At 44.3% G+C, this 144179-nt stretch overlaps 1 protein-coding gene across 4 annotated transcripts; it reads left to right on the forward strand.

Moving 5' to 3' along the window:
• The first annotated feature begins 42284 nt into the window (after positions 1-42284).
• Positions 42285-102084, forward strand: JCAD (junctional cadherin 5 associated). 4 transcript variants are annotated; one of them, XM_018075621.2, is made up of 5 exons: positions 42285-42504; positions 86041-86402; positions 92589-93032; positions 93111-96244; positions 100250-102084. In XM_018075621.2, the coding sequence occupies exons 2-5, from the start codon at positions 86101-86103 to the stop codon at positions 100282-100284; spliced, it is 3915 nt and encodes a 1304-aa protein (XP_017931110.1). In that variant the 5' UTR covers positions 42285-42504; positions 86041-86100; the 3' UTR covers positions 100285-102084. The 4 variants fall into 4 exon arrangements, with proteins under 4 accessions (XP_017931110.1, XP_008926562.2, XP_017931112.1 ...); XM_008928314.3 differs by having other exon boundaries at positions 92589-96244; XM_018075623.2 differs by lacking the exon at positions 42285-42504 and having other exon boundaries at positions 86041-86371; positions 92589-96244.
• Positions 102085-144179: the final 42095 nt, after the last annotated feature.

The following is a 144179-nucleotide window of genomic DNA, read 5'->3' on the forward strand; positions in this document are numbered from 1 at the left end:
TGGAGATAGATAGATGGAGATGGAGGGCTGACCATGAGCTTCTCTAGAGCATGAGCTGTGTCTGGGAGAAGAGCTGAAGAGGAACTGAAGCCACCTGTGGGAAGAGAACCAGACAAGAGAACCAAGATTTGAGGGAGTGTATTTATCAAATCAAGAGAGATGATGTGAATATAATTTCCTAGGGGCTGCAGTCTTGAAGATAGAAAAAACAAATATGGTTCTGTCAGTGAAAACAAGGGTTGGATATTTGTCAAGAAAGGACTATGATTATGGTCTGCATTTGAGAGCTCATTCATATGGTCCAAAAGCATGTAAACAATGTCTCTTTGAGAGTAAGGCAGAAAGTTTTAGTTACTTCTCAAACTTGGTGCTGATATGCTGTATTGTATGGTGAGGCTGTTAGGGAGGTCACGTGTAAGGAACATGAGTTATTAATTAAAATACATTAAACACATTTTTGCCCCTCTGCCCCTTTTTCTTGCTGGGAATACTTTTTAGTGCAATCTCACATTTCCTGGCTCTTGAGTGGTTAGGGAAACTGAAAACATTCAGAAGTTCCATGCCCTGAGAAAATACACTTCAAGACATTAACTTCAAGTTAACATTTATTGCCAGAGATTTTTATTTTTATTTCCCTAGACATTGATGCTCACAAATGTTGCAGTCATAGGTTCTACTGCAACTGCCACTGCTCCATCATTCCTCTGTAACTTCCTGGGAATCTGAAGCCTTGGCCTACAGTTGACTGCTGGGTGAGCATCTCTGTGTCATGCTTGTGGTGAAGACACAGTCACCAAAACAGACTTCTTGGCTGGTAACAGATGCTCTGTTCCTCTCCCTCAGTTTCAAAGTACAGTTCCTGTCTGGGTTTCTGTTCTTTAGACTTTGAATCACAGTATAATTCAGGCTGGGAGAGAACTCTGGACCTAGTCCAACTGCCTTTTTAAGTGGTATCAGCTCTGAGATTAGACCAGGACTTTTATCTAGTCAGGCCTTGAAATCTCCAAGGATGGAGACCACACAGTCTCTCCAGACAACCTGTTCCAGTGCTCGACTCTCCCTGTCACCTGATGGGCTGGGCTGTAACAGACTGCCATATCCTTGTCACTCTTCCTGACTTCTTTTTTGATCCTGACAAATGCTCTCGATCAGATTGCCATCTATTACAAATATTCAAGTTGCTCCTTTGTGTAGGAAGCCCCCTGAGTCTTCCCTTCTTTCCCTGTCTTTCCAGAGGAACTTGTATCCATCCATCACAGTGCTCCCATCACATGTGAGCCTTCCCATTGTAGCTGTTACTCCAACAATGCTGTAGCACAAGGAGCTCTAGTTCCTCTTGTTTGTTCCCCAGGCTGCCACACATTTGTATCTGTACATTTGAGGTGGGTACCTGTTAATAATTTTTTTATTATTCTCGATGTCCCTTTTGTTCCTGTCACCCTGTCTCCTTTTCTCTCAATCCATGTCCACAAGCTGGCGTAAGTGGAGGTTATTATTGTCCGCCCTTATTGTTCTGGCTGAATGCCTTGATATGGCCACTGCGCAAATCCAGGCTACAAAGTCCTCATGACATTCAAATCCTGACTAAAAATTAATTTCTAAAAGACTCTGCAGGAAAATAAGAGTCTGTGAGTACCAGACTGGTATATTGTACTGGCGGAAAAGCCCCAGAAAATACATTTGTGCTGCTGTAGTGGAGCATGATGGAAACATCCAAGGTAGCCTCAGCTGTGCTGGTGCAGCTGCAGAAAAGCACATAACACCATGTAGAGATACTGGTGCAGGTGTGGAATCATCTTAGAGCACGGTGCTGCATCTACAGGACCTCATTCCTTCCACAACTGCACTAGTGTGGTACAGGATGCTGCTGCCTGGCAGAGCTTGTCCGCTTGGATTTGGCACATTTCTGGTGCTGTGTCACCTCTGGACCTAGAGCAGTCGGGCTCTCAGCTGCAGCCTCACTGTGCTCTGTGCTCATGCTGGGTCTGTGGTCATTGAGGAATTGTGTTCTTAGAACAGCATGGTCTTGCAGATTTGTTTCTAAGTTTAATTTCTTTTAGGCTCTCTAGCAGGACAGGCTATGTTTTTTCTTAAAATTTATTCCCTTTGGGAAAAGGAAAGGTAGACAAACAGCCTTTATTGGAATGATTTTGCCAACAAACTAGTTAAAGGTCCATGCCAAGTTCAGCTACAGCAAGTTTAGGATTTCCAGCCTGGGCTGCTTTGAAAATATGATGAATCAACAATTAGGAAGTTTTTAAAAGTGAAATCATCCTGTTCATTGGAAAGCTCTCTCTTCCAAATGCCTTGCCTTGCTTATCACAAAATTACCACCAAGGTTTTCTTCTAGTACAAAATTCTTCTGAACGTCACGGGTAATTTGGGGTCAGTTTGTTTAAAACAAGGGTTAGGATTTATATGAGGCTAACCTGTGCCTGGAGATAAAATCTCCTTCTCCATAAATCCTCTTAGTTGAAAGTCTTGATCCACTGCTTTTGCAGACCTGTTTCTCATACTTTCTTTAATCAGAGGATTGGTTTGCTTTCTTCTGCAGGACCTCCCTGCTTCTTTTCCCTCTCCTCATTGTCTTTTCATCATATCTCATCTGATCTGATCTGTAAAGAATAGTATTTCACTTGGCCCCTAGTATTTGTGGAGCAATAGTGAATAGAGCTGCATTCAAGAAACAGGTAGTTTTTAAAATGTGGCTCTCACATTGCGATGTAATTTTTTTTTTTTATTACTGCTTCACTTCTTGTGTAGATTGAGTCTCCATACTGCATTTCCCATGGCTCATAGAGGGATCAATTCGCTGGACTTAATGGGCCTCACCTATATTGACCATATATTTTTGGGAAGTCTTTTCATTTAAGAAACTTGTTTAACACAGTCTGTAGTATTAGAAAGCAGAAGTTCCCTGCAAATTTTTTGAGAGGTGCTTTATCCTTCAAGATTATTTCTGTTTTCCCTTGTTGTTATGGGGAAAACTATGTTCAATTTGTTTTACAGAATGACTTCAGAGATAGGTTTTTGTTCCCATGCTGAGCTCTCTTGTGCACACAGATTTGTAGTCAATGTAAACAGTGCAGCCCTGTACAGGAATTTTTGCATGGAACAACTCCCAGAATATGTCTTCTAGGCATTATCCTCCCAGCCCAACAGGGGAGGTAAAAGCCCCACAAATTGCTAAGGCATAGCCTCTCATTTGTGGTGCTGACTGCATGGGATGGGACAATTCCCGTAATTCTGTATTGCTTTTCTCATGTTGGACACAGGAAAAACTGTTTTCCTGCAGAGAAAAGGTATATATGTTAGAAGTTGAATTGTTGGAGTGAAAAGCAGTGTTATTTAAATTCTTTCCGAATATTTCCATCTTAAGTTTGTTTTTTTAAGTCCTTCTCTAGGAGCAATTACTAGAGATTTTCAGGATCAGAGCAAGAACTGGGAGCATATACAAAGGCTTCATATTTCAGGTAATCAGATAAATAGTACTTAGATTATCAAAAATAGTTATACAGGGGAAAATAATGCATATAACAGTCTGGCAATAAACAAGGAACACCGCCTTGTCTCTTTGAACCAGTTTTCCTGCCTTGATTTTCTGTAGTCCTCCCAGTGGTGCACTACTTTTATACAAGGGTTGGATTTGGGAGAGCATACTGAATGGAAACTACAGTACTCAGTACATAGGAGGGTGAGTATTTAGCCACTGCAGTAAAAAAAAAAAAAAAAGAAGTGTTACTGACTCCATCATGAAATGAAATTCAGAGATTTTATGACTTCAAAAATACAATACATAGAATTGTTCTGTGGATCTTTAGGTGATTCATAATTCTTCTTTTTGAAAATTATCTTTGGACACCAATCAAAAGAGGGTTTGCTGTAATTACTTGTTTTCTGAGCTTTCAAAGTAAGGTCTCATTTGAAATGACCATGATCTGTTTTGTTGAGACACTAAAGATCTTAGTGATTACAGTTCTGCTCTAAAGCCCATGTTTAAGAGGGTTTGCATTGGAGGTTTGCATTGACTTAGGAATCTGGAATATTATAATTTTCAGTTATCCTAAAAATGCAAACGCTTACATTTAGCAACAGACTTTCACACTTCTATCACTTAGGCTGTTATGATTTTAGTTCCCCTTTTTACTCTAGACAATATTTTCAATCCTTGAAATGTTTTGCAGCAATTAATTTTATATGTCTTCTATGAGATAAATAATAAATAAAATATGTTCTCTGTATTTGTTCAGTAAGTTGCTGTTCCATTGTGCTGTTGAAGTCCTTGAGGAGGTAAAGAATATCATATCTGGTGTTCTCCTTCCTCAGATGCGGGCAGAGATCTGTTGCGCTGAAATGAGGATGCATTTCATAGAGAAGTGGTTTTGAACAGTTGATCTCTGAATGCCCCAGTGTCCAGTGAACTATGTCTACAGAGCTCACCAAAGAAGCAAGGACACAAAACCCTGAGAAAGCTCATTGTCAGCCAGCTTCAAGTCACTCAATAGACATTTTTAACTTTGGGGATTTTCCAAGCAGAACAAAGGTCAAACCAAATGCTGTCGAGTCATGGTTGGAGATGGAGCAGTTCTTGCCTTCCATCACTGCTTTATGATTAATAATTTGTTTAAGTAGATGGTGGTCTGTGAAGAGTGCATCTCTGTCACTTGGTTTCTAATGAAGAGAGCAGAAATAACATTTTGGATGTCTGACAAACTCTGAGAGATATCTCTTAGTAGGGAGAGAAGAATTTTTTTCTAGCTAGATATCTAAAGTTCCTGAACCTTGCCCTGGCAAAAAACTGTGCCTTTTATCCTTATAAATTATAAAGGGGGAATACGGGTGTCTCCATTTGTCTTGATTTAATTTTATCCCACATGCATAGGGTTACAAGTATGTGGCAGTTAGGCATAAGTGATAGGATTTTATGCTCCAAATGCTGGTAAGAGAGAAGCTTCAGATCACATAGGTTAATGCAGGCTTGATTCAAAGACACCTAGTCCAAATCTCCTACACTTTTTCAGACCCCACCTACCATTGCAGCAGAAAACTATAAATATTAACCACTGCCAGCTGCTCACTCCTGGTAAGGGTGACTTCCCCTAAGTCAGTGGGGACCTTTAATTGCCAAGCCAACCTAGGGATTTCTGAACCTGAGAAGGCAAAAAGCAGTTTGTCATCTCCATGCCCCATTCTTAGCAAGTTTTTTTCCTTCTGACTCCATAACTGTTGGACATACCCTTAAAATTCTTCTCAAATGCAGAAAGAGAGAACAATGATGCTATGGCTATTTCTATTCCTCCGGTTTGTGCAACTTATGTATGTGTGGGGGAGCGTGTGTGCACATTTTTATCTAGCATCTTTATTCTGTTTTTCAAAAAAGATTGATGAATTTTTTTGTTGTTGTTTTCCCTGGAGTTTAATAAGCTAGAGCTTTCAGAGCTGTGCTTCGCTGGTTCCCATGTTTGTCCTGGCAAAGAGCAAAATTCAGAGCTGAGCCTTTTTCTACTGAGTGTTTTTCTTTTCTCCGATAAACACAAAATATGCAGTTGGTGTCATGAGAGCAGTAGGTGCAGGATTCAGCTGACACTTCCCAGCAGAAAAGTCTCTGTCTTGCCAGGCCTTTGAGAAGACATGATAATGATTCATTTTGGTGATAACACAGCAGGAATACAAGTCCAATTGTTCACTATGTAGGTCAGAATGGGGTATGTTGGCATCTCTGTTTGCAGACTTTACAAAGATGTCTGGGAATGGGAAGCATGACAGGAAAAAACCTATTCTGATATAACTTAAATTGTTCCCCTGATGGAAGTAGGCTATGAACAGTTTTCTGTCAAATACTTGCTCTCTAACTGGCAGAGCTGAACACTGTCTATATATGAGAAGGTTTACTTTTTCACATTAAACAGCTCATTTACTCTTTATTCAAGCTCTGCAATTAAAGTCTGTGTCTGTGCCAAGGAGAAGGCCCTTAGAAATACTCAGTCATGCTGTTTCAGCATGAGTTCCTGACAGTAGTTGATGTACATGTATATATTTAATGTACTTAAAAATCAGGGGAAATTGGCAGATAACTTGGTTAGCTCAGGACTTTTTTTGCAGCCTTGTGCCTTTTAATTCTTTGCTTCGGAAATTTTTTTCACCCATCAGTGTGGGTTTTACCTGTTCAGTCAAAACGTGCTTTTGGGACATAATTTTTTGTAACACATTACAACATTTTGCTATACACCCCCTTGCACATCATGCATGAAGATGACATGTCTTCTTGTGGGACTCAACCAACTCTCCCCTGATGACTCTTCCTTCCAGGAAAGCCTCTGGTTATTGAAGATGAAGAACCAAACTTTTACCTCTTTCCCTATATGAGCACTCCAAGGGGGAGGGCCCTGGAACTGCTTTTACATGGTACATTTGGATGGTATCATTCACTCTTTGGACCAGACGTGTCTTCCTGCATGTGCCCATGCCAACACCTCAGGTTCTTGCTTCAAGGTTTGTCCCTCTGATCCTCTGTTGCCATCATCTACATAAACAGCAGCATTACTGCTAATACTGCTCTCTGGCTAGGAGAAGCTGAAGTACCTTCCTGTTTTGGAGAGAATAACTCTTTTCTAAATGATGAATCTCCTTTAAAGTGACTGTCAGCTTCTTCTCATACCAGTGGGAGAAGTGTGCAATACCTTACAGCATTGCTCAAATACATGTTATGACAAACATTGCAGCCAAACCCATACTTTTTTAGGTTCTACACCACACAAATTCAAGGAAATGTATTCTCTCTGTCACATATCTTGAGAGCTGAATAGATTTTTGAAGAAGTTGGAAGCAGTGTTCTAAGATCAGATCATGTACCTATTTTTTTCTTCTGGAAAGAAGGAAATAAATCCTGAAGGCTGGACATGATGTTGTTTAATGATCGTAGCTTTTTCTTGGCATGTTTATCAGCACAGTGTGGCCTTTTATGAGTCTGTTCTCCTCCCTCTATCAGCCCTAACCATTTATAGCAATTACTTTCTCTGGAATTCTGTAGATTATCTTATGAAAATCTTTCTCACACAGAAAAGATGCCGAGTCAGGTGATAATAAGTTTGAAATAACTATATGTGCGAAGATTTTAAGTTGCAACACAATTCAGAAGGGAAGTGGGTGGTAACTGATACTTTTATTTCAGTCTCATCATGAGAATTTTACTGAATATATTTTTTATTGCTGGTGAGGCTTAATTAAAAAAAAACAACAAAAAACAACAAAACAAACAAACAAACAAAAAAACCCACAAAAAAAACAAAACCAAGGAAATTTTGTCTACCTGCCCAAAGGTGAGATTTCTCTTCTAGTAGGGCTAAAGCCCTAGATAGTGTTTGTTTAAGTATCTGTAGCTTAATAGCTTTCAACAGTAGTCCTTAGCTGAGGATCTTGATTGTTCTTGATTATGAAGAAAGGCATAAAGAATAATTATGGGAGGGCATTTTGATTTCTGCTACTGCACTCTTACGTGAAATGCATGCCAACACGGAGCAGAGCACCATGTTCTGACACAGAGGAGCATCTGTATGGAAACGGACTTGAATTTTCAAAGGGCTCCAGTGTTGAATCTCAAATCTTTTCGGCATCTTTGAAAATTCACTGAAAAAATCCATTACAGAGCAGCTTATGCTGGGAAGAGGAAACGGAGCATGTCTTCTGCTGAAGCATCATGCTGTGATGAATGGCCAGTAGGTCTGGTGAGCCAGTTGTCCATTCCAGTCCTGTCTTTGTGCCTGTAAATGAGCCAGTGTATATTTGAAAGAATGGGAAGTCGTCTGGAAACTTGATCCAACTGATCCAACAAATAGCTCAGTTGTTGCTGTGATAAAAGCATAGATGACTATTTCAAATGCTAAAATAATGGCGATGTTTTTAATTAAACAAGTTATTATAACCTTGTTTAACACTACCATTACTGTTTGTTGCTGAAATAAATGGGAAAAAAGGAGTGTAAAGCATGGGCTACATTCTAATCTTCCCATTTAAATATCTCTAACACTAGAATAAGAAGCAGCATGATAGGATGAAAAAACATCTTTTGTTAAGCCTTTACCACAGACTGTCAAGCTTAAAGATTGTATTTAGATTTGCATGGTGTAATAATTGCTGTTACATTAGGCTATTTTTATATGCATCTATTTAATACACTAATTTAAATAAAGCTACTTTTAAAAAGTTGGGCTTGGTCTGATTTCTATAAAAATTAAGGAAAATGGGATCCCCCTTGAGTTTCTCCATTGGCAGTAATGGTGCAGCTAAGATGTTCAAAATCCCCATAACATTCAAAGCTGGATTTCTCTGTTGCTCTTGAAGGTTTTCTTGTTCCTCCTTCAAAGTTCTAAGGCATTTTATGCACATCTACAGGAAAGATTTTTTTGCCATAGTTAATCAATGGATGTAGAGTAGGGGAATTTTCCCATAATCAGTAAAAGTAAAAATATTTGGATTAAATTCTGCTGTAGTCTAACTCCATGCAATTCTAGTGCTACCAGAGAATGCCTATGGCTATACCATTTCATCCTCGAGTGAAAACTGTCAACAGCACAGGCTAAGACAAGAGAACATTGGAGACATTAGATTTCCCCGTACCTCTGGGGAGAAACTTGTGCTGCACCTTCATGAGCGACTTCTGGCTTTGCACACTCTTTCAGCTGAGGTTTGCACACTCTTTAGCTGAGTTTTTACACACCCTTTAGCAGAGTTTGGCACCCTTTCAGCTGCGGCTGCCGCCGAGGGAGCTGCCCTCCCCGTGTCCCTGCTCCCGCATTGCCCTCTGGTGCGGGCAGACGCGCCTGCACAGCACAGCCCTGCGGTGATCGCCCCTGTAAGAGGGGCCACAAAAGTGTCCCGCACACAGCCCACATTACCCTGCTCCTCTGTCTGCGTGATGAACACAGGAAACTACAAACTTGGTTTTCTTCTGCTTTTTTGAGCTCTTGAAGCCCGTCAGCAGTAAATATTAGACCAGTTGCTAGTAACTTCTGTTCTCTTCATGTTTTAATCAGCAAAAGACTGACGTGGGCTTTATTCCTAAGGCAACCGCCCCCACCGTGGCTGTACCATGCCTCTTGCCCACACAGCATCCCATGACGCAGAGAACTTCTTGCAGGTTGGGCTCGGCAAGCTGCACTCCTCCAAGGGAAATCCCCCTGCATAAGCCGGTCCTTCTTGTGCAATAGCACCGACCTTGCAGCTTTTGCTTTTCTGACTGTAGAAGAGAAAGCTCTGTCCTCATCCAACATGTCTTTGGAACTGGTAATAATTCTGCTTCAATGCTTGAACAAGCTGCAGCTCTGACTGGGGGATTTTAAAACTACTTGTGCTCTATCAGGAACTTTTAGGGTACGTGCTGTGTCTTACAGTGACTTCCTCAGCATCTCCCCCACTGCTCCTCCCCGGGGCATCCCCTGGGAAGCTGCATTCCCCAGATCATCTGAAGTCCCTGGGGATGGGAGAGCTGGTTGCTCTGCTTTGTGTTGGCAGAGCAAATCACACTAGTTTTCCAAAAAGGGAGAGAGGAAATCCTGATTGCTGTGATACTCCTGGGTTTTGCTCCAATTCTGAAACCCTGGGCAAAGCGCTCCATTTCTCCCTGGAATTGGAAATTCCAACCTAGAGTAGTGAATAAATCTATTAACATGGAAAGGGCCCGATTCTCTCCTTTGCCTAACTCCTCTGAAAAGTCCATGAGTGTTTCTGTGATGCTCAACTCTATCAGGGATACAATACACAGCATGTTTTCCCTGGGTATAACACTGGAAGGAGAAGTGGACAGTGTGAAAAATGTGCTCATTCTGTTTTCTCCCTTTTAAGGCATTTACACAGCTTGAAGAAATTCACTTGTATTTCACAACACATGAGCAAAGGCAGGCGGGTGGTCGCTGTCAGCATGTGAGTGGCTCTATACTGCACCAAGCCTGAGAACTGTATGCCTGAGAACTCTGTGCCCGAGAGCAGGCATGGCTGATGGACTTGGGTTGCGAACCAGCTTGCTACAAGCACCTGGATTCCAAAACAGGTTGCAGTGAGTTAACTTTCTCATCATCTACTTCAGTTCAAAATAGGAAAACTTTTCATCCTGGAAAGTGATTGCTTCTTGAATGCACCATGGGAGAGCCCACAAGAGAAGCCCCCTCTGCCTTTCAGAGAAGTGCTTTTTTGATGTGTGAGGTTTGGGGCAGTTTGTGAGACTGTGGTGTGTAAATGTGAAGCTTAATCTTTGTAAGTAATTACCCTTACACTGGATAAACACAGGCGTTTTATCCATCACCATCTGAAATATCAGTATGTTACAAGTTGGAGCCCCACTCCTCCCTGGGTGGAGATCCTTGGCATCCTCAGGGATTGTCCCTACAACAGTCTTTCTCTGTGCCATGGCTGCTCTGCCCCATGTGCATGTACAGGTGTCATGTCCTTGCAAGTGTTAGTGCATCTGTACCCATCTGTATCGGTGGTGTGTGCCTGTGTGAGTGCCCAGGCTAGTGAGTTGGCTGCCCCCACCTCCCCTAGTCACCCGGCCTCTGCTGGCAGTGCCACTGCAAGCCCCCACCACCCCTGCATACCTGTCACTAGTTTTCTGTGAGCCCAGCAGGGAGGTAAGGATACACCAAACAGCTGGGTTCAGCCATAGCTTTCTCTGCAGTCAGGCACAGAGCATCCTGCTCTGAGCACTCTGCAGAATGCGCCCCCCTGGAACTCCAGTGCCAGCAGTAGCTCAGGGCAGACACTGCCCTGTGACCTCTTGTGTTTCTCTGTCTTTTTCTTCACATCTTTTCATCATGATAAAATTGTACAAGTCATGATCTGGGCTGTGTGCCATCCCCCCTTCTTCTGTCCTGCTCACACCTACCTCTGAACCTTACTCTCCTCTCTCCCTTGTGCTGGGAAAAGCCCTGTGTAGGTTCTTTATTGAGAAAAATAATTCCTGCTCTCTGTCTACTTCTCCCTTACCTGCCAGTTTATTCAGTGCTTGATGGCTGCACCACTTTCACCTTTCTGGTGTTGAGTTCACATCCTCGACAAACTTTGCCTCTCTTCTGCACATTCAGCAACTGGGAGAAGGGCAGATCCTGACAGTCAGAAGGCAGCAAAACACTCTCTCCTGTCTTGATTTTGAGTTATCCCCAGCATTAATAGAAAAAAATCTTTTATCTGCATGGAGTTTAAACATAACCAGTCCTTGATGATGGCAAACAGCGTGCTGGAAAGCTCTCCATCTCATAGTGTGTAGGGACTACATGGACTTGGCCTTGCAGTAGCCTGCAATGCACTGAGAGAGAGTTTGGGTGGTCTGGTCCCAGGAGTAGCAACTCAGTGGGTGGGGAGGTGCTGCAGATCATAATTTTGGAACGACTTCAGCGCAGCACAGAAGACTAAACTTCACACTGCTGTTCCTTGTCAAAAAACATTTACTGCTTAGCTGAACCACAGCCGAGCCTCCTCATCGCTGCTCCGTGGAGTTACACGTGGCACCACAGCGTGCAGGGTGTCCTGCTGGCAGGGCACAGGCAGTCCACCAGCGGAGGTGCAAGTGGCTGAGGAGGCTGAGCTCATCTCCCCGCTGGGCATGCACTCCAGCCAAGCAATGGCTGTGCTGATGGGCTCTACTGGAGGGTGTTTAGAAACATTTCACCACAAGTGCTTGGAAAACTTTGAAAAGCAAAAAAGGTGTGTGGCTCTGCCAGCAAAAACATCTCCTAAAAGGAGAAGATAAATTACTTTTTCTATGTGGTAGGCCTCACTTTCCAGAAAGACAAATGCCACCAATAGTGGTGGGAGGGATAATGGAGGCAGCTTGTATAAGGAGGTGATTTCCTTCAGCATGAAATCATGCATCTGTTCCGCCTGCCACAGACCTTGCGGCATCAGCCCTCCCTCCCTTGGCTCAGCTTCTTTCCCTCAGCATGAGGCTGCAAGCTGCTGTGCTAAAAATACATATTTTTAACATGGAATAGCTGCTTCTGCAGGAGCACACGTCAAAGGCCCCACAGCACTCCTTGCAAGCTCCGAACCTAACTGCCTGGCCTTCTCTCCTGAGGCTGGATCGTGAGGCTATTGATTAGAAAGGGCTTTGCTGACGTCCCAGGCGAGCTAGGAAACCTTTCCCAATCTCTTCAGATTTCTCTAAAACTGAATTTGAAAAAGAGTTTTCCCAAAAGGTTTGTTCACACTCTTGTAAGCATTAGCCTGAGTAATGATACCATTTGTTCTGTGACATTTTCCTACAATTTCTCATTAGTCCAGGATTATTCTTTCAAGACCTATTGCGTACATGTAATATCTGCATTTTTTAATCCCGGTGAAAATCCCTATACACTTTTCTGTTTGGGCTGAGAGCTGATAAAGTCTGATCAGATGCTTCTTACCAACTAAAAACTGTCATTCACTAAAAAAGTCTATCAATCATTGAATGAAAAGATAAAATCGTAACAAATTGAAGATGGTAACATTGGAATCACAGACTGATAAGGCTGGGTAAGACTAGTGGGGGCCTCTGAAGATCATCTGGTCAAACCTCCTGCTCAAAGCAGGTCAGCTAGAGCAGGTTGCCCAGGAACTCAGAACTGGATACAGTGCTCCAGGTGTGGCCTCACCAGTGCTAAGGAGAGGGGAAAGACCACCTCCTCTGACCTGCTGGCAAACTTTGAATCATGCAGCTCATGACACCAGTGGTCTTCTTTGCCAAAGTTACACAGATCTTATTATTGTCTTTCCTGAAGGAGGAGAAATATTTTCTTTCTTCCAGTCTTCAGGAACCTCTTTTGATTACCAGGATTGCAGAGTGGCCTCACAATGACATTGGCCAACCCCCCAGCACTTCTGGGTGCATCCCATGAGAGGTCCCATGGGCCTGTGTATGTCCAGTTTGTTTAAATGTTCCCTAACATGACCATTTCCACTGAAGGTAATTCTCTCTTACTCCAGATCTCCCCCCAATCTCAGGGTAGTCCATAGGATCCTAGAGCAAGGATGCAATTTTCTGTTAATTCTCTGCAGTGCTCACAGCGTGTTGGTTTTTTTCCCTATTCAGTTCTACAGCATTCTCCAGAAAAAAATTACCTCAACAGCATGTTTTCATGTAATTATAACCTCTATATCTACCTTCCTTCCCTCCCTTTTCCTCCCACTCACCTCCAGCACCTTATTTCTAAATCACCCTCCTCCCTCAGTGCCTATGGAGGTACATAGGCAGCGCAGGATGTCTGTGGACTCACATTTCCTGCTCTGAGGGGCACAAGAGTTGCATGCTTAAGCCCTTGAGGTGCATGCTTGAAAATTTCAGCTTCATTTTGCAGAGGAAGTGAGCTCTGGTGAAGGTTTTCCATTAACCTCATCCCATACCCAGCACTGACATCATCAAATCCCCAGCAAGGGGTATCGTTGCTGCATCTTCGCAGCAAAAAGGTGAACAGGCTCTGTTTAAACATACAAATTTAACTTGCTACCCAGGGTGTGCTTTAGAATACTGCAGAAGTTTCCTGAAAGATTCATGATGTTAAAATGTGCTAATGGCAGGAAAGAGCAGCTTTTAGCTGTCCGTCCGTCAGAGGCGGCACGGGCTGCGGAATTGCTCCCCATGCTGCTCCCCACTGGCACTGGAGACCCTCATCTTGGCTGTCCCATGCTTGGGATAGCACAACATGGCATAGGAGCCCAGCTACCCCACCCCTGTGAGTCCCAGCATGAGCTGGTTGTGCTCTTGACAAGCCTTGGACAGGCTCAGAGAAGTGTTCCCGGTGGTTGCTGTCAAGCGTGCCAGTCCTCACGCTTCCACAGAGCAGGCGAACCCTGAAATGACAGGGTTTTTTCCAAAGTGCTCTTATGTCTTTTATATTCTCCTCAAGCAGAAGAACACTCTGTGCATTAATACACCACTGCGGCCTTTTCAGAAATATTGGCCTGGCCTTTCCCTGTCCCTCTGCAGAGCCCCTCAGCTGGATAGTGGAAAGGATGAGCCCCCCTCTCCATTTCTTTCTATATGTGCCCACATCACCCCAGCAACCTGCCTCAGTCCCAGCCTTCTCCCCATCTTCCTGTCTGGTCTGGATGCCAAAACCTGCTTCTTTGCCCCACACTGGCACTTTTTTCCTTCTCAGCTCTTTCAGTCTGACTGGATCCTTCTGTAGCTTCAGCCATGGTGTGACAGTTGGATTTTGGACACTGCTAGCTGAAAAAATCTTCTATCCAAGAAAATACTACCCATGCCGCAGGACAAAAAAAAAGGAGAAAAAATTTAGCAACTTACACTCCCACCTTGAGAGACTTGTTGCCAGTGAGTGTGGAGAGCCAGGCTTCATCTCCAGTTTGTTCCTGCACACCCAGATCATGTTTGCAAACCCAGAGCAGGTTGCATTTGGCATAAACCAGATGTCTAAAGCCAAGTACACAGTCACCACGATGGGTGCACTAAACTCCTAAACAGACATAAGTGAGGTTCTCCGATTCCAAGCCCATGCCCTTGCCAGTTTGGGGTTCTTCTGAAAAGATTTCAATTAAATTCCACGTTCTGGATCATATAGTTTAAACTTGGAGAGAGGGAAAGTCCTACTTATAGTCTTGGTTAGAAAATGAGATGCATCCCATTCTTTTTTCGTTTGTAACAGAAAATTAATTACCCGGTGTCATTCTCTATTAATCTGCCTATGACCAGTGAGTTGACTTTTACAGAACCCAGTGAGTTAATCCCACTGCCAAGGCCCACCCTGCTATACACATGTCCAATGGGGCATGAGAAACTGTTGTGTAGGTCACTGATGGGGCAGAAACCAAACTAACCATACAAGGGCCTGCTACTGAAGCCCAACCATGATGAGCCAGGCTGCTCTGTGGCACTGCTTCCAGAGGAACAGACTGGATCCACACACAGCCTCTGTTTTGCCCCTGACATGACAAAGAAGCACTGCAGCAATTGCTTGTGCTCTGAGGCTGATCACATCTGACTTTCTGCAACCACACTCATTGGATAGAGATGATGAGTCTAAATTCTGGTGCTCTTTGGCTCTCTGCAGTGCCGGGATGCTGATAAGCAGCGACAGTTGCATGACTGCTGTCCTTTTCCATGGTGGATATTGGAGATGGAAGGGTAGAGACACGGTGGTATGTGCCGGTTCTTGCAGTCCTGTTCTGGGAGGCTTTTGCCCCTGACCATTCTCACTGCCATACGGGAAAAATAAGAATTACAGTGGAAGATGCCTGAACATGCAGAATCTTTGTGTGGATTCACAGACCCATATATCAGTATATTTATCTGTATTTCTCCAAGGAGATGTGACAGATTTGTCATTTGCTTTGGGAGGGTAGGGAAGGTCAGAGTGGACACCTTATCTGGCTGCACCAGGAACCAGGCAATACTGTGTTTTCTCCGTGATGCACTCTCTGTTCAGACCTGTGTCACCCTCCAAATGCCACCAAAGCCAAACTGCCCCCTGGTAACTTGCATTATCCCAGTTCTGCCCTGCCAGATCTTCTATCTGTGCAATCCCTTCACTTATCTAATGATACAGCACAAACCATGATCCATACACCCATAACCATGCATCATTCTTCTGGAGACCAGTGAGAAATAATCACCCCTCAGAAATGCAAAAAAATTATAGCAGCCTGCAAACAGTTGTGAAATCCAAGAGTCTGCATGTGTTAGAACAGTTTGTGAAGGATGCTGTGGGCAGGCAGTGTGCCTGTGTGGTTCCTGCTACCGGAGAGCTGCCTGGAGACCAGCACATGCTGCTGCAAGGTGAACAGAGGCACCCAGCAGTGCTGTCAGCGTGGTGGTGTTTGGGCTGAGGTAACAAACCGCAGGTGATGTCAATGCTGGCAGCAGAAAGGCAGTTTCTCCACCTCCTTGGGTTTTGTTTACAGAGCTTTAGTCTCAGTCGAGGACAACCATGTTGACATGGCCAGTCGGAAGGTAGCTCTGTTGCAGGCTTCAAAAGAAAAAGATGCCATTTTCCTGTCTTCAAAGCCACTGAGCTGTATAGCCACTGTGTTTTCAGGACACTCCCCTCTTCAGAGGAGAGAGCTATAAGCGCACTAGATCAGTGTCATATGGGACACTAAGCAGCAAAAGGTGGGACACCAAAGGGAAGGACATGACATTTTGCTTTGAAGTTTCAGTAACTGGTTGCAGAGAAAAAATAGTTTTAATGTAAAGTCCAGCATGTCCAGATTGGAAACTGTGGACAGTGGAAACTGTCCAGTGGAGTTTTAGTTGTTTTACATATTTAAGAACAGATGTGAAGCCGAGGTTCTGTTATTCCTGGGCATTTCTCAGCGATTCTTTGCCATATGTTTTATACCCCAATGCACTTCCCCTCCCATTGCTATAGTCCTGAAGCATTTACATTATAACTTCATTTTGCAGAAGTGGAAAAAGAAAATACATTATTGCCTCTTACACGCAAAGTTATTATGCCAAAGGCTTTTCTGGGCTCTCTCTTGGTCTTTGTCATGCACGAGGTGGAAGTTTGGTGCTGAACTTTTTTGTTCCAGCAGAGATTGTGGTCATTCCCACTGTCCACTTCAGTTGTGCCAATGCAACAATTTTTGAGGGCTGTAGCCTAAACTATAGCAACGGTATGATTTGGGTTAAGAAGCAGCAAACCAGAGGGGGAAAGCTGCATCTGTTTAATATGTGTTCAAGCAGAGCAAATAGTTTACTTTTCTTACCCGTTTTAAGAAGTGAAGTAACTGCTGGCAAGTGAGGCGAGACAGTGCTGTGGCCAGCAGTTGCGCAGCCCCTGAGCACAGAGGTTCCATTCTGGAGGCCACTGGGACCCCCAGGCACACCTCAGGACAGGGACAGGTTCTGCTGACGTGGTAATGAACTGGTGTCCCAGAACATGCTGGCACCTACAGCTAATGAGGAAGGGGTTTGAAGTCACCAGCTCCAGGAAACCCTCCAGTAACACAATCTTGGGAAATGTGTCACCCCTAGAGTGGCAAAATACAGAGTAAAGACATGAAAATAAATGCCTCTAAGGAATAGGATCATTATGGTGTGTCATGGTTCCTTTTTGCTCCTTCCTATGTGCTCCATACACAGGCTGGGACCCTGGGCTATATCCTGCACTCAGCTCCTTTCTTGGGTATCACCAAGGGGTTCTGTGTCTGGTCATGCCATCAGCCAGTGCCACAGCAGTGCCTCTTTCTTTCCCCTCATCTAAGCTTCTCTTCAAATGTTGCCAGCTACATGATCCCACTGTCAACGACAAAACCAACAAAAAATGTATTTTCTAGCAGTCAGGAAGCTGGCATATTTCTTGTTACAAAAAAAAAGTGGCCATAGCCTATTTTGTACAGATGACTTCCTTTAGTTAGTCCAAAAAATGTGACTATTTCAAAGCTGATTTCTGTTTCTAACTGAAGTCCAGAATCTTAATCTCTCTTACTGTTTCCCCTGTCTGAATTGTGCTTGGCTGTGTGCAGAGCGAGGAATTAAGGTTAGAGGTGGAAGTCAGAAGGAAGAAGGATCAATTGTTCCTATTGCAAAAGTAAACAGCAGTAAGTGCTTAATTGTTTCTGTATTTTCTAATCAAGTGGATTTTTCAGACTGCTCCTAAGAGCCCTCAGTGTGTGCAAGGAGCACTGACTGAAACCAAATCAATCCATATCCCCATCCCCCCTTCAGGCGCTTGTTTTCCTTGTCATCAGTCCAGGATAACGATAAGCTCCTCCAGTTCTCCAGGCCTCTGCACAGGAAAAGACAGCAAGGAACACATTTCTCAGTGGATCAAAGTGGTGATATCCAGTCCCAAACTGGGACAAGTCTGGAGAAATGCCCTGGTCCTGGTGCTAGCCATGGGGATGTCTGGATGGAGGCAAAACCTACAGTTTTGCACTACACATCAGAGTGCACACTTCTATGGCAGCTGTGCATCATAGTGTGCCATCACCCATTTTGGAACAAGTTCTCATCCTAAATAAAGCCACAGGCTAGGCTCCTGGCTGCCCACACGTTTACTTGTCTTCCTGTCACCCTCAGGTTGCCCAGGAGTTTCCCCTCCAGTGGGATTTTTAACTGTTCCCTTGTTGCCCTCCTGGAAAGGTGCTATTTATTTTAGCCATAGCATGTGTCCATCGGGAAAAAATCTTCAAGTAACCAAAGGCCAAACTGGGCTTTGCTTCAATCTGATTTTTAGAAGAATGGCTGCCTTCATCAGGAATGGGCCCCTGCTGCCCACACCTGCCCTTGCTTCATCCCCTCCTGAAGATGCTGAAGGGTGCAGTTCCACACAGGGATGTTTGATGCTCTGGGACTGAACTGGGCTGTCCTGTTAATGAATGATATTCCTCTACTTGAAATGGCTTTGTGGACAGTGAAATGGAGAAGGACTGGATGCGTTTCCAGAGACTGGCTATCGTGTATGTCCTACAGATGATTTTTTTCTCCCTTTTGTACTTTTCCCCCAATGTTTCATGTGTTTTGACAAATAAATGTAACCAGGATGCTGAACCATTAACCAGGATTGGAAAGACTTTCTTGTCTTGGTGATTTGGACTGTTAATTTTTGGTCTGCATTTCTCTGAGTCACTGGAAGGCTGCAGTGTTCCTGTGTGGGATGCAATGGGCATCGCATAAACCCAGGCTGCTACACTGCAGGTTAACTGTGAGCAGAGCAGAGACGAAGAAAGGAATTTAGCGTGGGCAAGAGGCACACCCTCTATTTTGGCAAGAAGCAGGTCAAATTCCTACTCTGATTTACGCTAGTTTATAGAAAAGGCTGTACTGAGTTCTTCAAGCATGTGGTAGTGTTTAACTGTATAAAACTTGGAATCAGCTTCAAGTACTGCATGTGGGAGATCAAAGCTATTAAACTATATATTTTGCATAGGGAATATCTATGATGAAGAAATAAATTCATCTCAGCAATAACCAACATAGAGAACTCTCTTTGAAAACAAAGGCTGGCACGGTGACATCCCTCTGTTTACTTGTTTTGCAGGAAGATTGATTATTAGAGCTCCTATTTTAACATAAACTCTGCAAAGACTTATGAACTTTGCATGAAGGCACTCGTGCTCCTGAGGCCAAGGCCAAGGCATGCAGATGATGGAGGTGGGCTCTCCAGACACGCAGCTCCTGGGCAGCAGCTCTGCCTCCCTGACCAGGGAAAGGATAGGGGCTGCACCTTCTTCTCACACAGTTACATTGAAAATACTTTCCTCCTGGTGCACTCATGCTGATATAACTGCCTCTGGCCATGTTCTTCCAAAAGGCAAAGAGGGAGTAAAAAACCTTTGCTTGGCTTTTTTTTCTGGCATGTCTAATGACCAGTTGCCTAGTCAAGAGGAAACAAAGATGAACTGCAGTGTCTATACTGGAGAGCCTAGGAAAGGTCTGGGTCCTTCTGTACCTCTCGGCACTGCTGCTGACCTTCTAGCCATTGCCATGAAGAGGAGGCATCCTCCTTCACCACTGAGGATGGCGGCAATTCCCTCCATCATCCTCTTCTGAGACCTCCCCTCTCCCCCTCCCTGCTTGCTCTTCCTCACCTTGTGCAGTTCAGCTTTCATGTTCTGGTTATTTATCCAAAGCCTGCTCTCCAGGGCTGCCCCACGTGGCTATTTTAGTCATTTCCTCCAGCAAGTTCCTGCAATTGTTGGGCTGGCATTGTGTGAGTCACCCACCATGCTTCCTCCCACGCTCCCTCCCTGATGGGAAAAGCCTCCTCCTGCTAGTTTTCCTTTGTTAACCAAAGCATCCTGAAGCAAATTCATCTTTAACAGCATGAAGACCATGCTTGGCTATGGCAACCTGATGTTTTGCAGGTGCCTGCATTGTCAATCAGAGCAGAGGACACCATCAGAGCAAAGGACACCACCTGCCTGTTGAGTGGTGCAGGGAGGGGAATCCAGCTGGGCTGACGTGCCCCTTCCTTTTATTCCTGCAAGTCCATGTGGTCACTTGGTCCCTGGGGCTCTTGACTGGGAATGAAGCCATATTTCAACCAGAGAGGGACTCGGACCTGTGGCTTCACTCCTGCTCTTTGAGTGCAGCCCCAAGCCTGCCTGAGAATGAGTGCCCAACTGGAGTGACCTTCTTTGTGGCCTTTCCTGCATGGAGGACACTTGCACATTGCACCCAGAGTCTGCTAGCCCCAGCCTCAGCAAAAAAAACCTGGGCAAGACTGTTTATTTTAGTAAACAAGAGTCACAACTATGTGGCTCAAAGCCAGAAGTCTCTGTAAGCAGAGCCCTTTTGGTGACAGGGATGCTCAGTGCTGACTGTCACCACTCTGTGATGGAGAGCAGGGCTGGCAGGAGGCATCCTATCACATCCTAGCCCACCCTGTGTGTGCACAGGGCAGCAAAGGCCTGTGCTGTGCATCTGGGCACCTCATGGCCCTGGGAAATTGCAGCTCACACCTGGCCAGGAATGGTGACTTGGCTTCCCCACAAATGAGCTGCTAGCATGTGCACACTGAAAGTATCAAAATATATGTAGGGCAGATATACAAATACATGAAGGAAACAGCCCAGCACATTTCTTTACATTCTGTCATGTTTGGTTTTGCCTGTTTGTTTTGCTTTGGGCTTTTTGATGTTGCCATCCAAAACAATAACACATTTTTCACCGCTAAGCACCAAACTGGTATGGGATTAACATTTCTGTTCCCATAAGACTGGCAAATGTTGGCCAGTTTGAGTCTAGCAATTCTTTCCTTTTTTTTTGATGGAGACATAATATTTTTCACCCTTGTGCTGTGCTGGACAGACTAATCATCAGGGATGCCCCTTGCCCACATTCATAGAAGTCTAGCATTATGTTTGTGGGAATGTTACCTTTGGCCACCACTCCCCAGTGGAGGTGCCCAAGGACATACTCACCCCAGTGTTGCTGTCTTGCAGGGTGTGTGGGTGAGATGCAGCAACACGGAGTCCTTTGGAGTAAGTCTGTATGTGCCCATGGGTGGGTGCTGAAGAGACAAGCCCCACAGCAGCCAAACAGACAGCTACCCAGGCAAATGCTCTTCTGAAACTGTCCCTGAAGGATTAGGGACCATGTCTCGGCTTTATACAGCTCCTCCTTTATACAGGAGGAAATCTGGCATTTCTCCCCCATTGAGGACATTGGCTCAGCTGATGTTATTTCTGCTGCTTGTTAGGTTTGCTCTTCAGTAACCAATGACACATTTCCCACTGGGAAGATACCAGAATCATCACCCAACTGCAGGGGATAATTATCATTTCTACTGGAGCAACTCTGATGTTTCTTATTAGCACCAGAGGTATGTGTGCAAACTTTCAGAGGGAGCAGATGGTGAAAAGGTCCCCCAAGAGCACTGGGAAAGGAGGAAGGTTGGACTGCCACCACCAGAAGCATTTGCCAGCTCTATGTCTGGACAGCATAGCCCTGGACATTGTCAGTCTGAGGCTTGTCTAGCACACAGAGACCTGTCAGAAGGTGGGAAGAAAAGGAAAGGACTGTAGAAGGAAAGCTCTGAAAAAATGGCCCGTGAACAGAATCTTGTGACTTCTCTTCATGGCTTCAATCCAGATGCACTGATCCAGTAGTGATGCAGGAGGAAGGTCCAAACCAGTGTCATCTGGAGGGAACATGAGCCATGGGTTGGGCTTGGCCTATCCTTCAGCATCTCACAGAACAGGGCCATGGAGAACAACTGGTTTAAGTCTGAGGAAAGGTGCATGGGTTCTTTTCAGTGCATGTGCAAGGGGCCAAATTTCCTCTCCTAAACATTGTGTCCTTACCCCGCAAGGAAAACAGAGCTACCCTGCACATATGAAAAGGCAGGCGGCACATCCAAATCACTCTGTTCATATCCGGAGACATTACTCTATTCATTCTCTCTCCACCAGACAGCTGCAAGGAAGCTGTTGGCTCTGAGCCAGGTGCAACAGTGCAGCAACATAGAGGTAATACACCCAGACCTTTCCTTCCTTTGTCATTTCTCAAAGCATCTGGGATCTTATTTCCTAAAAAAACAAACAAAATCTGAAAATTACCCAAAGCTCATCAAAATCAGGAGATTGGGATGGCTGAAAGTGCCACCTCACAGATGTTTTGCTACACCTGTGGGCTATCTCACTTTTTAATTTGTTTCTCTAAGGCCTGTTGGGATGGTCATTGTTGAAATAGGCTCCTGTGAGGCCCCAGAACCACTGTCCTGAATTTGGTGCCACACAGGTCCAGCTGATTCCTGCTGAACTTCTATCTACTCTCTTTCAGTAGGGCTACTGGGCTGTCACAGGCGTAAGAGCATTAAGGAGTCTGTTTCCTTCTGAATTTAATAGGCTTGGAAACCCTGAAACCCTGGGGTTTGAGGTGAAGGGGTTGGCAAGCTGGAAAATGTTTGTTTTACTCCCAGTCCTGCTTCCTCTGACTATTGAAACAGCAGAGAGAGACAATGAATTCATTCCCTTTGTATTCCCTATACCCACAACCTCATATCCTTGTCTTCCTCAGGGCTATGGAGAACAGGATCCCTGGAAGTCTTTTTTTTCCCCCAAGACAAACTTCTCCAGTGCAGCCAACTGAGTGCAGTTACCATGCAAGACCAGAATATCCAAGAATCTAAGAAGCCATATCCCAGGCCTACCTCACACAAAGCTCTAGTTTTGGCCTGATCTGCATCTCCTACCCAGGTCAGTAGAGCAGGTGTCTTAACTGCTCAGGTGGTCACACTAACTGTAAGACCAGAGCATCTCACAATGCTCAAAGTGGTTCTCACATAAGTTCCCTTCTACAGACATGAGTGAAAAAATCATAAGGGTAAGTGACTTGATGAGTTCAAACAAATGTTTGAAGCAAATTGGTGTCTCCTGAGCTCATTGTCACCAAAGACACTGCAAGACCTCAGCAGCATTGCACCTGCTAGGACCAGGATGCTCAGGGTGACTTAGACCCCCTACAACTTCTGTGCATTTTGAAATGTGTGAGCCTGTTCTACTTTAAAGTCAATCCTTTGAGCTTTAAGATTTTCTGGCGCTGGAACAGGGATGCCCAACCTGACCTAATTTTACTGATCTTTCTCATCTATAACCTCTATGGTTCATTGACTACGGGATTGCTGAGTTTCTCATTAGTGGTTAGAAAGTATTTTTATGCTCTTGTTCACTCAGCACAGAACACAAAGCAAAATCTTCCAGGTTATTTTTCTCCATTGGTCAGGGCTGCAATCCATGGAGAAGCAGAATCCTGCTGCAAAATCACTTCTTTTCCCTAAGAAAGATGCAACAAAGAAAACCTGAACCAGACCACAGTATTCACATGTAAAATTCTCCCTGTGTTGATATCTTATTTTTTACATAGGCTACTCAAACTTAGGACTTCTTTAGTCGGGTAGGTTCTCTAAGCACATAGCCCTGAACATTTCATCTCTTGTTGTGTTTTTCGGTGGTGGAGCTGCCTCTCACAGGTTGGCAGTGGAGCTCTTACTGACGTTTGTGATAGCACAGGGGCTCCAGGGTGTTTTTCCACCACCCCACCCTCACTATCGATTGTGGCAATCCTTTCCAGGCTCCTTGGCACCGGCACAGGTGAGGCTGTGCACTGCAGAGGGAGCAGGCAGTGTGTCCTTCTCCCCAGCCATCCCAGCCAAGCCATTGCTGCCTTTCCAGGCTTACACTGGGGCAGCGTGGGGATCCTGCTTACCTCTGCAAGGGAGTGAATGCCCAGGTGGCAGCGAGATAAGGAATGGGGCTGAGGTTACCACAGACCTCCCTCTCCAAGCAGCCAGCAGGCAGCAAGGTAGCGTCCCATCTCTGGGACAATGCTATTCCCAGCACAACTACATCTGCGTTCTGCTTTCCAGCCTGGTGCTGAACCCTTTTGCTTCTTGTTAGTCAATTTTTGAGTTTCCTTGCTGCCCCTTCTGATGTCCCATGGCTACCCACAGGCAGGGGCTCTGCTGGTGATCCTCACCCACCGGGTGCCAGGGTGGTTCCAGGCACCATGTCACAGATCCCACAAGGGGGTGATGAACAGCAACATCTCACCTATGGCCAAGACACCCTGTGGGGTATTTCCATTCTTCATACACCACGGTGCTTCCCTTTATTTGCTTCCTCTTAAACACCAACTTGCTATTTCTTAGGGGGGAAGAAAAGGAAAAAGAAAAGAAGAAGGAGAAAAAGGGAAAGAAAAGGAAGAAGAAAAAGGGAAAGAAAAAGAAAAAGAAAAAAGAAAAAGAGAAAGAAAAAGAAAAAGAAGAAAAACAAAAAATAAAGAGAAAAAAGAAAAAAGAAAAAGGAAATATAAAGAAAAAGAGAAAAAAGGAAAAGGAAAAGGAAAAGAGGGAAAAGAAGAAAACTAAAAAAAAGAGATGACTATTAATTAAGCCTAGGATTTCACAAATACCTTCTCAGAGGCTTTTGGTGAAGATCAAGTGTAATATAACAAATATTTAATGTGTCCTCTCAAAAGGGATTTGATCTTTACATATGAAAAAGGAATGAGTCAAAGATTAAACAGATCTTTTTAATATCCAGCTTCAGTGACTCAAAATAACAATGCAAGCTGCAGTGACTGAAGAATTTGCATGTGAGGGATTAGCCACAGTGATTAGACATTAGGGACAGAGCACAGGTCTAGGGAAGCTGTGCCATATTGAGGGTGTCACTGAGGGAGACACAGAGATACCTGGGAGTAGAAACAGTGACAGCCAAAAGGAGAGGGATAGGAAAAAAAGTGACTATATATATGAGGAAAGGTTGTGTAGCATTCAGGTGTGGTGGCCTCATGGTTTCCGAGTTGTCCATTGAACAAACAACCCATCCTGCTACACTACTGTGGGATGTCTCTGTATACAATGAAGCTCAGGAATCTTCCCAAAGGACTCTGGGGAATCCCTCCTGCTAGACACTGGATTGAAACTACCACTTCTGCCCCAGATAGTATATTCAAACAGAAGGCACAATGTCATAGGTATGTATATTTATATATACACCTGCATGTGTATTAAAAAAGAGAATTAGTGAAATGTGTCTGAAGTAGACAAAAAATATTTCAAAAGGCAGAATCATAGAATGGTTTGGGTTGGAAGGGACCTTTAAAAGTCATCTAGTCCAACCTCCCTGCAGTGAGCAGGGTCAACCTCAACTAGATCAGGTTGCTCAGAGCCCTGTCCAACCTGGTCTTGAATGTTTCCAAGGTAGGGGCATCTACCAGCCCTCTGGCAACCTGTTCCAGTGTTTCACCACCATCATCATAAAAATTTTCTTCCTTATATCTAGTCTCAATCTACCCTCATTTAGTTTAAAACCATTGACCCTTGTCCTATCACAACAGGCCCTGCTAAAATGTCTGTCACCATCTTTCTTATAGACCCCCTTCAAGTACTAGAAGATCATAACAAGATCTCCTCGGAGCCTTCTCTTCTCTAGGCTGAATAAACCCAGCTCTCTTTCCACACAGGAGAGGTGCTCCATCCCTGTGGAAGCAGAAAGGGAAAATCACAACATGCACAAACTGATGAAAATAAGAGTTAAAAGAGAGGGATGCCCCTGCTGCCACAAGCCCTTCTCTTTTTGTGCTTTTAAGCAAGTAAACCGTGAGATGAAGACAGCTCATGTTAGAGCCGGCAGTTTGTTTCTCTAAATGCCTTTAGGAGAGCTTAACTAATGTGATGTGGCAGTGGCATGAGGCACAACATAGAGCCCTGCCTTGGTAGAGACCAGCCAAACACAACCAGAACTGCGGGGAGGCTGCACTTCACTGCTGCCCTGGCTCAAGCCCCTTTTTCAATTCAATCTTTCCTAAACAATGCATTTATAGTGTTTGGCCTGGAAAAACATGCTTGTCTGTGAATCAACTTCTGTGAAGTTGATTTCAGCCTTTTTCCCAAGTACAGCTCTGTGCCATTTTCATGTCTGAATGAGCAGTAACTACCTACATGGGAAAAAGGTGGGGGTGACTCAGTCAAGAAAATAAGCATTCCCCAATCTTTCCACAACATCCCAGTTTCAATTGTGTTGCTTTTTTGTTCTGTGGAGCAAAACCCTGAATGATTTCAGTCATTTCCCTTTCAAAATAATTGCTTTCCTGATACAGCCTTGGACAGACCAAGCAAAGAACTATTTTTCTTTCTAGCAGACCTGGTGAAGGAGTGACAGATACTGCAAATGGAGCCCTGGTGAGCTCAGCATTACTAATGCCCATCAGATCTAGTTCTCATCACTGTAGCGCAGTAACTTGTAAATCTTAAAATGTACTAAAGCTGGTAAAACCTGTCTTCAGTTTGCCATTTAGATTTGCCAAATACAGAATCAGAAGACACTGTTATACACATTGACTTACCAGGCAGATCAGGCCAGAGGTTCCCTAAATTAATTTGCCTTTGAACTAGAATATTTCTGTTTAAAAATGCATTGTAGGAAAATTTCTGGGGTTTGAAAATCCACCCCAGCCTATGCTAAGCCTTTCCCATGTTTGGTTAATATCATTCCTAGAACGCCTTCCCTTTGATCTAAAAGCCCCAAGCTCTGACATCCAGCTCCAGATTTTGCTGCACTTTGTGGTCCACATTGATGAGCTCCCTGATCACATTTTTATTCTCTTTAGCATCACTTACAGTGGGATTTTCATTGCCTTCCTTTGGATAACTGCAGTGAGGATGTCTCCAATAGAACAAGTCACCACAGGCTTTTTATACTCAGTTGAGGGAAACAGGTACTTTGAGGATACATCTTTGTCACCTGTTTTTGACCTCTCCTTTAGCAGGAGAATTGCACCCCTAAAGTGCTTATTTCTCTGCTTTGTCTTCAAAGTGAGTCTAAAGGATAAGTTTAAATATATCTGTGCTTAGTCAGATGAGAACCAACCAAGCAGATGGTGATCCCAGCCCTCAGAACTCATCTCTGACAAACTCCAAAACCACTCTGAAAGCCTCAAACACTGTTTTACAAAGCACAGTTATCACTCCTTCCAGATACGCCCATCATACTTCCTCAATCCTTTAGAGTTTCCCAAACCCTTCCTGCAGTGTTTGCTACTATTATTCATAAAGATTCCACTACATCCCATTAGCCCAGCATTCCAAGCTGGGGAGTAAGCTCCCTACCCATGACAAGGGTGTGGCATTGTCACCTTTTGGCATTTATTTTTACTGCCTTGCCTGTGTCTGTGGAGAGCTTCAGGGTCCATTTAGCAGCTCCATGTTGCAATGAGGCTGACACCTAAATAAGACGTGGCATGTCTCCTCTTCCCTTGCAAGACAGCTCTGCTGTGCCACCTCTACCACATCATCCAAAACATCAGGATGCATTGAAGACATAGAGTAAAAATGGAGACGTTGTTGACTCAAGGCCAGAATGGAGTTTCCTCATCTCTCAGAGGGAATAGTCTCATTAAATGGAAAGCCTTCTTGGTTTGGCTGGGTGAGCCCTGAGGAAAGACTAACTGCTGTGAAAGACAGTTTCTGCAGGAAAATGCCGTTTTTCTGCTGGCAGGGAGAGTGTACATTTGGCTTCCTCCGTGTCCCACGGCAGAGGCAGGTGGCTCTGGAGCTACAGTGACACCAGTGCTGACTCTGGCCACTGCTGCTGCCCCCAGAGACAGGCACTGGAGCTGCTGGGCAGTGGTGTTGTGTCCCTCCCTCCCTGGTTTCCCCAGACTGCCATATTCCCATACCCTCTGTTTGGTGTCTTCTTTTTGGAGAGCCTTTTTTCTGGACACCCTTCACCTGCACCATTTATGTGTACTTTCACCTCATCCAAAAATGCCTGTTCTCTCCTTGACCTTTCTCAGGGACACTGAGGACAAGAAGCAAGCAAGGAGACTGACAGAGACCAAAACAAGAGGACCCCATTTTCCTTTCCCTCATCAGCTCTTAGAACTATTTACTGCTTCTGTAAATTCAGAGAAGTCCTTGCTTGCTGTGGGGTTGTGTCTAGATCTCTACTGGGTCCCCAAAGTGCCTGGCATTCTCCTGGCAACCAACAGGAGGAAGACAAGTTCTCTTCTTTCCCAAGCAGAAGTACTTGCCTACACCTTACCCAGCCTTCGGGCAAGCTAAATAAGGGGCCGGAATTGCCACCACTGCAAAGCAGTGGAGAAACGTGCAGAGCAGAAGGGAGCACAAAAAAAGACAATAAATGCTCCATAAGTGGATGGTTTGCATATTTGGAATGATCACCTGGAGAGATGGCTGACACACCATCTATCCAGGCAGCTTCAGGCACTTCAGAGCAAACAGCACAGATCCAGCAGAGATAGCTGCCTTCCCATCCTGGAAAGCCAGCCCTGTCCCTGTCAGTCCTACACCCTCCAGCCCTGCCCTGCACGGCATGCACAGCCCTGCTGTCTTGTCTCCCTATCGCTCGTGTTCACGTGGGCAAGGAGAAACTTCAATCTGTTTGCATATTCATACTGCTTCAAAAGTAGTAGTGAATTATACTAATATTAATATAAGACAATATTACTGTCACAGAACTGATTTTTTTTATTCCTGGCTTGGTTTTTTACAGAGATCCATGTGTTTGAATTGAACTTTTTCCCCATTAGTTTTACTACCAATTCATCCCACACTGATTTTTCCTCAGCTGTATCCTAACTTTTGCTTCTACGCAGTTCATCAATAGCAGAGAATTTCCTTAAGAGGTAAACAAACCCTTCATTGTCTGCAATTATTGGTTGCTATTTTTTTCCCATATATTATTCATCACTGATCCATGTGAAAGTGGGTTATTTTGTTTTTAAAACATGTCTATTGAGGTAAAGCTAAAAGGAAATCAAACAACCTACTGAATAGAAATCTTAGAGGCAATGAAGGTTCCCAACCATAGATGCTCCTTTCCTTGCTAAGGAAATCTCCACCAGTGCTACAGCTGTTGAACACAAGTCTGGGAAAATGCATTACTCCAGACACTTCAAAATATGGATCTGGTAGGTTTGAGCATTTGGTCTTCCAGCCATTTCCTTGTGTGTGTAATTAGCATTAATCCTGAAATACAAATCAGTCCTTAAGAAGGACAATACCTGCTAAGTAAATTGCATAGTTATGCACAATTATATATGTCTTTCTCAAAGATAAATCTTAAGGATTAATTTATGTTTGTATAAAGACATCATACCTCCTTGAATAACTGGGGAGAATATTGATAATGGAGCTGTTACTACAAGAAAACTCATTTAAAAAAGTCCATCTTTGTTCTCATGCATGGTGCAGAGCATGAACATGCTCATTGCAGGCACTGAGACATTGAGACAAAACTTTGAGTGAGGGCTGTAAAGTGTGGCACAGACAGAAAAGGATGGGTCAAGTGAATTATGAGCAAACTTCAAACATCAATATGGATAATATTCCTTTACAAGAAGTATGCCTGCCTGTTTCTAAGGCAGAGTCCACAGAGGTGAAGGAAATGCTCTTTCTTATTTCCATTGAACTGCATATATTGAAGGACCATTCAAATCCATCCTGATTGTCAAAGGCATTTTCTTTTCAGATAACCCAAGCTAATATAATGCAGCAGCCTTAGGCTGAATCCAAACCGAGAGCACAGTCAGGTCAGTTATGTTACTTCAGCTTGTGATCGTCCTCGTAAGTCCTTCATAAAATATATACCACTGTATCTAAGGTGTCATTGTAGGTGACAATGCATGCTGATTTCTGAGAAAGGATTTTCATGCTAAATGGATTGTATAGAAATCCTATCAGCAGGGAGAGTGCGAGAGCACACCATTACTATGTCCCTGCAACCAGTGGGTCAGGTAAAGCTCGTTAGATATTGGTCCTTCATTAGGGCTTGAGGCTGTTTCCTATACACCAGCTTTTATCTTACTCTGTCTGGAGTGACCCACAGTGGCACATTCCTCAAGAGATCCCCTGCCTGATGTGACCAGCTTGGGGTGGTGGCTCCTGGCTCACAGGCAGTGAGCCCTGTGGCCACACAGACAGGGAGAGCAGGATTTCTGCAGGATTGCATACACACAGCACTGATGCCTGGCAGCTTAGGGCAAGACAATCAGTATCTTTGGTTTAAGGCTCTCAATGATCTGGGCTTCTCTCTAATTAATGGCCTATTTAATAATGACAATAACAATTAATACTGGACTCTTATCCAGTCTTTTCAATAGTAGGACAGAAAGCACAATACAAAAATGTTAATTATGCTCATTTTACATATGGTGAAACTGAAGCAAAGATAGGTGGATTGGCTTCCACAATGTCACATATCAGTTTACCCTCAGATCTGGGAATAAAATCTCTGTTTTCCAGGTTTTGATCCATCTGAAGCTGCCAGGTTTCTTGATGGGTTTTCCTGAGTGCCCATGACTGCTTCAATGATTTTCCAACTGCAACACTTCCAGAAACTGGAAGAAACCACTTCTGGACCAGGGTTCACACACTTCAGTTCAAGGTCACACTGAAAATTGGCTACTTGATATGGATTTTCTCCAGGGGAGCTGTTGGACTGTCTCTCATGGCAGGACACAGAACAAACCTGGTTCTCTGGATGGTTCACAGGCTTTCTAAGGGACATGTTTTCTATTTTGAAATGAACTTCACTTCTCTCTCTTCTTTCCCTGTATGTGCCCTGTGCCACTACCCAAACACAAACCACAATATATATTTTTTTCTTTCATTACCCCTTTTGCTGTGGTAGGCTTGATACCCTCCCACTCTGACCCCTCATTTTATTTCAAGGTGCTTTTTTTTTTTTTGCAGCCTCTTCACACTTTCCCTGGATCTTTTTTATGAATTTCCTGTGTATCCTCAGGTGCACGTCCTCTGCAACACCTCTCCAGTGAGTGTTTATATTCATCCTGAGGCCATGAGCAGAGGGTGCCTTCATGGAACCACTCTCCTTCATTTGTACACCACAAGACCCTTGTCGAAGGGTGTCTGACACCTTATACACCATTTCTGTAGCACTCAATATCACTGTCCCTGATATGGGCATTATGGGTTTTGTTGAGTTTGTGTAATGATGGCAAGACTGCAAGAAGCCTGTTACCCTGAAAGGATTCAAGGGTGATTACCTGCAAAGGTATATTTCCTTTTGTTTTTCTTCCAGATGAGATTTCCTGTATTTCTCAGATTTGATTAGCTGAATTATTATTTTATAGAGGGGGAAAAAAAACAACTTTACATTCCAGTGAAATACTACTTCCATCATCTGTATCAATGAGTGAGCTCCTGCTTATCTGTTCCCCAAAAACAAAATTTTTGAAAAACTCTTTCAGACAAGGCTGCAGTGTCCTGAAATACAATAGGTTTAAGCAATCATTTTGTAGCTGGATATTCCTTGATTTCCCTTGCATTCTACAACTTGCTTGTGAGGGGAAGAGAGGGGACAGACACTGGCCTCTTCTCTGTGGTGACCAGTGACAGGACCCAAGGGAGTGGCCTGAAGTTGTGTCAGAGGAGGTTTAGGTTCTATGTTAGGAAAAGGTTCTTCACCTAGAGGGTGGTTGGGCACTGGAACAGGCTCCCCAGGGAAATGGTCACAGCACCAAGCCTGACAGAGTTCAAGAAACATATGGAGGATACTCTCAGGCACACGGTGTGACTCTTGGGGACATCCTGTGCAGGGCCAGGAGTCGGACTCAATGATCCTTGTGGGTGCCTTTCAACTTGGCATATTCTGTGGTCTAACTAGAATGGAGAGCTGAGGAACAGCTTTACAAAGCTGGGAGAAAGTGGAGCATTTCTGTATTAGCTATTCGCAGGTCAAAGGCTTTTCCTGAGGAAACCTGCCCATTTAAACAGAAAGCTGAGAGCACACAGTTTTTTCCTACATCTTCCACTGAGAGTGAAGGGCAGTCTAGGCATTAGCGCTAAATTGTTTTCAATTTTTGTAATGGCTTTATGTAAGTAGCTTTTTCTACTCCGTGTCAGTACATTTGACAGCTGTTAAATGCCACTCTTGTCAAAAAGGGGCCCTTGTCCATTCAGTCCTTACCCTGGTAAAACTCCCAGTTCCCAGCTGAAATCATGAATCTTATGCTGCAGGTGAGCTATTGCACTGGTCTCTGTGGTCCTGTGAAGCATCTGCGGGGTGTCAGGGATAGTCATGGCCAGCCTGCCCAGCCCAGCCAGAAGTACCCTGAGCCCTCTCTGGAAACCCCATCCTGTTCTTGTGCTCCAGAGAGTCTATTGAAAAACAAGCAAACAAAACCCTAAGCTGTTTCATACTCTTTGTGCGCCTGAAGACAATAACCAAAATAACTCTCTGCTCCATTATAGCACCCAGGGTCTCCAACTGTGCAGTGCTACAGGCTGTACGAGAAGCAAACCCTCGACAAGAGCAGCTCCAAACTGATAGGTTCAGAAAGACATATTGAAAGTATAAAGGGATGAATCCAGTAGCTTTTATTATCTTTATCTTCATAAATAAACCTTCATTCCTGTCTCTTGCATGTCAGGCCCCTCCCAGGGTCTGAAGGGTCCCCAGAACATGCCAGGGGAGAGTCTGTAGATGGAAGTCAACATGGGCAACCTGCGGTCAACCCCCCAAACCTTAGGGTTAGACACTAGGTTCACCTACAGCAAGGACACAAGCATTGCCCTCATATGAATGTAGCATTTGTGAAGAAAGGAGTGGAGTCAGGTGAGTGCTAACCTGCTGCAGTGTTGGCAACACATTTCAGCTGACTGAGCATCTGACTACTGGGCTGCCCTCCACTAAACCCACCTTTGACCCCACCAGGCTTTGACACCATTTGGTGTCCATCCAAACAAGGAGATGCACTGGGGGGAGGTAGCTCTTGGTCCCACAGAACTGGCTTTCTGATGTTGAGATCAGGGTTAACTATGGTGACAACCAGCTGTACCAATCTCCTCATGCCCAGGCAAGGGGCACAAACAAGCTACGAGCAACCAGGTTTACCATCGTCAGCTGCTGCTTCTGCTCCCTGCCATTGCTGCCATCAGGACTTAGATCCCAGCAGAGCTGTGTCTTCTCTGGAGAGCAGAGCACTAAGGGCACCTGCTGTCCTTCAGCTATTGAATAACAATTCATAAAACTACATTATACTTATGGGAGTGTCTGCCAACATGCAGACGTAGTGTCCTCATAGTGGGAATGAGTCCTGTAAAGCACACAAGAAAGACCCACTCCAGTGTGTCCTGCACTTCTGGGGTTGCTGCAGTGCCTTTGCAGGAGGAGTAGGTGACCCTGCCTCTCTCGGTTCATCTCACTTCCATGGCACCAGGCCTCCTTACAAAACTTTTCACTTCTCCAGGGGGTGAGATTGCCAGCCTGGCTGGATGGAGCTATTCTATCTCCAAAAGCCTTATCAACAGCAATTTGGCTAATTTGCCCATTACATCAAGAGCAAAATGAAAATGTTGCTTGCTTTCTGCACCATTGTCTCCTGGTGTTCTTTCCCCATTATTTTCTTCTTTTTCCTCACTGTAGTCATTTAAACAATTTCCAGTCTTCTGTTGAGGTGAAGTCATTTTAAGACGGCTTCCTCCTGTTTAAAGTAGGAGAAGAAAGAAGGGGAAAAGAAAATCTTTCTTTGCTTTGCTGTCAGCCCTCCAATATGAGCAAGTAAAAACTATGTTCATTGGAGGTAAGTCCCTTCACCATTCTGGCAGGAGTACTTTGCCTATAAAGGTACTGTCACACTGCAAATCTGAGATACAGACTTGCAAGGCAGTCCCATGAATGTAACTGCCAGGCCAAAAATATCTACCAGCTGTTCTTTCACCAAAGTTGTGGTAGTGGTTATAAGTTTTCAAACTCAGTATTTTCATTATATTGATATTTTCCAATCCCACATTGAAATATATTTGTAGTTAGAAATGCTGATATTGGTAAGAGGAATTATACTTTTCAAAACTATTAATGTTATTCTGAAAGACCAAGAAATAAAATATTGAAGGAAACACATTAGTTTATCAATGCAGGACAATAACCATCAAAACAGAAACAGCCACCCCACAGTACAGCTGCAGCAGCAGCAATCAGCCAGGACACACTCCCCAAAGGGCTGGGACTCACAGGAGGGGATGCCCCTGCAGTGCCCAACACCCTTTTGTTCGTCAGCTACAGAAGTGACCAGTGGGACCACTTGTCCTTTTGGCCCTTTTCCTCTGGCTGATCAGCCCAGCCAGGTCTGCTTCTAAATGGGCAAAACTTCTTGGGTCAAATTTCTGGAGCTTTTTTCTTTTTTTTAATATCACTGCTAATTGACTTCTCTAAGAGATGGGAGAGTGAAAAGATTTACATTGATAATGCTCCAAGTAAGCAGGAGAGAGCAAGGGCAGTTTTAGAAGGTACAGCATCCCAGTGCTCCTCCATAGCTTCAAGCACTACCACAGCAACTAATTAGTGTTGTTTATTAGTGCTGCATTCCCCTAGCTGGGCGTGCTGCAAATTGCCTCTGTTATGGCCCTCCCTACTGCCCCAGGAAAAGCCCTGGAAGCAAATGTGCCTTGCAGCACGCCCTGCAGGTCAGCTAATCTTGTCCCTGTAGCTTCAGACAAGGAAATCGCATGCAAAAATGGATCCGTGCAAGGAACTGATTAAGGCTTTCATCTTCTCTGCAGTGAGATATTTATTGCTGTCTGATGACACCAGCCTTGCTGGAGATGCTGAAGACATAGAAGCTCAGAGTGATGCAGCAAAGTCCCCTTGCTGGCGTAACCTGAGTGGAAGCTGTGGTGTGAGCCCATCCTGAGCACATGCCTGTCTGCAGGACAGACTCCCCAGCATGGCCAGCAGCTCATAGGGCAGTCTTGCCTTCACATCATGTGAAGGGGAGCCCAGGCTCATGGGAGCCCAGCAGGCACTGCTCAACAGAGATACCCAGGAGTGAGCCTGATGAGAAACACCACATGCCACCAGTGCACCATGAGCATCACGCTGCTCCAAAGATGAACAGCATATTAATGGCAACATCTGCTTACACCACATCTAGTGCCAGCTCTTCTCTACAGTGACCACTGGCTGAGCATGCAGAATCAAACGCTCCAGGGGGGAATTAAAGAGAAATTTGGTTTTGTCTGGCTGAAATGGGATAAAAGAGGATCCAGCAGACATTCTCCTTTGTCAGAGACTCCTCTCACAGGTGGGAGGATGGGACTTCGGCTGTGTCTAAGGCTGAACTGACATTCTGGGGACACCTCCATGGGGTAACTGGGAGAGTATAACCTTGCTGTCTCTCCTGGGTAGCTTGTGCTTCAGGACACTCCTGCGCCATGTCCACTGCCCTCACCAAGTGGACTCCTGTTGCGGTCACTGCAGTGCTCCTGCTGCACACCTTACTTCTCGTGCTTCACTCCTGGTGCAGCACCTCCCCTCAGCTCAGCCTGTGTGTGCCCCTTCCAGCACAGTCAGTCCTACAGCAGGGTGCCAGTCTGGCCTGATGCCAACTTGTGAATTACACATTGTGTTAATTGTAGTTCTCAGAAGAAGTGCACATGGCCTGTGGTTCAGAGAGCTTCCTAGCAGGCAGATGAAGCACTCACAAGTGAGAGACCACCTCATGAGCAAGGGCACCCTGAGGGGGAAGCTGAAAGACATCACCCAACAGCTCTTTAATTTACCTCCTGGATTTTGATCTCCTTGGCTTCATATTTTTGATCTTTTCTCCTCAAACAAGAGAGCTGCTAATATTTTCCTTAAATAAACTTTCACATATGGCATTTTCACATAATCAGATTATTCCAGGAGCTGGACTATTAAAGAAAAGCCAGAGCCTGTTACAAGAGGTGTGAACACAGAATCCCCCAAGCATCACAGTGCTGTCACTTGGATAGATGGGAGGCACATTTTTGCAGGGGGGGTGGTTATCCCTCATTTTCAAGATTCACATTTTGATCCAGTTAGCCTCTTGAATATTTATCAGCCCTTCCCAAATTTTCTCAGAGCCTCAAGGGACTGGTGGTGGGAGAGCAGTGCAGGAGGAGGAGAACACGCCACGACAGCACAAGATTACAGCAGATGGAGAGGAGAAGCTGTGAAAAGAGCAGGGTCACTGAAAGGACAGTGTTCAGATCTGGCTGTGGCAGGGATTCTCTTTAGTTTGATGCTAAATTCTTTGAACTCAGTTTTTGCCAGTGGTTTTGAGCAGGTATGGATAAGACCACCAGCACCAAACATATCACCTGCATTATTCTGCTGTGAACTTCTGAGGTAGCAAAGTCAGATGAATCAGACATAGGTCAAGGGTTGCTCTTTGAGTCATCAGTCTGACAGTGACCCACAATGTGTCTTAAAGCCGGCATAAATTGTGTAAAACCTCTCATGTTTCTGATCCTCTAAGTGTAAAATGGAGCAAACAAAGTATTTCACTCAAAAAGCCTGAAACTCATGTTTGGCTGACATTTTGTAAGGCAATGTTATGATTAATCTCATATCTGTGCATGCTTAGGAAACGAAAACAAAAAAAGCTCTGGTCTTTGGTTTCCTAAGTTCAAAATTATTTTATCTTCAGACTGATGCAAGCAGCACTGCCTTTCCTTTCTTTAAGAGGCATGAAGGGGCAGTAAAAAGTATATTGGGACTGTGAATGTCTAATTCATGCAATTTTTTCTCTGCCGTTTTGCTCAGCAGTTGAGTCTAAATGGGAGGAGAAGGAACAGGTTTGCTTTCAGGTAGCTTCGTTTCCATGGGACTTTGAGTTATCGATCAGTTGACATCAGCACCATAACAGCTGATGTGGACTTGCTGCAGTCACATTCATGGCATCGCCCGGGTTTGCTAATGCACAAGAGTTTTCTGCCTTAATATTCCAACACTGGCTGTGGTTCATTGTTAAGGTTCCTCTTGGATTAATTTACTTGGGAAAGCTATGCCAGTCTCCAGTGCACAAACAGTGTCAGTGCAGAGCATTGTGAGGACTAGATCCGGTTGGATATTTTCCGGCTGAATATTTTTTTCCATGTGAAGATGCCAGTCGGTCAAAATGGGAATGTTCTGTGGGAATATGTCAATTTTGATAGATGTCAACCACCAGGGGAGTTAAAACCCTTTAGTTCTGTCATGGGCATTCTTGACACAAAGCCCCTCTGCACCAAAGGGCCCCAGAACTCTACAGCAGCTCACAGAGTTGCAGGGCTGAAAACAGAAGCTGGTTTCACCTAAGGACCCCCTCCCCATTTTCCTCCAAGTAGCCTTCCTAGGGAAGCCAGGCTTGTGCAGGCAAACCAGGCAGGCATCTCTGTTTCCTCACAGCAGAGCTTTTCTAAGCTTTTTAAATCTCTTGAGTTTTCCCAGAGTGTAAGTTTGTTTTGCTGCTCTGCCTCAAATAAGAATCCCTAAAAAAACCCTGTTTATAGGCCATTATGGAATACCAGCACACAGAAATGCATTGGAATAATCAACAGTTAACTACTTTGCTTCTGAGAATTCATAACAAGTGCAGCCATATCTCCTTCAAAGGAAGACGTAAACAAAATGGAAAAGAAATATATAATGACACCAAGGAGACAAATCCGAACAATAATGGAAAATGCTATGTGGCCTGAATTTTGGCAGCACACCACCTTGCCTTTCTCTTGCTGGACATCCTCTAACCACGGCTCACTCACATATGGGCAGGGGAGCCACCAAACAGCAGTGGGACACAGCAGCCTGGCTTTGTGCTCAGAGAGCTAGTGGTGCTCTGAGATTAAAGCACATGTGATATCTCACTCATCTCCTCCTATGAGGACAGAGTGTAGTGGGTTTCTCGCCCCATCTGCAAACAGGAATCAGGATGCTGGCTAGTGCTGCTGCTGATCCTGCTGTGACAATGTCACATCTTCTGGAGCCTGGCCTAATTCATTTAATTTGAGCTGCCAAGTGATTCTCAGAGAGTAAGAGCTTCAAACTGCTCCTGTCTTAAACAGATTTGAAGAGATTTGCTAAAAGCAAAAGATTCTGTATCCAGGCTACTTCCTGCATACAGCCCAGAATGGCCCAACAAGGCTTTTTTTTTTAGAGAACTGAATTGCATTGCAAAGGGGGTGGTAAGGAATGAAACCCACATGGTTTGTTACTTAAAGTTTAACAAACCCAGCTTCAAACTCAGGAGCATCTGTATGAAGGGGTAACACATGAAATTAAGATACTTGCACCTGAGTTTTGCTCAGGTAAATGTTCCCACTCCTGTCTTCACAAACACTTTTATTCGGTGGGAAATTTCACTAAATCACTGTCCCTTTCCAGGAGTCCTCCCTGACTACATCTGGAATAGCAATTCAGCACTGAAAACTTGTATCTGCCAGCCTCTGCATTATTTTCTGTAATTTTACTGTGCTTTCTTGTTACTTTTGTTGGGAGTGGTTACTGTGAGCTGTTTGGTCTAAGTGCAAATCCAAGTCTGATTATCAGAACTTTGCCAAAAATATCCTTTTTTCCCCATCACCTGTAAACACCTGTGCACTGCCAATCAGTGCACATCCCCAGTGTGAGGCTTGGATTTCTGGAATATGAACAGGTAGGAATGAGTTTTGATCTGCTAGGGGCAGTGTATAATTTGAATACAACTATCTTTGCAGCTTTTCTTGTGAGTAAGTTTCCATAGGTCAAAGGAGCAGTTCCAACACCTGAGAAATCGTATGCTAAACACAAATTTCAGGAAAAAAATCAGGAATTGCTGTGGTCATAAAATTGAGGAAAGTTCAGTTTCCTCTGACCTTAAATGCAGTTTCTTTATCTTTCCTGGGAACTCCTGGTGTTTTGCTCCTTCTGATTTTTAATGGTGTGAATTGTAACATCACTTCAAGAAACAGTTCCCTAATATAAAAGAAAGAGAAGCTTTTTATTTCTAGTTTTCAGTTCACTTTATTAAAAAAGGGAGAAAACATACAAAATAGAAACTATTGAAGTTTCTTTAACATGTAATTTCTCATCTACAATGTCTATTATGAATTCTTCACCCCATTATCTCAGAATGAGTGGCCAGTGTAGGAGTTCTGGATGCTGCAAAATTGTACTTCATTGTACAGTTCACTGCGCTTCACATTTCCCTTGCATTTGTTGCCCAGTTCATATGAATGCTGACTGAAGAGCAAAATTGAATCCCTAAACAGTTCTAGCACGGCCTGTATTTTATTCTGCAGGCTTTAATGAGAGGCAGGTGAGCACCACAGCTTACAGACCTCACCCAGTGTGATTACAGTGCAGAAATATCCAGCATTGCACAGAGGGTGCTGAAAGGGGACGCTCCTCTCACAGATCAGGGATAATTTGTTGCTGTTTACACTTGGAAAACAGCCATTTCAGCTAAGAACCATAATGTTAGGGTTGGATGAAGAGGGAAGGAGCTCTTAGGAAACTATGTGAAGCTGACTTTGTTTTGGAGGCAGTGGGCATGTCTGTGGTCTGTACTGCAGCAGGACACATAAGGCAGGGAGCAGGTCTGAGCTTCCTCAAAGCACGAGAGAACAATAACAAACTTCGTCAATAGGCAGGTGTTCAATTTCCAAATGCTGGATGCTGTCTCAGACCCTAACTCTGGCAAAGGTTTCAGTTTGAATGTTTTTTGTTTTTATTTCCTAAATAATACAAACTTGAGGGAACTGGTGGTAAATTTGGATCCAATTTTTTGACATGTCTAGGAGGAGAAAGGAAATGAACATTAAACCCATCCCTCTGATATAACTTTTCTACACATCCCAAAAAACAGGAGCGATGTGGAACACTGAAATGTCTTGCCTTGACATTTTAGAAACAAAACTCTAAATTTCTTTTATGTTTGTTTTTAAAGTGCTGTTTCTTTGTAAATTGAGTACAATCTGACCTAAGAGATAAGCTAGAAAAACCAAACCATGCATTAGGATCAAAAGCTTTCACTTAATGCAAAATTATTTTTGCTTTCCCCACTCCCACTTTTTTGTTTTTAGTTTCTCTGGAAAAATGGACTTTCTTCAGGTCAACCTGCAGAGCAACATCTGCTGGCCTCTCTTCCTCCTGCTGTTTCCTATTGAACCAGCTAAGCAAAAATGAAAAATATACCCATCTGCAGCACAGAAACTTCCTTTGTGCATGCAAAGATCCCCCATCCAGGTGCAGCAGGAAGCACCACAGAAGCCCTTTCTGGCAGTGTTGGTGCACAGGTCTGGTGCAGATACCATTATTTGCAAACTGGGGGACCTGGGCTCTTCCAGGTGAGGCTTCCCCCAGAAGGGCTGTAGCAACACCTGTTCCTGCCCTGGGAACATTTCTCATGCCTGCTTTCCTCGTGGGGTCCCATGCAAGGGTGAGGTAGAACCTGTAGCTGGAAAATATCGGTGGAATTGATGTTACGACAATTACAGCAATGCCAAGGAAAGCCCACTTGAGTGGAGCAAGCTGCTTGACTGGGGGAAGGAGAGGCTTTTTGATGAGAAAAGGGTATGTTGATGGGATGTTTGGGGACATTTTCCTCCTAGCTCAGGTGCAAATCCCTGCCTGTGGCACAGATGCTTGGGATCTGTCCTGGTTTCAGCTGGGATAGAGTCAATTTTCCTCCTAGTAACAGTGCTGTGTTTCGGATTTTGTATGAGAATAATGTTGATAACATTGATGTTATAGTTGTTGCTGAGCAGTGTCAAGCAGTTTCTTATGCACAAGAAACTGGGAGGACCCATAGGTGAGACAACTGGCCTGAACTGGCCAAAGGGATGTTCCATACCCTAGAATGTTATGCTCCATATATAAATTGTGGAGAGTCAGCTGGGAGGAGCCAGGTTGCTCAGGACCAGACTAGGCACTGGTCACTGGGTGGTGAGCAATTGTATTGTGCATTTTTCCTATCATCATCGTCATTGCTGTTGTTGTAAACTTTATTTAAATTATTAAACTGGTCTTATCTCAATCCACAGGTTTTGCCTTTTTTCTGTTCTCCTCCCCCTCCCACTGGGGAGGCTGGGGAGAGGGAGTGAGCAACTGCTTGGTACTTGCTCATGGGCTGGGGCTAATCCACAACAGGTTACCTATCTCCTACCCGACAAAAACCCACACACCCACGTTTAGGAGAGCTAGGCTGAGCCAGGCATTGTGGGGAGCTTAGAGAGCTCAGTCTGAGCGCTGGGAAGCAGGCTAACATCTCTGGAGATGCCCCAGTCAACTTAAGGAGCCTGCAGGCTGAACTGGGTGACAGGCTCTGAACCGCTGCCGGTTGTTAAAGACACCAGACCTGTACAGCAGAGTGAGCTCTCTCAGCCATACCTGGGTGACCCAACAAGCTGCCTCCCCGTGCTCCGGGCCAGCACCCAAGGAGCAGAGCAATGGCTGTGATGCCCCAGCCAGCTGTCAGCTCCTGCCGAGGGACAGGAGCTGGCCGAACTGCCACGGGATACTCTGCTGACTTCCTCCTGCCCACCACGGCCCTCGATCCGCCCCGATCCTCCCCTCCAGGGCGGGAGCTCTGCCCGCGTTTTTCAGAAAGGATGATTACATCTGCAAAGCACTCGGGAGCGCTTTGGGATGAAGAGTGTTATGTAAGTGTAAGATAATGTTATTTATAGATCCAGGTTTTATCCAAAATGGAATTAAACTTGTGTTCCTGAAGCCTCTGCTATCAAAGACAAATTGGAATTTATCCCCTAGCCTCCAGTACTTTGCATTCAATTTTTTTTTTCTTAGTTTAGCCCAAAGTTTAAGAATTAGTTTTATTTACAAATCAGACCTCTCAGAAAGTAAAGGGATCTCTTCCCCATCAGCTGTGAGGTGGCTGTGGAAGCCTGGGCTATAGCTGTGCTTTGCAACCACATCAGCTGTGGCACCGAATGTCATAAAGGAGGAAAGGAAGGCAGAGTTTGAGCTGGATTAAACAACAAAACCACAAACGAATGTGCTAGGCACAATATTTTGCCTGCATTTAACACTGTCCGGGTCAATCCGTGAGCTGCAGGAAGGGTATCCAGCTTACATCACTGTTGGAGGTGGCACTTGTTCAGTGGACTAAAGTTTGTGCTCCCACAGAACTACAGACCCCGTGACCTTTTAAAGTCTTGGATTATTAACTTAGAGGGCTTTATTTACTCTTTTGAAATATTAGATTCAAATCCTTCATATTTGTACTTTTTACAAGCCATGGAAACCCATATTGCTGGGATGCCTGATGAAATCCAGGCTAACAGGTGTTAGGAATACTGTTTTATGAGGTATAGCACCTTGCATAGGTTAGTTTGTGCAGTTCGTCTGCTGCCCCTCAGTTGTCACAGTATCTAGCATGAAATTCCACACATGCCTTTTATTTAGGAAAGAACACAAAAGTATGTTATCTTATTCCTCTGGAATTTTCCACAGTTATTTAGCATGTTAGTTTAAGCATAATTGGTTAGTGGGCTCTTGAAATTTATATCTTAGCAGTACTTATTTACATCAGGCTAAAAGTGGTTCATTTCTGTTGAGGTAAATGTGAAGCATTAGATTGCAAACGTACCTAATCCATCTCTCCTCCCCCATGACTAGAAATCCTGTGGTTAAAATAACACAGCCTCTATTCAGAGCACAAACTTAGAGCTGCTAGCAGGAGCAGGCTTGGGATTTAAACAACTCTCAGCAGATGAGTCTGTTCAAGGGTCTTTTTCGGGTTTGTTTTTCACCCTACTTCTGATCCATGAAAGGAAACCAGGCTCTCTCCTCTGGGCAAGCAAGGTAAAGATTTTCTTCATTCTGTATATGGTTGCATGTGCTTGTAAAGGAGCTTATAAATGTGATTGCAAAAATGCTGTTGCAAATGCAATTGTAAAAATGTTGCTGTTATAAAGCAAGAAGTGTTTGGCAAATGGCTTCATAACCTTTAACTATTCTTTTGGTCTGGCTATTTCCACATAACAGTGAAGTGATGAAATGATAAATCTTGCACAGAGAAGCAAAGAGCAGTGATTTTTCCTCACACATTAGAGAGGCTGAGCATGTAGGCAACATAGGAAATAGCAAATCCAGGTGCTATTGCAATCAAACCAGACTAAAGCAAAACTGGCATTTTGTTAACTGCCAGGTATAGTCCCTCCTCGCTTTGTCCAGCTGCTCTAATCCCTTTTGGGAGGCTGAGGCTGTGCTGGAGGATGGCACTGAGTCTGTTTACAGAGTGTATGCTAATGCTGCTCCAGCGTGACTCGTACAGTAACAGCAGAACCGTGCTTTCAGAAATGTTTGGATGCGGTGTGCCAGATAATTAACTGCCTTTATTTGTTCTTATTGCTTTCCAAGTCATAGGGGATGTAGAAAAGCATCATCTTTTCCTTGAATCCTTATTTTATTTGAAATCCAGGAAACAAGTGTGATGTCTGTGCTAATGCCTGTGGAACTGTACTCCCAGTGCCAGAGTCTGTTAACTCTCCCAGCCCTGTGCTGTGACTCACAGGGGATCCCAAGTATCAAATCAGTCCTCCTGCACCATGGTGTTCAAACACAGCAGGTCGAGCTGCTGGGTAATATGGAAACACCATTACTCAGACTTTTGCTTGATTTAAAAAAATGCTGCCCCTCCTTGCCCCAAGGCATGGGGCAGTGTGGGCACAGTGGCAGGAGGAGAACTGAGGCACTGAACAAACACTGCTCCAGGTGCTACCTTTCCAGGGCTAGAGAAAGCCTTGTTTCCCACCCAGAGATGCTCCCTTTCCTCTTCCCCTACTTTCAGCTCCCTTTACCCTTCCTTGAGTGAGACAGGATGGTTTCACATTGTCCTGTCTGCAATCACTGTCCTCCCACCTAGCCCCTGCTGTCCCACAGCCATGTCACCCTGGCAGCAGGCACTCCACTCCTCTGCTCAGCCAGAGAAAAGAGGACTCTGCTTAGCACACCAGGTCCCTCACAGCACAGAGCTGCCACACTGAGGGGAAGCCTTCCGGCTGGCAAAGGTGCCCTCGTCCCTTGAGCCAACAGTGCTGCTTTGTCCTGAAGGGAGAAATGCAGCTTTATCACTTGGGTGCCCGGCACAGGGAGGGACAAGCAGGGCTATAAGGAATACAAACACTCTGCTTTTCCCAACACTCATGTAAGAGCACGCTGTGGCAGAGAGGCAGCTCGGAGGAGAGAGAATATGTGCAGAACAAAGAAATGTGGTCAGGCAGGAACTATAAAATTCCAACATAGAAAGTGGAGCTGATGTCATTTTAACGTCCCAAGCAGTGCCAAGAATTCTAAACTCCATATCAAGATTCAGTGCAAAACCCCTACAAACTCACAACTTGTTCTTGTGGAAAAACTAACTTTTATGGAAAATATGCATGGGAACATGCCAGAGGAGTGTGTTGCTTTATTTCTTTTATTAATTTTGAATACATTAGTTCAGAGAGCAATCTCATTTTAGCATCAGCTGCCTCTATCCAAGAAGCTGAAGCTGACATATCCTGCTCGCAAATACTGGAGGCGAGGGAACTGTGGTTTTTCGAAGGATCGGTTGTTAGTTGGGAAGAGCTGCTTGAGTAGGAAGGGGTGTGGGAAGACTCAGTGGGATGACTGAGTTAACAGTTTTTTACTGGTGACATATCTGAATCGTGATCAGATGCACCTGAATGGAACAGCATCATCAGCTATTATAACTCCGAATGCGTCAGCAGTGGGATCGCACGCGGCTCCTGTGATAAAGGTTACTCACATCTGTCCTGCTATAAGACCGCCTTTGCTGCTGCTTATAACTTTGTCAGACTTGAACAGTTTAGGCTGAGTTCTTCCAACTTGATTGTCTGCCTTGGGCTAAGTTCTTTTCTGGAAAATTTCAGCCAAAACTGTCCAGCCAATTTTGTCCATTCCAAGAATGAGCACAGGGAAAAAGGAATTGTCCAACTTGAAAAAAATGAAAGGAAGAAACGGGAGGGGGGAACTTGGTGATTCTTTCCTTGGATAGTTTTTATTCCTCTGTGCTTCGGAGCTAAGATCTGAAATTTGGCAGCTCTGTCTTAGGAATGTGATTTTTTTTTTAACTTTGCAAATCTCCTCCAATTTGGCTTAGTGATAGCCTTTGAAGGGAAAAAATAGCAACTTATTAGGGACGTGCTAGGGCTGAGTAGTCAAAATCCACTGAGATTCCTTCTCACATGAGCAAGCTCAGCCCAGTGCTGACCCCAGTGCTCCTGTGCAAGCAGTCAGTGCTACCAAGTTTCTGCTGATCCTGCTGCTTCCCCACAGATCTGCAGGGATCAGGCTACCTGTGTCCCCTCTCTGCAGTCTGAGAACTATCCCCAGCTCTAGAAGCAGGATGAAGATGGGCTGTCCATGTAATGCTACTCAGGGCACAGGTGTTGGTCAATGCAAAGGCAGGCAGGGAACAATACACTCTGATTCTTTCCTGGCACAGCCAGGAGGCAGACAGGGACTCTGGGGACACTGAGCTAAGCAAACATCTGGTACTGGGTTGCTAAAGCTGAAGGATTGCATGGGACCAGGATGGGGTCACATGGGACTGGGATGGTACTTCACATAGTACAAGTGAGGAGTCAGGGGACTTGGGAGCAGGGCAGGAAGGTGTGTTGTCAAGATGTGAGCCATAGGGAGAGTCTGGACACTGCCAGAGCTCAACATGAAACCTGAGCTGCTCTATCCATGGTCCCTTTTTCGGACTATGAGTGTTACCTCTCAGAATTGGCTTCAGTCCTGCTCTCCCTGCAGGGTCCTCTGTGCCAGGTCTTGCTGAGGCTTTCCCCAGTCTGCAGTCAGTAGCTACACGGTGTGCCCACGCATCTGCAAGTGCCGTAAGACCCTGCTACCAAATGTCCACGTCCATGATTGGAGCTGATGGAAGCTCTGCCTCGAGCAAGTTCAGTGTGCCTGATGCTGAACACTTTTGCACAGCCCCAGCCCCAGCTATGTCTGTTGGTCATCCCTCGGTCTCAGCTCATGACCTTGAAGCACTGGCCTGTAGGACCCATGAAGCCTGCAAGGGTGGATGCGGGCATGGGTCTTGCTGCAGGGAAGGCCCAGCACTGTGGTGGGGGACAGCTGGGATGAGTGAGCAAGGCAGAGCCCTGATAGACTGATGCTTGGTGCAACCAAGATATTTGCTTACATGCCTGTCTCTGTTTCCATTTTGTTCAAGCGGCTAAAGAACCACCACACCCTTAATGGAGGTACCAGAGCATCCAGATATTATAGAGAGATGTGTCATTGTAATTCAAAAATGTTGGGAAAATCAGTAATTCTTACTAAGAGGAGGACTTGGGAAGAAAATAAAGCCTAGGACCACACTGAACTCTAAGGAAAAAAAAAATAATTCTAAATAACATTGCCAGTGAAGACAGTCCATGCTGTACCATGGGATAAAGTTGAGACCTCTGACAAAACACTCTGTGATCATGTAATAAGCGTATCATAACAGATACCACAAAGGAGGCCTAATTCTGGCATCTCTTCCCTCATGGATTTTTCAGTCATAACTGTACTCTCATAGCCTATTTTTATATGCAATGCATATGCAACATTTGGGGACAGATGGTGAAATCTCAGTGTTCATTGTGCCTCTTGACGTGATTTCCACATCGGAAGGTAGGGATCTGCAGTCTGCTTGTTTCCGCTGCTGCTGAAGTGTCAAAGAAAGGTGATTTCCTTCACTTCTTGTATGACTATAGACTGTGGAGCATCCTGAACAGCCTCTCCTTCCACAGAGACAGGCAGTTAAGTTTCATTATCCTGGAGCCCCATGCACACACCAGGACTCAGCTCTGCAAGACTGTGTAAGAACAAAGACCAGAAGAACAGGAGCTGACAATGTGAGAAGACCAGAGCTGCCTACAGACAGCTACTGGGAGAGGAAGGAGTTCTAAAAAGCTGTGAGACAGTGCTGGCCAGCATGTTAGGCAGTACTTGCTTCACACCAGCAGCCTTGCCTTTGTCAAGGATGTCACAAACAGGAGTTTTAAGCAGGGATTTGCAGGAGAACTGAAACAGAAAATGAAAAGGAGTGGTGGATTCTTATGGGCTTCTACTCCAAGTGTATGGTCCTACTTCACACAGGGCATCTGCCATATCTTCAGATGCATCCACAAAATACACATCACCTGGGTTGCATGACCTTTACAGAATCCTTCAATTTCAGGGACACTTTGGAAAATGTGATTTTTTTGGTGCTCTGTTGTTTTTCAACTCAAATGCAGAAGGGGATTGAATATGCAATCATATCAGGGAAGAAAAACTCACTTCTGATAAGGCAAAGGCCTTACCTTTTTCACAAAAGAAAAAAAGGCTAGCACAGGGTGAGGAGGATGAACATTTCAGCCTTTTACACTGCTGAAAACTATTTGGGAAACCCCTCAGGTTTGCCACACTGACACAAGTGTTGTGAATTGCCCTAAGTCCCTTTTAATCAATTCATTTATAACACTGTTGTGAATCCCATCATCCAAGTCTATGTAAGAGACTTATGACATACAGTGATTCCTAATAACCTCAAGCTCACTGAGGGTTTTTAGCTGCTTGGGGCCTTTGAGCATGCTTTCACTTTTGTTTAGATGTCTTGCCCCTCAGCAGTGAATTTCTTTCGTTTTCTCTTCTGCTACTACCGGATGGCTGTTCACACCCTTGGCATTGTCTACCTGAAGGGCAAGAAGCACCTCCTTGTATCCCACCTCTGACAGTGCATGGTGCTAAGCTTTGGCTGTACCAAACTCATGGCACAAGGTGACTCCAAGTCTGTAGCCACCACACACAATAAACTCATCTGAGTTGCCATCCGCGAGCCTCAACCAAATCAAGCAGGATTTTAAAGTGAACCTCCGTTGTAATGAGCAGCCCTCTAGCACCAAGGCTGTGATTGTATGTCCATCAAAGACATGTGAAAGGTCATGCATGACCAACCATACCCACCTTTTTCCCCTTCTCCTTAGGCACACAGTCCTACTGCTGCATGTTGGGTTGCAGCAACCTGCGGAGCTAAACCTGCACTTCCATCCCCAGCCATCTCATCAGACAAAATGCAGAATGGCTTACTTACACAGCACACCAGTGCTGGGACTGCCAGGGTTTGCATCCCTGCTGCACCTGGGCACTAGGCAGAAATGGTGCTGTCAAGAACCTGTCTCAGAGAAAGAGAATCAAAGGAAATTGTATTCTCCTCCTCTGACACCTTCGCTTGTAATGGATTGTTTTGGCCTCTTGCATATGTGTAATCAAACACTGCTGCTTTGCACATGCTACAGCTCACTGTGTTTAAACTGAGAAGAATCTCCCTTAAATATTTATTTAAACAATAACATCCCTTGAGCTCTTTAGAAATTGCTCTACAAGATTGACCCCAAATGCTTTTCTAAAAATTTATTTGTACTGCTTTTCTGCCTGCTCACTGTGCTGTGGGCCAGCACCTCCTTCTGTCAGGGCTACAGATCAGAAAGCCATTGCCTGCTCCACAGGACTGAGGAACCCAGCCCTCAAATCATGCCAGCAGCTCCCAGAGTCATAGGGCAGAGTTTCAGCAGTCATATTGTTTCTGTCCCGTGAATTCAACAACCCTTTAACTTTCAGGAATAGGCTTCTTTCAGACACAGATACTCCTTTTCAGGTGCTCTGAGAGCCATCTCTTCCTACTGGTACCCACACACAACAGCTGAGGCTGGAAACGCAGTGATGCCAACCCTCTGTGGCTTGCAAGAGCTGGGGAAGTGAGGGAAAGCCGAGGCTGCTGATACCTTTCAATATCATTTAAATTATAACTTCATAGCCTGCAGTTCTGGGAATTTTCTGAGCAAAAGACCCTTAAGACACATAAAACACACAACATCCTCTACACTATTCAATTGCAGTCTGCAAATCTAAGAAGGACTCATCACCCAAAATAAATATATTTTTATATTGTACATAAAAGAGAGGATTCAAACTCTTCACTAAGCAGACCATTTTTTTGTATTTAGTTTTAGCTAAAGGTGGACTTTCACCAAAGTGTTGCTTGTATTATCTGTTAGAAAGTTTGCCCTAGATTATCAATGTTTAAGAGCAAATGGTGGAGAGCTACGGTCCTTCTTCTGCATTTCTAATTCCACATTCTTCCAGCATCTTGATTAATCTTTACTGGCAAAATCTTCATAGCCAACATGGGTTTGGGTAGAAACTGGATTACTCACTAGCAAAATAAGTGCAAAGAAGATAATTCATTATGCTGCTATTTAGCTATAATAGGCTCATCTCCTCATTTTAGGCTCTGTGTGGGTTTAGTCACAGGAGCTAAACTGGGGAGAAGTACCAAAGCTTCTCTGAATCATTTTTATTCTTGCCCCCATTTTTTATTATTAATTACATCAAGGCATGTCTCCAAGGAGACCAAGGGCAATGCCATCAGTCCCTTAGGTGCCCCCTAAATCTGCGCTTGCTTTGCTAAGTGCATCACTCTTCGGCTGGTCCCTTGCGAGGAAGAGGCAGGCTGCATTTTGCTTCAGACCTTTCTTGTTCTGAGTGCAGATTTCAACAGACTAAATGAAAAGATACAGCCTTTTGAGAGTGAATGGTACTGGTGAAACTGGGAGATAATCAGCCTTTTCTGGTGGCTGAAGGTGATTGCAGAAACAGTTTTGAACATCAGGAGGACATTGAGTATTACTTTCCTCCCACAGTGAATGCAATATGTGGAATGTTTGCCTCAGACACAATTTTCCTTTTTCCAGTCTGAACTGGAAAGACCTCCTTGTACTTTTCTCTCCATTAGACAAGGCCACCATCAGAAACATGGATGAAGTATCACAGTTCAATAATTTCAAATCAATGCTTCATTACTTTGCTCTGTTCAGAGGAAGCACATTTTTCTCTGCATGGGTATATAAAGCCTTTATCCAGCTCACATCTTGTGTCAGTGTTAGGGTCAATTCCCTCCTTTTAATTTCCTCCCATTCTTTATTCGCAGCATCTGGAGTGAATGTATCTGAAAGAGAATTTCCAGAATAAAGTGAGGGTTGTTTTTTAATTTCTTGTCTGTACCAGTCAATCTGAACAGCTACTTAGTAGCAAGAAAGGGGTCTTTTATCCTCTCCTTCCAAACTTCTGCCTTGGATAGCCACTGGTCCCGGCATTTCCGTTTCATGGGAACTTCTGGAAGTCATACCTTTGTTCACAATCAGGTCAGAAAGTCAGATTGCAGAAAATTTGAGGGAACTACATAGTCCTACAACTGTTGTTTCAGACATGTCCAGTTCACTTAATTCCAGAAGCAAAACATTTTGATGGTTCAGAACTGAAACAACTTGTTTGCAATTTGATCTGAATGAAAAACTCTGACTTCCTCTCAGTTGACACTAGTCTATACCCTCTCTTTTCTGCTTTGGCATCTCATGCAGGCTTATGCTTGTCTACAGCTATTTTTCATCAGCTGGGCTGCAGGCACCTATAAGCCACAGTAATCATACTCCTGTGTCATGCCACTGGAGATGGGAATACTTCTTTTGCCATAGATTAGGCTTCTCTCATGATCATACACAGTTGTAATGGAAAGTATTCACCCAGAAGAGGGACTTCGGTGGTGTGACTCAAAGCACTGCAGCAGAAGTCCCATCTCCTTATGGAAGCCCCTGGAGACCTGCAGTAAGGCACTGAAAAATGCAAGACTGAGGAAACCACTCATGTACCATGACCTGAAGCTGTGCCAGAAGAAGCAAGCCCACTCCTTTCACTGTACTTTTGTAAGGACTGGAGCTGCCTCCTTGACATGGTGATACTCACTTCCCAACCTCCATCCTCCTAGATTTGGAGAGGGAGCTTGAAGTGCGATGCTCCACATTTGTGCTGGCTGTCCTACCCACAAAACCAGCTGTTTCCTTCTGCCCAGTAAGTGCTGGAGAGTCGTGGGCAGCCTGAGCATGGGTCAAAAGCAGAATCGGGAACTGCGACCACTGTACCAGGCACCTCTGCAGGGGTCTCAGATGTTTGCATGGCCAAAAGGTCTGCTCAAAGAAGCATTGCTTTAATTCAGCCATGTTTGTGTGGCTTTGTGAGCACTGAAACAGCACTGTTGTTATTTATTAGGTAGAATACTGTCCAGTCCTGGGCCTGAACTCTCCAAATCAAAGCCTAGTATATACAGTCAGCCTTGCCTCTCTCCAAACAGCATTCAGCATCAATCACAGCACTGTAAATTGTTTACACAAAACTGGAGACATCATAACTTATGAAATAGCTCTCTTGTCAGTCAGATAAGTAAATATTTCGAAAGACTGTGAACATCATGGCAAGCTCGAACTGCCCAGACCAGCTCCAAATGGATCCAAGTTAACAGGAGACCAGATTTGCCTTGCCTTTGATGTCCCTGCTTCAAATCAGGTTGAGAAGGGATCTGAAAACAAGCCTCCCTAAGGGAGGCTAATGCAGTTTTAAAGATGCTCAACCTTCTGTAGAGATAACAGGAGGACGAAAACAATGGAAAGTGTTTGCAAAGGAACTGCCTGCTTGAAGCTGTAAATTTGAACTTGAGGGAGTCAAACCCTCCCCCTCCTTCTCCATGTCCTTCTCTCTTAACCCAAACAAAGTGAATGCCAGCAAGTTTCTTCTTCAGAAATGATCCAGCATTCATTCCTTGGGCAATAGCTAGAGGCTGCTGGGGTGGGTCCCAGTTTATTGGTGAAATGAATCCTAGCAGCACCTTCACACAACATCTTGTTTCAGGCACCCATCCCACGGGCTTTGGGCATGAGAAAGGGAATAGTGTTTGCATCGACTCCCATACTTCCATTACCTGCCTGTGGTAAGTCTCCATGCTTTTGAAAATAGACCATTGCACAGCTAACTGCTTCAGAAACACTTGGAAATATGTTGTTTTATGAGATATTTGTTTCCAATCATTTCCAACAATTATTTGGGATCTTTTTCTTTTCAAGTTCACTGAGTTGTACCAGTTCATCTCCTTTTCAAAGGGATCGTGTTACAGGCAGGAATGCAGAGCTGAAAGGACCTGAGTCTTTGCAATAGGAATTTGTTTTGGAAGCAAGCGAGTTGGAAGGAGAGGAAACGGGCAGCCCACCAAGGGCTTCAGCAGGATTATCCTACCCTTTCAGCAAGCCACAACCAGGGCAACTCATGAACTGAAGCTGAGCCTGCTTCCAGTTGGGGGTAGGAACAGACAGACTGCTCTTACCAGCAGTTTAATACAGCAGAGGATCTAGTCATGTTGTTTGATACCTCATCTGAAAAATCCCTCAGGCACAGACTCACTAATGTGAATCATAGAATCCTAGAATATCCTGAGTTGGAAGGGCCCCCCAAAGATCATTGAGTCCAACTGTGGCAGCCATTACAAGTATTGGAAACATTCACATAGGTGAAGGTGGCTGTAGGCTACTGCTGTTGAGTCGCTGAGGTGCTGAGGAGGGCACTCCTCTGCACAGAGCCCCACTGAAGGCCAGGCACAAAATTCACCATCAGCTGAAGACTCACAGACTTGAAGTTAACGTGGTGCTGAGTCATTGGCTCAACTGCATGCTTGGCGTTTATTCCCTTGGTACCTGACTGGTACCTCCTGTCCTGCATTTTCTTTAATAAGATTTTAGTTCTTAGTCTTTCAAGTTACTTCAACACTTCCTGTTGCTGATGCATCTGGGTAGTTGTCTTAAAATATATGTTTCCTTGCAGTGTTTGTATCACTTATTTAATGTCAGAGGCATGTGTGAGGCTGTCCATGTTTGCAAAAAGACAGGGTTTTCATCCCAGGACTAAATGATATGCTGCCAAGACAGCACAGTACAGACATAAATAAAACATAGGTTGTAGAGACCAACTGTCAGTGGTTCTCATCTCCTTAAATATCTGTTCCTGTTTGTGCACAACCATATTTACTGGCATGCCTCAATGTATTCAGGATAAACTGACGACTGATTGAGAAAACAAGTTCAAAACCTCCCCAAAACCAAAAAAGAATAATTTTTTACTGTGGTAGCACAAGTGTGTAGATGCAGAGGGGAGATGGGAAAAGGTTGTAGAAGTAACACTGGCCTGGTGGCACAGATGCCAGTGCAAAATGCCATCAATATGTTCATGTCCCATAGGTGCAGAGAGGGTTCACACGTTGGAGTAAATGTTTCCCAATTCCTAGATACACATGATAGAAAAGGACTGTATGCAGAAGGAAACATTCTGGGAATCTGCCAGAAAAAAGGTGCTATTTTTCAAAAAAGAGCTGGAAAAACTCCAGCTCTGGGTCCATATCCAGCTCTAGCCTCCAGCCATGAATACTAACCTGCACTAATGCAGACACCACACCACCATAAGTGCCACAGCTCTTATGGGCTATATACCTGAACAGCATTGCTTACGTGGCTGTCACTGAACGGGGTGTCTCAGTACCTGTGAGACAGTACCTGTCCCAGTATGCTGGAAGTACCTGTGGACATTCCAGGAGGAATAGCCTCAAAGCCTCAGGACTGCCATACTGTGCAGGACCCCACAGCTCACAGAGCCCATTGTAGTTGTGTCCCTTTCCCCATACTGGGACAAGGGGTGAACCAGATACATACTCCGCTGTCTTCTTTCTGAATAGGTGATGTGTTGGTAACTCTGAGGGAGGGTTGGGGAAAGGAGTCAGGTTTCCATCTTCAAACTGTAGCTAGGCTAAGTCAAGACTGACACCTTTCCTGGGGACTGTTTAGAAACCAGGGTGATAAGGCTTTAGGCTTTGTTATAAGATGAAGGTACTATGGAGCTGTCTCTGTGCTACTGTTCCTATTGACCAGCACCTACAACAGGAAGTTTGCAGTGGGGGTAGATTTGCCCTTAACTAAGTGCATTTCTTTTCCCATCTTCATTGCAACGTGTCACTGTTTTTTCAAGCATTAGTGATTTTTCTCCCCCCCCCCCTTAACATTGTCTCTGATTTCTGTGTCATGAGGGGGAGTATTGTCAGATCGCATTCTCATGACGGGAGAGGCAGAAAATCCGTTCTGTATATCATGTGACCTTGGCTTCCAACACCACAAAGGATTTCTTCAAGCCCTGCTCATTATCTCGTTTTATACTTTAAAAGAAAAATGAAAATGCTGGTGACAAATGGCCTCGTTTATCACATTTAATTGACTGACTGTTCTTTTAAGCCTCTGAAACACACATTTTGGGCCAAAGCACTGGAAAAAGAACATGCCATTTACCCTGGTCTCCTGCCAGGTCACATTAAAAAATGTTCAGGAGTTTTTTTCTAGACCAGTACATGGAGCAGGAGTGAGTGGGTGCACTCTCACCCTAGAATCCTTTCCACCTGGTTTCCACCAACTCCGGTAGTGTCAGCCCTTTCCCAAACAAGCAGCAGAAGTGGGGTTGCAGTGAAACTGTTATGGGAAGGGCAAAGCCATTTCAAAGTCGTATGTGAAAGGTATCAGTACTTCCTAGTTTGACTTAAGGAAGTGCCTAGAATGGACCCTGGGGGTCTCCCTTCATCCCAGAACTAACAACAGAAGTAACCAACATCTTCAGTGACAGCTTGGGCAAGGGGAAAATGAAACAATGAGCTTGTTTCAACTATGGCAGGTCTTATGCTGGCTGTAGGCTGCAGGAATGACAAAATGGAGGTAAGGATTGAAAATCCCAAAGGTGCAGTTTGGGAGGGATGAATTCATACCTCTCCCCCGTGTCCCTGAGCCAGGCTGGGGCTGACTGCCCTAGGCTGCTGGTCGGCTCCAAGGGCCTGCAGATTGTGATGGGTCATGGGCTACCTGAGTACCTATAATGTCATACTGTTGCAAACAAAAAAACCCAAACACCATTTTGGAGTACATAAATAGAAATGCAGTATGTAAGACATCTCCCTTCCCTCAGTTCAGCTCCTCTTTCTAGTGTGACACTGCACCTAAAGATTTTTTTATGGATGGAGATGTTATTCCTCAAGAGAGGTTTATACAGGTATGAGTGGGAAGGTAGGCTAAAGAAAATGAGTTTCTTTAAAAGAGAGATGTCTAAAGAGAGAAAAAATTGCTTTCAAGCACATAAGCTCACAAGCTGAGCAACAAGAAAATGAATAAACTGTCCTCTGTCTCTGCCGTAGATATCAGCCACATGTTAAATTTTCAGTAAGAGTCTGTACTGGGTCTGGCTGGGAGGGAGTTTAGAAAAATTTAAGACAGATTTAAGAAATGTTCCTAATAGTAAGTGTAGTAAAACACTGACATACTTTGTCTCGGGAGACTGTGGAGGTTCTGTTATTAAGGATTTTTAAGAACAGGTTATCCAGACATCTGTAAGGACTGACCTAGGCATGTGGTGGAAGGATGGACTGGAGCCAGCCAGATCCCTGGGGTCTGTTTGCATGACATTTTCATCACAGTAATGTGAACACAAGACTCTTCTTATAAAGTACTAAAAACACCACCCTGGTTTCTAAACAGCCCCCAGGAAAGGTGTCAGTCTCGACTTAGCCTAGCTACACTTTGAAGATGGAAACCTTCTGACTCCTTTCCCCAACCCTCCCTTAGACAAACCTGTTCAAAAGGGCCAATGAACCTGCAATTCACAGAAATCTCTCCCTTCCTGTTCTCTGCTGGCCTGGGATCCCTGAGCTGGAAAGTACAGTGACAGGACCTTTGTCCCAAGATGCACCTGTGTCCCATGCCCTGGGAGAGTCATTCCCACATTCCTGCTCCTTCCCATGGCAACACATACAGGGCACCCCAAAGCCCAGTGCCACCCTCCAAGGCTGCTCACCCTTGAGGAGACCTGGTCCCTCTGCAGCCCCAGCCACCCCACACTGACCACCAGGGGACTCGGCTTTGCATCCAAAGTAAAAGATTGACACAAATCCTGCTGTCTCCATTAGCCACTCATCTAATCCCCATGATGTCAGCTGGTTTTCTGTGGCAGGATTTGGCCCACTGCTGAAGAGCTCTGGGTTTTATTCCCCTGCCTCTGGCCAGCGGTGGCAGTAGGACGCTGCACATGTGAGCCTGCAGTAGGAGCCTGCTCTAGTATTTTAGACACCCAACAAAATTCACTGCCAAGTTTTGTTCACCTAGGTGGGAAAATGCAACAGAAGGGTGTTTCCTGAAGAATGCAGAAGAATCCCACCATGCAGTTCCTCTTTAACTACACAGCACATACATATATATGTGTATGGCTTTGATTATACCTATGTGTATAAATATATATATATATTGCAATTATACTGTTGATATGCTTTCTACAAGCACAGTTTCTGTAGCTAAGACATGTTACACATGTGGCAGGGGGAGGAAAGGAAGAGAAGGAAGGAGAGGAAGCCGCCGTGCACACAGCGGCTCTCCTCTAAACCCCATTTTTTACGCTGTTGGAATGCACCCTGTGACTGTTTCTACTATTTAAGGAAAAAGGTTCCTATACAAAATCCTGTGGTTTTGAAGTGATCCTTTTATAGGCATAAAGAGATTTTTCCACATCCCTCTATTTGATTTCTTTTTTTTTTCCTCAGACCTGGCTACTCCAATAGATATTTGCAGAATATCATGCACTGGAATCAGACAATATCCCACCAATTTACTACATAAAGCCATGGGGATGCAAACTGAAGTCAATTTAGCTGTAGGGCAGTGCAACAGAGTTGAATTTGGTCCCACACCCATCCCAAGGGATTTTGAGCTGGCAATGACCCATCACAGAATCGAACATGTTCCATGTCCTGCAGAGGATTCGCCTAATCCTGGGCTTATCAGTGGTGGTGAATATTAAAGGAATTTTTAATCTTATTGATTTGGAATAACTATATGTTAACCTTGAGTTAATAATGCAGGGTTTTAGGGGGCTTATCCTAAACAGAAGTTGGATGCAATGCACAGCCTGCACTTGGAACAGGACCTGAACACTCATCTCTCCTGTCCCAGAAGTGGGAGATGTGGCATTCACATCTGGTCAGGCCCAGAAAGCAGTGAGCACATCCAGCATCCTGGACAGTGGGTTGCTGGCAGCGATGTGAGACGGGGTGGTGATGTCTGGGGTGTGGTTGTGGGCTCTCCTGCAGGAAGACTTGTGCAGGCAGCACACATCATGTGCAGGGTCTTGGATGGGAGACATACAGCACAAGGGCAGATGCTGAGCTTCTTGGTCCAGCTAAAATACTGGGATATGACAAAGCAAAGCAAAGCAAATCTTAGGGATTTCAAAGCAAGTCCACAGACACGTGAGAGTTCCCTGTCTCCCTCTTCAGGCAACAGCATCCTTGAGGGTATCTGGGCACAAGTGCTAAGCTGGGGATCTAAAAGCAGTGTTACACAGCTCAGTGCTTTGTAAGGACCAAAAAATCTTCAGTTTATTCTTCCAGACTATACAGTCATATACTGTGCTGGAGGTAGCTTTCTGCACAAAACTACACACCAAGGGATTTACAGAGCTCCAGTAGCCACTCAGTGCCAGATGTCTATTATCTCATCACATACACATGCTGCACAACGATGCTGGTGCTAATACTTTCCTTCACCACTGCAGAGACATGCCTGGTACCACCAGTTTGTGCTGACATAAATAACAACCTGTCCAAGCATCTCCTCTACAAGTGCTGGGGGAAGGGGGAAGAACGTATGTTTCAGATGGAAATGCAACCAGGGGTTGTGCCTTTGGTGGCTTTGAGTTATGTAATTTTATCTCAATGCAACCTGAGAGGGAGTGATTCCTCCACAAACTGCATTGTATTTGGCTGCTTACACTTACTTTTTTATGACTGTAGTGGGACTGGTAATAGGGACGATGAAAAAACTACTGCAAAGCAGCTGAGACCCCTGTATATTGTAAAAAATTAACCTGCTAGGTGGTTCCCCCTTGACAGATGAGGTATGTTCACTTATTCCTGCTTGAAAGTTATGTAAATCTTTGACTTCAGAGGAATAAATTTTGATTTACTCCCACACTGAATGAGTGGGCAATGCCGAAGCTGAATTTTGGATCAGTGGTGCAGATCTCAACTCTACAGGTTTTCAGGATTTTCAATTTGAAATCATCTTTTAACTGTATGTGAGGCCAGCACAGAAAATTATGTGATCCACTTCTGATTCCAACTCATCTAGCAGGAATGAGTAAGCCCAGGCTGAAGATATACTGACAGAATGGGGATGAAAAACTAAATGGTGCCTGCTCATAGAGGGACAAACTCGTAGCACCCTCCCAAATTGTGGGTGGTCTATTGTGCATTGCGCTAGTCAATGAGAACATTATACTCATACACGCAAACGTAATTTGAAAAACCATTATATAAACAAACAAAGATTGTATTGTAACCTCATCATTTGCACACACTGAGCCTTGGCCCTCCCTTCCTCTTGAGTACACAGTAGCCTCTTCAAAATCCTGAAATTTGATTTTAAAAAAAGAATGCAGTGGGCGTTAACTTAGCGTAGAAGTACACAAGACCATTGATGACTCTGTTTTCATCTACACAGAGCATAAGGCAACCAGATGATTTATTTTTATTGGCACTGCCGGCAGATAAGCTTCCACTATAATGAAGGAGAGAAGTGTGGGTTGGCCCAGTCTGTCAGTCAGAGCGTGCCCAGCAGAAAACCCAATTCAGTAATTACATCCTCCTTAAGGACATGCTGTGGAGGAAGGCTAGGATCCCTGCTTCTCCCATGGCACTCAGAAATAACCAGGAGTGCTCCAAGTCAACAAAGGACTCGGGTTGTTGTTGATTTTTGCAAATGCTGCGGCATGTCATGGGACATCACAGATATGCTACAACCGAATGAAAAATGTTCAAATTAAAATAACAACTAAACTCTGAGACTGAAAAATAGAAATTCTCTATAAATGTGCCACCAACCCCTTCCCAGACTTCAGCAGAGTGAAGGAAAGAGCAAGATGGTGCCTCTTCTCTTGGAGAGCTGCAGCCTGCAGAGGCTCACCAGCTCCCAGGGAAGCCCACTGGCTTCTCCCCCTCTCCCAGGCAGACATAGCTCCATGTGCCCCCTCCCTCAGTGGCTATCAAACCTGTTTGCAAATATCACGATCTGCCCCACCCTCCTCCTCAACTACACCTCCTGCATCACTTCACCTCCTGCCTGGGAGAGATACTGTGTTTATTCTCATTTTTCCCCTGCCTGCTTTAGCAAGGGTTTCTGGTGCACAGAGCTCACAGCAACAAACTTCCCTTTGACTATACCTCTCCTGGCTTCTACAAAACTAACACTTCGGGTTCACCTGGACTCTGGAATTAAGAGGACAAACTTTTGATGGATATTCCCACTCTTGCCAAGTTATGGCTAATTTATCCAGATCCTACCCTTTCTTTGAAGGAGACCTTGACTATCATGCAAATTACATTTTTACCCTGTTCATCTGAGATCTCAAGTGGGAAAGGAATTTTTTTTATTAAAGACTGCTAGAGAATTCTATCAAGTAAAAAGACCATGAATACAAATGAATGATCAGGAAAGAATATTAAATGATATTAACAGCCCTGCAGAATTCCTCCATAGCTTTAAATTTCTGTGCTGTGAGTTTGTGTACCTCCACAGTAGTTGAGTAGTACTCACACTTCCTGGACAATAGCAGCATACTTTGAATTCACTTCTGCTTGGAAACAAGGCAACTCTTCTGCAGCTTCAAGGCCAACAACAAAGACATCTCAAAGAAGAGCAAATCACAGTTCCATATACACATGCACACGCTTTCAGCAAGTCTGAAAGCATCTGCAGTGGGGAGCAGAGCTACTCAGACTTTTGAGATTTAGAAATGTTCTTCCCAAAACTAAAATTTTGTCACTGTTTTTTTAAAGCCGATTGTTGCAGGAAAATGTTGCTTTTGAACAAGTGTTCTGCAGTGTATTTAAAAAAGTTGTAAATTAAGTCTGCAATCTTTGAAAAACAAAATACCTTAAGAAATTTGAATGTCTTTTGTCCAGCTCTGGTACCAAGTGCATAACAATTCAAAAAATATCAAATGGTGTTCTTTATATTTGGGGTTTTTTCATCTCGCTTGTCCATCTCTTTTGTACCCCCAAAAGCTGGGTACCTCCTGCCTTTCCTGCATGCCTTACTGAATCATTTCACCTTAGTGGCCCCAGGACCTCAACACCAACATCACTCTAGTGCAACCTGCATTTTGGAGAGGGGTGAGCATCCCCCCATGCCTGCTATGCAGGGGGGGAGCTGCAGCCTGGACCACACAAGGGCCTTTATGGGACACTCCAGATCAGACCCCCGGATGAGTGCTGAGTCCAGGGATGCTCCTGTGCTCCTTCTCCTTCCTGTTTCTCAGCCAGAGCTTCGCAAAGGTCTGAGTTTCCTCTACCCAGCAGCTGGGCACGCTCAGTGCTTTCTGCTGCTGGCATTGCAGATCAGGCTTCAGAGGGCAATGAGCTTTCCTTGATGAAATCTCTTTGGAAACGGTAAAGATCTGAGGGCTCCCTCAGCCAGAAAATCAAATTTTGTTTACCTGAATGTCAGGTCATCTGGGATGGAGTTAATAAACAGATGGAGATGCATGGGGACAAATAGTGATGGAATGGCTTATGGGGGCCTGTGAGGTCCCGGCAGGGTCTGGCCCTTTGAGCTGCCTCAGCACTGCCTTGTGTGCCCCACTGCCCTCCCAGGAGCCAGGACTCAGCTGGGCAAAGGGCAGATGGTGCTGGGGACAGACCCAACTCGTCACATGTCCCAAACCCATGGGGATTTCATGACCTTGAAACACCTCCCCCATCAGGACTGGGTGACAGTGGCCATCAGAGCCACATGCTGCCCAGTGCAGATGGACAGACAGCACAACCTCACAAGCCTCCTCTCGTTGGGAAGTGCAGCTAAAACATCTAACTAGTTACTTGTACCTGTCAGTCAGTGGGCCAGGCCCCACTGCTGCTGGGCTTCCAGTTCTGGGGACAGCAAAATGGACTGTCTTGTGATGCCGGGCTCATCCTGCCTGCATTCTTAACCACATAGCCAAAGTCCTTGTTTTTTTTTCATCCTCTGAAAATATCTGTAGAGGTGGAACAAAGTGGATTATGCAAGGAAATCTTCCTATATAGTAGTTCTGAATATGCTGAACTGCTTGAGGAGAGATTCCTGCTCTGTTTGCCCCCCTCTCCCCCCAGGGAGTCCCACACATCATCTTTCCCTGGGCACATCCTGCCCAGTTTGGAGTCTGAGCACCCCATGCTGAGCTCAGAGTTTGTTTCCAACATGGGAGAAGAAGGCAAAACCCTCTATGAGCCGTGGGTTTGGCCTAGGACTGCTTGCACAGGCAGGGCTGTGCCCACACTGTCAGGAAGCTGTGCAGTGAGATACCTTGCTTTGGAAGAGGGGTCAGGGACAAAGAGGAAAAATGAAGAAAACTGCTGAAAATGTGACTTCTGGTTGCCATGGCTGTAATCCTTTTCATAGCATCACAACACTGCAGCTGAAAGAGAAGTCAGGGGCACTGCCATGGGGATTTCATGGTCTTCAGAGAACACCTGGGGTAATGGCAGGTGTTGCAAGGGACTCCTCTGGGCAGGCACAGGTTACAACAACGCTCCTTTCCACGAATGTTTTGGGGCCCTGGCATGCCTAGGTTTGGACTCCTGCTGCTGCCAAGGCATGAGTGCCCCCAAAGCAGGGACCCTACCACTGCGTCCTCTACCCCTCTCCTTTTGAGCATCACACCACAAAATGGATGCAGTGGGGAGGGACCTCTGGAGATCCTCTTGGGATTCAGGTCACCAGCCCTTACCCTGTTTGCCCATCTCCTTCTAGTCAAAAATGATATTATTCCCTTCAGCTGCCAGAGGCGGAAAAAAAATATGACTCAGATCTGATTTTGTATCACTGCAGTCAGATTTTCTGTGCTGTGCAGGGGAAACAATGAAAGGTGAAATCCCTGTAGGGAAGCATTTGCAAAATTCTGCGGGAAATTGGTATTACGGATAATTGTTTCCTGCTGAGGGGATCTAACAGAACTTTGCAGAAAAGCTGCCCTTTCCAGCAATATCCACTGCAGCATAGCCAGGCACAAGCATAAATATCTGTCTCTATCATAAATATGCTCTGCTGCACATTTTCCTCCTGCACCCAAAATTTAGTATTGGTTAATTCCACTGGGATTTCCTTTAAAAGAGACACCTTAGTGTAAATGATAAACCTGTTAAATTGCAAATGAGGTGAGATGGTGGGTGCTTTGCCCTCTGGAGCACCAAGGCTTTGATTCTTAATGGTATCTGTTGAGACTTACCTGTTGAAAATGTGCACGGAAAATTATTGACTATCGGAACAAAATCTCCCCTCCTAAGCAGGTTCATGGTGCCAGAAGGCACTTTTTTTTCACAGCATTTGGCTGAGCATAAAAAAAGATACTTACGAGCAGCTTATTTTTTGTATCTGGTTCCCACTATTTTGAGAGTATGTCCTTTATTTCTCCCTGTTGATGGTACCCCTTAAAATAAGTCAGTATTAGTAGAATATGACCATTAATGCGACTCTAGCTTTTACCATTGTATACAGTGATGGATATGCTTGTACATAGCCCCAAAAAAATCCTTTTATTTTCTCTAAGCCAAGACACCATTGTTGGGCTACTCTGAACTGCAACAGTGTTCACAGAGGATGGGAGAGTAGGTTCTCAGACACTCTCCTCTTCACTCTTCCACTGACCTTACCAAAGCAGACTGATGGCACTTGCTGGATCAGATACTGCTGTCCATTGAATGTAGCCCTCTTGCTCAGCTGTCTCTGACAGCTCTAAGTTTGAAGCAGCAGAAACTTTGACCAGACAAAAGAAAGCTTCTGCTTATAATTATCTGATAAAAAGAATAAAACCAAGAGCACTGTGACTGTTTTATTAATAGTGTGCTTTGCTGCTCCCAACCTTTGCAAAAGCTATGATTCTGGCTCTCCAAGAATATTACTACTTGGACCTATTTCATATGGATCATGAAGGATAAAGACATTCCTGAAAACTCACTTGCCAGCTCTGCTGCTCTGCCAGCAGCAATAATTTGAGAAGGAATCATGGTCCCTTTGAGATATGGATCACAGCCTGGCTGGAGGATGGGGTCCAGCCAGACACACGTGCGTGGACAGATCTACAGGAGATTCACTTTCTGTTCCACAGTAGTCCTCATCTTCCCTCTTCTGCTGTTCTGCAGTTTTCCTGCTGAGGACACATGTAGGCAGAAAAGACATCAAACCTCATCTTTGAAATCATTTCAGAAACATGCCTCCACATTGGGCTCTGCTCCTGATTGTGGGAAGAGGCGCCAACGGCAGAAGGCTGGAGCAGGAAGTGGTTCAGATCTCATGTTTTCCTTACATGTCTCAGTAATAGCTTTATGAAGAACTAGAGCATTTTTGCAGAACTGAAGAGTGCTGATGGCATCTGGTTTAACATGATAAACCGTGCTCCTCATCCTAAATTTTCTGACTGTCAACTCAGCTCATCTGTTAGGTGGGTATAGTGACTCCCTGACATCATCAGGAGTGAATGTGTTACATCGATCAAGCCTTTTACAGTCCAGCTTGGAATTAGGTAAACTGCAGTAACTGAAGGGCTTAATGAGGAAAACAGTTTGTGCATGTAGAGCCCTACCTGAGACATGTATTTGAAAACTGCAAGTGTCTGTCACACGGAGCCCTAACCGCTTTATCAGATGAGAGGAGAGACCTGGCAAAGCTTAATGGTCTCATGGCAAGACACGTGGACGTGGTTGAAAAGATGTCTGTCAGAGCACCCAAACATGGTCAGGCTGCATGCGCTTCCTTGGAAGTAATTGCTTTTTCAGGAGCAGGGTGAATAAGCTGCAGTAGAAGAGCAACTATGCTCTCTCTCACTCCCTGTAAGTCACTGGAGTTTGATCACTAGATTTCTGTAACTAAAAATAGTTACAGAAGTTACATTTTTGAGCTCTATCTTGAGGAAAGAGGCACATGGACAGATATGGTCTGCAATACAGTAGAAGTTATTGGAGGAATTTTATACCTTGTTAGGAACGCCTTTAAGTTTTTCTTGCAAAGATTTATTGACAGGTGGGAGTATGAGTGGATTTAAGCATGGCATGCCATGACCCATCCAGCTTCCACACATGCAGGAGATGCCAGACCTCAATTCAGCATTCCTTGTCAGGCCATCAGTAGCAAGGGCAGTGGAAGAGAGATCATCCATCTGCTGTGAAGGATATGTCAATCACTTCTATTCTGGACCCCTGCTAGGGAGCAGAAGGAGAGTGCTACATGGGGGAAAACATACTCAAGCCAGGCTAGTGGCAGCCTCTTCCCTCATCAGCATGAAGTCACCTTTGTGCCGTGCTCTTCATGACTCTCTAGCTGTGAAGAGTCAGTCAGCACCACCCTCCTCCATGGTGGCTATACCAAGGGGGAGGACCAGCATCAGCCACAGTCTGAGCAAGAGCAGCTGTGGTTGCTGAATGCAGAGCTCAGGGCACAGCCACAGAGCATCTGAGTGATCCCAAACACAGCTACCTCATCTCCAGGGCTGGACGACCGAGACACAGGAGGCAGGCTCTGGTGGCCAAGCTCAGTCAAGATGGCAGCACCCGGAGTCAACCCATTGCAGAAGCCCAGGTTTTTAAGGAGATACAGGGAAGGGGCATACGAAAGGGGGAACCTAAGTCCTTAGGCAGCTGTGAATCGCTGTCTTGGATTTAGGCACCTAAGTGCTTTTTTGGACCTCATCCCAAATACTTCATTGAGTGAGTGTTGCATTAACAACAACCCAGTCAGAGGATAAGCAGCAACAGAAATGCTCCAAGCTGCTCTTTGAATGCATCCTAGAATGTGAACAAATGATTACTGCAGAAACAGCTGTACTGGGTTATGGTGTCATTGCCCCAAGCTGTTTCCTTCATCACTTGTACAAGGAAACACCCTTCAGCAAAACTTTCCTCACTGGCTTCACTGCAAAACCATCAGCCTAGTGAAGTCCAGAAATCTATCCAGGCTAGTAGCACTGACTTGGTGTTCTTGGTGTTGAAATGGGTGTGCAGCTCCCACTATCCATGCATCTGACCCTGTTAAAGAGGGAGGTGGCTCTTGACAGGTAGAGGAGGACAGCCTCTTAAAGCAGTATTGTTATTTTTGTAGGGATTGTTTGTCTCTATTATTGAATATGGCAACTTATAAGGACCTGAGCCATGCAATGAGCTTTGCAACTCACTCTTCATCTTCCCTTCTGAGATGTGTCAAGTACCTACATGGTTAGTGGTGCTGCTCATGACCACTAGGTTTATGTTAAATAGAAGGAGAACAGAGGCTCTTCTAGAAATGAAGGGAATAAAAAGATATGGCTGTGTGTGCCATTTTTCACTTTAGGCAAGTACTGACTTTGGAGGATACATGTTCAGGTGAACGCTGCCTGCAGGGCACAACAAAAGGGAGAGCTGAAGTAAGAAGGCTCAGTTCTATTTTAACTTTCTCCTTGGAGTGGATGCAGCTTGACTTCTCTGATGTAGTCTGCCTGGCTGTAAGTTGCACGTACAGAGGAGGGTTTAATCTCCTTTCAAACAGCCATTCATTCGAAGGCTGGCTGGATGCTTTTCTCCCAGAGCACTCCAAAAGAGCTCATACAAAGGACCTCCTTCTAGGTTCAGGTCTTTGTCAGATGAAGGGAAATCTTGTGAGGTTTCATTCCATCTACACAGAGGGGTGTGGGACCCCCAGAATATCGACTTGCCTGCGGGAGTGACTGGGTTTGGGCACACTGGCAATGCGATTAAAGAGTGTGTGGGGTGTAAATGTCCCACAGCACCCTGGTCTTTTAAACAGCCTGTCTCCTAAGGGGAGCCTGCATGATGCTTCTGTATCACAGTGCTGCAATATGCCCAAACATCAGGGGTGAAGCTTGAGCCAGGGGAAGAAAGGATGTGATAAATTAAGGCTTCAATGGTGCCTGTTTCTGATCTGAAGTACAGAAAATATAGTGAGGTACAGGTGTAAATTCCACTAATGAGTCTAGAAGCCCTCTAGTGAATTGGGGGCTGTATAAATTGTGCAGAAAGTGATCAGAGAACTAAACCACTTAGTAAAACACACATGGATGCCTTTTGATTAATCTGAATGAGGCTCTGATTATAAAAAATCTTCTATTATTTTGGTGCTTGGTTCCATTTTCTCTCTGATCCTGGACAGAAGGAGAGAAATGGAAGAATTCAGCTTGACGAGGAAAGCTTTTTGATATGAGAGTTTGAACTTCTCTGCCTTCCAAGCAAGATTTCTTTGTAGTATCAGTATCAACTTCTAAAAGATAATTAATAGATGTCAATGACTTTCAAATCCAAATACAGTCCCTACAGACCTGCAAACCTTTAAGGTGCAGGCTGAGATTCTGCTGTTGGTGCTGCAATCCTTTGCACAGTTACTGTAACTTAAAAAGTTATTGAGCAAAACTGTGTTTCTGTAATGCTGTTCCGTAAGTTCTTGGTAAAAGTACTTTCCAAAAAAAGTGTCTCCTATCTCTCCAAAAAGCAATCCCAGTGGAGAGCAGGTAAGAAATAGGGATGACATCAGCATCTGCAGAAGTGCATACCCTGCTGTAAAAGAATAAGAGAGCAAATGAGAGTTAAATTCAAGACTAAAATATACATACACAAGGCAAGTTTATTACTGTGGGGCTAAAATATATCCCCACTCACTCCTGTAAACCTGTCTACCAGCAAATGGAAGGAAAGCAGCTTGGCAAGGTGACTCTGTACGACAGGGATGCTCTGCACAACTGTATTTTTCATTTTCTGGTTTCCCGCATGAAGCAGAGGTGGGTCTGTACCACCCCCACAGATAACAGCACACTCCCTGTGTGATTTCATAGTATAGTCAGGCATTTGGAGAAGATTTTTCTATGAGGAATGGATTTGAGTCATAATCCTTTGACCCCGTGGCCCATTCGAGACGGCCGTGACATGTCACTGCTCCCTGATAACGATTCTCCATGCCGCCTCTGCCTGCTCCCGTGGCGGTGAGCTGCTTTGGGGTGGGTGCACGTCCCTGGCCTCCCTCCAGAGCTCTGGGATCTGTGCAATCTCCAGTGTCAAGATGTGTTTGGATACGGAAAGCCACGACACTCTGTTATATATCAGATAGATAACAGGAGTATCCCCTCGCCTGAGGAGACAGATGCCTGGTGCTGGGTGTTGAGCGGCCAAGGGCCCGTCCATCTGCGGGCTTTCTGCCTGCTCTTTAACCCTAGATGACAGTCACATCTTCAAGAGGCTGTTCTTTGGAAGATAAACATAGCTTTTCTGGTTCAAAAATTACAAGTCATTCTCCCATTTTTTTTTTCTGTAACTGAGAAAGACTGTAATTTCAGCTTTTCGGGTGAGGCTCTTTGTGGGAACGCACTGACATGAAGGGGTCTTGCAAACTCTTGTTGAACTTTTTGAGTGCTCCCATTACAAACAAGCCTTTCTTCACTCTCTGCCCTTGCTACTGTGCTCAACTTCTTTTATGAAAAACCCAAACAACCTACTATAGATAGCTTTCTCCCCTTTATCTCATAAAAGCAGCTTATATAGATCCACAGGAGGGAGGCAGTATGTCAGAAAGGACAGTGCCGCCTTTTGAAAGCTAAGATTTTGAAATTTATGTTACCACAGCTAAATGCTGAAATTGGTGAGTTAAATAGTTGTTAATTCAGTCCTTATGAAACTAATATGGAACTATGACACAAAGCATTAATAAAAAGAGCCTTTTTATTGTGTATTAAAACATACTATTTCAGGGATGTCCTCCCTTCCCCAGTGTGAACCTGCACTCCCCAGGGAAGGGCTTGCTGCAGAGGCTCCATCATGAGTGGTACCCAAAGCCATTCTGCTCAAAGCATAGCAAGTGCTGGGGGAAGGACAGTCACTCAAAGGCATTTATCTTCTGCCTTCTGAAGGCAAGCAGGAGGACTACCATACCAATAGCTGGCCCACAGGCTAGAGCCACAGATCTGACTGCCCCTCCTGCTGCATGCCTTTGTCTGGCTGCCCACAGGTCCCTCAGCACTGCTGTGCCTCTCTATAGGGCAGTGACTTCGGCTGAGGGAAGGGGGTAACATGCTCTTCTGCCATCAGTATATATTTTTGTTTGTTCCTAATAAACCTCAGGGCTTCAGTTACATCTTGCAGCAGTGATTTTCACAGCCCAGATGTATCAGTGTAAATAAGTAAGGATCCTTGCCATCTTCCAGATAATTGTTTATGCATATATGTTCAGGAAAGGCAGGGGACTTTCCCAAATGACCTCTACAGTTTCTACATTACTTCACATACTTATCACCCTGCTACTTGTGCTTCTCCTCCTCCAGGTTCTCTGCTATTTCAGACTCTATTCTCCCAGATAAAGACCTGCTCAGCACCCATTATGCATTTGCAAGTTAAATTATATTACTATGTTTGCAGCTGTTTAGAAAATGAAATTGCTTTTTTTTCCCCCAAAAGTAAATTTGAAATTAGTTTCATGAAAAACAAAACCAAAAAAATTTTAGCTAATGCCTATGGGTAACCTGAGTTTTCTCTCAGTCTTCACTGTAACTCAAACAGGTCAACATCTGAACCTGACACAGTAAATCTGGAGTCACAGCGGGATGGTGCTGAGCTGTAGCTAGACAGGTGATCGGAGGACAGGATGGATCCCACTGCTTGGGTCTTGACTAGACCTACACTGGACATCAAACATGACCCAGTGGGCTGCTGAGTGTTGGCCTGGAGCTGCTGAGCACTCACAAGTAATGGTGAAGTGGGTATTTCCCCGAAGATTATCAACACCTTGTGGTAACATATGAGACCTGATCAAACACTGATTTTCTTTTAGCTTATTTGAAGTCTGTTTCCCACCAGCACTAGTCCATGCAGTGATGCTAATGGCATCCACAGCTTTTGCTAATTTCTTAGAGAAATCAAGCTAAAACCTTGTTTGTGCTTTCCCAGCTGCACACCTCTTAGCCATGACCCCACTTCCCAGTGTCTGTGAGACTTCACTCCTTAGAGAGCGAAGGTCACATCGCTCACAGGAGCAACGATGTGGCAGTCACAGCCCAGCCTCCATAGGCAGCTTTGTGGAGGTGAATGGAGCTGCTGTTACATCTGCATTGTACCATTTGTGTACCCTTGTATGTAATGCATCAAATCTATATTACTTCATTAAGCGAAGGTAGGGATTAGCCTTCTCTAGAGTAGTAAGCATTCGAATTTTAAACTAAGAAAAATAGGATAGATCCAACATCAATATGCTTTGTTACTGCGTAACTATTCTCCTTTCATCTTCCCCTACCTTTGGGGATGACTCTCTCTCTCCCCTCGACACCTTGCTGGGAGGCCAGCTGGAGCTTCTAACCCTTCTCAAGAACTTTTCAGCTGAACGACTGTACAAATATTTTGTTCAGGAAACTCTCCTGAAAAACAAGGCTTAACTGTTCTGTTTCTCAGCTGGGTGACAGGGGTAATTACTGTGATAACTTCCCATTTCTCTTGGGTGTTATGATGAGAAACTCATTAGTTATTTGCTGAGTACCCTGAGCCAAGTCCTTGAATGAAAGAGCTGTAAGGATTATTTTAACAATATTTAGCACTTCAAAAGTTTTGGAAGCACTACCTAATTTTCCCAAATGTAAACCAGCTAAATCTGCAAGGTAATTTGTGTGCCACACCTCTTAGTCTTTTCAGCAGTCTTCACAATGTTCAGGAACTCACACGGTATGGGTGTATGCTTCCTCTGTGCTAACTATTCTTTTATTTTTTAGCTTTTTCTCCCCATTTTTCCCTCCCTCCATCACACTTTCATAGGTCATACTTTAGGACTCTAAGGTGTATCTAACAGACACGATAGCTGAGTCCTCACATTTAAAGGAATATACTCTCCATCAGTGCACTCCTTCTCCTCCCCAGCAGCATGTGGCCCAACACCTCGCACAGACACTGACTGCTGTGAATTAAATCATCTTTGCAGAATGGTCACCACTCGACATCGTAAACTATTTCCCTCCATTCAATACACACCCACCCCATCTGCTTCTTTGGGATGCTTAGGAAGCAATAAAGCAGTTCGAGAAAAGAATCCTCAAATACCAAGTCAAAATACAGTGAAAGAAGCACCAAAGAACTGGCAAATGAAAACATCCCTTTTCCATGGCAATGCTTAGTGTTTCCCTTGATGCAGCAATAAAATATCCGAAGCTTCTCTGTTCCAAGCTAAAAAGAGGTGCCAATTATATAAACAGGTGATTACTGTCAGAATGGGCAATGTGAATGTTTTCTCGCAAAAAGGTAATAGCTGTTTTGTTTATGACTAACATCTGTTCTAAGTAAGTTTAATATATCATGGCTGTAACATGCCATATAGGATGGACAAGAGGAAAAAATAAGCAGGGGTTTAATAGCACATCTGTGGCTAGTTAGTTATGGTAAACTTCAGGTATGTGGTGATTTCAGCATATGTTCCTAAATATTTTCCCAGCAACTGGATCTAAGACAAAACCTGTTACAGTCTTTTGGGGAATAATTAATGCACCTAGTCACTTCAAACCACACCAAATTATGAAGAAATCTGCTTGATTTCACTGTAAAAAGCACTGATGAATGATCACCTCCAGAAATGAGACTCCAAGCCTGCAAAAAGTTTGGTAGAAATAGCAGGAAAGCTCTGGCCCTGAGCAGCAACACTAATGATGGGACATAAAACACAAACAGAGGACTCCCAATCAGGGAGGTTTTGAGGCCAGAGAGAATTATAAAGACATAAAACAGCAATAACTTGCACCGAGCAGAGCAGGACTTCCCATTCACTTGTCACAGTGATGACACGCTGCAATGCTGTTGCTGAAGAGCTGGCTGGCATGCAGCATGTCTCTGTGTTTTTCCTTTTCCCTTCCCTGTGCATTAATTCATCTGTATTTCCCCCCCTGGCCTGTCTTGCTTGTGTTTGTGTGTTTCTGTTTTCCACGATTTCTGTCCCTAATGGCCACTTGCAGGCGCTGGTCTTCGTGTCCCAAGGAGCCGAGTCCTGGCGTTCCCTGCTTGCCTGGGCATGTGGGCCTGCTCTACCATGTCCCACAGGATGCTGATCTGGACCTGACCGCTGTGACACAGGGGATGCCTCTACTGCTTGCTGGGTTCATGCAGCCCCACTGTGCTCCTGTTCAGATACCCACCTTAGCTGCACAAAGACACTGTTGGCTTTTGATCTGTGGTTTCTTTGCACTTCTCTTCTGTTACCCCATGATGACGCTCTGCCCCTTCACACTGCCCATGTCAAGGGTCCTACATGGCAGGACAGTGCCTGTAGTGCTCTTTTCTCTTACACAAACTCCATCTGTATGCTTCTCACGCAGCCACATTTAGTTCTTTCAGCCTTTTTGAGGCTGAAACTCTAAACTCAAGAATGTCTGACTGTGGTCCCCTTCTCTGGAAAGAGCCAGGAGAGAGATATCTCTCGGTGGCCTCAGGACTGTAGGCTTTGCAGGGGAGCAATGCTCCATCAGTTGTGCACATTGACTCAAAAAGCAGAATTGCATTCCTGCCTGCTCTGCTTTCCTGCATCTTTACCCTTCTCCTGGCAGTCACAATCTGCATTGCAGTACAACCTGAGACTACATCCCCACTGATCCAAGCACTGAGCAAAGGCAGAGTGAAGCAACATCTGCCCAAAGAGTTTGCTCTCTAACAGGCAGAGGGCAAGATGCAGCAGAAGCAAAGGGAGTCCCTGAAAGCTCTGCTGACACTGAGGAGCACAGCCCTCAGACTTCCCACAGACTAACAGCTCCATGTGTTACACCATGCCCTCTGGGCAATCCCACTTGGACATGAATTGGGGCTGGCAGCCATCATTGGTCCTTAATTGTGAATCCAGCCCGAGACATCCCTGATGTTGCCTCAAAAATCATGTTTGCTTTCTGGTGCCCAGCTATGGAGCTATGTTCAGCTCAGATTTTCAGGTTTTCCTCTGTAACAGGAGAGCTAGAAGCACGGGCATTGTTTTCTTCTTTTAGGAGCTTTTGCTCTGTTTTTCAGCTTAAGGCCCTTTGACTTCGCTCAGGGGAAATCTTCACTGACTGCAGGACTCCAGACTAATCTGCAGAAGTGCCTCCTTCCAAGGGCTGCACCTCCCTTTGCAGTCCACAAAGTGTTCTCAGAAGAGATGTAACAAAAATTAGCCCCAGGTGCAGAGAGGCAGACCCAAGGTGTGTTGTCCTCTGTGCTTTTATCATGTTCTCCACAGGCTGTGACCTCCTGAAGATTTAAAGATGTCTCTTCCCTTCACCTTGATATTATCAGTAAATGATCCAATTTCTTTCACTAAAGTGGTAGGTCCAGCCTGTCCCCCCCACCTCTTTCCATCCCCTAAAGCCAGCACAGCAGCTTTCCCAACAGGGAGTCATGAGCTCCAGGAGCAAGGACCTGCTCTGTGTGATGCATCATGAGTATGCAACTTGGAGCAAAAGCTTTTGGCTCAGGAAGAAGGGATGTAAACAGGACTGTCTCCTACAACCAAGGAGAGCAAACAGCTCAGAGCTGCAGCCATGCAGATGAGAAAATCATCCTGGAAATTTTTTCATACAACACAGTGGAGACAGGTATTTGAAAAACTCAGAACTCCCAATTTGCCTGTTGGAGCCAAGATATTTAAATAATAAACCGTAACTTGTGTCAGCATGGCTTCCTTGATGGAAACTTTTGCTATCGTCACGCCCACATGAAGCTGCTCTGTGACAAGACCTAAACTTTCTGCTGATTGACTGTGTCAGCTACTAGGCTTTACCATTGGAAAACGTGGGTGTTTTCCAGCCAGCAAAGCCACGAAGAACTCCACATGTATCCTTCGGGACAGGGTGTAAGGGGTCTTGCTGAAGGTCCCACTGCTGCTGGTGGCATTGTCCTTGGTGGCTACATCATGTGTCAGCAGCTGCAGGCTCAGATCCTCACTGTTGGAAGACAAAAGGAGATGTCCGTAGAAAAGCAGGTCAATGACAATTACTCCCAGAGCCCTGCAAAACCAGGGCACCAGGAAACCTGTATGTAGTTCTAGGCTCTCCCACAGACTTCTCCTATGACCTTGGACTCATCGTGTAACTTTACTGCCCTTGTTTTCTCACTATTAACTAGAACACATATTGAATAGGACTCAATTTATGAACATGCGTAAAGCGCTTTGATAGCCTGGGGTAAAAGTCAATTAAGACATGGTGAGCAACTGATGGGCCCAAGCAATTACTGAAGTAAATGATTCACAAACACACTCTTTTTGAGAATGTCATTAAACCAAAACAGATCTGCATATTATTCACCTGTTTCTAGAGGCTGAATAAATTATGGGGAGGGGAGAGGTGGGGAAGCAGGCAAGAAGCAATGCTTCAAAAATGCTTGAAAACCATGTTGAGGACAAGCCCTTTGGGTGCACATCTGGGCCCCAGCAGGAACACCAAGTTTTGGAGGGGTCTCTTCTTGTCCCTCTCCATCCTTGATGGATCCCTTCTGCTGATTTTCCTTGTGCTGAGAAAGTTGATGCCGCTCATCTCAGATGAGCCGTGGGCTGAGCTCAGCTGCGGACAGAGAAGGGGCAGGAGGTGCCCCTCCAACTTTCGGGAGAAGACAACCCACCCCGCACAGCCCCCCCCGCGGCGCTGCCCGCAGAGCCGCCGGGGCCGGGCCGGGCCGGGCCGGGCCGGGCGGCGGGGCGCGGGGGGGCCGGGCGGTGGCGTCCAGCCCGTCCCGCCGGTCCCCAGCCCGGTCCCGCCCGCCGCGGTCGCGCTCGTGCCTGGCCGCTCAGCGCGGCGGCCCCCGCGCCACCCCAGGTCCTGAGGGCGGCCCCCGGCAGAGTGAGTTCCGAGAGGTCGGGAGGGGGCGGTGGGCGGCTGGAGGAGGCGGGGAGGGGGAGGACGGCGCGCTCGAGGTGTCCGGGCGGGCGGCGATCGCGGCAGCGGGGGGCACATCCCTCGGGTTCCCATCGCTTTGCACCTGCTCGTTCTTCTCTTTCCCCCGCGACCCCCGTCTCTCTGCCGACATCCCCCCGGGAGCTCGCCCTGAGCAGAGAGGTTCCAGGGAAGTTGGTCGGTGCCGCTCGCTGGAGCCGCTCCCTTCCATTTACCGCTGTGGTCCCCTGCGCCCGGGACCGGGGCACCGGCTGCGGCTTGGGGCCGGCTCCCACCGACCCGCCAGGATGTGGCATCAGGGTCTGAAACAAGTGCCTCCCCTCCTGGTGTTTATCCGTACTCCGATATTTACACAGCAGTCAGAGGGATCTTTGGGGGTTTTCCCTTTTTGGTGGTTGTTTTAAAGCATGTTCTTTTGCAAAGGAGACAAAACCCCAGCTGTTCTGTCAGAAGGAGATCTGCGCTGTTATGTCATTTCATAATTGCCTCAGAATTGCAAATTATGGCCTTAGTCTGCCACTGGATCTGTGCCAAAGGACTCTTGCATCTATTAAGGATGGTGGTGTTTGTTTTGTTTCTTTCCCTTTCTTTTTTATTTGGTCTAGAGTTGAGAATAATAGCTTTTTAATGGCATGGACCTTACATGTTAAGTTACTTCAGCCTATGTCTTTAAGTGAATTTACGATCTAACTGTTCTAAGTAGTCAGTCTGATCCACACAATCAAGCCATTAAATATTGGCTAGTGACAATGAGAATTGTGTCCTGCTGAAAAGTATTCAAATGCACTTCTTTGCGTGAGCTGAAGCAGTTTCTCATTGTTACTTCAGAAGTTCCGATTCTGCCGAGAAATGCTGTTGCTGTTTGTGGGTAACAGACACATGGAAAATAGCAACCTTTTAGCTTCAAACTAAGGAATATCAGATTAATGACAGAGAAGGGCTCTGCAGTTCAGAGATGCAGCCACTGCAAGAGCCTTAATTTGTGCCAGCACTTGGTTTGTAATCACAGAGGCTAGATCTGCTGTACCCTACTATCCTCTTGCAGTTCTACCACTCACTGTGGTACCACTTGGAGGAAAAAAGTGTGGTCCTGCCAGCTATTCCTTTTTCCAAGGATGCTGAAGGCAGCAGGAGTCTGGAGGAAGTTGAAGCAAACTGCTGCTGTGGGGTAGAGAAGCTAGGCATGGTTGTGCCACTCAAGGCAGGATAGTCTCCTAAGCTGTGCCGTTGGGGCATATTAGAATATCAGCTAAAATACCTATTTAGTCTCTCGTTTTGAAGGCTAGGCCCTTCTGCATCCTCTCTTCCTATGATGATGCTCAGTATTTCTTCATGCTGCAACATACATTTGCTAGCTCTTGGAAAAGATTGATCTTTCAGGGTCTGCCAGCCTGTGTGTATCGAGTGGCATGTTACAGTGCTATATTGTTCTTTAGATGGATAATTTCACTGGCCTCTTATGACCTAAAAAGCACACAGAAAATAAACAAGGGCATATTGTTCAGTGGGAAGGATGCAGAAAGTTCTTCTGCCTTAGCCGTTACTTAGGGAAACATTACTTTTAAGTGTTTCTCCTGATTGTCAGAGAAATGACATGGCACATGTGAGCTTGTTTTTTGCCAAGCAAATTCTGTTTGGAAGGTGAGGCATTTCTGAACTTCTTGGTCACTTTGGAACTAGTTACGAGTGCATAGCAAAGTCCTGCCCAACTCTTCCCTTCTAATTAATTTGGCCAGAGGCCATCTTAATTAACCTTGAGGGAGTTCAGGGGTGGGAGAGCTTGGTATGAAACAATTGTTCTCTTGTAATTTGCTGTTCACAATGTGTTGACCAATCCACGGGCTGCATCTCTAAAATCCTCTGGGTCTCTTGCTGAAGCCATTACATCAGTTTATTTGTTTTTCAACAGATGTTGTTTTCTACTTCTTGAGTGGAAAGGGTTATCTCACCTTCTGCAACCTTGCTATTGTGCTTTGTTTCAAGAGCCAGTGGACTTGGTCTTGCTGGGGAAACTTACTCACCAGTTCCAGCTATGAAGGAAGGAGTTGGTCAGCCTTCCAGCAGACGTGATGAGATTGTTAAGGTCTCTATGTGAACTGATGGCATCTTTTCGCATCTGCCTAGAAATAACCCTCAGTTCTGGTATTGGCAGTGCCTGCAGGGAACAAAAAGCAGCAGCAGCCTCTTTGCCTAAGAGTATTACAGTTAGGATATTAATAGAACTTGTCAGCCATAACTTAGACCATCTCAAATGGTGGGGCAAGGGAAGGCATTCTGAAATCTCAGCTAGTTGAGAAAAAGACAAAAGTTAAAGGCTAGGTTCTGCTTTTTGGAAGTGCTGAGGGGGCCCTGCAAGTCACCAAGAACGTGATGAAGGGGGAAGAATGAACAGCTCGTTTCTGAAATTTCAGGGTGGTCTGTCTTCCCCGATTGTGATGATGGCTGCTCACCTTGTTGGTCCAGGGGACTTATCTGTGCTCAGCAGCTGGGTCACCTTTCACCAGCCTGGGCTTACCTTACTGGTGGGGCAGCCCTGCCCAGCATGCACAGTGCCTCGACAGCACAGCGCCGCTTGTGTGTAGGCTTCTCAAATATCTGTCTTATTTTTTTTTATGCTAATGCATAAAAATGCTATTTTGGCATTTATTTTCTGGTAGAGCAAGGGGTTGGGGAGAAATCCTGCAGAGACTACTAGTCAGGACACACAGATCCAAGAAAGAAAGATCAAAGGCGTCTTAATACAGGAAGAAGCAGAGGGTCAATCCAGAAGAGAGGGCATTTGATTATACGTACAAGGGTAATATAGAAGGGATAACACACAGGAGAGGATGGTAGTGTCCGAAAATGAGTAAACAAACAGATGTGTAAGACTATGCTGAGAATTTATTTACTCCAGCAGACACAATCCTTATCTCTTTGAAAGAGGAGAAGACCACACCAACCTTGGAACGCCTCTGCTCCCAGCCACATTTGTGAGCGGGAGAAAGTGTTTGTTTACGGATCACTCCTCCATGAGTCCTGGCCTGACGGGCCGGCCTGTCCTGCTGTGATTAGTAGGATGCTAATGCGTGTAATCCTTTTGATCACAGAGCCCGGGCTCTATAAGTCATGTCACTGTCACCTCAAAGAAGTTCAGCTGTGTGATAGATCCCTTATTAAAAAATTGTGCTTTGAAAGATTTAATACAGTTATTACTGAGATCCTTTTTTTTCCCCCCTTTTCTTTTTGGCTTGTACAGATGGAGAGCTTTTCTATTAAAAAAATACAAACAATAATACTTATCCATGTAGTCCTAGCGTGGGAGTAGCTTATTAGCACTCTGCCCATAGGTGTTTTAGGTGGGATGATTAGACCATAATATCCTAATTTTAAGATATGAGTGACAAATGTAATTCCCTGTGCTTTGTCCGACCAGACTGGATTTCTCCATACATAACTGTAAACAGCATGGAAACGTTCATCCAAGTCTTAAAAAATATCCACTTCTGCAGTTCCTTTCAGGGATGGAAAGAGTTGACTAGTTACGCTTTGTTTAATAAATGTACTATTTTCTTCTCCTGTTGTGACAAACAAAAGCTGTCATTTGAGGAAATACACCATATGCTGCCAATTGGTGTAAGGACTGGTTATATCTGGAGCACAGAGTAGCAGTGAGTACTCTTTTACAATTGCTCCTTCTCTGAAAAAAATCTGGACCAATTTCAGTGGAGTAATGTGCTGTTCTGTCATCAGTGGAAGCAAGCTGTTGACATTTTGAAAACCAGCTAATACAAACAGCGGTATCTGTGCATTCTTGGATGTATCCTCTCTCCCTGTTATGCCTTTGGGTGCTTATGAGCCCCAGCGAATCAGTGTTCAGTTGGGGATGGATTGGTCCGTGAAATATTTAAAAATCAAACTTATTTTGGATACCGACTCCCATCCATGCACAGTCAGACGTGTTTTTCAGCATTGTGTGAACCCAATACTCAAATACCCACATTAATTTTAAAAAGTAATCTATCTCTCTATCATTTTTTCTTGGCAAATCTGAGAAAGCAAACTGTGAAATCTCCTAACAAATGGGGCTGGCAGCACCTGGAGAGTACTTGCTAAGGTCTCCCCCAGGAGATGCTCTGCACTCTCTGTCATGCTGTGGTGGTGGGTTTGCAGATGTATGTGCATGGGTGAGGTACAAGACAGGAATGACTACCTTCTGAGAGTTAAAGAAACTCTTAAGACTTGCTCCTCTCATCCTCCCCGCTTCCTAATTTTATTGGAGACACATCATATCATTAATTTATTCTCTGGCATGGTTCCTCAGTGATTTCTTTTTGCTCAAAGAATGCAAAGAGGATGTGAGCTGTAATTTTCACTGTCTGTGAATCTTTGTGTTAGAGAAAAAATGTGAACTCTCCTGCCCACAGGTAATGAGGGTTAAACTCAAAAATTCACAGATTTCTTTTTATATTCTTTGAGATGAATGGGAGAGACTGGCCTGGGAAGACATGCAGAGCCAGCATAAAGTTGGCTTATCTTCCAGAAGTGACTTTGGCACATCTTCCTTCCATGTAGAAATGATTATGCATTTAGAAGTAGCTGCTTTGAAGCCTTTAGTACAGTGTACTTTGACTGTGATGGGAACTTTCTTGAAGCTTTGCTTGGTGCATACCTGTGATCTGATATGAGTCCTTTGGTCAGGACCCTGTTCTGGTGCCCCCACTCAGCTCATCTGCTGCTTCTTCTCTGCTCAGAAACCTTCCTGAGCAGTGGTGTGCCTCTTGTGTCTCAGGCTTCCTATCCCTCCCATCCCTGGAGGAGAGGAAAGTTTCTGTTCCTACCCCTGTGCCAGGCCTGCTTCCCCTTGGCACGCCCCTCACTCTTCCCTGCAATGCAGAGGATGTTGGGAAAGGGGATGCAAGGACAGTTTTAGTGGGGGAGGGGGAAAGCCACATTGTAATTCAGGTGATGTGGCTCTTTATAAGACTGGGAGACTTGTACATAAGAGTTCTGATTTTCGTGGTAATGTGTGGGGCATGCCAACAAAACAGTAACTTTTTGGGGGGGAGAGAAAGGAGGAATATCAAAAAGTTTAGTTTCCATCCCACACCCTTGGTTCTGAGGGTAGGATCTGCTTCATCTGCACCATTTCAGATAGATCTTTGTTGAGGCTGTTGTTGAAAACCTGTATTGATGGATTCACAGACTCCCAGCATAAACAGTGGATAACTATCTTTATGGCTAGACAATTCCTCCTAATATCTAGCCTAAATCTCCCTTGCTGCCTGCTAAGCCAGTCCCTTTGGTTTTCCACATCTGCAGTGAGAAGGACAAGATTGTCACTGCCTTTTAGCAGCCTGACATATTTTAAACTTATCATCTCTCATTCTCTCACCCTCATTCCTCTTCCCTCTTCTTTCAACTAAACAAGCCCACTTCTTGTACTCTCTTCTCTAAGGGTCACATTTGGCTAAGCTTTTTATCATTCCTGTGAGTAAGTGGCAGTGAGCAGCATCTTGCTTGAGGTAGGGCCCAACCTGGATATAGGGCTGAGAGGAGTAAAGAGCCTGACATGTGATGCTCCTCTTGATATGTCTCCAAGCATATTCAGCTGTGTGTACCAAGCCCTGCACTGCTCTTACCATAAAATTGTGGAATTGTTAAGGTTGGAAAAGGTCTGTAAGATCATTGAGTCAAATGATGTCTTCTGTCTTTGTAGCTCTAGCCCCAGAGCCCCAGCTGTACCGCTCCGTTTCGTACTTTTGCATTGCATCCTTGTTCTTCAGCATGGTTTTTTACACCTGCCTCTGTTGAATCTCAGTCATTCATTTCAGACTGGGTCTCTAATTTATGAAGATTTTATTCTAATTGCAATCCCTGAAAATGCTCACAGCACTCCCTACATATTTGTAATTGTAATCTTCCTTCTAATTTACAAGTCATTAATGGAAATACCAAATAGAGCAAGACCCCAGGCACAACCCTTATGTGTCTTTTCAGGTTGACATTGAATTTACTAACTATTCCTTGAGTACAGATTTGAAGCATTTGTATACCTGCCCAGAGTAAATTATACCTCAATTGTATTCACCTGGTTTGCATATAAGACTATCGCATGCACCCATCAAAAGCTTTCCTCATTCCAATGTGTGACTTCTACTGTTTTTTCTTCCGTAGTTACTCTGCTCCCAGCTCTGTCAAAGAAGAAAATTAAATAGATTAGACTTAATTTGTTCTTGACAAGTCTGTATTTTCTGTTTTCTCATGACTTTGTCATGTGGAAGGGGGGTGCAGTTGCAGTGCAAGGTGGGAAGCAGGGAGAGGGAAATTTCCTGGATTGCACACCTCTCCCTCCTGCTCCAGGATAAATCAACACGTGTTATAAGCATTTACAAGTGGATTGAATAATAATTTGTCTGATTTGGTATCAAAGCAAGGCTGTTTGGTCTATGATACCCCAGATCTGTCTCCTTTCCCCTTTTGTTTGAAGTTAGATAATATGTTTGCCCTTCACCCATCCTTTGAGAATTTCTAGAAGGGTTTTTTTTCACTGATGGCTTGGAGGCAGCCCTGGCTAATTCCCTACTCCTTCCTTACTCCTAGCCTATGCTTAATTAAGCCCCACCGAATCAAATACATCCAACTTGCATTAATATTCTCTAATCTCTTTCTCCTCTGTTCTAGAGAATCTTTGCGTTAAATATCTAACATTTAATCATAGTGAACATCATTGTTGAAGGCTCTTCAAGCACATGAATTTTATCTTTCCTGATGGAGCGTGTGTCTGCAAGTCAGTGGATGTGGTGGTGGTTGTTTCCATAGCAGAGGGCAGGGGCATGGCACAGCAGCACATCAGCCAGCCATTTATGGTCCTATCTGACTTTATTGTCCCAAAAAGATGAAATTAGCAAGGTAAAAACCTCGTTTAATGTGTTTTTGATAAGCTGTCTTATCTGCACACATGCAAAACCAGAGTGAGAAAACAGGAGCAATTAAGATGGCCAAAGCCTTAGATATTCTCCTGGGATGTAGCTCAGGGTTATATTTAGATGGAGCAAGTAGCACCATCTACTATTAAAACTTCAACTACAAGAACCTGTTTTCCATTGCTGTAGTCTGTCAGGCTTTTATCATTTGATCTGAGACTTTCAGGTTGTGTGTCTCTCTCAGGATAAGTTTATTTTAATACTGTCAGCTAAACCAGTGCAACCATTTCCAAGAAAAACTAGGGGGAGGAGAGAAGGAATGTTGTTTTGCCCACATTAAAAAGGGGAAAGAAGATAAATCCTCCAGCTTTTTGATTGAGAGCTGCTGTGCCATCATGTTCAGGAGTAGCATCTGTGGTGACAAGGCTCGGAGACATCTGCGCATGTCCTCGGCAGACTCATCTCTGTTTCCGGCTACTCCATTTTCCAAAGACTTTTCCCTCTCATACATCAGCACCCCCCAGCCTCTGGTGCTGAGCAGCCCCCTCTTGACCCAGCCCTGTGCAGAGATGGTGCTCATGCCGTAAACTGCTGCAGGGGATGTGCCAACAGAGCATGTGCTGCTGGAGGGGGATCGTCCCTGCAAAAATGGCTCTTGCTTCTTGCAAGAACAGGTGAGATGGGATCTCAAATCTGGGAGCAGAGAGCCGGCACAGAGGTAATTCTGCTGGAAATGTAGACAGGACAGAAGGTGTTCATCAGGAGGGGAAGGAAGAATGGGGGGTGATGGAAGCAAACAGAGGACTGGCCAGGAGAAGCTGTAAGGGGTGCAGGAGGGTGGGATGGGCTGGCTAGCACAGTGGTGGGCTGTGTGGGAAGTGTGGCTGAACTGGTGGAACCAGAAGACAGGAAGACAAGGAAGGGTTGCTGGAGGGATAGCAAGAAGGACAGATGGGCAATGGGAAGAGGGAAATGAAAGCACTAGGGTGCATGGTGGTTAGAAGTTAACAGGGGTGGGGGGGATATTGGGTTGCCTGGACAAAAGTGTTGATGTTGGATTAGGTGGGCAGGGGAATGGAAGAAAGCACAGTAGAGAAATTACTGCAACCAGTTTTTTTGCTTATCCCATGTTTTCATTGCGTGGACAGCTGATTTGCCACACTTGGGTTGATATGCAGAGCTACTAGGTTCTTGCAGCAGTTGCTTTGAACGTACCCGGTTCACTTTTAAAGCTAAGTCTTTCTTTTAAAAATCAGGTTGTAGGCACTTCAGAGAGGGTGCCTAGAATGGAGGGAATTGTTTTCACTTTAGTCTGTCTGTATAAATACTTCTGTCTGGCACATGTCTGATATGAAATGGGAATAATGTCACCCAGACGTGAGTGAAGATAAGCTAGTTTAATGTGTGACCCATCTAGATAATATGCTTTGTAATTTAAATGCCTGTTAGTAACTCAATCTTCAGAACAGTGTTTGGATAACTGCTGTAGATAAAACCTGGGAAGACTAGCATCACCTAGTCTGCACATCAACCGGGACAGGAGTCCTGCAGAATTCAGTAGCCTCCAGTCATGTAATTACAGACTGCAGCAAATTGTGTGTCCATGTGGGGTGCCTTGATTTTGGCAATTCTTGCTGCTGTAGGCATAATTCTGCAATATGAATCACGTTCCTTCTATGTTTTCTATTAAAAAAAAATCAAGTAGCAGAGAGCTGAAGAGATGTTACAGAGGGCAGCCAGGGCCAAATTCTCTGTCACTTCTGGTCTCCCAGACCAATATATGGCTGCTGTGCCAGGATGCTCTCTGGAAATTGGGCTAACGAAAGGAGCCTTCCAATGGGCTGTTTGGAACACCATGAAGGGAGGGTTCAACAACGTGCAAGCTATTTCAGAGCATGGAGGTAAGAACTGCTCCTGCCACTGCCGCAGGTGTTAGCATTCATCATTGCTAGCACTGGTTACCATACAGATGGCAGTGGTACCCTCCCAAAATAATAAGGCTTGGGAACCCCTGCCACTGAAAAGAACTACAGACAAATGCAGATCATCAATAGAAACTCGTGTGTTTTCCCCACTGAGAATGAGCTTGAAAAGCAGCTCAGAGGAAACTCTAGCACCAGATTTCTTCAGGGTGTTTTTCAGGAGTGCTTTGGGCTTTTCTCAGTGCCAGAGATGAGATCCTCACTCTTGGACAGAGCACCCCGAGACGAGGTGCTCTGATGACGTTTCCATCTGGTGGTCCCATTGTGTCCCGCTCGCTGAGGCTGCAGCTCCCCATTGTGTCTGCCTGCACGGGGGCTGATGCTGATTTCCGCCATTCACGCTTGTTTCTTTGCATCTGAGCGTGCTGCTGAGAAGTTTCCAGAGAAAAGCTTGGCCCCTGTTTCTAATGTAATGCAGAGTTGTACTGGCTGCTGGGGACAAGTCGGAAACGCTGGCAAGATAGCAGGCATCCTCAGGAAGCAAACCCTATCAGAAAGCACTGATGTCATTGGCAAACAAAACAAATGAGCGCTGGAAAAACAAACTGTTTTCCAGCCTTGTTGATCTTCCCTCAAATTAGAAGCTCTGCACAGCCTTTACTCTGTGGCCCAGTCTGACAGATTATTTACATGACAGTGCTGCAGCAATGGTTTTGTTACTCCTGCCAATCCAATTCCTTTGATTTTATTTTTTAGATTTATTTATCTAAGGGAGGGTGGGGTGAGTGTCCCAGTGCTGAAGCCAGATTTGGAATGCTGGCCAGCATCCTTGCAGATGCTGGTGCTGACATGGTTGATGTCCTGCAAGCTTTGATCAGGCGTGACCTCCAGCTTCCCTGCCCCTGGCCAGGTCCTACGCAGGGGATGCCACCTCCCCACAACTTCTGCACAGCCCTTCAAGGCATGTGTCCTGCCAGTGTCCCAGCTAGCAGCCACCTACCACCACTGCTACTGGTTCTTTGGAGCTTGTGCCATGAGCATGGAGCATTTTTACATATGGTGAGTCTGGGTAGAGCTCGTCTGGGGGTTGGTGCTGAGGGCACCATGGCAGGCAGAGCAGTGCGGGCTTTACCCTCTTGGTTGTTCTGACTGCCGTGTTGTGATGGGCACAGTGATAGCATCCTGCTTCCAGATGGGCCTCCCCACCACCCATAGCACTGTGGGGTTTTCCCTTCCACATGTGATAAGTTTGTGGAGCAGGAGGAGGCAGTCACACCAGTTCCTCATGGTGCATTTCCACTCGTTGCTCCTCACTGCTGGTGCTAGAAGGAGGATCAGAGTAAACCCCACGGTCTGGAGGTTTCTCATTCACTCATCTTTTTCTCTCTGATGCCACCATGGCTGCAGTGGCGGCAGAGAGGGGGTTAAGCTCTGCTCCAAGACTGCCTGATAATAACAGGAAAAGCACATTTCTTCTTTGCACCTGTGAGCGCTTCGATGGGCTTTCTGCTGTTTATGGTAGTCACATTGGATCTTTCTCTCCTTAGAAGCTGAACAGCTCTAGCAGCCAGCTGTTCTCTTTGCTCTGCTTGTACCTGGCTCCTTGCACAGTCCGGGCAGGGGGTGGATGGAAAATCAGCTTTTTAGGTCAGCATTCAAAAATAACCCACAAAGCCTTCCCTTCCTTCCATGAGGGAAGGGTCCTACTCCTCCCTGCTTTCTGTCTGCTTGTACTTACTGCTGGCTCGCCTACTCAGAGCTCTTACTGGGAATTTGGAGTCCTGTTCTAGCAAGGGCTACTCCTAAAATATCTTCAGCACAGAGCTTTATTTCTCTGTTTTTAAAGGGTGTGTAGTGTTACATGTGTGAAAAGGGAAGAGATTCATTAAGCTCTAGAGACAAACCGGTTTAAGTGCTCAGCAGGCTCTCAGGCTGAAAAGCCACTTCTGCAGCATTCCAGGCTACCAGTTAGGCTGTGGCTCTGCATAAAAATCGTGCCTGTTTTTCCACACTGTGGGCTCTCCTTGGGCGAGTGCCGTGGCCACTGTGGGCAGTGCAGGGCAGATGTGGCTGGAGGGTCCCTGCATGCCCAGGAGCTGCACACCAGGCTGGCCCAGAGCAGCTGGTCAGACCAGCTCTGTAGCCTGCAGAGCATGCAGGAGACAAGGCAGAACAGAAAATGGGTGAGGTGCTGGATAGGCAAAAAGTGGCCATAGTATATAGAGGGCTGCAACACAGAAACTGGTTTATATAGTAAGCCAACCCATCCACTTCTGTGTATATGTAGCCTGGGAGATTTGGTCCTAATAAACACACAGCATCTATCTCAGTAGTTGCTCCATTTCAAGGAAATAATTGTCAATAGCAGTGAACAGACTCCTCCCTTTTTGCGTGCCCAAGGAGCGCATTAGAGACCAGCGTATAAAATGTACTTGCATGTCATGATCTTTGCAGGGACATTCTTCTTTTGAGCAGCTGCCAGTGCTGGACTCATGATTCACAGGTGGACCTGCTACTGCTAAGGACATACAGTACTCACTAGGCATGTTAAATGAACTCCTCATGCAAGGAAAATCATCTTGTGTTTTATATTTTACATAAAGAATTTATTTCTGTGCATTTTACCTCTTTATCCACCTTTTTTAGATTTCTTTTTTCTGGTGACACAGTTCAAACAGGGAGGAATGTATCAGAATGGGTCCATTGTTTTGCATAACCTACAGTACAGAACGTTACCTTCCACTCGTTTTAAAACTCTGGAAGACTGGGTGTTCTGTAATTGCCATAATAAGCTGTGAGAGTGGTATAGACAATAGAGATTGTTTCTGGACAACTAGTTCAGTTTACTGGATCTTTGCTCTAGTCAGTGCAGAATTGAGGGCTGTCACTGGGCAAGAAAAATCTTGACCATCCTGTGTCTTGGAAATCATTGAGACACAATAGAGGAGGCCATTGCAGATTGTTTCCAGCCGTGTTACTCAGTGGAAATGTGCTGTAAAAACAGCATATTTATAATCTTAGGTTTTGTGTTATTCTAGCTGAGGACTGCAAATTTCCAATGGGCCAAGGCAGGGAGAATAGAAAGTAAACTGTAAAAAAGACTGTTTAGCTGGGGTGTTGCACGATATTACCTGGGTTTCTCATGTGGTTGCATAATTCAGTTTTGTTCTTATGTATATTTTGTCATTGTTCATGTGAACTTTTTTTTAAATTGCAATAGGCAGACCTGTAGGGAGAGGCATATTGTCCTGTAATTCGCTCCCTCCTCCTGCAGCAACTTAAAACACAGTATAGAACACACCTCTCCATGACTGGAGAAAAATAGTTTTCTAAGGAAATGTCTGCTCAAGTTGTGGGTTTACCTCCAGTGCAAAGATTTTTTTGAGATCACATTAGTGAAATCCGAAAGCTGCAATCACCAGTGAATTCTTGAGTGAAAGGGACTGAGTCAGCAGCAGCAGTGGCAGCACGGCATCTGCTGCTTGGCTGAGTGCAAGGAGGTGTATTGTCTAGGGAAAGCCATCACATGATTCATCAGCATCTGCATGCACTTTGCTTCATCTATTTTATTAAGAGGGTGGAAAACCGAGTCCAGGGGATGAGATTTTTAGCTTCAGTAGCCTAGCAGCTGATCAAAGATATCTTTCCTTGTTTAAAGCAGTCTTCTGCTTATTTTTGGTTTTGTTTTCTAGTGATGGGTCCAGCTGGAAAGAGCTTTCTGATGGCACAGCTGTGAGTGAAACCAGCAAAACATGTTCAGTGTCGAGGACCTCCTGATTTCTCATGGATACAAATTGTCAAGAAATCCCCCTGTTTCATATGAGAACAGGTATGATGGATACCGGCATGAAGTGACGGGGAACAGATCTGCTCAGAGGTCAACACTGAACGGGTTTGAGGCAGAATCCAGAGCTGGGGCCTACGGCAAGAAACCTCTGGTGAAAACCAACTCAAGCAGCACTGAAAGCAGCCATGGGAGCCAAGGGAGGCAAACAGGTCCTGGTTACCACCATGACCTTCAGGGTTTGTCCACTTTTCATACTTCAGAAGGGGGGTAAGTTTCAGCATCATGCCATGGCTTTGCTTTCTCTTTCTTTTGGTCCTGACAGGTAACTAACCACAAATCTAACCCTTAACCCCATCTTCCTGTGATCCTTTCCTGCTCCCATCCTAGTGACCGTTTCCATGCACTGGATGTCCACACAAAGCAGGGGCACATCCATTCACCTTCTACTAGAGAAAGGCCTTTGGGAATACTGGGATGATTGGAAGTGGCTGCATGTGGGAAAATTTGATTTAATTATGTGGTCTGTATCAGAAAGGCCTTTCTGATAGGCTTAGGGAAGCTCAGTCCTAGTACAGGGAAAAATAGGGGGAAAAGTTCTTCCTTTTCTTCAGTTTTAAAAAACTGAACTCGGCTTCTTCTGCCACATACACACTCCAGTTTTTGTTGCAGATTCAGCCACGTGCAGCATGGTGGGTGCAACACACCCACTTTTGATGGGTGTTCCTGTACGCACTGAGGACTTTCTTGTTTTCCTCAGGCCACGCTCATGGAGTAAGCATGAGAAGGTGCCTGTGCACTTCTTTTTAAAACGTCCCCAAGCCAGTGGAAGCTCTTGTCGTCACACCATAAAACGAGCTTGTACGATTGTGATTGCTCGACACCGAGTACGTGCACACCGGGGCTGGGGCCGGCTGGGCAGGAAGAGCTGTGTGTACACACCACTGCTCGGCCATTGTTCTGCAGCTATTTGAGTGCTGCAGATGAACAAAGGAAAGGGGCTCAAGCAGGACTGGAAGCCAGCCCAAGTATGACGATCGTTTACAAGGAAAAGCCCCTTCCTCCTGCCGAGTGGGCTTGAAACTGAAAGCAGGGCAAAACACTGTCACCTTGGGAGCTTGTCCTCTTACAAAGTCCTTCAGTAACGTAGCAAAGCCATGTGTCCCCTCACTGCTGGGCTTGTCTGATCTTTCCCTTCATATCTCTTCCCCTTGCAAGCCCGTTTGCCTGGAGCGGGAATGGCTGCTGGTTGCCAGCTAGGATAATGGGCAGGAAGAGGTAAAGCCCTGTAAAGCAGTTGTAGGGCAGCAAGTCCCAGGCAAGGTGAAGGTTTGCAGGTGGAACCATCCATTCTAAAGAAGGAAGGACAGGACACAGGTTTAAAGGTAATAAGGAGGATCCTTCCTGGTGTGTTTTGGATGAAGTAAACTGGATGGCAAAAAAAGTGAGAGAAGATACTGAAAAAGAATGAAAGAGAAGAAAATTTTAAAACAGGGTGAGAGAGGTGGTCTCTTTCTAATATCTCAAAATGCAAGGAGTGGAACCTGTCAGTCTACAGGATAGTTAAATATTGTATCCTGGTTTTTAAAAGTGGCTTTTCCACATAAAATAGGGAACATAGCCCTGGAAATGGCTTTGTCATGCTTTCATAAAAATAGAAATATTTTCTTGATACTATTGTTACAACAAAGTCTGCTTCCCAGTGAGCCTACTGGGAACTCTTGCAAGGCACTAGCATCTGGGAAAACCTTCATATCAGCCATCCCTTCCTTGCCATGCCTGAGTGTGTGGAGTGCCTCCAGTGCAGAGCGTGACACAGCCGCGGCCCTGCTGGTCCAGGAAGGGAGGAGCAAGCTCCCTGGGCCGGATCCAGGGAAGCTGCAGCTGCAGCACTGTGGCACCTGTGTGTCAGCTCCTGAGCTCCAGGGTGATAATCCCTCTCCAGACCCACTCCCCTGCCCTGGGGAAGCACCTGAGGCACGGGGCTGCCATGTGAGTGTGAGCTGCTTTAAAACTGATGAGAAGATATTTGTGATGGCCCAGTTTGGAGTGTTTGGGCCTGTGGCAGTTGGGCCATAGTGAACTCCACCAGACATTTTGATATTGCTGCCTGGTTTCTGGACTGTTGTGGGAAATAGCCTTCTGGTTCTCAGGCTGGCAAAGAACTGCACACTGTAGAGACCTGGGGACCATTTGGGCCCAAAGAGGGGATGACCATCCAGCAAGATACTCTTTGGACATTACAGGCTGGTGCTGCTTTCCCAGCCAGCACAGTAGCAGGAGAGGGCCTGAAGAGGTGGTGTGTGTGTCCCAACTACCTTCACAGACAGTGACCAGCTCCACAGCAACTTGGAGCATGGCTCAGGCTCCTGGGCCAGGGAATTAGCTACACCACACTGTTGTTTACACCACTGGTGTAGAAGAGCTAATCACCTCCTGTACACCACAGGAGTGAGTGATGTTGCCAGCCTCGTAGCTGCCTTTGCAGGCAGGTTTGCAGGGCTTGGGGTGTTTTGTGATGGCAGGGCATGATGGTGTTGTCTCTGCTTATTAAGGTTGTTCTGCTAATTAAACCTTGCTGAGGAGGAGAGAGGCTTCATAGCAACGGCATGTGGGCATCACACCACCCACTGCTCCTGCTTCACATGATGGGGGAGTGATGCCCTGGTGGAGCCAGGGAGTGGGGTTTTGCTCTATCCTGTTGTTCTTCAGGCAAAGCGTGAGGGAGCAGATGGTGGGAGGGCTGTCCTGGCTGTCCTTGCTTAACTGAGCATTCAGAGTCCGCAAAGTAAAGGTTTGGAAGAGGAGACAAGTCAAAGAATATGGGAAAGCTGACCCTTTCTGGGTAGAGATGAGAGGGTTCACAGAAGGAGGACTCTTCTGTGTGGAGAGAAGAGGCACTTTGCTTAGCTGTTTGTATGGGAGGAGTTATGTTGGTAGGTAGAAAATTTAGAGATAAATAGATAACGTTGTTAATGAGAATATTTTCTGGAAAAATTAGAAAAGCGTACTGGTGTTCCGCAATGCTGAGTCTCAGAAGAGTGTATGTCGGGAGAGGATCCCAAAATAGAATAGAAGCTGCCAGTGTCCAGAAAAGCCCTCTGAAAATTTTTCCACCTCACTGCCTTTCTAAGAGTGCCTCTTTGTTGGGCCCCAAAATCTGTGCCGGTGCCTGCAACTCAGGCAGGGTGAACTAGTGAGTGCCCAACACCTACTGCTTGCATGGTGTCAGTGAGCAACAGGGACAGACACTCTACAGATGCCCCTGCAGTGGCCTCATTCTCCAGGGTTTGGACTTCAAAGCCTGTGCCACACTCTTTCACTTTTGACCCCATTATCTGCATCACATGAGGTCCTTCTGGTCCAGTGTCACCTTAGGGAACTGGGCATCTTCAACCCACTGCTCTGAGCATGACAGCTCAGTGAAATGCAGTCATGCAGCCAGTGCAGGGTGGACTGATGGCCTCATTTCTTGTAAAGGACTAAAATTCATAGAAAGCTAGAAATAGTTTAAGGGTTTTACACAGTTTTAATTAGATTAATTTTATGTAGAATCAGTTCAAAGCACTTTGACAGCAAATGTGCTATCCATTAGAAGCAGACCGGTTAGGAAAGAGTTCATAATGTTAAAATCCACCTCCTTGGTCCCATGGGACCACTCTGTTCTCAGCACTTAAATCTCCACAGTTGGTCCCATGGGACTGCTCCAGCCTTGGCACCTCTCCCAGCTGTGAGGTATCTGCAAGCTGCTGTGTCCAGGTGTGCATCAGTACCAGCACATCATGGAGAGACTGAATTGGGTAGCGGCACAGAGAGGAGATGCTGCTAAGAGGGACTGTGTGGTCTTTTCACTGAATATATGTCATGGTCACAAAGACTGCACTATGACCGGTACTTGCTGTCCAGAGTTGTGGCATTGCTGTGGTTGTAGTGAAGCTTACTGAACTTGGAGTGGCTCTTGGGAGCTTCCCCTTCCACCTCTTCATTGACTGCAAGACTCGGAAGTGTTACATGTCCTGGAAGGAGGCACTCTCTGCTGCATTTGTGGCCACAAGCTGTGGTCATGCTGTGTTGCCCCACTTCCTCCTGCCTACCTGCCACCCCTGCATGCAGGTGTGAAGGAGCTGCTCTCCCAGCGCTGGGAGCAGAGGAAACTTCAAGATAGAGCTAAACTGGAGGGTCCTTGGAGCATCCCCTTCCCACTGTGCAGTGCAGTCTCATCTTTTCCAGAGGTTTATGGGGTCCCTTATAGAGACTGTCTGTGTAACCATTTCTAGTGCCTTAGCCAGGAGCTAGAGAGGCTGATACTGTCTGTCCTTTGAATAGATCTTAGAAAAGATCAGGTTTAAAATGCTCTAAATACCGTCCTTTAAATGTCTTTTCTACATTCCTGTTTCAGTGATGGCATAGTACAGGTTACATGGTGGTTTGTATCATGTTCTGAAGTTCATTGCTGGAGCCTAGTTATTAACCTTTAAAAAAAAAATTTAATCTTTTAAGCAACTTATAATAAATGGAGAAACAACCTCCTATTGATAAGAATTTGGGTTTACTTTGTTCGTTTTTTTTAAATGGTGAATTAAGCTTTGCAACAACATCTCTGGAAATTTAAAAATCAAGATTTTTAGATGCTTTTCTAGGAGATGATACCACTGAAACAGGAGTCATTTCAAAGAAGTCTGATGGCCTGCGCTGAACAAGATGTCAAACTAAATAATTGTAATGGTCTCTTCTGATCTTGGAATCTGTGACTGTGTACTTCCTGCAATTTCTGTAGACCCTTTTATGATGATAGATGAAATCAAACAGAAAGAGCAACCTGTCCCTTCCCTCCTCACTATTGCTAGACCCTGTTTCTTACCCCATTTTGTAAGCACAGATACAAATGGTGCCACAGCAGTATGGGGGTGAAATGAAAAGGTAGAAGACAGCATTTGTCCAACTATATGTTTCCACGTGGAAATGTTCATTGTTACTGCAATCAACTTTCTGATATAGGAGGTGTCCTGTTATATCTCACTGATTAATGAAGACGTCTGTTGCTTCCTGGGGTTCAGCAATCCAACTGTATTTCGTGCTTCAGCAGCAGAACATTTTGTTCAGATGTTCAGTCTTAATCCAGTTGAATTAATATGAACAAGATGCTCCTTATCCCAGTTTGATTTTAAAACTTTTAGACTCACAGGATGAAGTTAATATACATTAAAAAAAATTGCTGTGGATTTGGATGGCTTAATTTTCCTTCTGAATTTTGACTTGTATTATGTCTTCACAAACTCCTATTTAAATAGATCATTGTTTTTAGTAAAAAAGAGCCAGATGACACTGTTTATATACCTTGGGGTGAAGAGAAAAGAAAGGAATTCTTGAGTTCTAAGTACATACTTGTCCTATTTCTGTCAATTTTGATTTTTCTTTCCAGTCTTATGCTGGTGGCAGCCACATAGTGTAAAGGCAGTTATATTGTTGGACACCTTAGGTACAAGAATAGCAGAATGCAATTCAGGTAGAAAATTCATTATTTATATAGAAGGGTACCAATTTTGTTCTGCAGTAATGTATAAAACAGTTTATACTCTGTTCAGAACACACAAAGAACCCATTCTGTTCATGTAAATCTGTGTTCTGAATTTCTAATCTGCAATAAAATGTCCAATGTCTTCCATATTTCAGTAATAGATTGTTGGAGGTAATCCCTCTTTTATTTAAAAAATTATACTTCTTTTGATGTATTTTACATTTTAAATATTGGTTCTGTCTTATTCAGAACTGTATTGATACATCACCATTGTTGTGACATGTGATTTAATCCAAAGCACTTTGAAGAATTTTATTCCCTTAGAAAGATGAACAAGAATCAATTCTGGAAATGACATGTTTAATTTCAGCACTTATGTTAGGATGCAAATCATGTTGCTGACAGAACGTATCTTAAATCTTACAAAATAGCTGTCTACCTGTTCTCCCTACCTGTACTGCCTGGAATCCTGTTAAACTTGCATACCACAGCAGTCTGTGGTATGATTTTGATTTAGCAGGGTGCAGAAGTAAGTTCAAGACAATAATTTCTGGTTTTAGAATGGAATCAGAGAATGGCCTGGGTTGGAAGGAAGCTTCAAGATCATCTAGTTCCAAGCCCCCTGCCGTGGGCAGGGACAGTTTTCTAGTGTCCATCAAGGAGGACTGTGCATGTTTGCACAGCAAACTGTGTCCATTTGTCTTTCTTTCTAACAGCTTTGCATAGCTAACAACATGTCAAAAGAGCTTCTGTCCCTTCCTTTACTCACGTTAATGACTGACTTTTAAATCCTCTCATTAAAATCAGTCATCTGGTTGCAAATAGATTACACAAACCCCATTGGCATAACTCATCATTTGACCTCCTAGTGGCCTTATCCATAGGACAAAGAAAGGGCACCTGTGCATGCTGCCTCTGATGCTGTGGTTTTTTTTCAGGGTTTGTGACAGGCCTCATTTAGCACGGTCTTCCCAACCCAAGACTGATAAAGATCTTGCCTACTGGAGAAGACGAGGACAGGACTTCAGTGTGCTACTAGGCTATTCCCAGAAAGCCACTGTGGAAATGAAAAGCCTGGCTGCAGCCCCGGGGGCACCCCGGCACCCCAAGGAGAATCAGCTGAAGGTGGGGACAGGTGCAGGGTATGTCAGGCGAAGCGGCTTGCAGGAGAGCTGTGAAGTGCCCAGTGACTGCAAATGGCAGAATCTGGGAATGGAAAGCTGGAACCAGCCAAAAAAGGTAGGGAGGCAAATGTCCGAGGGTGACAGGGAGAAGCTGCTCCAAGAGCTGTATTCACTGACCCTGGGAGACAACGTACTCAGCACCCACAGCAAGGGGAAATCACAGTCATTGCCGAGGGTCCTTTCACCTGAGAGCATGAGGTGCGTGGAAATACCCTCCCTGACCAACAGTAACAACTCGCTCAGTGTAACTAAAACTCCCTCCTATTCCCCAAACAGACTGAGTGTGGAACCAGCCAAGCACCATGGAACGGGAGGCCATTTCCTTCCCCTGGTGAAACCCAAGTATGGGAGACCTCTCAAGCCTCCATCCTATGAACTGCAGCGGCAGACTAGGGCACCTGCAGAGACCGTGGGTTTCCAGGACCACTACCAGAAAGATGAACCCACCTCCTACTTAGCCAAAGTTAATGAGCCAAGGCAAGATGTTTGCATTCCAGACTCTGGTTTGGAGCCCCCCGTGTATGTACCTCCTCCTTCTTACAAATCCCCACCTCACCAAACCGTGACCCCACGTTCCCCCAGTGAAGTGCCTAACGCCGACACGTGCGCCAGCAGCGATCCACAGGGTGCTGCAGAGCGGGTCGTCCCCTGCCAACGACCAGCCATGAATACTTTTGAAGTGGTGGGTGACCCTTGCAAAGACAACCATTTTCCTCATGGGAAGCAAAGCCATGCAAGGCGCCCTGCTGACCACCTGCGTTCTGTCCAGTACATTCCCTTTGATGATCCTCGGATACGACATATTAAAATTGCACCACTGGAAGGTCTGCAGGACAACGCTAAATACACTGAAAATGCATGTAGTCCCAGTTCTGGTGCTTTGCAAGAGAGAAATCTTGAAGTACAGTACAACAGTGCCTTTGTGGATGCATCAAACTTGTCCAGTTCTGCAAAGGGAGAAAGAACTTCCTACAGCTCCACCCATAGCAACAGATGGTTGGCACCGTCCATCCGAGATCAGGAAAATTGTGCCTTGCCGGACCAAAGAGACAATTGTAGTGCAACTAATCACAGCCCCCGTAACGAAGCCAGCACAGAGTACACGAAAGGCAAACTTTCTGTAAGAAATTCACATATGGACAGCACCTGTGAGACTGTTACAAAAGTGAAAAAGTTTGAACCTGGAACTGGGATGCAGAGCAAAAAGAGTTCAAAGAAAAAAATGAATGAAACTATATTTTGTTTGGTCTCTATCCCAATTAAATCAGAATCCAATCTGCCAGATACAGATAGGAACAACAACATAACCCAGAGCCCTGATAAGAATGGGTTTGATAACAATGGGGCTTTGCAAGAACAAAGTCTCTTAAGTATGTCTTCAACGGACTTGGAGTTACAAGCGCTTACAGGAAGCATGACCAATAAAAATGAGTTACAAAAACAAGAGCTGTGGAGACCAGAAGAGTTCAAACAAATGAATGACCTCAGGTTTATTCAGCCTACAAAACACAGAGAGCTCAAATATTCTGGCTCCTGGCCAGGTGATCAGTACAAAGACCAGCAAACACAGACCAGTTTCAGTGAAGAACCTGAAAGCCCACAATTTTTACATGGTACAAAGCCTGGGCAGCTTGATAGTAGCAATCTTCTGTCTCCAAAACGCCTGGGATGTACAGCATCCACGATAGGGGCAAAACAGACAGGGTCACCTTCTGAAGAGAGAGGCTGCAGGCAGAGCAGTTATGGTATGAAGGGTCAGATGTACCTCAGCCAGTCTAGCAACAGTGCATTTTCCAGGACTGCCACCTCAGGCCTTCAGACTCCCTCCCCAAAAGCCCACCACAGCCAGCTTGTGCCTGCCCAGGAGAGGGAAAATGGCCTTCTTTCCAAGGGAGATGTAGTTAAGGGAGAACCAAGTGCTCCCTGCAACAGTAAAGAGCTGTTTGGGCAGTTCCTGTTGAAACCTGTAAGTCGTCGTCCATGGGATGCAATAAGTGAGCTAGAAAGTTTTAACAAGGAGCTGCAAGGGCAGGAGGAGAGCACAAGCAGTGAAGAAGACTTGGAAAGTGCTGCAGCCTCTCTGCAGGCAGGTGCCCTTATGCAGAGGAGGACATCCAGAAATGAGAAATCAAACCAGGAGCCAAAACATGGTGGGAAATCAGAACTGGTTATGCCAGAGGTGCCTGTATTTAGGTCAGGAAGAGTTAAAAGTAAGTCTGAAAGTTGGAGTATGGGGACAGAGCATGGTGTTGAGCCAAGCTATGTTGGCTCTAAAGGCTCCTCGCATCCAGGAGGGAGCAGTGAAGGAGTCAGACCAGCAGATGGAAGTCTGATAACAGAAATGGGGACAGGGGAAGCCAAGAGCAGCATGAGCAAGCAACCAGTTCATGTGGGCCCTGTCAAGAGAGCTTTGTCCAGTAGCTCAAGCAGTTCATGTCACAGTAATCCTTTCAATAATCCTGTCTTGCAGGAGATGAGTGAAGACCAAAATTACCTAGACTTTGTTAAACTGAGCAAAGGTGCAACTCCCACAAATAATACAGTATTAGAGAGAGGCTCGGTAGTACATTTGTCACTAACGAAGAGGAACCAAGGGTGCTCTGAGCCAGATTTGAGGTCAGTGGGACTTGCTGTGGCCCCAGAACCTGGTGCTAACAACTCTGATCACTCTTCAAATGCAAATGCAGTGGAAATCCCCGTGAATGAGTCATTGCAGGCAAGAGCTGCAAGAATTTTAGGTATAGATATAGCAGTGGAGTCTCTCCTTCCAGATGACCATGTTGGGCCCCACCCGGGCACTAGTCCTGCAAATGGGGCTCAGGACTTTGAGTCATCGTCAGTGGAGAGCACAGTAAGTGACAAAGTAGGAAAAAAGGAGGATTCTTATGAAGGCAGACGAAAGTGTGGCTGGACAGAGAGTGCTCTCTTTGTCAGAGCTGGAGGACGATCTTTACACCCTGATGAATGCCAGACCACTCACCAGGAAGCCAGTGCTAAAACACGGGTAACTGAGCAAGTTCTTGAAAAACCTGTGAGTCCCAGCCAAGGTGAGGACCAAAACTTGGTTTGCAAGTCACCTGTGTATCAGCATTCAGAAAAGAGAGTGAGAAGCACCTCGAAGGTGATAGAGACACTTCAAGGCAAGCTCACCTCTCCTCCGAGCCGGACTGCCATGGATCGCTTAGTGCGGATGAAAGAAGTTGACTCTGTGTCCCGGATGAGACGTCTGAGCATTAAGAGCGCAGACTCGGGAGAGGAGGTCGATGAGGAGAAGCTGTCAAAGGTACAAGAGGAGAGAGGAAGCAAACTGGCAAGCTCAGGGGCTGTTTCCAAGCGTGTTATCTCTCTCAGTGAAAATGGATGTTTGGGTGGAATGGACAAGAAGAAGATCAGCAGAGATTTTTCTTTAGGTAAGACCCTATTGTGGGAGATCCAGATGGGTACTCTTTCCTTATGTAACGGGCATGATCGGTTTGCTTATGCCCACATATACTGCTCAAATAGTAACAGGCTGTAGGTGGTACTACCCTCATCTGGGAGCCACCCACTTTGCTCTCCTTGTGGAAAAGATGAGTGTTCTCTGATCCCATTTTAGGAATAGTTACTGTAAAACTCACTTGTGATACTGAAACTCATTCACAGAGACTGGAGTGCTCTCTACGGTCTCATCTCTGTCTAATTGTTCCAGGGAATGGTCAGGCTAAAACAGTGGAGTTCCAAGACAGTCACTCTGGTGCCAGTGCTTGGGAACACGTGGTGATTTAATCATAGCCTCTCCCTGAATGCCAATTTTTTCCCTCCCTAATACCTAAATAGACACATACTATATCATAGTTCATAAGAAACTAAAAATAAAAATCTGATGTACTTCTATGAAGCCTCTGGGAAATGGCTGCATTCAGAGGCCTGGAAAATTCTCTCTCTCTCATGAACATTCTCCAGATCAGATGTTGAGAATAACTGTTAACCCCAGGTCAAACGGAAACTTCACTTTTTCAGTGAACACCTTTTTTTCCCTATTTTTTGGTGTTCCTCATCTCTCGAAAGCATATAAACTTGTGTAGTCCATATGCATCCCAAAAGTAACACAAGCTGTTCTCTCATCAAAACTGTTTTCATACAGCATTGTGTTGAACGACTGAAAATCAGTTGTTGCCATAGCTCTCTGTAAAGGGATAAATCTCCCAGGCCACCTGCCTAGTCCATTAAATTAATTGGAGTGAGCAAATGTACGGTGTGAAAGTTGTTAAATTAGCATCAATCTCCTCCTCCTTTTTCCATCCTCTCTGTAACAGCTAACACTTTACCTTGAAATCTGCACAAGTTATTCATTAAACCTCATCAATATAAATCTGTTCACAGTTTTCCAGTACAGAAGGACTGGAATTAAATGGAGTATACTTTAACTGGATTTAGGCATTTCTATCTGAAGAGAAATGCTTGTATGAGTTCGAAGTATTGACTCCTGCAGTCTTGCAGCCTTCCCCTTCATGTCTTTTTCTGTATCCTACATCTTTGTCTCTCTCTGCTCTGAACTGTATTTCTCTAGACCAGATTTTCCAAACAGGCTAATTCAGCTTTCTTGTACCCATCAGGTCTAGTATGCACCACATGCATTTCATATGCTTTCCTCCCTTGGGGTTTCTGCTGGAGTGAAGAAAATATCTGTTGTGGTGACATGACTTCAGGGATGTATCAAAACAGATTGTGTGCATTTTATTGGAGAGTTATTCTGCAGTAAATTAGGTCTAAATTTATCCCTCTTGCTGACAATGCTAGGCTTGTGTTCTGCAGAGTGTTCCCATTGCAGCAGTTCCCTCACAGCCATAACAGCCCTCGCCATGTCTGGATGGCAGGGATTTCCTTTCCTGCTGCACACATTCAGGGTAACACACACTCAGGTGGGGTGGGCAGGCAGCTCCTCCACTGACCTCTTCCCATTCAAAGAGACCCTAATTTGTCAATGGCCACAAAATCTTCACCTTACTTTAACAGCGAAGGGCTGAAGATTTGTGTTTATAGAAAGGCCTGATGTTGTGTCTTCCTCTGTTAAATCTCACTGCAGCTTCCAGACTAGCCCACTGGTACAATTGTAAACCCAAATGAGAATTAATCCTGGAAAATCATTGTATTCACTGGTTTTAAAGAGCAAATATTCCATTCTAAAAGGCCATTCTATTTGAAACGAGGTAGTGTTAGTCCTATAATTGCAGACTGGGCCTGTCACAGAGGCTGGAGCCCTTAGCAGAAACAGGCTTTCACATGTATAATGTAGCTTGGCAGAGGAACAGTCATCTCAGAGTAAGAGCTCTGCCAAAGCTCAGTGCAAGAAGCTCATCTTACTATGCAAATACTGCCATTAGAAGAAGAACATCTCCAAGTGTTCCCAAATGCATTGGATGTCTTTTCTCCTTTGCTGTTTGAAGACATGGGGCTGCTAATCTGGCTTTGTTTCTGTAGAGCACATTTCAAATGAGCTTAACCAAATGTTGAATAAACATTTCTGTTTCAGTGCTAGAACTCCAGTGTCTCTGCCCCTCAGAAGGGTGACATAGCCTGGCAGTCTGACACTTTTGTGTCCTTGTGTAGGTGCTGAAAGCATGAGTAAGCATAAGTAAGGGAATAAACTGAGCCATCCAGAGGCTCCGTGTCTTGTAGCCTGATTTTATCCCTCCCTCCCCACCCCTGCCCCTGTCCCGCCACTCCCTGAAACAGTGAGCACCTGCAATTTTGTGGGGAATTCTCATAATGTGAATGTGTCTGGCCTTAGGAAAATCAAGTTTCTGAAATGTAAATTCGTTTTTATTCTTAGGTCAACCTGTCACAGAATAGTTCAGAATTTTTGTATGTTCTAGCAGTTTAGATGGCAAAATATTTACAGTAGAAAAAATATTACTGCATCTTCCCACACCATCTGTGCATTAAACTTAGAAAGATGCAGCATTATCCTGGAGTGCCCTAGCCCTCAAAAACTTTTTTCCTGTTGATTTTTTTTGCATTCATATGGTGTCTGTTTGGAAATACCAAAAGAAGCTTAGCAGTGATAAACAATTCTGAAATGATTTGTGTTGCTGGCACAGACGCCTTTCTTGGCCAGCCTATCAATTTGAGGAGGGTGGGCAAGAGCAGTGATAAAGGATTCTGCACCAGGAATCCACCCAATGGGGGCAAATCCAGAAGTCCTTTCTTAGTCAGTCCCCCTCTTGACATGAGTCTGGATGCTGCAGATGGACACTTGCACACGGAAGCAAAAATTTCCCTTGGGGATTTTTATGCTTGTTTGAATGAAGACATTCACTCACATCAACATGAAAGTCCTGAGGATGAACGTTTTACTCCAAAGTGTGATATTTATGTGTGGAACTGTTTTCATGCTCAGCTGTTTAAATGCGAGTGCTGTGGGAGTACAGCCCACGGGAGGGACGTTTAAGGTTAGCACAGATACTCGGGTTGCGTAAGAGCAGCAAGTAGCACACGGCAGCACAGGCTGCAGTGCCGGTTTGTCCAGGCCCCTCTGCGCCTACAGACTCCTCTGCAGGTAGCTGTGGTTCCTCCAAGCCATGACTGTGCATCCCAAGGGTAAGTCAGGCACCTGCATGATGGCACTGGGGAGGCAGACCGCACAAGGCAAAGCCTTTTCATTGCAATCCTATCCCAGAGTCACAAGGGTGAAGGACGAGGCTCACGTCTGCTCACTTTGTGGCCAACACTAGGATAAATCCAATAAAAAAATCTGATAGAAGAGTGTCCCTTGGGGATTTGGGAAAAGGAAAGGCAACGTGTGGTATGTCCTGTGAACTGACAGGAGGTAGGCTGAAAATGAAGAACAGTGTTAGTAAGCCAGTCCAGTGCTTTAGTGAATAAGGTTCAAAATGTGAGCTGTGGTTTTGCAGACCGAAGTGAGACAGCCATAGTGATGCAACACAGCTGTGCTTTCCTGTTTTCTGTTGAATTAATCTGAAACCAAGGATTTGCAATCAAACGAAAAGACCCTGATGACTGCATGGCATAATCACTCCTTCAACTAGCCTTAAACACCCTGCTAGGATCTTTAAAGCATTTACTGCTCCTTCATCTTCAGTACAAGGAGGAGCAAATCTTATGTCTTTTTCTCCCTGTCAAAGCATCTGAGAACTAGAAGTAATCACTCAGCATTCAGTGTGCTTGTTCCTACCTACCAAAGGCCTCCCAAATTCTATCTCCATGCATTTGATCAAACTTGTTCCCAAATTACACTGGTATAAATACAGAATTTGGGTCAGGAATGTGATATGTATCTCTAAGGTGCTAAGTCCATTATCAGCTTCTTTTTTTTTTTAATAAAAGCTAGGGAAAACATGTCTCATTTCGACAGCTAGTAATACTGAATAGATTTCACAATATATTATTAATAGTGCTTTCTTGTTTTGTTCCAGATACCTATGACCCCACCAAAGTTGAAAAGGTGTGACATTAATGAAGAGGAGAATAGAGAGATTTCTGCTCTACTAAGAATGTTTCACTGATTTTTTTTTCTGGGTGCTTTTTGTTTGGTTTTTGTTCTTTAATGTTTGGAAATTGTCTCCATTTGTGATGTTCATGGTGTACTGACAATGCCTTTACCACTGCCACTAGGAATTAGCTATTCATATCTGAAAATGTTGCGGAGACCACAGAAAAATCTGACTTCGACATTGGAACCACCTGGCTTTGTAGCATTTAAGACAATACCTACCATTGGCAAAGAGTTTTCATCTGAACTGTATTTCAGTCTTTAGCAGGGATGGTGAAATTTATAAAGTGAAGTGTTACATTAGTGTAAATGTAAACATGTGAGATTAGTGAAATGATTTTTAAAAGAATGTGAATCTATAAGCTAAACTTCTAAGTATCTACATTCTAAACTTTGTTTAACTCAATGGAGTTTTGGCCATAAGTAGAAAGTGCTGCTGCACTATGTAGGGGAAGGAATGTGAAAGAGTAGCAAGGACTGATTTTGAAATTATTTCTGACTTCCAGAGTTTGAATTTACTTGGATTAAATACTTGCCACCTAGAGAGAAGAAAAACAAAAACCCAAAAGCTTCTAAAAGATGGAAGACTTTTGTAGTACAGTGTACAGAACATGTAATTATAGTAGCTGGCAACTAGTGTTTCAAACCAATGCAAAGTATACCACTGGCTGTTTTGCACTCAGTATTACCTATTTTTGTTTTGCTGTTTAGAAATTCTTTATATGAAAGAATAGTAGCTGGTTTAAAATAGCCCATTTTAACAAAGTAACTATATTTCTTGTTACAGAATACTATCTATTTTTCTACGATGTAAACAATTGCTAACAAGTGGCAAGTATAAAGAAGTATTATTATTATTATAATTATATTTTAAGAAGACTTATTCCTCTGAGTGAAGGTGCCCCAAGCAGATTTCACTTGTTTATCTTAATGCACACACCATATTGCCACCTACTCAGTAGTCCTACCTTATTTTGTTCTGAAAAAGCCATCTATCTATGTATGTATGTCCTACAGGGTTAATTTCTATTTTTTCCCACTCAATCCTTGGATCGTTCTTGGAACCACTTTCTGAAACACAGCTGAGAACTGTCTAGGCTGGTGTTGCTGACATTCCATTCCTGGGACATTCATTACCAAAAAGTGAGTTTGGATCTTTGTCCCAGTGTCACTGAATGGCTCAGATAAAATACCTGCTTTCTTTCTTATACTTTGTTCCCTTTTGCAGATTATGAGTTTGGATATGGCCAGTGTACAAAAATAAGCAAAACTGGGTTTAATTCTTCCCTGAAGTCAACAGTGTTGCTGGGGAGAAGTTCAGGTGTCTTCTTGATGGCATTTAAATACATGGCTTTAAATATATTTTATCTGCACACACAAATGCATGAATGACAGAATTTATAATAAAGCCTGTGCATTCTGCCCTTTGATCCTGAATTAGCCTGCTTAGTATCTGTGTCTTAAAAGCCTTTATGTCCATTCCTGTATGGTTTTTTTGGTAAGTACATGTGTACTAACATTGTTCTGATGACTTGTTCATGTACTTCACCAGTCTATTCTACTGGCGTTTTCTGGTTTCTAGCATAATTTTATTTTTTAAAGTCTTCTAATTTCATGAAATATTTTTTTCCTAAGTCTGTAATTTGGAAAGAACGATGGGGAAAAACATTCATCCTGTGTTTTGGCAGCAAGAATTTCTTGTCTGTAACACATGATTCTGTTACATATGGACTATTTAAAGCTTGCTTGAAAGGAAAATGTGGTGTATAATTTATTTTATTAACTCCTGTGCATGATGTGCAGCAATACTTGTTGACAAACTGTTCCTACCACTCTTACTATATTCACCTTTCTTCATCACCATCTAGGACATCTAGGGGCTTGTAAATAGCTACAAAGCATGTTTTGCCCCCTACCCCCCTCCTCCCAGCCAATACCCCTGACCTGAATACTGCCCAGTTCTGAAAGAACTCCAGCTGTTGTCATCCCACTTACCAGTAAAGCTGAGATGCCTAGCAATTAATTGAAAGTTTTAATTTATCCTTGATTTCTGGAGAACTGTAAATTGTCCCATATAACCAGTCCTGCTACCTTGGAACAAAAGTTTTCTGTGCATTTTATTTCCTTCTTATGGGAGTGGGTTAATTGATTCTGCAATATGTCTGTTTCATCAGTCATGTCAAGTAATTACTTTTTCAGTCACATGAAGACACAAATTAAAAAAAAAAAAAAGGAGACAATATTACAGGGAAAGTTTTATTGGCCAAGAATAAGAAATTGGGTAAGCTTTGTTTTGTAGTAGTATGTGACTGACCAGTGAATGAAAGAGTAGAGTTAGTGCTGCTTTAAAAATGGTGTATTCCTCTAACAACACTGGTAGTTTCATTTGGTACTATGATACAGACAACTGAGAAATACATGGGGTACAGTTTTCTGAATGATTGTGCCTCAGTGTTTCTACAGTGCCTATGCCATGGGTAAATATCAGCTATTGGAATGGGCTGGATGGTACCGTAGCTGAACCACCTTTCCAGAAACCCTTTGCCAGTTTGCAAACAGCAGTGAACAGAAAGCCCCTTTTACATCACATGTGGTTAAAAAACAGTAAATGGTGACTTCCAGTGCCTGTCTCAATGGGTGCATAAAACTGTCTTGGCAACAGCTGTCACTGGAAATGGCAAGAGCAGGAGCTCAGGGCTGGGCGGGTGCAGAGGTGGAGGATGCGACAGGCCAGGCTGCTTCCAGTGCCTCCTGCAGTGCAACAGTGAAAAGTGAGGAACTTTGTTCTCAGGAGGAAGAGCAGAGCTAGATCCTCAGAAATTATGCTTTTACAGGCTGCTGTGTACCCAGCTCGTGCTGCTGCCGTGCCGCTGCAGCTGTGGAAGCTGGGGTCGGGGAAGATACTGCTTTCACGAGCATTTCCAGAAACTCGTGCAGAAAAAAAACCACAAACCTGCCTGGCTTATACATTTTAAAAAATGTTTAATGGAGAGACTCCTCAGGAGCTGGATAGCTAAAGAGGACCTGCTGTCTCCTTCCCTTAGCCGTGCTGAAATCCGGAAGGGACAGTCAGCCTGAGGGGTTGGTGGCAGGGAGATAAGCAACGAACACAAAGTTCCAGGCTCCTATCTTCAATCTGAGGAAGAGGAGTCACCGGTGAACTCCGGGGCTGATGAACGGCCCGAGCCCTGCGGGCAGGGCAGGATGGATCGGAGCAGGAGCGGGAGCGGGAGCGGGGGGCGGGCGGGCTCTGCCCGGGGCGGTGCATCTGGGGCGGGGAGCGCGCTCCCTCCTGCGGTTCCCGAGCGCCAGCGGGAGGTTGGTTTCCCCGAGGAACCGCTCTTTGCGGGCCCCATTCCAGCCTCCTTGCTGGAGGCGTCTGGAACGAGACAAAGTGCGGTCTGAGCAGAACTCTTCAGTGTTTCAAATCCCACCGGCACCACAGCTAAAGGAGGCGGGAGGGACAGGAAGGCAGAAAAGGGAAACGCCTCTGAATGACTCCAGACCTCCGGTGGTGGAAATGCCCAATGATACCACACACCTGACCAAGCGTCACTCGCCAGTTATTAACTCAAGAAACCTTCCCCGGGCATAAGAAGGGCTGATATATTTCATAACACAGGTTTGTCTTTATTGCAAACAACAGTATCATGTATCAAAACCACCAAGTTTCCTTGACTCAACTCCTGATGTTGGGAGTTAGATCTGTGTACTGAAACATCCAGTGACTCTGGAAAAACAGGAAGGACGGCATATGCTTAAAGTGGTAAAGCCACAGAATTAATCTGTCACCCTTAGGAAATGAGCAGTCCCATCAAGCTTATTTACAGATATATATTGGAATTTAGTAAAATATTTCTGTTTAATATAATAAATCTATATAAATACCTGGGGTCAACATTCTGCTGCCTTTGCCACATGCACAGCCAGCTGAGTGTTAGTTTTATAGTGCTCAACCTTCTTTTTGGTTTAGAATGTTGATATCTTCATTGTCACTTTTCAAAGGAAAAAAAACAGTGGAGCGATTGGAAGAAAAGTAGAAATGTAATGTTCTGGGATTCTGAATGGCAAAAGTTCTTGCAATTGCTAAGTGGGCCCTTTTGTCCAGATTCAAAATGTGATAGAGGCAAGTATATGTGAGAAATTAATCTTTTCTTGGCAGGAGCCTTCAGTTCAAAGAAGATAGACAAAACAGTGCTAAAAGGAATGGAAAGGACTGACAGCTTGTCAGACTTTTGAATGTTTTCCGTGAAGCTGTCCTTTTGGAAGACATTGGTATTTTCTTGGTTGAGGATCAAACAATCCCTCAATTTCCCTCCACTGGCAATAAGCCACAGTGCTTGCAACCCTAATTTACTGAACTGAGATTTAATTACAAGTGGAGTCTACAAAATTTAAACTTCTATTCTTCTGCATAATCCAAATAAAGGATCGAGCTGAAGATCTCATGAGATGATGGCTATATCATTGAATTAATTAGGAAAGTTTTGAAATTGTGATTTCTTATTCAAACTTGCATGAAAATGTTCACTCCACCTCCCCTTGTAGACTAAATGAACCCTGTTTACCATCAACTCTATTTTTAAAGAAAAAAATGTTTCGAACAAAGAAAAAGCCTGATATCAATAGTAAAGCCCAAAACCACAATGCTACCTCCCACCCATGCTGAAAAATATGTTTCTAATATGGCTTGCAGAGCTGCACAGCAGGGAGAGGGTGAAGGGAACTGAAGTCAGAATTGACCGACACATGGCTGAGATTAGAAATAAAAATGAAATTTCCCAGCCAAGGGAAACCACAATAACATAGAGATTATAAAATGAAGGAGGAACTTTCTACACTTAACAGCCACAATCTCAGCCTTCTTTAGAGCTCTGGACCAGCAGAGAAAATAATCAGAACCATTCTGAAAGCCATTCCTGACCTAGAAGGAAAACAAGGAGGTATATATGCTAGACAATGTATCAGTATCCATGTGTCTGTCCCTATACAGTACAGATAATTCTTTACACTGACTTTTAAGATACTGTGGCCTATCTCCAAAACTAATACTATGTCACTGCCTTGGTTTTCTTCTCTAACTAGCCCACAGACAGATTTAGCAGGATAAAAATAGAGGAAATAGGGGTAAGCTATTACAATGCTATTTATATGATATCAGAAGATGAATGTGTTTTAAGAATTGTCCTTGTATTTTCTTCTGGACAATGCAAATACTGTTTCTGGGCTTACGTGTAAACCAGAGGGGTGCTGTTATTCAAGAGGAGACATTCTCCAAATAAAGATTTTGCATGGGTACACTCCTCTGTGATGTTGATGTTGTTATCATGGGGCAAAATGGAGCATGTGCTCCAATGTTTGCATTGCCTTCAAGAAAGATAAATGTATTGGTGAACTGTTAAAAGGCTGCAGTATTCTCCAGGGGACTGCTGCTTCCAAACCTGGTGTCATGACTGGCCTGTTACAGCATCAGGTACATCAGGTACAGAAATCATGTTTACTTTAAAGAATTGTTTTTCACATCCGCACTTTCTCAGATCAGCACAGACTGTAGGTCACTCGTGTCCAAGTTGTGTTCTGTTTGTTTTCTGCTTACAGGGCATGTTCTGCCTCTGTGCGAGAGTCAATTCCTTCTTTATTGCCTGGCAACCAGCCATCTGCACTGGGCAAACCTACAGTTAGAGCATTTTCCACTTCATGTAAGTGTTTTCCCCTCCCTTTGCAAAAGTTGATATGGCACTGGGATAGTTTACTTTGGCTGTGTTGCAGTAAAGAATGGCACGCTCTGTATCTCTGCTGATAGGACTTCAAGAGAACTAAGTTATCAAGTTAATATAAAAAATGTCTTATTTTTTTTCAGGCAGAAGTGTAGGCTGCTCATGGCTAGAATGTGCAGCTCTGTCTTTTGTCACAAGAAGGTTAGACCTTACTGTCATGTTCACATGTACTGCTGTGTACAAGCAATGGATTCATCCTGATTCCTGTTACCAACAAACTTGTGGAACAAAAGACCCAACAGATCTGGGGAGGCTGAAGATGGAAATCATTGTGGCAGTTTTACTCTCATTTTCTTTTCATCATCCAGCCAACCCGATCTCACTATAAAATCTCCCTCCCCACCTACTTGAAGTATAAAAATCTCTAGTCCAGCATAATGTCATCTTTCACTCGATTTGAGTCTAGAAACTAATTTTCCTACCCCCTTTTTCCCCCCCTGCTGGTAGGAGAGGGCAGGTGTTCAGTTCTTTTCAATTGCTGATGGATGGTTTGTTTTTTTCTTTCTACTCTTCACCTTAGTTTTGATACCTGCATCAATTCAAGCATATTGTTCATTACTTTTTCCAGAAGTAGTCATGTACCCAACAGAGTGGGCCCATTTGCTCTCAGCTACAGAAGTCCACAGGGTCCAAACAGTCCTATTGCTCTGAGACCTGACATTTCAAAGCTGGCGTTATGTTGGGGAACCCACACACAGCCCTGCCATAAAGGCATAAGGGCAGAGGCCTTCCTGCAGTTGCTTCCACACACCCACCCTCTCTGCAGAGAGGGGCAGCTGTATCAAGGCTGATTCTGCCCTGCACCAGCGGGGACCCATCTCTCACTTTTGTTCTTGGATATTACCTGGCCAGCACTTTCATGGTATGCTTCAGGTGGGCAGATGTTCTGCTTCCTGCCACCAGACAGGGACAGGGACAGGGACACAGTCTGTGCTCCCTCCAGACAAATCCATAGGTGCTCAGGCCCACCCTGGCCTGCAAAGCAAGTCAGTGGGAAAGTGTAGTGGTGGCTAAGGATGAGCAAATGCTGCTCAGATCTCACTCAGAAGGATTCTTGCCAAGTCAACCCAAAACACTCCCAGCTGCAGGGCTTCACTTCACCACCTCTCCAGAACTAGCTGAAGAACCGCCAACTCACCCTTTGCCACACTAGCACAGATGCCTGACCCTTGGCTAATCACATGAGACCTTTAGCTCTTATCTTATTCTACACACACCTCATCTTCTTTCTCTCTCCCACTGACCTCTCACAGCCCCTTTGTTTGACCTTTCTGGGTAACAATTGTATGTTACCACGTTCAATTAAGGCTGTATTATCTTTCTCTGTGTTCTGCTTAGAATCTTTCCTTTCTTGGGAGGAAAGAAAAATAGCCCCCTGGGGAATCCCTTTACACCATTTATGCAGTGAGGTGCCAAGGACAGCCTGCAGAAGTGTGATACCTCAGGAGATGATGCAGAAAGGAAGGAAGCCAACTCCCCCCTTTAATCCCTTAAAAGAAGATCACTTAGTGTAATAATAATTGAGATTATGGCAAATGTTTGGGGGAAAAAAAAAAAGAAAAAAAAAAGAAAAAAATCCCTAAAATCTCTGAGGTGCTATAGTGCTGCTATGTAATTGTACGTACAGGATAGCTGTAGCTTGCTTTGCCATTGATTTAACAGCCAGTCCTTGGAAGGGCTGGGTGGACAGATGTTTCCATAACCAGAGAAACATCTTCAGCTTCTCCTCTTACCCCCTTCCTACTCCATTTAGTCTGCAAAGTATTTAGACTTCCATTCCAGGTACAGCCTTTAGCCTGGGTTTCACCCGTAGTGGCAACAACAGCCAGTAACCTGAAACCCACTGAGCAAAGAGCGTGGTGACCTAGCCAGCTCATGTCATTTGAAGTGGCAAGGTTATGACATTTTGTGGGCAGGAAAGCTTGTCATTTGTCCCAGTTTCTCATTATTATTGTAGCATAATGTTTGGAGTATAAAGGAAGTCCTCTGCTCTCCCAGTGGTAGGTCACACTATAAATACCCCAGATGGCACAGGACAAGGAGGGCTGTAAAACTCAGGATGTGGGTCACAGGATGGCTGTCTGCTTGCTGTCTGGGAGAACACGATAATAAACTCTTGCAAAGAGCTCTGATAACACCACATGAAAGGAGTACAAACACTGTGGAGGAGATCTTCGGCTGCTGTAAAATGTCACTGCTCTCTTCAGTTCATGATATGCTGCTTTTCTTATTTCCTTCCCTTCTCATCCTCCTCTTGAATGCCTGAGGTTGAAAAGTATCCACAAAACATTTTTTTCCTTCTGCATTGCTTTTCAGCACCTTCTCCCTCTTAGCGCAGACACACCTCCATGTTCCTGCAACATCCTCCTTTACCCTGCACAGCTGTCATACAATTCCATCACTTCAGCCAAAGGTCCCCTTAAGGATATCAGCACCATGCCAAAAATACAGGGCCCTTTCCCCCTGTCACAGTGTCATTCTTGCCCCCAAGAGTCACAGTCACTGCAGGGAAGTGAGTCAGGACAGTCCAACAGAGGCCACCAAGTTCCTGGGACAGATTTTAAACAGAAGCATTCCTTATGTAAAAGTCATCCTTTATTCCCCCAGAGAAGTGAAAAACAAAGTTCATGGATGGTGTCAACTCCTGCAATAAGGCAATGTTCATTGAGAACATTGTGCCTTTTATTGCATTTTTATTATCAAAATATTATGGGCTGTGGTATTGATGTTTTAATAATTCTGGGATAATGTTTTTGATAAAATTTAAAGAGTATTTGGGAGGAGTAGGAATAATGAAACAATTGTGGATTGATTTCAAACTTTCTGAAATGGTCTTTGAAAACCCCATTTCCCCACCGCCCCAAAAGTTATTTTTCATGGTTTTGATCTGAGTACCTGAATTTTCCCCCCACCCTCAACCTTTCAAACCCCCAAAGCCTGGTGTGCACACAGCTCTATGGAGTGGAATGTCTATTGCAGCTCAAGTTCAGTGGTTGGAAACTGTTAGGGACTGCATTTATATCTGTACAGTTTTTTTGACAGCTTAGAAATTACACTGTTTTAGCAGTGAGTGAAGCGATACAGTTTTGTAATATAGGCCCACATTTCACCCAGACAGGGTTGAAAGGTGTAACTCATGGCTCCTACGGCAAAACAGATTTATTTCTGTTTTATTCTCCTTCCCCCGGAGATAGGAATTGCCCTATGCTGCTGAATCAGCAGGATGTGCCCTGTGACACTGACTTTAGGTGGCTGAAGAGCTGTTAATGGGTCTGAAAACCATACCCTACCCCCAGCCTCCCTCCGCTCAGTGTGCGGGAGAGGCAGGGAGCCGAGCAAGCAGCAGGGAGAGGGAAGCGGAGACCCCTGATACACACAGCTGTTATCTGTGATAAGCTGCATCCTGTGCCATGCTCCACCTCACTGCAGCAGGGAAGGCGTTTGAACTCCAAGACCCTTTCTTAGTTCAATCCCTATCTGACAAACACACAGCAGGCAGCTGGAAGAAAAAAGCAAAGTTCAACCCATCCCCAATGACTCAGTATCTAAGATTTCTGACCAATTTCCTAAAACTCTGCCCTGAGGATTTTTTTAGGCAGTGTCGGTACATTGGAACTGTACAAATAACTGAAGGAGTTCATAATAGCTGGGGAGTGGTGAAGCAAAGACATCGAGCTGAGAAGGGAAACAAAAAACTCAATTATGTGAAGGCAGGGCAAGAAAAAAACCCAAGCTGCTTGTTTGAAATGGCTGCAGCTGACCTCTGATCTCCTGTCAGGCACAAACCTCACCAGAGTGTGGCTGGTGGCTTGTGTGTGCCCTTCGCAGGCCGTTCCTAACCACTGTCGCTCTGACAGCCGGGATGGACTGTGCTATACAGTAGGAACACCCGGGAAGGCGGCAGCGGCAGACCTCCTTCTCCGCGCCCTCCTCAAGGACTCTTCATCCTGCAGGATGAAGAAGTTATCAGAGACAAAAGCCATGGGCTATGAAATCAGTGTGCCTTAACGTCGTGTCATCTTAGTGGGGCTGCCCCGACCCCTCCTCAGCCGTGCCCCGACGCTGAGCCACAACCCACGAGGTTTCCCGCACCCCGAGGGCTCCGTTCGGTGCCGGCGCTGCGTCCGGGCGGCCACAGGTCGCTCCTCTGTGGCAGCGCTGCCCCCGGGCCTCACACCGCGGCTCGTTGCTTGTTTGCTTGTTTTCCGCAGAAGAAACGTCCGTCAGTGAAAAGTTATCTCGCTTTTGTTGTGTTTTTAGTGCTGCTCTCGTGTGAGGGGCCCGGCGCGGCCGCTGCAGCAGCGCCACCTGCGGGCAGGGACGGGGCCGGGCCGCGGGCCGGGCTCGGGGCGCTGTGCCGGCCTCGCACCGCCTGGCAAAGACTGAAGGGGCAAACAGGCTGCGGTCATCAGGGCTGGGCTTCGCGAATGAAGATTTGGGAAGGGCTCTACCCACGTTTGTCACAAGCGCGCTGGTGGCTAAAAAGGCCAATACGAGACAGGCACGTCCGGTTGCAGAAGGCACAGCAGAAAGACTCCTCAGGTGGTATATTCTGCAAGGCACGATTCTTTCTGTGTTGTCTTTTCTCCTTGAGAGTGATCCTGCTTGCTTTTTTGAAAGCATCAGCAGCGTTATAGATAGTGTGTCTCCAGACTTCCCCACTGGAGGCCGGAGTAGACCAGTTATGTTGATCAATATGGCCAAGGCTGAGATGTTGTTTCAGGGAGTCCTTGTATCTTCTCTTCAGGGCTCCTCTCTTGCAGCAGCTGGTGGCAAGCTCACCATAAAGCAAGATCTTGGGGAGGCGGTGGTCCTTCATCCTGGAGACGTGTCCTGCCCAACGCAGCTGTGTTCTCAGTAATATGGCCTCAATACTTGTGACTGCTGCTTGTTCTAGAACAGACGTGTTAGTCACATAGTCTGACCAGTGGATGTTAAGGATTGTACGGAGGCAGCGTTGATGGAAGCGTTCTAGGAGACGTAGGTGATGGTAGTAGATGACCCATGATTCAGATCCATATAAGAGAGTAGACAGCACTATGGCTCTGTAAACACTGATCTTTGCACTTTTCTTCAAGTGTTTATTTCGCCAGACTCCTTTATGAAGCTTTCCAAAGGCACTGTATGCCTTTGCTAACCTGCTGTCTATCTCTCCATCAATCTTACCATCCAAGGAGATGAGGCTGCCTAGGTAATTAAACTGCTGAACTGATTTGAGCTCTGATTCTCCAATGCTGATATGGGGATGATGGAAGACTTACCTGGGGTGCAGGTTGATAGAGACCAGGCTGCAGTAGGGCAACAGGACTTAGCGGGAACATTCAGAGATAGGGTGGAGTGCGAGGCAGATGGGATAGGTGGAAGCTGGTGGGCTCCAAGTTCTGTTATACTGGAGCCTGGGCGAGGAGCAGAAACAGCTGGTGAGAGCTGAGGATAGGGAGGCTATCAAAAATACTTGCCTGTAGCCAAATCTGAGTTAAGCATTTTGTCTAACTCCATATTTATAGTAAATTCAGAGAAAGAGGCTTGTCTGCATGTCAATTCACTTTACTCAGAGATATGTACATGTTTAAGATTGTGATGCTTACAGTTGGTCAAATGGATACCACACAAAGGTTCTTGTTCAAGAATGCTGAAAATTAAATATTGATTTTGGAAATAAGGAAATTATTTTGACTTTTTTTCTTTTTTAAAAAGGGTGCTATTTAAACAGGCGAATGATATTAGGTGTGTTGGCACGTGGGTGCTATGACATGCTGTTAGGAGCATCATTTGGCAGGCCTGGAAAGAGACAAAAAATTCAGAAAACCTTTCACTAGAGCTCACACTTCCTTGGATTTATCTTTGAGGCATGTGTTAATACATGTCTGTCCTGAAACCACTTCCACTGTGACTCTTCTTAGGATAGGGCTACCTAGGATCATGTATCTGACTTCATCAGGTACATCAGGTCTGCAGAGGCACCCATTACACCACCTGGCCTAGTGTTGCTCTTCTAGGTGGGTAATCCATCTACTACCATCAACCAGTTTGTCCCTCCAGCATCCCTGAGACACATGGGCTCTGCTTCAGCAGCTTCCCAAAGGCAGGGTGACCCAAAACTACACTGTAAGAGCATCTCCATGAAACATATGAAATTACTCAGCAGTGTCACCACATTCACCAGCTACCACTGACCTTTGAAAACATCTGTCTACTTCACTGAAACGTGCTCTTGGTTCTGAGCATAACACCTCTAGTCTCACTTTGGCCAACACATCATCCTCAACATTTGACTCTTCAGTAAACCCCTTCAGAGCATCCTACTTTCCTCCCATTCCCATCCCTTCCTGACTTTGGTGTCATGCCTCATTGTTCTCCTTCACACCTTGCACTCTGGCCAAAACCCTTTGTTTTTAATTACTTCCTCTTTTTAAACTGGAATGCCAGTAATCAGTAATCAGTTTACACCGACTAATAGCCTATACAGACACATTTTCTCTTGGTCTTACCGAATACCCATTTCTTTATGCAAAATAGGATACTTTTAGAAGGAAAGACTGAGAAATACCTCAAAAATCTAGAAAAAGAAAGAATAAAAGCCAATGCATGGTAGCCACACTCTCTGCTCTGCCTGGTACATAGCTAAGTTATGAGGTTTAGTTTAGATACTTCAGGCTACTGGGCTCTTCTGGCAAGGGAGAATCTTGTCTTTTTAATGAATATTTCAAAAGACCTGGTGTTTACTCCAGTGATGGTCTCCTGGAAGCAGAGCAATAGGATATTGTTTTCAAAACTGTATTAACCACAGTTTCTTCCCACTTACCAAACCCTGGCAGCCAGAGCTCCACAGATCTTTTCATGCCAATCATCCTGTATCCCAGTCCCAAACATGTAACTCATAATCCCATTTGACTCTGATAGAACAACTGAATTGTTCCATCCCAGTCCTGTGGTTTCAGACTCAGCATAGGCAAATCTGACATTTCACACTTGTATGGAAAATAGCTTGAGGGTTAAAAAGGTCTGTGGAGGTTGGCCTTGTTTTTCCTTGTTGATTGGGTCGAGATGGCTAAAGAAAAGCTGGGAAGGGATTAGACATGTTAGATTGGTGCTTGAGGAGGAAAGCTGTGTCTTGACATTTCTTTCCTGGGGACCTGGGTCCCAGTATGACTGGGAACACCCACTGAATGGAACAATTAATTGTTCAGCTGCTCATCCCTCATCCCTCACTTAGACTTTTCTCAAAGTTTGAAAGATATGTTGCCAAATTAACCCCATTTTTTTTCTGAAATCCATCTTAAACCCAAGTCTACCTTCGATTTTCTCCAACTTCTGAACTCAGTGAACCTCTGTTGTGGGAACATTTATATTGAAACATGCCATAAGATGAACTGGGCAAAAGAAAGATGAATGTTTAGAGACTGCAGTAGCATGGAGGTAATTTGTCACCCTTGATTCTGATGTAGACAGGTTTGGTGAACACGGTAATGAGTTTTGTGTACTTTCCATCTTATAAAGTGGTGAAGCATTTTGAGATCTGAAGGTAGGAGAATATTGTTCTAGCTCTACATATTCATGACTGTGTTCTCCAATTGTTTCTCAACTGTTTTTCTTAAAATGTTTATTTTTCCAGCTATCTACACATCTTCTCTTTTCTGGGAGACGAGCAGATGCCTTGGTCCACCTTCTCCTCTGAAGTGACACAAAAGGCAGGCAGTACCATCACATTACCTACTCTATGTCAGCCTTGGCTTGTTACACAGTCCTTGGAATTGCCAGCCCTTTGCAGGTCACACAGCACAGTGTAACATTTTTTACCTCCACTGATCCTTTACCTATACTGATCCTTTACTGTTACAGACTAGAGAGATGAAAGCCAAGCACTTCAGATCTGCTGGGGTGGGAAGAAACATGTGGCAATTGCACTCCTTTTGTTTCCCCTTCTCCTCATACCTTCTAATACTGCCTGTGATAAAGCAGGATATTCCTATGAAAGATATTGAAGAGGGAGAAAATCCACAGTCATGACAGCAGGACCAAAAAAGCGAGAAATAAACAGAAAATGTTACAAGTCCGGCAAATACAAGCTCCTCAAGTTTCAAATGGGTAATAGATCAGTCTCTCCTCTGCAGGTCTCCAGAAGCATTTATCTGATTTTTTACTGCTGAGAAAAGTCAGAGCACAGCCTGCCCTGGAGGGAAATGCCTGCCAGCCACCACCTCCAAACAAACATTTCTCAAAGTGAGTCTTATTTTGCAAGAAAAAGGCAGTAGCAACATTCAGCCTGATAGAAATCTGCATGTGATAGATGGAAAGAGCCAAGCAGCCAGGAGGGGGTGAACACCTCTCCAGGGACAACTACTGCTTCCTCAGGCATGTCCTCCTGCTCCTGCTGTGGCAAAGGCCAGGTCTGAATCTGGCAACTGAGAATCTCACCTTCTGACCAGTTCCCAGCACCTGCAGGATGCTTCCTGCAGAGCCAGGCCAGCTGCTTTCCTGGGTCTCTAAAGGGCACGGATTTCTCTTACACTGTTTTTCTGCACAGATTTATTTGCATAAAATGAACGTTCTTTAAACTCAAGTTCCTTCTTCTTTTAAGATCAAAAGCCTAGTACCCTTCACTGCAGCTGTGTCTGTCTTTTAATGTGTAAGTCAGTTTGAAACATCTACACAATCCAGCTTTAGTGGGCTTTTCTTTCCTGCAGTGCAAAAGGCTTTAGGGAAAACACATATCAGTGAAAACTAAATCCAAAAGAATAGAAGTGAGCATAAAGCCAAGAACCTGAAATAGAATTTGGGATGATAGATATTCAACCATATCTATCTAACATTAGGTATCTAAATTAGAACATTTTTTGAGTTATTGTTCTGGTTCCCACACTTTAGCCCTCAGAAAAACAGGTAAAGAGAGGCAATGCTCACACAGACTGTCAAAGTAATGCTTTTGCTTTTTCTTCCAAACAGGCCTTTTTGCAAATGAAGAGTAATATTTCTGAAGATGCCATCTGTAGGAAGATGGAAGGTGATTTTTGTGAATACTTGTTGTCACCTTGATTTAATAAGTGATCAGTTATACTCCACGAATTAGTCCTACAGCTTGCTAGTGTAGAACAGAAAGGTAGCGACTCAGTCTGAAGACACTTGGCTATTCACATCAACCAAGAGACACTATCACTTTTTGGCTGTGGATTTAGTTCAGCACAACTCTTGGTGTCAGTCTAATCTCAGTGAATGCCTACAGCAAGTTGTAGAGGATTCTTTGTGGTCCCTCTAGTTCTTTATAAAGCACTAGTCTTTAGCTTATTAGCTTTGAACCTTATGTGGAGAAACTCTTTTACATCTTACATCAAGTGCTCTTTTGGAGAGATCTAGCAAGTCTACTCATTATGTGGGTTGAACAGTTTTCCCTCTTATAAAACTGCAGTCTTCCTTGTTTGTGATTTTGACAAACTTTTAAAAATGTTTTGACAAGAGATTTTCCATGACAGACATCCAGCTTAAACTACTTTCAAGATCCAAGCTGAGGATGAAAATGCTTTTTTTCTCATGGCCTGATTTTCTTGAGTGCCCTTTGGGGGGATGTGGGGGTGTGATGAGTGACAGTTCATCCACTCTCTGGAAAGAGCTCATAATGTGACTAAAGAACTGATTACAGTGCAGAGCATGAAGCAAAAGGACAGCCTTTGAAAGACCAGAGCAGTTTTCAAGGTACATTTAGACTGTGATTTTAGAACCCCCAGAGTCCGTCCATCCTTTCTGAGCACAAACAGAAGGGAAGTGCATATTGCAGCAAGGAAAGGATGGGGATAGGAAGGATAGTGCTGCCCCAGAAAGATGGACTCTCCTTGTCCCTCTGTCCCCAGGTGATGCAGGGCACTTCATTCAAGCAATCTTTGAAGAGGTGGGTGGTACCACTGAAAGCCAGTGGTAGCTGTGCTTTGGGCAGATGAGGTGCCATGCTTAAAAATCCCAAAAAATCAGGAGAGACACACTTCAACAGAACAATCAATTTTCTGATGAGCTCTGGCTATCATAATTAATATTGGTGAGTACAGAGGGATCTTCATTCATGGAAATGCTAATTGCACAGACTGTCTTGAAAATAATAGTTTTCTGTGGAGGACACGACAAAAATGATGACTGCCACAGAAGTGTAACATGACTGTGTCATTCAAAGTGCTAAAACAGAGCATAAGGACCTTATTTCTGGTATCCTCTAGCTTTTGAATCCTCATCTTGGCAACTTTTGGACTGCTCATCTAATAGAAATTTTATGACTCTGACAGGCTGGAATGCCAATGATTAGGCAAGTTTCTTAATCTCTTTCTAACTTTACAGTTCCAACACGGAAAAAGCCCAGCCCTGAAATTGGGTTGTGAAATTTGATTGAGCTAAAACTATAGTTTTCAGTCATCATCTGTGGATCCCTGGAATGACTGCTCTGGAATTTCTCCAGGTTAACTGCTTGTTGTCAGCCAGCCTGCATTTGAGATTCAAGATCTTCCCCTCCACTACATGGCTTTTGGTTCGAAAATGAAAAAAATGGATTTGAAGCATCAAGTTCTTCCTGGTGTCCTATTGCTGATGAATTGCCAGTGGGGTTTGACTAGATATACCTGAGTATTGCAATGGCATTAGAACCAAATACACTTCTTGCAAAAAAAGATTGTATTTGGATAGTTTACCTTTTTCTTTTTTTTTTTCCTGTTGTGAATTGGCCACAAGCAGGTTATGACTATGTACAACATTTTTGCTTAAGCAAAATTACTCAGTGGATGACTCTCTGGTCAAAAGCAATTTGAGACCAACCTATATCTAACATGTACTATTTGGACACTAAGTTGAATGAATTCATGACTCATAAGGATGGGTCTGCACCTTGTTCCCCCATTGGGCAAGTAAAACTTAGCTTCATGTTTTGTCCAAGATCACTCCCATTGCACAAGTCCAAAATTTCCCTTTTCTGTGAACATTTCCAAATGTTGCTTAAAAATCTACTGCTTGGCACTACAATAGATGCTGTCAAATTCAATGTGTACTTGGACACCTGCAGGGCCTCTGGAAACCAGCTCCTGATTGCTGTACAAGTATGAACAAAAATTAAAGACAGTAAATGCTTCACTTCACACTTCCTTTTTTTTAAAAAGCCAATAAACTTTTTTGGCCTATATGATATGCCTAAGTGAACCACTTGTAAAGATGTGAATGAATGCTTCCAGGAAATGGTTTGTATGCACAAGATCTGGCCAGGAAAATTGCTTGTTTGTGTACAGGACAACCTCTGGAAGAGCTGCATGTCACTTTTAGGTCACTGCAGCATATCAGTACTGCAAGAGCAAAATACTTATAACATAGCATCATAATCAAAACATACAGCAACTTCCCTGGATCAGTTCCATAGGTCTCCTAACTCCTGGCTGTCGTGGATTTTGAGCAGCTCCAAAAGATCTGATACTAGGCTTTACGTTATTCATTGACTTTCTTAATTACATTATAGCCTTTTATGAATTTTGAGAGACAAATCTCATAAAAATTAGAAGCTTCCATTTTTTTTCTAAAAAATCATTTAGCTGCTCTTTTAATAAAAGAAATCTAAAGGGTTTGGTAAAGGAACAGGATGTTTTACTCAATTGTTTTGTACTCTAGACATAAAGACTAATAGGCATAAACTCTTTTAAGTGGAGGGGGAAAGGTGAAGGGGGCTAGAAGAGTTTTGGTCTGTCATAAGGATTTCTCCATCTGGATCCAGTTGTTGTGTTGCTTCTACCGGTACAGACAGCACTGTAGATAGCCATACTGTTTGTATTCTGCCTCATGGGCAACTGGGACTTGAATGTTGCAATTAGGCTAAATCAGGACCTGTAGAGGGGCTTCACCTTGACTTGGGCCACTAAGCACTCTGGCTCCTTTTGTACTTAATGAAAAGAGGGGCTCAACTGAGGAGCATGGCATCCATTTTGGGATGAGACATGACATGCCCAACTCTACTGGTCACACTGATGAGATCTCTGTTTGCTAAGCATTATTTATTATGCCATAACCAGATGTCTAGCATGTCTCTTGCACTATAGCTGCAACTCCCCCTGCTAACCACGCTGGGCTGTACTTGCAAGCCTGGCTGGAAAATCACAAGTGTAGATGACATCTACAGTGTCTCAGCTGAGCAGTTCTCCAAGGCAGGAGAGGCTACACTTAGGGGGCAGTGAGCAGGGACTGATGTTCCTTGCCACCTCTGGGACAGTAGCAGGAGCAGAGTGGTGTACAGAGCACCACAACACCAGCGTGGTCTTATCTTGCTGACACATCTCCTGGGACATCCACAGATAGGAGGAGATTGAATTCCTTCTCCCTTAGACCTGTGTCTTGTTTCCATACTAAACTGTACTCACTCCAAGAATTTGCTCACATGCATTTCTCCCCATAATTCATTTTTTTCTTTCCTCTGTAAATCACATGCATAATGCACTATAGAGCCCCATTTATGAAAACAAGATCTATGACAAAACCCTCCTAACACCAGTAAATCTTCTTTTAATGAATTGGGCCTGTAGCTTCAATTATGTAGCTGGGATGTGATGGCTGCTGAGCAAGGCATGCCAACAACAACACTGAGACAGATCACTGTCATAAGGGTGTTAGGAGAGTCTTGGGAAAGGCTTGGACGCTCCCTCTTCCCTTCAAGCACTTTCACATCTGCACTGCATTATAGCCCCTTCCAGATGACTTTGCTGGGATCTCTAGTGTTCTTGGGAGTATTTACATTATCAGAAAAAAACCCACTAATTTATTTGTTCAGTCTTCCACACAAATATACCCATAGCCCAGTGTGAAACAGCTCACATTTATCTGGTTTGCTTTGTTTTCAAATGGACCTACCCTGGATTTTCAGTTTTACAGTGTATATAAAGAATTAAAATCTTTAATTAGATTGTAAACTCTTTGGATCATATTTTTACCCTGTTTCAGTAAAACTCACTACATACCATCAGACAATACTCTCCTTCACCATTATTAGGAATAAAGCACTTCCAGTATTCTGTAGGAGCTGGATAGGCCATTTACAGGGAGGGGCAGATCTAGTGGCTCCCACAGAGATAGCTGATGTGGGAAGGCTGAAGGTGCTACTTCTGTCCTCTCCCCTGGGAAAGTACGTTTGGGCCATCGGTATGATAGGACATTGTCGAGCCCAGTTTCCTATTCTCTAGCAGTGAAAAATTGCCAGTGGATACTGTGATAGGTGATGATATTATCCTTCTGGCCTTGGGAACAGAGAAGGGGGCAAAGCACAAAGCAAATGCTCACCCTCAATCCCTCCTGCCCTCCTCTGTGATCATTGTGATGATAAAGGCACTGGGGTGGAGGAATCAGACTGCCTCAGATTTTGTTCTGTGCAAGACCTCAGATTTTCACCTTTAATGTAGAGATCAGGATGATTTTCACACATTGTTGTCATATTGACATTAATAAGAAGCTTTTCTTTCTACCTGCTTCTTCTGTTGGCCTCACAGAGTAGCTCTCTTGAGTCATCTCAGTGCTGTAGTAAAACTCGATATTGTAGAGGACCTCTTTAACTCCATTTTATTTTTTGACAGCCTGCACTTGTCCTGTTTTCCATCTTCCTGCAGCTGTCTGGGTCATGTTGATTTAGTGATGGAAGATCCCTTGATGGAGAAACAGGAGAAAGGAATATTAAAACAATAAATTTCACTTACTGGAATGCTTGGCCCAGAGACACCTGTTCCTGTAGATTTTCATCACTTAAAAGGGATGCGTGTCTAGTAGATCTAGTGCAGCACATAGGCACTCTTGTGGACTGCAAGGTGGACTGCAAGGTGGGGTGATGTCTGGATTGATGACAAAACTAGACACCTAGCTTGCTAAAGAGAGTTTACTGAGCACTGAGGAAAACTATTAAAGGTCTTATGTGTTGTACTATCTCCTTTCCCCAAGTTACATGGTTTACTCCTACTGGTGAAGAAGAAAAAGATATTGAAAGTATTAACATTTTGAACACAATTAGCTAAAACTGGGCTTCTGTACAATGTAATTGATCCAGATTTGTTATCATTTTTGTTTTTGTGTAAGTGGCTGGCTTGGACAGGAGTTTCAGTTTCGGGGAAAATCCAAGAAATTTGGGGAATATGTAGCTTCCGATTTTGAGGTTTTCTTCTTAAATCAAAAAGAAAGGATTTTTTACTTTGGAGGATCATATTCAAAAATACAGAATTTCCAATTGCTTCAAATACGTATTTCCATGCATTCCCTCACTTTCGAAATATTCTGCTGAAAACAGGTACATTCTGCAGAAAATGTCCTTTAGGCTTAGCCCTTCTCCAATCCCGAATTAAAGCACAGCCCTGCACAGCATTGCTTGGCAGGGGAGGGGTGGCTGTGCTTGGCTGTGCACGCAGCTCCTTGCTGGCTGCCTTCTCTGTGCGCTCACAACTGCTGCAAGAAAGCCAGCAGCTGTCACCTATGTGTGTACCTAAGTGCAGCAGAGCAGCTGCAGATGTTTCAGCCTCTGAAGGGCCACAGAGGTTTGGGGTATGGCAGAGAAGAGACATGTGGGTGCACCTTTGGCATGACCTTGTGGTTACAGCCACACATCGTCTATGGTGCCTGGGAATTTGTGGATGAGTATTTCCCCTGATAGCTCAGCTCCTGAAAACCAGCTGGGGGCACATCAGTAAGGTCAGGCATTGCTCATGAGTCAAAAATGAGTCACTCTTTTTCTAGATATCAAACTGTAAATGTTCTGGTCTGGAAAATCATTTTGCTGGTATAGACTAACCAATAAAGGCCCTGGACTTGGGTCAGCTGCATGACCCAGGAGGAGATTTCAGGGAAGGGTGTGACTGAGAAAGCAAAAGAAAAGACCCTAGAACTGCGGCCAGTTTTAGTCAGAGGAACTGCTTTGTTATTGTATTACAGCTGCATGGTGTTTTTAACTATAAACTCTGTTACAGACCCAGGCTGAAACAGGTGCTGTAGGGATTTGAATGGCAAAACAAGTTACAAATCCCACATGAAGCAGTGTTTGAAAGTCCTTTGAAAGCATTGTTTGAGCAACAGCAGGGCTCTTTTCAAGCCCTACTCTGGTTGCAACTCTTATTTCTCAAGTTACAGCTATATAAACAAGTGACTGTGGGGATGTGCACGTACATCACATCATGTTTTTCACAGCAAGATCCCATTCACAGCCTGTGGTAAGTGAAAAGTTCCCTAACCACTAAGAGGAATTTTCTCCAAGGCAAGAGGTTACCTCTGAGAAGCCGCCACTAGCAGCTACACTGACGCTGTAAATCCACACCTCCACTTCATTCAGAGCAATCTGTGTTGCTGTACCCTGGGTTACTAATGCCCTTGCTAGAGCTGAAGTTTCATGGCTGCAAGAAGCAGCTGTGCAGGAGGTACCTGCAAAGTACCTGTGTTGGAAATGGATACGGCTACCTGAGCAGTCAACAGGGAAAGAGGGAAGAAGTTCAGAGTGTCACTTTACAAGCCTATGTGTTACACTGTTATCTGCCTCCTCCATCCATTGCTCAGAAAATTCTGGCTAGTGGGAGGTTTTCTAAATGAATCCTAATCTTAACTCTCACAATTAAAAGGAGTTGGGCTGAATTTGCTGTCTCCTCTGTTGGACACAATGCAGTTATTGGCCATGTCAACAGCATGTGGAAGTAGTGGAGGCCTGCTGTAGGCACTTGCAGCCTCACAGGAAAACAACTCTTGAACTTCTGACAAGCTACTATGGACACTACATGGACTGGCCTGGTGGAAGTCCATTCATTGTGTGGAGAGGCCACAGATGCAGTGTAGACTTCATTTTATGGGCTTCTTTCATAGACTTCATTTTATCTGTTACTCTCCTTTATATGAACAAATGGGAGTGAATGGAACAAGGATTATGTTTGAAGTCTACCCATATTCCCCCTCCAGCTAGGATTTCTAGTGCCTTTAATTCCATAAATTAGTGATGAGGTTAAATACTGCCGGAGAAATATGGGCTAAGGTTGGAGCTCCAGACAGCCAATACCTAGGTAATAATTAAGTATGTATTATTCATGAACATTTTATTAATGTTCACATTAAGTCATTATAATTCTTTCAGTACCAATGTCCCTGCTCACATGAGTAGTGTTTAATATTAGCTGGTTTTCAGCCATTTCCAGCCAAATAAAATCAGTCTTAGTTCATTCTGTCTTGCTTAGATCAACAAACATGAAGTATAATGAACTCACCCTGCTCTGTGACTTATCTTGCCAAGATGGGAAAGGGAACATACCACAGCAAAACATTCCCTAGTGCTTTGTTTTGACGGAACACTGTCCAACTTGGGAAAGGACTGTGACAGTGCCATAGGATGTTGCACCCTCCCAACTCCTCTGTCTGCCAGCACAAGACAGCCACTGTTCCTGCCCTCCCTGACATCAGCTGCTTTGGGAGGGAAATATGGCAATGCAGCAGGTCCTACAGTTAAACTGCTTTCCAGAAAGGCTCAAGGAGAGATATTCCCCAGTAGCAGCCTCTCTCCTGTTGAGTGGCCCCTGTCCAAGGCACTAGGTTGGACACTGTGAGAGCAGCCCTGGTGCTGGGCTGGCAGCACAGGAGGTCCAGGCTCTGCAGCAAGCAATGGGAAACCAGCCTATGTCTTGAGTGAGTCCAACTCATAATGATGGAGACAGGAAATTTTGGGTATACCCAAACCAATTAAAAGTTTGAAAGCAGGGCACTGGGAATGTTTTTGAACCACAAAAGCAATGCCAAGAAAAAAACATAAGATAATGTCAGGTTCTTCTGATTAAATCTAAATTTTTCCCAGTATTACTTGAAAATTAGAAGCAGACAAAATTGTCCATCATGTTATAGATAACTTGGCTGCAGAAATACGGCATCAGCATATATGATGAAAAGTAAAAGCTAGCATGATTAGTAGACTTAATTTTAACATCAGCGTTGCCTGCATGGGATCTGTGTGCATAGAAAATAAGGTATTTGAAACAAAGAGCAGTGTTTCTGTGTAAAGCAGGTGGAAAAGGTCTGAGACTTAGACTAAAAATCTGATGTTGAAAAATTGGCAATGACCTTTGAAAATGTTGGTCCATCTGAAGAGTTGCCAGAGTTTTGTGCTTCTATTGATCCAAAGTGGGATGATGTCCACAAGTTTAATGTCATGGAGCTGGTAAGGCTGACTTGGATCTGGCATCCAGATATGTCCATCCAAAAACTAGGTTTGCAAAGCACATTGCAGCTCCTGGAGTTCATAAAAGCTGTGAACTACAGAACTGGTAGTCAGCACTCTGTGTGATGCAGTTTGCATGATAATGCACTGAACATTGACCCTCCAGGCCTCCCGGGCCTCTGTTTTTTGCAGCTGGTGTTTCCCAGGTGCAAATACCTCTTTCCTCATTTTTTGGGGGGGAAAAAAAAGACGACTTGATTAAAGAGTGTTAAAGACTTGATACCTGCTAGTCTGATTAGCCCCACAGAACTGCAGTGGTTCTCATTTTACAGGGAAAATGGAGAAGAAAGTGCATTCTGCTGCGTTTTGGCAATTCTTTGACAGGGAAATTCTATAAAGAAAACACTATCAGCAAAGGTCCTGTGAAAAACAAACTTCAACATCACTTGATACAAATAGTCCTGTTAAATCACGTTAAATGTTTTCTATGCATCCATGAAGGGTATGACAGCTGGTGTCTCCATATCACTGCAGCCTGGGTTAAGTTACAAATTATACACATACCGTCCTCTGCTAGCCTCCTTCTCATTAATCCAGCTTGGCCCTTCCAAATCAATTTGGCTATAGCATTTTCTGGCCTGATCTTTAGTATTTTAACACAAACAGGGTGAGTTGCAGTTCATCTGTCCCAGGATTCTTGTTTCCTTGGTGGGATCAGAGGAAATTCATGTTCTCTTTCCTGGGAAAGGCAGCAATTTCTTTGTGGTAAGTGAAAGCTTGCCACTCTCTGCTGAAATAGCTGTCCCTCACCCAGGAACACGTTGTGCTGTGCAGCTCCCAGCCATGCCTTGTCTGACCTCCAGAAGTCACCCCATACCACATCTCAGTCATGGGAATTGTGACAGCCAGAGCAAACCCACAGAAGATCAGAGATCAGCAGACTCTTTCCTATCCATGGCTTCCATATCATTTTAGTGTCACCACATTAAAATAATTCCAGAAATTTTTATGTTAAAAAAATCTTGTTTGCAGGTGAAGGAGAAACTCACCTTATACTATTGGAAACCTTAACAGTAATTGAAGAGTCACTGCTAGTCTAGATCTAATTTTTACAGAAAAAGAAAGAATAACAGTGCAATTAAAATTGTTTCACACACACCTGATTTGTACCCCTTTTCTTGGTGTCAGGCTACTCTTTCATGCCCTGAGGTGGATGGTCTCAGTCTGATGGGGCTGGACTTGTTGCAGTGAGTCAAGGACATCTGGAGTGCTTTGCAAGGAAGGTCGTGATGTTCAGGCTGGTGATGTTTCCTTTCTCGATCTAGGATCCACTTGGAATAATTTTCATAAGTTTTCTAACTTGTTTTTTTTACATCTTTCTCTTTCTGCACTGGTCTGTAGCTCCATATTTCTTTGGAGTTTACTATAGGGGGTACCTTTTACATATGTTGGGTGCTGTTTCTTTTTCTCATTTTACCCTAAAACCAGGTTTCTCCAGCTCCACTTTTATTGAACTTCACTGAACTTCACTCAAATTTTATTGAAAGAAGACATGTTTATAGCTGTGGGATCACCTGTGCCACATTTCTCACCATCCCATGCCTGTGCTCCTCTGTGCCTAATTCTGTCTCCACTTCTCCATGGATGTTGCAGCAGACCTGTCCACCCCTACACTGCATTGTTGTATTTATCAAAAATAGCTCATTCTTCATAGAATAACTACAGTCTCTGTAAAACTATGGTTGTAGCACACAAAGATATACAAAAATAAAACAAACTAACTTTGCACACGTGTTCAGTGAGAGAACTTGCTGCCACATTTTAATGAAGCAAAACAAAGTAAAGCAAAACCACAACCAGGTCATGAAGAGTTCAGTCATAGCAGAGCCTGAAAGACTCAGTCTTGAATATTTTGAAATCCAGTGTAAAGCTTTTGGCCTGAGAAAGGCAGTGCTGCACTACAGGGCTACCTCATCCCACGATGCTCTGCTCAGCTTCATAGGCAGTAGTTTCCCCAGTGCCCCACCTGAAAAGCAGACCTTGGGCTTTGGAGCATGCAGGGGTGGATGACCGTGACACACAAAGGCAACAGCATGTTTCAAGCATTAGACCACTCTGCACTTGCTTTTTTTGATTAGCTGTTTGAAAGCTGCTAGTGGAGAAATGCTGTTGTGGGTGATGGAACAGGTATCTCTTGCTTTTCATCTCTTGAGCTCCTGGCTTGTCTTAGCAGAGGCAAAGGCTGAGTTTAAACAGCCCAGATGCATCCCAGCAGGCCTAGGAAAGGTATACCTCCTTAGGATTACCCTGCTTGCTTCCAGAAGGCAGCAAAGCACTTCACATTTGGCATAGGCAGTTTGCCAAAATTCCTTTATTTTCCCTTTTAGACGCATCGTTTCCCAGATAAATAATACCTGAGAATTTCTGGCATCACTGCTGTATATTCTGTCCTTTAAAGAGACATGAGTGGCCACGTCTGCATCAGCATGGCTTTCACTGAGTTAGAGCCATGAGGCACTGGGCACTTTTATCTGAAGCTGTCAGTAAGTTTCTGGCCCTGACAGTCCTGCTGTAATAAGACACTTAGTGCCACCGAGCGAGGAAAATGCCACTTCTGTTTGCAAAATGGACACACTTCCCTGAGTAATAAATGAAGTGAGTTGCTGTCCGTGTGGGCTGGCAGTTATCTTCTGCTCCTTGCTCCTTGATTTACTGCGAGTGGGAGCAGCTTGGCACTTCAATATTGCAAACTAAATACCAATCAGATAGGTGATCTTTTGAGTTCGCATCTGAGAAGGAAACAACTTTCGAACTGAGGTTCAGCTCTTCTTTGGTTCAAATCATGGCACTCAACTAATCAAAGAGTTTGATCAGCAGGTTTTATGCAGCTCCAGTCTGCAAAGCCTGTTCTGGGCTTTTTCCTCTCCGTCTTCCTTTCCCTGCCTCTTTCAACAGTCAAATTTTATATCAAAGGCTGATTGAAGCTTTTAGACTAGTATTACACTGTTCACTGGTTAAGTGGAAGCTGCTTAAAATCATGCATAATTGCATTGTCTTTGTGTATCTGTTTTCCTTGGCAGCTCTCCTGGCATGTGGAATCAGTGGGTCTCTCAGAACCATCAGGGCCAGGCACAGTTTAGCCAATGAAAATGCTAATTAGGATGGAAAAATATATTATATGCATTCCACATGTTTAGCTCTAAAAAAATCTGAAAAATCTATAGACTTAACACTCTAAAAATGTCAGATACTTCTCTCAGACCATGTCTTGGGAGTTCTACAAGCCCCAACAGAGAGAGATTACATTGTTAATGCCTTCCCCCCCCCCAATAATTAAATCCACATGCACACACGATACAACATGAGCCCTGTCTTGACTTTCAACTTCAGAGACGTGACAGTGGTTTGCATTGAACTTCAGGGTGTGTTTTAAAATAACACAAAAATATGTCAACTAAATATTGAAGCTACCAAAGGCAGCCCCTGGGCTAGGAGAGGCAAGTACCCACCCCTGTGCAAACCTCCTGTGCTGCCTTGTGTCACGTCCTGTACAGCAGCAGAGCCTCCAGTTGCACAACCAGATGCTCCATCTCCTATAGAACCCCGTCTCACTCAGGGTACAGCAGGCTAATTAACCAATAGCTAATCAAGAGATGGATTCCATCCTGTTCCTCAGACAGCAACCCAGCACCTTGTGTACCACAGCCCGCTCAGCCTAGGGCAGGGTCAGCCCTCAGACCCCACAGCTGGAGCTCAGCAGCCAGCTGGCATCCCCCAAGGGAGCTGGGCAGGATGTGGCCATCCTCCACTTTTTCCAGACATCCCCATCCACCCTAACAGGTCTGATTCCTTCCTCTGTGTCATCCTCCCCTCCTTCCTGCAGGCAGACTCCATGGATTTCTCTCTGTCGTTCACTTCCCACTAAAGGCAGGATGTTGTGTCCTATCCCTTGCCACTCTACTGGCAAAGGGAATTTGGGTCCCTGTGAGGGAGCCTGTGCCTGGCATAGAGGGATCATGGGGCTGCCTGCAGCTGCTCAGTGCCTGCAGCAGCAGCACAGCCACTGTGGTGGCACACGTCTGGGCCAGCGCCATGCAGTAGCGAAGGGCAGCGGGGCAAGGTCAGTGCTGGGGCACCTTGGGAGCATGTGAGAAGAGAAAGTTCACTGTGGCAAGAGTGACCCTTAACTCGGGGAACCTTCCTGGGAGGGCATATATCTGCAATGGCAATGCTGAACCACTGCTGCAGCACTGGGGTAGCTAGAGGAGGCTCATCGGAGAGTCTACAAAGAAGGTTGTTAATGTTTACAGTGTGCTGAGCAGTGTATACTTTATTTTAGCCTTACTCTTTGAAAGGGATGAATTATTGTATACTGCACTCTCAGTGTCACAGGGCCCCTTGTAATTCCGGTACTTTGCTACAGACCATTTCTGAAAGATAAAGAAGGCGAGACCACATTTACAGCCACCGGAGGAAGGGCTCACTTAGCCCCTTCCTTTACTGGCCACTCCACATGCTCCTGGCACTGGGTCCCCTAAGCCTCTCATGTGCCCAGGAGTCTGGCTCACTGCTTTGGCACTAGTCAGGAGTGAAGAGGCAAAAGGGGATGGTTCCCCCACATGCTTGGCATGCGCCAGGACTCGCCTTCCCTTCCCGAGGCCCTGGGGCTGCTGTGGAGACACAGAGCTTATGCGTTAGTGCAAAAGGAGGGGATCCCTTGGAGGAGGAGAGCATTAAAACATATATAGCTGCAGAAAATGAAAATGGTGTTAAGAAAACAAGTCCAAAGGTTTTAACTGTTAAAGTGGAAAAATAACATTTCATAAACATAATCTTCCTAATACTGCATAAGGTACATCTCTGTGTCATGCAGCACAATAATTTCCTGTTCAGCTTCACTTTCTGAGCAAAACCAGAGAACAACATCGGCAAGCTGTAACAGCAGAGCTGGGGCTCTCCCTCAGCCACCAGAGAGCCTGCTTTTTCCTGCCTTACTCTCAGCATAAGCCAGTTCAGCCACCGGGTGATCCTCTTGAATCGCTTTTTAACAGAGTCAAAAAGACTTCTATGGCAACAGCCTTGTTTGTGTGTGAGTAAGGAAGGGGATTTCTAGGGAAGTAGTGAAGGGGGAGGGAAAAGGACATTTGGCCAAGAACTGCTTACACAAGTAAAAACCAGATTTCCTCCATATCTTGCTTCAGAGTAAGTTTTTGGAGAACAAGAGCTCTAGAAACATGTAATTACCATTTGCTTTCTCTACTTCTTTTTTTTTTTTTTTCTTTATGGTATTGCTGTTTTTTGCTCTGGTAGAAGCGAGCTTGATTTGCAGACTCGTGCATCTACCTGCTGCTGCGTTTGGAGAGAAGACCCAGCTCCTGCTCGGGGTCTGTCCTCCCTCCTCGGACTCTTTCCTCCCTCTGCTGCCCCCACAAAGAACCGACTTTCACACGTCCTACAGCATGTCCCGACTTCCGAGGTGTGAGAACGTTTGTTGACTGTGCTCGGCTGATTCCAGATTGTTTTTCCATTTTGGTGGAGCTATATTTAGGCTGTCCAGTAACTATGTCCCGGACTTTCTAAAATAAATCAATGCACAAGGCCCTGGTTCAGCGGCCGCCTGTGCCAGCGCGGAGCCCTGCCTGCCCCCAGCTCGCCTGCAGCCTCTACAGGCTTTGAACAGCCGCTGCCAGAGATCCGGTTGCAAGTTCGGGGTTTAACAGGTCTCTTCTCCTGCCCCACTCTGCCCTTGTGTCCCGCCTGCCGCTCGCTGACCTGCACTCAGGTTAATATAGCTCTGGTATGAATTCAGCTGAATTACAGATTTGTACCTATGCAGAGAGGCCAGAGCTCCTGGGGTATTTTCCTATTTTAACCATCACTTGATACACATTTAGATTTGTAAAAAAAAAAACCTGACCTTCTTTGACCTCTGTAGGAAAGAAGTCAAACAAAATAATCTCTTCTATTGCAAGTTTGGTCTTAAATCTGTATTTCTGTCCCAGGGATCCAGTTATAAACTGAACCAAGGGTTCAGTTTACAGTCTGAACAATTACTGACTGTAATTTTGTCAGTTGTTCTGCAAAACTTGGAGAGCCAGTCACAAGAAATTTTCTCCTTACTCACTGAAGATGGTTTTTTTTTTTCTTTACTGTTGACTGGAGATTGTGGAGCTAGTTAGAGAGTAACTCTACAAGAATTAGGTGTGAAAGCTGAAATATGATTTCCCCTTATTTCAAAAGTATAAAGATCTGATTTTGGCTTATGCCTTTTACCCACCAGTAGTTGGGTTTGTAGCCACACACTGTTGCTGCAATAGAGAATTCTAAAAGTTTGTTTTAACTCTCTATCCTGTGGAGACTTTCCAGTGTTTCTGTAAGGCTCATTAACATATTGATTTTATGGACTAGCCAGTGATGCTCTCTGCTCACAGATATCAGCCATGGGCTAAGGCTTAGTAGCATCATTCAGAGGTTTTTGCAGAACTGAGTTCCCACTAGGCTGGCAAGGTTGTGTGCCTGCAGCCAGTCTGGCCCCACAGAGTGGAGGATCTCCAACATGAAACTGAGTTTGATATCTAAAATATCACAGCCACATTGTCCTTTATTTAGAACTCATTTGAGACCATGTTAGTAATTAATTGGTTGTTCAGTTTTTGTGGTTAGGAGAGGATTCTAACCCAGCTTTCAGTGAGACAGCATTGGAATTGAAACATGCAAAACATCTTCAAACACCCTGGTCTGGCCCAGCACTGCATTTCTTCTCATGCTGAAGTGTAATTGCATTCTCTGTTTACCAGACCTTTTGTAGTTGAAGTACACATGGGTCACATATATAAGATTTTGAACTGCACACAGCTATTAACCAAGGTGCAAACTTGTCAGAATCAGGCAATATGAACTTCCAAAGTTCAAAGGAATGGTCAAAACCTACCAAATTGCAAATTTTCTCATAAATAAAAAAACTCCAGTATATCAGCTGTCAGGAATTCAGTGCCTAATCTGTCCCATCATTGAGTGGACTGATAGGGACACTGCAGTTGGAAAGATGCCATTCTGGGAAGATACCACATCTAATCTGTAAATTAATTCTTGAAGATTTTCAACAGTTTTGTCTAACCAGCTTTTTCATTGTTGTTTTCTTTTTAAGAAATCTTGTGACTTCTGCTCCAGTGATCTGGCCAGACCCAAGAGTGAGGGGATGAGAAGCTTCAAATCAAATCAGATGTGAGAGCTAAATAAATTGGGGGTCTTTTGGCAAGGCTTCTCAGAAACAGAGAAACAGATGTAAAAAGAGGAACAGAAGAAACAGCAATGCCCCAGCTGCTCCTAATGAGAGTCCCAGCAGGGAGCTGGTTAACCCTGCTCAGGCTCCTGGATAACCAGCGAAGAACCGAAAAAAGGCAGTGTCAGCACACACAAGAGTTAAAATGGCTTTTTCCAACCTTGTGAGCTGCCACCACACGCTGCCAGTATTGTGCTCTGGCACGTATTGCACAGCCCAGCAAGGTTCCTGCCTGTCTTGTGCAGCAACCATGAAATGATCAGTCCAGCCATTTTTGGCAAAACTTGACTAGAGAACATGCCTGAAAAAATTGCATGCACTGTCACTGTCACCAGTGTGGCCTGTGTGGTGTGAAAAACGAGATACATAAACAATTCAAGTAGAGTTGTTCGCCAGTGGTGCCACGTTTGGGGTCTGTCACGCTGTACCTATGGTGCCAGCAAACTCTTTACTGAAAGGAAAAAAAATAGAAAATATGTCATAAGACCCTCCCCAGAAGAAAGGTTTCTGCTGCCCTCTGAACAGTGGCTGGAAAAGTTCCCATGCACTCCAAGTGCCTGTGGTTATATTAGTCATGCGACGATGAGAAAATGGTCTGCTCCGGGGGCTCGGCTGGTGGTGGCTGGGGGAGTGGGACAGAGCTTCCCCAGCTGCTCCACCTTTTCCTTCCAGACCAACAATGAAAGGGGGAGAAACCACTGACAAACATGCATGGCAGCTCAGGTCTGAGAAGTCAGGGAGGCTGATCCATTGTTGAAGCTGAGGAGGGCAGGAGAGGAAGACAGGCACTGGGTAGTTTCAAATACTGAGAAGCGGTATTTTAGCAACAGTTTTGAAATGCAAACAAGAAAGGTTTATTGCATAATGTTTCCTGGATTTGAGGTAATCTTTGTTACAAAAACAAGTTGTCACTTGTAGATTTTTTTTCATTCCTGATTAACCAAACTCCATATTGCCCACCTCTGAAATACTCCTGTTTTGTGACTCTCTCATTGCTAGAAAACTAAAAAGAGAACCCTTGACTGGCATGAAAACTCTTTTCTTGCCTTTTTTGGTAGAATGTCCTACTACAATAGTTCTGTTGAAACAGAAAGGGTACTTTCTAATTGCTAAGCAAAAAAAAATAAAACAAAAAGCATAAAATATTCAGCAGAGTAACACATGTTTTAAAGATTGTATTTCTGAGCATCGTGTCATGTTCTGATATTAGAGGTAATGCCCTGCATTACCACCCTGTGGTGGTGAGGTTTGAAATGCTGATATCCAGCAAGCAGGTAACAAACTAAATAATTATGTAAAAGAAATATGTAAAAACTAACCAAAACTGATCCTTATTTCTGCTGAAAACCAGGCTTTTGAGTAAGCATATTCTGCTGTGGTGACTTGCATGTGTTGTGGCTCACATGCCTGTTCCACTGTCAGGGTGTAGCTCCCATGCCAGACTAAGTCTCACATGGTGCCCCAGGGATTGGTACCTCCTAAGCCCAAGGAGCTCAGCAGGCTGGGGGAAACTCCAAGGAACAGGAGCATGGGGTTCAATCTAGTGGTACTTTGGGAGTGGCAAAACTTTAAAGATTCTGGTTTCTTATGGTTTCTAGGAGTCAACTTGTTCCATATAAAGCCAACTCTGTGAAAACTGAGTGGCATTAAAAGTGCATTTTCCCGGAGGAGTTAGACTGCCTGGAAAAGTGTTGGCCACCTGCAGGAACAAAACCAACGTGCTTCTGCAGTGATCCTGGTGACGTACCTGCATAGCTGAATGTGCCCCATAGTTAGAAAAGTTTCCATGCCTCTGTGTTCTTGACGAGAGAGGAAGGGCTGAGTATGGACATAGTGGACCACAGTGGAATGCAAGGCAGGTCACAAGCTGTAACAACAAGGAGCAGACGGCCAGTGGTAGGTGTTTAGTGTATCTGTATCATGGTTTTACAATGTGAATTTAAACTGTCTATATAAGGAGCAGCTGAGGTACTTATAATCCATTAAGTTTGACAAGGAACATTACTGGATTTAATATTCTCTCCTAGTGGTCTTGCTGGAGTTAGAACTTGCATTGTAACAGCTATTCCTATTTGTCTTGTTATCCTTGCTAACTACTATTTATCTGCTCTCTTTTTCTTTGTTTTTATCCCTGCATTTCTTTTAGTTAGTACTTGTAGCATCCTGCAGTATTGGGGAGGAAATCTGGACATGAAGCTGCACAGCAGGGAGAAACTTCACTCTAGCACTAAGAAGCAGCAAGAAAAGATACACAACATTTAACTTATTTCTTGCTCCCTTGCCCTATATCTTCTGCTGGAGTACAAAAACTGGAGAGGGACCATGCTAAATACCAAGGGATTTAGCTAGCAGGAAACAAAATGTGTTTGTACTAATTGCTAAGTGCTCAAATGTGTTAAAAATATCTATATAACAATAACATTCTATTTCATAGCTTACATATGACTTGATATTTCCAAAGACACTGTTAAACAACAATTCTTACTGAAGTCTCTGAGAGTGAGGACAGCTTGTATGCACACTAAAGTGGACAGGTTGAATGCAAACAAACATTACATTTTCTGGCAGAAGTCCCAAACTGAGATCTAAAACTTGGGGAATTGATGAAGTAATGCATCCTAGCAGAAAGTTTGGGAATGATTATCTTCGAGGAAGGCTACATTTGCTTCGGCTTGTGTATTGCAGCCAGGAGAAGCATCTACAAATGCAAAGCCAAAAAACCACCAGCACAGAAAATTTGCAGGATATCTGCAAATCTCTCATATCAGCATGTTTTATGAGTATCCAGAGCTGCTCTAAATCTTTTCTTGTCAAAGTGGCATCTCGTTCTTGTTAAAAACAGCAAGAAAATAAATTAAAAAGTAAACCAAACCGTACAAAAATTGAACGCATGATGCCAGCTGTACTGCAGCATCACAGATGATATATGTTTGAATCTCTGCATAGCTGTGATGTGTGTCTGAGCAGCTGGACTGGCATTGACCTTCTGTGCAGAAAAAAAATAACAACATTGAAGGAGGAAAAGAAAAAAAAAAAAGAAAACCCATTCCAGATAATGAGACCGCAGAGCAACTTGTTATTTGGAAAATGGTTTCTCACTGAACCATCACGTCTGCACTGGGTTGAGCTAATCCCCAGTCCTAAGCACCAGCAGGACTGATCTTGGCTGAACTTTGTGACTCTTGTCTGTCAGGCTCAGTGAGGGAGGAGCCAACATTCCCTAAAATACCCCTTCCCTGCCATGGTTGGGCAGTTGCCCTCCATCACTGGTGTGAGCAGCACTCCTGCTGTTTGTGTGCCAAGCTGCTGGTGATGGGGCGAGAGGAAAGTGCTGGAGACTGTACAGCAACTGTGCACATCAGAGGACTCTGGTGCTGTAAAGTGGCTCAGCCAAATAGTTCCACTCTGGTTGACCTTAAAAATAAGAATCAGGGAAAAGCGTAAGAGTCCACTGAACCTCCAAGGCTTGTCAGCACAGACAGCAGCCTGACCTAGCCAGCTTGGTCGGATCAGTGGAATGCAGCATGAGGGCTCGTGTGTCTCTGTAACTTGCGTGTGCAAAGGGACCAACCCAAACAAAATCAAGTGGTTATAGCCAGCTAAGAGCACAGCACTTAGAAATTAGGCTGGTTTAACTAACACAGACATAACAAGACTTGCTTTTCTTGAAACATGTATTTGAGACATTGAGTAACACGTCTGAGAAACTATAGAATGATAAGAATAAACGTAGGTCTTGGAATAATCATGTTCTCTTGTGTGCACCTTTGAAACACTTAACATCCTTACATACTTTACTGTAAAGTTTGTGGAACTTTATGGCCTTTGTTATTAAAGTCACTGAAGTAGTTTTTATTAGGGAGAGGTGGAATCTTTTCTCTCCATCACTTCTCACTGAACCTGCATCAATTCCATTTAATTTTACGTTATTCCTCTCGAAAATTATTCAAGCCCACTCAGATGAGAGCGAAAAGGTCAGAACCATAAATTTTTGACCTTGCTGGGTGAAAGGAGACATTACACTCAAATTCCTGTTACTAATGGTCACTATACTTCATGGCAATGCAGGCAGCACTAAAGGGCACCAGCAATGACATCTTTCATCACTTGTGCTAAAATGCTCTTCACTTACTGCCTCTAGCATGGGGTGCCAATGAAATGAGATGTAAATGGATCTGTTGACAAACAGGTTAAATGTCAACACCCATGATGATACGTTGTTAGTAGTAAGGGCACAAGATACTACAGAATTGTTTAAAAGGGGCAAGTGCTGAAAGGTGTCATCACAGTTATTTACTGTGTAAGTACCATGGTTTGACTGGTTGGCTCTGGTTCAGTGCAGCCCTCATCCTAATCTCCCTTTTCTTTCTGACAGCCTTGCTCCAGACTTTGTTGCTGATCGCCCATATCCTTTTGCTTCTGTTAGTGTTGCAATGCAGCAGGAGGAGTTAGAGGACACACACGGAGGCACCAAGCCCTCTTGGGACCAGTGACTAGGGACTAAAATGCCTTTTGCTTGGTGCAGGCCTGGGGGTGGTGAGAGCTCCTAATAGGAGATGTTAGATATTGTGCAACTCCAGGCAGCTATTAGATGTAACACTCCTTCTGTGTGCTCTGACTTGTTTGCTTTAGAGGAAGACTTTTTAATCACACTGGTATTTATAATTTATATTGTTTTGCAATGTTTTTATTGCTATTCTGAGTGTCTGTCCAGGGCTTTTGCTAGGCACAACTTATTCAATGCCATTATTCTTGCTTGCTTTTCTACTGTAATAAGCATCTCAAGACCCTAAGAGTTGCTACTAAGAGAAGCAAACTGAAAATCCCCCTTTCTCTGAAATTGAAATACACAGATTTTTTCATTGAGAAGAAGCTGGAGTGAGCGACTGCTGCTTGTTTCCTCTGTGCCTCAGGCAAAGGAGGAAAGATCCCACAGAAAATGTTAGAAACATACACAGACAAGATGGTATTTGTGATTGACTTAGTGTCTTCCAGGCAAAATAGTTTATAAGCAGGATAGAAATTAGACAAATGATTCATTCTTTCTGTAAAGCTGTATTACTATCTTATGTTTTATATACTGTCATGTCCTTATGTCCCATTAAGGTCTGCTGTCTTAGGTGATGTGTAAACATGTTGAAATATATAACAGGCAAGATTAGACTTATTCCAGTCAGTTTTTGATGAATAAATATTTTGATGGTACATTTTAATGATGTGAATGGAGAAACTACCCCATGAAAGGATGTTAATATGAAATAGCCAAAGGGAAAAGCAACTTCTAACAAGATATGAGCAGCTCTGAAATCACAAGGTTTCCCGTCTTAAGCTGATGGATTTGTCACTTCCTCCCTTGGCTCTTTCACAAATGTAGATGCCAAGTGAAACAAAAATAATAACATCAGGTGAAAATCTTCATAGATTATTACAGGAATCAAAAATCTCCATGCAGAGCATTAGCAAAGTATCTCCAGGAAAATTTAATGTCAGCATAAAATGTAAGTATAGAAAATATATATAAAATACTCTTAATAAAAAAAGAAAGTATGCTAAATAATAAAAGGAAAGCACGACATGTAAGGTCAGCAGGAACTTCTATGGAAACAGGACTGGGTTATGGCTCAATCAGGGATCATCTCAGATGTTTCTTGTAACTAATCCTGAAATAACTTCTTCTTCAGATAGAACAATGCAACTTTGAAATGAGAAACCAGGGGAAACATGGTAACTCCTGACACTGAAGAAATAACGATACACATACTTGATAGTTTCTATACTTTGAAATAAATTTTAGTTGGTGCAGTAATTAGTGGCAATGCTCTATTTAAGAGATTTTCAAATATGAAGATTAAATGTTGGTTTGCAAACCAGTAATGACCACTTACATTCTAGACTTAAACAATAGAAAGGATCTAAACTTTGAGGCCAGAGAGCAGAATGTCACCTCGCTCCTGGGGAAACCTTCCCTTGCAACATCTTTTCCCTAATGTCATCTTCCTTAATGTTCCTTCTTCAGGAGGTACTGGGCTGCGAGTGTGATGCACACCACAGTTCCTTAGTCCCTCCTAGAAGAAATAATTTTCATGGAAATATCCCAGACATGCTGGTGACAAGTCATTTTGCTACATGGCAGATAACAGTACGCTGCTTGGATTGCTCTCCAAGGTCTCTGAATCCCAGTTTGGATGTGTCCTCCAAATCCTCCTGACTTTCTGCTTTCTTTTACTTTTTCCTTATGTTATTCTTAGGGCTTCTCTGTTTTGTTCTCTAATGAGGCAGCTCCATCCAGCTGCTTATAGTGCTTATTCTTTTCACGGTTTCCTTGTGTGTCCCTCAAAGTGTGCCAGGTAGGAGCATGCATGTACTGGGCAGTTCTCTTGCTGTTTGCAATAATAAGAAAGGGAGTATTATATAGCCCTTTTATATTAAATGTCTTGAAGGGTTACAAAACTTCTCCTGCTATGGTGCTAAAATGCTCTCAGTCTACCTCAGCCCATATATCCCTGCATGCCCCTCCACACAAATGTCTTCTTCTTATATTAAAGGAAGTACCTGGAACCTGGTCATTTATGGAACGATGCTTGAGTGGTTTTGCTTTCGTATTTCATCAGTTTTGCTTCTACCTACTCCTGTTTCTCTTTCTCTTTTCTCCATGGTATTTTCCATTGTTTCCTTTCTCTGCCTATTCATCGCTCCTGTGCCTTCTGGTCAGGTCCTGGCTCTTGACAGTCTGTACAAACTGACTCCCTGGATGGACCTTCTCTGCAGACCTCTGCTGAAGTCCATGATCTCTCTCATCTTTCCTAACTTCTCTTCTGCCACTTCTTGGACCTTTCAGCAGTCACAAGACATCTTCTTCCAGTTCCAGCTATTCATAACTGCAAACTTAAGAGTTGTCTCTCAAACCCAGTAAGAGCAGTAAATATTTATAGTGTGTTAATATCTTAACTGGTACTTAGGTATTACTGATGTTGTACAAACTCAAAGGGAAATGATCTTCTCCTGACAGCAAAAACTGCTGAAGGTGGGTTCAACGGAGTGCCTTGGGGCAGGTTCAGCAGAGTACTTCAGGGCAGTGTGCATCAAAGGGTGTCTGTGCTGTGCTGCAGAACACCATCTTTTCGACTGGGAACTCAAGAAACTTTTGTGTACCATAAATTAATAGTCTGTATTCTCCCATCACTGTGTTGCCATACAAATCCCAGCCAAAAACCTCATACTGCATACTAAACACTGGCTAAAGAACATCACACATTACATAAACTTACATAAACTATTAAGGTTACCAAAAATTTAACTCCTCAGAACAACAATATCTAGCAGCCTTCAGACTGTAGTGCGAACTTCCTCAGGAAATACCTCATCACCTTCTGCCCTCAGTATAAACTCTGTTTCTTTGATGTTACCTTCTCTTAAATATACAATAACATGTGTGTATTGTTAGAAAATTCAAATCATTGTATATACTGGAAGAGAGAGTAAAAGAGAGCAAGCATGTGAGAAGCTAATCCCAGTGGGAAGCTCAGGATGGAGCTCAGATGTGGTGATGAAGTGTATAAGTTTCAGTGTGGGAAGGACAGAGTAGCCGAGTGGCTTGCCAGGACAAAGAAGTTGCTTTTTATTGATGTGGAAAGGGACCCCACAAGGTCTGACTCCAGGCTTTTGGCTTTACTGGTTTTTGCAATGAAGAAAAGATACCCCATATCTTGCTACCATAACAGGCACTGTTCAAAATAAGACAGTAATAACAAACACAATGGCATGTACCACAGCCTAACCCTAGGGTGAGAGCAGAGATAACATTATTCCTGCAGTACTTTTTTGTGGTCTTCAGCTCTGGTCCAGTGCAAAGCTCCTTAATGGTGACAGCGGTGACTCCAGGGCTTGATAAGCTTATCTTTATCCGTGGAGTCAGAGCATGTTATTAGCAAATGTGTATGGATTCTGTGTTCTGCTATAATGCATGTTTGTATAGCCTTTTCTGACAGTTAAAGATGTGCTAAGTTTCCTTGACAGAAAACAGACGTTTTAATAAAATGGCTGCCATTTAACTAGAAATTCCGGGGCAAAGCTCTATGGGAAACCGTTCCCATGACCTTCAGGGGGTAGGAAATGTTTGCCATTTAATAGGGCTCCATACTGTAGAAAAAAATCCTTACTCGGCAGTATTCAGGCTTTTTTAACACAGCCCTAATGATGCAAGTCCTGAGGAACTGCATATGCTGTTTGTAGAAACATATTGCAAATTACACTCATCTTTAATTTCAGAAAAAGAAACTTTGAACCACTATTTCAGAACAATGAATTTGGAACAGAGTAAGACTGAAGCAGGATCTTCTGTAATGCATCTAATTTCATTACATTACACATTTTAAACCTGAAATGACAATTGCTTATTGATTTACTTACCCATTTATGCAGATGACTGTTAGTTTTATATGTCTGGTAATTCCTACTTATACTTTGCATGGGCTTTGTTTTGGATCGTATCTAAGTTCACATGTAATGTATTTATTTTAATATAAAGCATGTTTTACAGAAGTAGCAAAACCTATAACCCATCTGTCTTTATTCAGTGTATTCTGTTCATACTTAAGGGTCATCAGCTTGAATTAGGACCTTTTTCAACATTGACGGATTGTTTATAGCCTGCACATGTCACTGAGAAATTGTAAGAAAAAATTTATTTATGAGCTGCCCTACCTGGGAGTGCTCCCCAGTGGCAAGATGAGAGGTGACCAATGGGAACCAAAGTTGCAAAGGAAGTTACACCACTTGTCTTAAAAGCAAGAGACAGGTAAGAGATAGAAAAGGGATGAAAAGAGGAATTCATAAAAAGCTGATTCATCATTAATCTGCTTGTATTCAAACACAGACAACAATGGCCTGTTTTATGATCAGGTTCTGCCCTTCCAAAGCTGCATTCCACTTTTGGAGGGAGAGTATACTATATGCCATGAACTCAGGGTTATTGGCTTCATTTCACCAGAGCTTGTGTTGAAACTCCACTTTGTGGTTGGCAAAGAAACGAAATGAGTCTTTGAGGCAGGCAAAAAATGAGAGAAGCTCTGCGGAGTCCTCCTAGACTGGTTGCTCTCCTGGTTGGCAGAGATGGATGAAAGGGGTGCCCACCCCAAACCTGCTGGATGTGAAGTCTGTGCAGCTGCCTTAGGCAACATTGTCTCTGAGCCAACCAAGGGTCCCTGCTCACTCCTTCTGCAGTGGCACTGCCTCTCTGCATCTCTCAGTCCCACAGCCTTGATTATCTACATGTTATACGGTCTGTGGGTTTGTGTTGCCTGTGTTATACCCAGCCTTTACAGATAAAAATTGAGCTGGATTAAAAACAACAGTGAGTTTCTGTGTTTCTTTTGCATACAAATAAAAATAATTTTGAGGTAAAAGTACAAAATCATCCCTTCTCCTTGGCTCCTCTGGCAGGGTCTTTTGCAAGCAGTATGCTTTACCCTGGCATTTGTGGCAACCACCTTCAGTTTCCTGCAGAAGCAGCAGCCTTTCTCACATCTCCATGAGTAGCATGGCAGGTTGGGCCCTGGGCATAGATCCCACTCTGGTGTGCTGAAAGGCTTCTGCACCCATGAAGAGAGAGCCCATTGCTTCACAGAGGCACCTTCACAACTGTTCTCCTGGCAGAGCACAAGTCCACACGAATCCTAAAGACCTAGCTCAATCCATCACTTATGCCAATGTATAGTAACACTGGAATATGCACATAAGTGCCTAAATGGTACAGTAAGAGAATCCAAGAGGGCTGAAGTTTTGCTTTAGGCTTCTAGCAGCTGCAGAAAGAAATTACTCTAGAAAAAGAAAGCCTGCTTTTCAAAGGAAAAGGAGCTGGTGTGGTTGCACTCTGTCCATCAGACTCCATTCCCCTCCTCCAACCAGTACCTTTCCAGCTCGTGTGCCAACTCAGCCAGATTGGAGCAGGATGAGGGTCCCAAAGAGGCCTGTCAAAGACCCAGATCAATGCCTGCTCTGGGGAAAAAGTCCTCAGTGGGCGTTCAGCTTGTTGGCAGATCAGCTCATGAGTATCCATGCAGGTGGACACCGGATACTTACACCAGAGAGCATCTATTTAATTTAGGGGTCAAGAGAAGGGAAGGGGGAATTGGCTAGACTTCACACAGTGACACCAGGTTGCTCTAATGCTGATTAAGTTGGATTTTCCATGTTAGAGTTCAGCAGGGAGAAAATCACAGCATTTTAACATATTTTATTTGCAGAGCAAATAAAAACCAAATCAGAGGGCTCATTTTTCACCATATTTTTCACACCTGAAATGAGAATCACTGGGGCTTGAGGCTTTGCCAGTTATAACATGATAATTTTGCAGACATTTGTTTTTGGAGGAGGAAGACAGATAGGAAAATGGCATGCATGGGAGAAAATTTCTGGCTGGGTATATAAAGAGCAAATACTCCCATCATGCACTTGATGACAGGTTTTCTTGAAAAGAATCCCTGTGTGCAGGGAGTTGTCTTGTCACTGTGTGCATCATGGGGACATGGTGCCAAAGTGAAAGGAGAATATATATGAGGTACAGTCCACTTGCTGAGGTTTCTTTCCTTCCAAGGTAAGTCTTTGTGAAATTCACTCAGGAAGAACTTCGGAAATGTTGAAAAAAAAAGATTTGACTGAACCCTGAGGTTCAATCTGAGACTGCACAAGACTCTTTTTTCCAAAGAGCAGAACCCTGATATTAGTGCTGATTTGCTTGCCCAAGAGTTGGCCACAGCCTTGGGAGAACGTGCATTCCCATGGGTCAGAGCCTACAAGGAAGGTAGTGAGGCAAGAGTAGGAGCAACAAAACTAGTTTTTTTTTTTTTTAAAATCCAGGTTAATCTACAAAGACAGAGGTAAGAAAAAATAGCAGAGCAACTTCCAACTTACATATGAACCTTGCATCATGTGGAGCCCATCACATAGTGACATTTCTTTTATTCTAACTCCAATTTCCATCCAGAAGACTTGTGTTTTGATAATCTTCTCTACTGTTTCCCCAAATCCCCTTCCCTCTGTAATCAGACGATCAGTCACTACAAAGGATCAAAATTGCCACATTTAAATACTATTCTCCTTGTGAGAAATTACCATCTGATCAAAGATTAACAGCGTGAAATACGTTTCTTGTTTTTGCAGCAAACCTGCATGTCCCTTTTTGTCGATCCAAGTTCATGGAGGTTTATTTTCAAAGCAAATCTCTTGTTTTCCTTTCACCAGAGAGCTGTTATAAAGCCAGCTATTGTTATTGTAGAGTATAACTTCATTTTTTTTAGTCTACTAGAAGCAAATGGTTTTCATCAGGTAAAAAGTCAGTGTATACATGTGTTATATAGACAGGTCTTGGACACAACAAGCAGTTAATGTTTTTTAATTAAATAGAGTGAGAGGGGACACTCAAGGAGTGACCCAGGGATTACTTGTGGAGGAAGTTTCTCTTGTGACTAATAGTGACTACAAATAAGATGGGGTATTACAATAAAATTCTACTGCTGACAAAAATATTAACAGAAAATGATGACAGAGCTTTCATCTGGGACTAGAAGAACATCTGGAATATATTAAGACTGTAAAATTTCCCTTTAAATGTGGGTTGCTAAAGTTAAAACCAGCCACCCAGAAACTATGGCACTCAGAGTAACTCAATATTTTTTTTCATTAAAAATTACTTAAGGAGATTTACATCTTCCCTTGGTTGACATTGTGATGTTCTGCTTGTCCAGACTTTGAGTCCTGAAAATACATATGTGATGAGAAGGAATGGAGGAAAAAATGGTCTCAAATATGTCCTGTTCATCTGGGAAAACAACCCCAGTTCCAGGCGTCCTTCTGCAATCAGTCAGATGCTCTTTGCAACCACTCTGTGCAGATACCAACTGCTTATTAAAACCATATGTGAAGTTGACAAATTATGTATCTAAAAATGCAATATAAGCACCAGATATCGACAGAGATAAACAGGATTGAAGTGGGATGTGCTGGGAGATCATTACAGAAGACAGGAAAGTTTGTTTTAAACAAAAGGGCAGTGTGCTAAAAGACAGCATTGTAGCTAGGGTCCTGTTTCCCATCCTCCTTTCTCCCTATTGTCAGTTGTCATGACACCTCTCGCTGCAATCTTGTCTTAATTTAGGCTGTGAGTTCCTGGAGACAGAAAATATCCTGTAACTTGCGTATATTCCATGCAGCCCAAGAAGTGCTCCTGTCTCTCCTGGATCCTCAAATGGTGTTTGGGAGGCAGCTGCAGCATAAACTAGGGAGCTTGATATCTCTGCAGCTGAAGTCAGAGCATGCACAGTGCACAGGAGGCAGTGGTCTTGTGAGGGCATGCAACACCCTGCTCCTGTAAAGCTGCATCAGCAGGTCTTGAACAACCAGGAATTAGGAATAACTAACTAGCCCTTGTGTACAGACACACATTTTCGGAGCAAAACCCAGGAGATTACACTGCACTGGAAAGTCCCAAGAGGCAAGTCAAGATTTGTAGAACAAACTAGGAGAAAAGGGCTGGCAGTGAACTCCTGCTTTCAGCACACTGGACCAAAACCTGCAAAGCTCCTCAGAGTAGGATTCATCTCACCTGCCCAGAGGACCCAAATCATGAAGACACAGTGTAAATGATCCTACTTTTCCCATTTTTCACTTGCTCTAGTGACAATAGAAATAGGAAGAACTAGCTGCTCAGCTGTTTCCTTCCAGCAGCTTGTGTTGAGTGAGACGAAGCCCCTCCGCTGTGTTCAGAAATCAGCCCTGCCAAAGAGATTTTCTGCCCTACATATTCCATCCTGAGGAGCTTCCTGACTGTTTCTGGAGGAGGCTTGGTGAGGGGAACGCAGCAGAGCTCAGCACACGAAGCACAGGAGGCCTTACTTCGCCACTGGCATAGCAGTGGTGGATTGTGGTCCCTCTTGGAGCCAAGCACCCCATGGTGAAAGACATTAACAAATACAGAACAGAAAGTTGGTCTAGAATAAAAGTCAACTCACTGGGTGGCCATGGTAAGCATCTTATGCCTCAGTTGAATATTTATGCTTCTATTTCTGCTCACACATCCTTCCTCAGAACAGGGGAAGGGTTTTACATTTCTTTCCTATAAACCTTCCATCCAAATCCTAATGCTGAGGTAACAACCCATATTCACAGATCAAAGAACTGTGTTCAAAAGAAGAGAAAAAACTTCTCCTTCTCTTCCTATCTCCCTCTACCTCCCATTCCCTCTTTCTTCTGAACATGTATTTTTGTGGCTGAAATATTCAAAAGTAGCTATAGAAATAAGATCAGGTTTTTCAGAAATTGGCAGAGAGCATCTGTCCATCAAGGTCCTTACAGACAGACAGCACACAGGATCTGAACTCTGATGAGCCACTAGCTACTTTTTTGGCATTTAAGAGGAAGTTTTAAAATGGCAGCCTGCAATGTTAAGAAGGACAAAACCCCATAGATGGCTCCCATCAGGAAAATCTGAACCTCTTGATCTACCTCCCATTTCATCCTAGCAAGAAGTTGGTGAACATTATGAAAAAATCCCAAAGAAAAATCAAATCACAGAGAGAAAGTCTGATCCTGAAAATGTTCCACAAGGAGGAAGACCCAGATATACCCTGCCTTG

Source organism: Manacus vitellinus, unplaced genomic scaffold (genome assembly GCF_001715985.3).
Source record: "Manacus vitellinus isolate BGI_N305 unplaced genomic scaffold, ASM171598v3 scaffold_3_pilon, whole genome shotgun sequence".
Classification (NCBI taxonomy): Eukaryota; Metazoa; Chordata; class Aves; order Passeriformes; family Pipridae; genus Manacus; species Manacus vitellinus.

Bases quoted from the DNA above. Each gene is read 5' to 3' on its own strand.
- JCAD (XM_008928314.3), top strand. From the start codon at position 86,101: ATGTTCAGTGTCGAGGACCTCCTGATTTCTCATGGATACAAATTGTCA. The intron at 86,403-92,588 runs GTAAGTTTCAGC...GTTTTTTTTCAG, and splicing joins TTTCATACTTCAGAAGGGGG to GGTTTGTGACAGGCCTCATT. The intron at 96,245-100,249 runs GTAAGACCCTAT...GTTTTGTTCCAG, and splicing joins CAGCAGAGATTTTTCTTTAG to ATACCTATGACCCCACCAAA.